The following is a 140,381-nucleotide window of genomic DNA, read 5'->3' on the forward strand; positions in this document are numbered from 1 at the left end:
TTAGAAAAGCCGTTTAATGATTTTTAGGTAGATTTAAGATGGAATTGAAGCTATGCTTCTGGACATTGACATGCACAGTCTTGTGATGGCAAAGAGTGTTGCCAATTAAGTGTTTCAAGGACAGGGACCGTGGCTTTTATTTTTTCGACATCTTCCCAGAATAGAAAAAAATCTTGATTCAACTCAATTCAACATGCTAATAATCATTTATTTAACATATCCCAACAACACTACTTACTAGCTGTGTAAGACCTTAGGCTTCTTATACTCTCCGTGCCTCAGTTCCATTATCTGTAAAATAGGTAATAATATTACCTGCTCACAGAGTGGGGAGTAAATGAGATATATCCATTCCTGGCCAGACTGAGGGCTCATGTGAAATGTTTGTTATTATTTTTACACTTACTACAGTTAGGTTCTGAGCTGAGTGCTGGGGTTACTCATAATAAGACATGATTCCTATCCTCGAGAAGTTTACAGTTTACAGTAAAGATGGACACAAACAGGCATATAAGATTATAAATGATCGATGTTGTAAAAAGCTGTTTAACAAGGTGCTGGGGGACAACAGAGAAGTATATTATGTCGGAGGGGAAGGACATCAAAAGGTTTTACAGGATGGGTTACATCTGAGACAGATCTTGAAGGATGAGTTAGGATTTAGATGGACGTAGAGAAACAGCTTCCGTGGGCGGGGAGGGGGGGGCGTGGTCGGGGAATCACAGGAACAACAATGCTGAGTCATCATGACAGTGTGTAGTAAATTCAGCATCAGCCAATGGCCAGTATGACCCAAGGGTGGGATATAGGAGTGGGGGCAGCAGGCAGGGAGGCTAAAGAAATGATCATAATCAGTAGCAAGCATCTGGTAAAGACTTACCCAATGCCAGGCACCCCAGACTGGAAGGAAATCACAGGCCGTATGAGCCATGCTGCAGACTGTGTGATTTGTCTTATAGACAATGAGGCACCATTAAAGCTATCTGAGCGGGTCCCTATCTGCAGAAGGGTGGAGCACACAGCAGACTCTGGGTAAACACCTGTAGGATTAAATTGAACTGGATGGTGGTAGAGTATAAATAGTGGCAAGTCCCACACAGGTATAAAAGGTGTAAACTTAGTAATGACATAGTTCAAATATACTTGATACCCAGAAGGCATGAGTAGGTACAACATTCAAGATACATGGCTTGTTTTAGAATCGATGGAAACTATAAAGGCAAATAGGGAAGCAGTTTCTATCAAAAGTCTCTGCTCTACAAAGCTTGAACATAACAAGTACAGAGTATCTGAATGTAGTATCTTCTTCCTGAGCCAGTTGGGAGGAGATTAACTCTTGGGCTATGACAGGAAGCAGCCGTTCTGGGGCCATGGCTGGAGCGGATGTGTATTCCCCATCATGGTTGTAAGGAAGTGGGGAAATGGTGTTTCCAGCAGAAGCCAAATCCCTAGCTTCCTGGCCTGTGTACCTGGAGCCTGTTTTGCACTCTCAGGCGGACTTGTAAGGTCTTGTTGGGGGACACGAGAAGCTGTGCTTGTGTTGGGCCTGCGTGCAAGGAATGCAAAACGACATACGTTGGCCACCATCTTGTTTTGCCCAGAGCATTATAGAATATACAAGCTTGCAAATTCACAGATGTGTGTATGAACAGTGCTTCCCCAGGGATATTACCAGTTCCCCTACGGACAGCTATGGCTAGAGAATATGCAGAGCCTAGAATGCGGGAAGGCTGGTGGGTACAGGGCAAGACAGAAGATAGCAAGCAGGCGAGAAAGCCAGTCATGTGGGCAACACCCTCTCTGGGTCCCACAGGGCCTGGAAGAGGGGAGGGTCTACTGCCACCTGGTAATAGGCACACACCTCCTCCTCTGCAAGCTTCCTGCTACACCTCGGGGAAGATGGAGGGTCGAGAGAGGAGCCAAATGAGGCCAGGAGTTGTTGGGTAAGAAAGAGCCACCACTCCTGGCAGTCCAGAAGGTCTTTTTCCTGGGCACATACGAAAGATGACCTTTGCTGCCTTTTGGCTTGGATTAACCCCCAACTGGATTTCTGCACTGCCTCCAAAGACACATTTTGGGCTTTGCGAAAAGCATGAGCTTTTGTTCTCACGGGGTCACTGTCAGGATTCAATGCTTGGTATGGGTGTCATAGGCTGTTACTGCACTGGCCTCTGATGAATTTCTGGTCAGCAGCAAGGTCAGTGCAGAAAAGGAAGGGGAAAGTTACAGTAAGACAGTCTGTGCTACCCTGGTTTTTTGTTTAAAAAAAAAAAACAAAAACCTGACGCCACCTGTTTACAGCCATGTTCATAGCAGCATCATTCACAATAGCCAGCAGGTAGAAGCCACCCACTGGTGGATGAATAGATACACGAAATGTGATATATTCCCACAATGGAATATATCCAGCCTTAGAAAGGAAGGAGATTCTGCCATCTGCTACAGCACGGACGAACCTTGAGGACATTACTTGGAGTGAAATAAACCAGTCAGAAAAAGACAAATACTGGTATGCTTCCACTTATCTGAGGTCCCTAGAGTAGTCAACTTCATAGGGACGGAAAATAGAATGGCGACTGCCACGGGCTGGGGGAGTGGTAACCGAGGGCTACTATCTAATGGATGCGGAGATTCAGTTTTGCGAGATGACAAAGTTCTAGAGATCTGTTGCGCAACAGTGTGAATACACTTCCGCTCCTGAACTGCGCTCTTGGAAAATGGTGACGATGGCAAATTTTACGGTATGTGCTTTTTTTTCTTACCACGATTAAAAATGCTTTAAAATTATTTTTAAAAATATGATGTCTCTTGTGCTGACTCCTGTTCCCTTTTTAGGCAGCATTATTTATTTTATGTGTTTACATTATTTTGTATCGAGGTATCATTTACATACAATAAATTATACCGTTCTTATGTGTTCAGTTTGATAAGTTTTGATTACTCCAAACAAGATATGAATATTTCCATCACCCACAAAGGTCCTTGCGCCCCTTCCTGTCAGCACCCCCTCCAGGCAACCATTTGCTGACACCTGTCAGTAGATACATATTTCGTATTGAGGTTGTAATTACATACTCTGAAATGCACAGTGCATAAGTGTGCTGTTTGTGCTCTGACAAATGTCTATACCCATGTAACAAACACCCTAATCCAGATCCAGGTTTATGCAGAATTCTAGAAAGTTCCCACTGCTCCGTTCCAGTCTGTGCCTCCCCTCTCCCCCGGCCGTTCTCATTTCTGTCCCCACAGATCACTTCATCTGTTATTGGACTTCACACAAATGGAATCCTGCAATACTTGCTCTTTTTTGTCTGGCTCCTCACACTCAGCATAATTGTTTTTAAGAGTCACCGCTGTGGCTGTGTAGATACTTGGTTTCTTTTTATTGAAGAGTAGTATTCTATTGTATACGTGTACCAAGATGTGTTTATCCAATTCTGTTAATAGACATTAGAGCTGTTTCCAGTTTGGGGTTATTATGAATAAGGGTGCTGTAAACATTCCTGTATAAATCTTTATGTGAACAAATATTTTATTTCTCTAGGGTAAAATACCTAAGCATAGTGGAATCACTGTGTAATAGGATACAGTTACGTTTAACTATTAAAAAAAAAAAAAAAAAAACAACTGCTAAAGAGAATTCCAGGGTGATACCATTTTGCACCCCAACCAGGATTTTTTTTTTTTAGATTTATTCATTTTGAGAGGAAGAGAGAGTGAGCAGGGGAGGGGCAGAGAGAGAGAGAGGGAGAGAGAGGATCCCAAGCAGGCTCCGCTCTGACAGCACAGAGCCTGACACGGGACTCCGACCCACAGACCGTGAAATCATGACCTGAGCTGAAACCAAGAGCCAGAGGCTTAACCGGCTGAGCCACCCAGGCACCCCCACGAGTTTTTTTTTTAATGTTTATTTTTGACAGAGAGACAGAGTGTGAGCAGGGGAGGGGCAGAAAGAGGGAGACACAGAATCTGAAGCAGGCTCCAGGCTCTGAGCTGTCAGCACAGAGCCCGACACGGGGCTGGAAATCATGAACTGGAGATCTTGACCTGAGCTGAAGTCATTTGCCTGACTGAGTCACCCAGGCGCCTCTACCAGTCTTTATTTTTTAACTGAAGTATGATTTACAGCCAGTAAAACTCATCCTTTTTAATGTACATCTCTGCAAAATTTCACAATGCATACAGTTGTGTAACTACCACCACAGCCAAGTTTCAACCCAGCCCATCACCGTCTGCAAATTCACCAGTGCCCCCTTTGTAGTCACTCTCCCCTCAACCCCAGCTCCTGGTTCGTTACCACCAAACTATTGCTATGTCTCTGCCTTTTCCAAAATGTCATATAAATGAATTACACAGTTCATACACTGTCTTTCGAATCTGGCTTCTTTCACTTAGCAAAATGCATTTCACGATCATCCATGTTGTTGCACACACAGCAGGAGTTCATTCATTTTTACCGCCAAGCCGTAGTCCCTTGTATGAATAAAGCAGCGTGTTTACCCATTCCCAGTTGAGGCACATTTCGGGGGTTACTTACAGCTTGGGGCCATTGTGAGTAAAGCCGCTCTAAAGATTCACGCACAGGTCTCTACGTGCATATAGGTTTCTATTTCACTTGGGCAAATAATTAGAAATGGGATTGCTGGGCTGTATGGTTGAATGTTTAGCTTTATGAGAAACTGCCGAGCTGTTGTCCACTTTACATTCCCACCAGCAATACATAAGAGTTCCAGTGGCTCTGCATCTTTGTCGGCACTTGGCATTGTCAGGTTTGTTGGGTTTGTCTTGTTTTGTAGGTTTTGTTTTTTGTTTTTTGTTTTTTTTCTTTAAGCAGACTTCATGCCAGTGTGGAGCCCAACACAGGGCTTGAACTCACAACCCCGAGATCATGACCTGAGCTGAGATCAAGAGGCAGACCCTTAACTGACTGAGCCACCCAGGCACCCCTGTTTTGGTTTTTTTTTAGGTAAACTCCACACCATACATGGGCTTGAACTCACTATCCCAAGTTGAAGAGTCGATGCTCTATATTGACTGAGCCGGCCAGATGCTTCCTGTCAGATTTGTTTTTAATTTGTAAATTGCACACATCTTAATCAGTGGCATCTCATCATAGTTCTAATTTGTATTTCTCTAATGACCGTCTCTTAGTGTGAATTATCTTCTTTAGTGAAGCATCTCTCCAAATCTGTTCCCCATTTTCTACTGGGCTGCTTGTTTTCTTATCATTGAGTTTGAGAGTTATTTATTCTGGATATAAGACCTTTATCACAATATGTGATTTGCAAATATTTTCTCCAAATCCACGGCTTGACTTTTCATTTTCCTAACAATCCCTTTTGAAGACAAAATGTTCTGAACTTTGATACAGTTCAATTTATCATTTTTTTTCTTTTATGGCTCATGACTTTGATGTGGTAGCTAAGAAATCTCTGCCTAACCCGAACTCAGAATACTTTTCTCCTATTTTATATTCTAGAAGCGTTATAGTTTTAGGTTGTACATTTAGGTTGTACATTTATGACCCATTTTGAGTTCATTTTGTATATGGTTCAAGGTGTGGATCAAAGTTGTTTTTTCATATGGATATCCAAAATGCACCCCCATGTTTATAACAGCACTCTCAACAATAGCTACAGTATGCAAAGAGCCCAATGTCCATCGGTGGATGAACGGATAAAGAAGATGTGGTATATATATACGATGGAGTACTACTTGGCAATCAAAAAGAATGAAATCTTGCCATTTCCAACTACGCAGATGGAACTAGAGGGTATTATGCTAAGTGAAATTAGAGAAAGACAAAAGTCATATGACTTCACTCATATGAGGACTTTAAGAGACAAAACAGATGAACATAAGGGAAGGGAAACAAAAGTAATCTAAAAACAGGGAGGAGGACAAAACATAAGAGACTCAAATATGAAGAACAAACTGAGGGTTACTGGAGGAGTTGCGGGAGGGATGGGCTAAATGGGGAAGGGGCACTAAGGAATCTGCTCCTGAAATCATTGTTACACTATATGCTAACTAATTTGGATGTAAATTGAAATAAATAAATAGATAGATAAATTTTTTAAAAAGGGAGAAAGAGAGAGAGAGAGCGGGAGGAGCACAGAGAGAATCCCAAGCAGGCTCCAAACTGTCAGTGCAGAGCCTGATGCAAGGCTTGAACTCATGAACCATGAGATTAGGAACTGAGCTGAAATCAAGAGTCAGACGCTTAACCGGCTAAGACACCCAAGCTCCCCTACATTTTAACCATTTTTAAATATGCACTTCAGAGGCATTAATACATTCCCACCACTTGTGCATTCATCACCACGAAGCATTTTAAGAACTTTGTCATCATCCCAAACTAAAACTCCGTATCCATTAAATGTTAACTTCTCACACTTAATCATGATGAACACTGACTAATGTATAGAATTGTTGAATCACTAAATTGTACACCTGAAATTAATACAACACTGCATGTTAACTATATTGGGATTGAAATTTTAAAATTAATTAAAGAGTAAAATAAAAACTGGGGCGCCTGGGTGGCTCAGTTGGTTAAGCGTCCAACATCAGCTTAGGTCATGATCTCATGGTTTGTGAGTTTGAGCCCCTCATCGGACTCTGTGCTGACAGCTCAGAGCCTGCAGCCTGCTTTGGATTCTGTCTCCTTCTCTCTCTGTCCCTCCCCACATGTGCTCTGTTTCTCTGTCTCTCAAAAATAAATAAATGTAAAAAAAGTTAAAAAAAAAAAGGAAAATAAAAAATAAAAATCCCCCCCCCACCAAAATAACTTCTCATTCCTTCCCTTTCCTTAACCCCTGGTTATATCTATTCTACTTTCTGTCACTATGAATTTGACTACTCTCTGTACCTCATATAAGTCAAATCACATAGTATTTGTCCTTCTGTGACTGGCTTATTTCACTTAGCATAATGTTCTCAAGGTTCATCCATGTTGTAACATGTGTTAGAATCCTCTCCTTTTGAAGGCTGAATAATATCCATTGTATGGCTTTACCACATTTTGCTTCTCCAATCATCTCTTGATGGACACTTGGGTGGCTTCTGTCTTTTGACTATTGTGAATAATTCTGCTATCAACATGAATGTACAAATATCTGAGTCCCTGCTTTGAATTCTTCTGTGCTTATATTCCATGTTGCTGGAATCATATGGTAATTCTATTTTTCATTTTTTGAGGAACCACCAAAATGTTTTCCACAGCACCTGTACCATTTTACATTTCCACCAACAAAGCACAAAGGTTCCAATTTCTCCACATACTCACCAACACTTGTTTTCTGGTTGTTGTTGTTGTTTTTAAATTGCCAGCCTATTGGGTGTAAAGTCTTATCTCACGGTGGTTTTGATTTGAGTTTTCCTAATGTCTAATTATATTGAACATGTTTGCATATCATTTGTATATCTTCTTTGGAAAAATGTCTCTTTATGTTCTTTGCTTGTTTTTTATTTTTTATTTTATTTTATTTTTTTAAATTTTTTTTTTCAACGTTTATTTATTTTTGGGACAGAGAGAGACAGAGCATGAATGGGGGAGGGGCAGAGAGAGAGGGAGACACAGAATCGGAAACAGGCTCCAGGCTCTGAGCCATCAGCCCAGAGCCCGACGCGGGGCTCGAACTCACGGACCGCGAGATCGTGACCTGGCTGAAGTCGGACGCCTAACCGACTGCGCCACCCAGGCGCCCCTCTTTGCTTGTTTTTTAAATTGAGTTATTCTTATTGTTGAGTTGTTAAAATTATATATTCTGGATATTATACCCCTAACAGATATATGATTTACAAATGTTTTCTCCTATTCTGTAGGTTCTCTTTTCACTTTCCTATTAGTGTCCTTTGATGCCTGAAAGTTTTAAATTTTCATGAAGTCCAGTGTAGTTGTTTTGTTTTGTAGACACCCTTAATCAGCTTGAGGAAATTCCCTTCTATGCTTATTTTGCTAAGAGTTTGTGTCATAAATCGCTATTGAATTTTGTCAAATGCTTTCTCTGTATCTGCTGAGATAATGGTTTTCCATTATGGTATGGTGAGGTATGGTTTTCCTAATTTATTCTGTTGATGTGAACTTTTTTGATGTTCAGATGTTGAAACTGACTTGGCCAGTAATGACCAGTACTGAGCACAGTTCTAGCCATTTGTAGATCTTTTGTGAAGTGACTGTTCAAGTCTCTTGTCCATTTTTTATTTGGATTGTTCATCTTTTTATTGTTAATTGATAGGAGTTCTCTAAACATTCTGGCTAAAAGTCCTTTGTCAGATATATTTTTCTAAATATTTCTCCCAGTTTGTAGCTTGAATTTTCAACTTAAGTTTATTGTTTGAGGGACACCTGGGTGGCTCAGTTGGTTAAGTGGCCAGCTCCTGGTTTTGGCTCAGGCGATGACCTCACAGTTTGTGTGTTTGAGGCCCGTGTCGGGCTCCCTGCTAACAGCTCAGGGTCTGTTTGGGATTCTCACTCCCTCTCTCTCTGTCCCTCCCCTCACTCGTGCTCATTCTCTTGCTCTTTCTCTCTCTCAAAAATAAACTTAAAAAAAATGAAAATAAAAAATATTATTGTTTGATAAGAACATTTTAAAATTTAATGAAATTCAATATATCAAATTTTTGTTTTGTAGTTAGTGCTTTTTGTGTCATGTCCAAGAAATCTTTGTCTACCCTAAAGTTGCAAAGATTGTTTTCTATTGTTTTCTTCTAGAAGCTTTATGGTTCTGGCTCTTATATTGTGATCTGTGATCCATCTTGAATTAATATTTGTAGGTGGAGTGAAATATGGGCCAAGCCTTATTTTTTTCTATATAAATATCTAGCTGTTCCAGCTCCACTTTTTAAAAAAAAAGATCTTCCTTTTGCCCTTGGCAAAATTTGATTTGGCCCCTCAGTGTTAGTTTTCTTTTAGGATTTCTCCATAATTAGGTCTGTATGTTTACAGAAGCAACTGAAGAGCATTTGGAGCTAAATTTTAAAAAACAACACTGATTACTATTCTGAATTGGTAATACATGTGTGTGGTCTAAGTTAAAAGGTACAAAATTCTAGAGGTACAAAAGATTATAGAATAGAAATTAAATTCCCTCTCATTCTCTGTCTCTCTTACCCCCAGTGCTGTCCATTAGTGCAAATGCTGTTAGCAGTTTTCTGAGCAACTTAAAAAGACAGGCTTCATGTAAGTCAACATTGAGATTCTGACTGAGGCCTGTGAGTGTGTGTGTGTGAGTGTGTGCACATGCGTGTGTCACAGGTACAAAGTATGATTTGGGTATTACAAATCGTTTCCAGCTCATTGTAAGGGATTCACCTGTGACATCATAAGCAGCACTTAAGAACTTTTTATAGACCCTATTTTATTCTCTTCTTCCCACTTATGTAAAGACAAACAAGGTATGGCGGAGTTTTAAGCTCACAAATATGAGGTGGCAAGCTTTTTTCTTTTTTCTTTTTTTTCTATTTCTGGCAATATTTATTGACCAACTCATCAGATCCATATACCAAATAGCTACCAGAAATTGCAATTTAATAGAAAAAAAAGTGGAGGGGCTCAGGAAGACAATAATAATTAGGGTACATCCATTAAAAAAATAATTGCATGTTGTATATCAGTCGTGAATGCAATCTGTAGACAACAAATAAGCCCAGTGGATTTATGGGTTTTTTTTCTGTCCTTTAAGCAATTATCATCCACTGGCGTGATCTGTGAAATTTCACCATCACAAGTGGGCTTCGTTATAAAGTGGAAAGGCAGGAACTGCCCGTCTCTAGGCCAATCCTAGGTGTTATGGAATAATGAAGTAGAGAAGATTCAGAAGATTCTGCTTTAACACAATTCCTATTATTATTAATATTATTATTGTCATTGTTGTTGCAGTAGCTGACAACAAGCCTATTCCTGTAGTGTCAATAGCTGAGGCCCAATTATATAGTCATACACAATATAGTGATGTGACAACTCCATACCCAGTACTCACCACAGTGAGTGTGGTCACCATGTATCACCACACAATGTGGTTACAGTATTATGGCCTCTATTCCCTATGCTCTACTTTTCAGCTCTGTGATTTATTTGTTTTATAGCTGGAGGTTCCCACATCTTAATCTCCCTCACCTATTCCACCCACCTCCCCACCCCCTCCCCCTCCCCCTCTGGCAAACACCAGTTTGTTCTCTGTGTGTAAGAAGCGACTGTTTGGTATTTTGTTGGTTGGTCGGTTGGTCGGTTGGTCACAATTTCGTTTTTATGAAAGCGCCCCCCTTTCTGAATGCTTGGTCATTGAATCCAGATACCTTGTTTAATGAATGCGCTAATTCGTAAAGTGAAAGAGCTTGAAACCCATGCTTTATTTATCGCCCAAGGATAAATCCTCAAGTGTCAAGACTGTGTCCTGCTCACACAACATCTTGTTGTTCTGGCCCCCGAGCTGCGGCCGGGCTTGGCCCACCCCACCTACAAAGGGGGAGTCTCTCCCAAGAACATTACCAACCCCACAAGTGGGCTGAAGCCCTGGGCCCCTACAGCCCGGGTGCGCTCCTCCCAGCAGGGCCTCCCCGAGTCCCAGGACGCACCCGCGGAAGCTGACGCGTGTCGCCCCCTCCCAGGCCAGAGCTCTGGACTCCGTCCGTCCCCTGAGACACTGAACCATGCCAAGGAGGAGGCGAGGGCAGCTTTCCGATCGGGGCACCTCACCAGACTGGCTCGAAGGAGGATCATTCCCCCAGAGTGAGGGTGGCGCCAGGGCAGCCAAGGCACGGCCCGGGCTGGCGCCTGCAGAGGGCGAGTCCCATCACAGTCACACGGGGAGAACGGGGAGAACGGGCCACTGCCCGGGAGGGTGCTGTTCCGAGACCCGTGGTGCTGCAGCCTTGCCTGGGTCCTCCCTGGTGGGCCCGGTGGGTCTGTGTGAGCCGCGGGGAGCTCATAGGCCAGTGGAGACGATGAAACACCCTCCACGAGACTGGCGTTTGCCAGAATACATTCCCTGAAGCAGAATGAACAGATCAAGGGTGATGATCATTTTTCTCATGTTTGTGATACATATTCTCGAATTACTTTCCAGAAGGATGGAACAATGTACACACCCACCAGGAGGAAGAGTATAAATTCCTATTCTCCTGCACTCTCTCCAGGGCTGGTTTTTAAAAAATCTTTGCTAAAGGACAGGAGGCAGAAGGTGGCAACTGCTTCTTTTTTAAATTTATATTCCTTTGAACATTAGTGAGCTTGGACATTTTCTTAAGCATATTCCTCACAAGCCACTCGCTTTTCCATTTCTGAAAACCTTTCATACATGCTTTAAAAAGGGGTGTTTTGGGGACCCCTGGGTGGCTCAGTCGGTTGATCGTCAGACTTCGGCTCAGCTCATGATCTCGCGGTTCCGGGGTTGGAGCCCCACATCCAGCTCTGTGCTGTCAGCCTGGGGCCTGCTTCAGATCCTCTGTCCCCCTCTCTCTGCCCCTCCTCTGCTGGTGCTCTCTCAAAAACAAGTAAATATTAATAAAGGGTACACTTTTATTTTTTATTTTTTTTTAATTTTTTTTTCCCAATGTTTTTTATTTATTTTGGGACAGAGAGAGACAGAGCATGAACGGGGGAGGGGCAGAGAGAGAGAGAGAATCGGAAACAGGCTCCAGGCTCCGAGCCATCAGCCCAGAGCCTGACACGGGGCTCGAACTCACGGACCGCGAGATCGTGACCTGGCTGAAGTCGGACGCTTAACCGACTGCGCCACCCAGGCGCCCCTAAAGGGTACACTTTTAAATACCTTTTGAAGGAAAGCATAAGTGACAGCTATTAAATTATTATTGTAATGATGACAGTTTAACAGAAATGGGAAGAAGGGCTGTCCAGGGAGGCTTGGCAGCCAGCTTATTGATCAGCGCAGGAAGGACGGGGAAAGGGCCCCCAGAGATGCCAAGAAACCTGCATACATGTTAGGAATAAGAAAGTAGTATCTACTTGAATCTTTTTTTTTTTTTTTTTTTTTTTTTTGAGAGAGACAGGGAGACAATGAGCAGGGGAGAGGCAGAGAGACTGAGAATCCCAAGCAGGCTTCACACCCAGCGCAAACAAAGCCCCACTTGAGGGGACAATCTCACAACCGATGGTGAGATCATGACCTGAGCCAAAATCAACAGTTGGCCACTCAACTGACTGAGCCACCCAGGCATCCCTCTACTTGAAGTTTTAAATGTACCTACCCTGGGGCACCTGGCTGGCTCAGTCAGGAGAGCATGTTACTCTTGATCTCAGGGTCATGAGTTCAAGCTCCATGTTGGGTGTAGAGCCTACTTTAAAAAAAAAAAAAATGTGCATACCCTAAAAGCCAGCATTCTCATTTCTTGGTGGTATACCCCAGGAAAAAAAAAAAAAAACAAAAACCATGCCCACAGGATGCATTTATGAGAGTGTTTACTTAGCACAGCACTGTTTCTACCCATGAACAAATGAAAACAGCTCAATATTCAGCAAGAAGGGACATGTTGAGAAAAAGGCATGGAAGGATTCATGTGGGACAGAGGAACTAGGCAGGAACAGGATCAGAGCTGGTGACAATGGTCTGAGATTTTTCCCTATCAGTAATGGTTTAATAAAATGTTTTCATGAAAATGTCTCCTAATGACAAGGTATTTGCATATGACTTAAAGACTTAAGATTCCATTAAAACCTTTGTAGAGACCAGGACACTTTGTAGAAAAAGTCTGGTGCTGGGGCACCTGAGTGGCTCAGTCGACTGAACGTCCAACTCTATTTAGGCTCAAGTCATGATCCCAGGGTCATGGGATCAAGCCCTGCTTAAGATTCTCTGTCTCTCTGCCCCTCTCCCCCCCTCCCCCACCAATAAAATTTCAAAAAAAAAAAAAAAAAGAGTCTAGTGCTGGTTTCTATAGACACATTGTTGTTGATGTTGGCACAACTTGTTGCGAAAAGCAGAGTTCTGCTCTGCCCTCCTGCCCAGTTGGGAGAGGCAAGGACTGTTCACCCTGGAATTAGCCAAAGCACAGGCTTTTTTGGGCACTTTCTTCAGAGAGAAAAATTTGAATCAAAATCAGCAGAAAAGAACATCACCTTTGTTCCTATATTTGAAAGGAAAAGAAACATCCACACCCAGTAATGAGAACAACCAACATGAGTGTCATGACAGCAGGCAGTGGGGGCCGGTGACCCCAGGTTGTTCACAGCCTGCTCACCGAGGGCCAGCCTGGGGCTGCAGGGCTAAGCCATTCGTCCCAGCTGAGCAGGCCTCATAGCCTGTGGCACATGGAACCCCACAAAGCAGGTTGATTACGTGAGACTTTCTGGAGAAAAAGTCTATAGCTTTCATCAGCTATTTAAGGGATCTTGAACCCCAAAAGGTTGAGAATCACTGCCTTGGGATGACATGATGTCAAAGGCAGGCAGTAACTCAACACTGAGGTTTTCCTGCTACACAAGAAATCATGAAAACCTTAATGTCCATTCCAGAATGTAAAGCACTTTTAATCTAGCTGCAGAAACAGTTGTCCAGACTGAGGGCTCCTCACTCAGACCCACAGCTCTGCCTTCAGACCTGGCATGCAGGGCAGATGAATCCCCACCCAGCCAGTTCTGAGTCACCATAGCTAAGCCTCAGGTGGGCTGGGCGGCTTATCCAGGGTCTCACTCCCATCAAGTGGCAGAGTTGGGGCACACCCCACAGTGTTCCCGAGAACTGAAGAAGGACCAAGCTCTGGCTTTCTGGACACCCCTTCCATACCAGGGGGCTCAGCAGCCCCTGGGACTTTCAAGTGTGAATTGGCCGACGCCCCATCCATAGCCCTGCCCTCCTCACTAAAAATGTAACTGTCTGATCTTTCCTAATTGTGATTCCTGGTCTCGTTAAAGTGTGCAAAAAATGCTCCCTGGTTTTGTGAAAATTCACCTTGAATCTTTGTTAGCCGGCTCATGAATAAGGCAGAGTTCTCTGTGTTTGTGACTTGGTTTCAAAGGCACTAGAATCCGAGACCTGCACTGGTGGAAATACAGACGCCCTGGGCAGACCTCACGTACAAGCCCCAAATCACACTTTCCTGCCTGTTCCTGAGAGAGGACATCTTTCCATCCGAACTGTGTTCCTGAGATTTACAAAGTCTTCCCTCTGGTCAAATGTGTCCCCTCCCCACACATCCCTCTGTCCCTCTGCTCTGCCCTCCATCCTTCTAAACGACCCACTTTATGTAGAGTGGCCATGCACTTCACGTGCCCATGTCTTTAGATACGCTATTTATGCCCCTTGGATGGGTCTTCGCTTTTTTCTAGACACCTCCATACCATTAAGACTCCGCTCCCCTCTCTACAATCTTCCCTGCTTTCCTTGAGGGAAAAAATGGATGCTCTCCTCCTTCCTCCTATGGCACCCTGTGTTGTAATTGTCTGTGGACACGTCCGTGCCCTCAGGGTGAGCTCCTAAAGGGAAGGTAGCTTCTTACTCATTTCGAAAGCCCAGTTCCAATGGCAGAAACTGGAATACACAATGCAATTCTACTTGGTTGTAATAAAAAATGAGCAAACTGCTAATTTGCGCAACAACGTGGATGAATTTCACTGACACGATCCAGAGCACATAAAGCCAAGTATAAAAGAGAAGATCCTGTAGGATTCAATCTATCTCAAATTCAAGAGCAGGCAAAACTAATCCGTGGTGATAGAAGCCAAAATAATGTTATTGCTGGGGCGGGGCAAGGAGGGGGTTACTGCCACGAGCGAGCAAGAGGAGCCTACTGGCGTGTTGCAAATATTCTTCATCTTGATCTGAGCGTCTTACAAACATACAAATTCTATGAGTTGTAAAACAAAGAACTGTACGCTTTACCATATGCATATTATTATGCAATACAATTGTTTTTAATTTTAGAAAAAGGCCACCAGTGCTTTCCATTAATGAAACCAATTAGAAGCCAAAGGGCAAGGTGCTGCTAGTGCAATCCCAAGGGCCAGCATCCCAGAGCCCAAGGCTGGGCAAAGAAAAGCAGAGAATGGGTTGGGGGTGGGGGCGGGGAATAATTCGTGTGATGCTCAGTAAATGTTTGCTGAGTGGGATAGCAATCATTTACACCTTAGCATAAATAAATATATGGGGTGTGTGTGTGTGTTTCCAACAGTGAGTTTATTGGGAAGCAATATGGAAATAAGAGAACACTGGGCACTTTGGCTATGAGAAATAGTGGAGCAAACTGAAAGAAATTCTTTGCCTTCCTGAAAGTTCTTCAGAAGATGCCCTGCTTATGTGGTCAATATTCTTAGAGTTAGCCCTTTCCCAGGGCTCAATTTCCTTATCAATGCCATAATAAGACCTTAACACTTTTTAGTGATTGACAGCTGACAACGTATTTCAAAAGTTTATCTCATTTAATCCACATTGCAACCCACTGAGAGTTGGTAAGGAATACAGATGGTCAGGGATTATTAGAAATAAAGAAAGTGAAGCTCATAACAAGAAAAGAAATGCTGAGAAAACTTGCCCACAATCACAGAATCTGAAGGTTGCAAGGCCAGGGTTCTGACCCCGTGTTCATTGTTTTATCCACGTTGTTATTAAAAAAAAAAAAAAACACACACACACAGAAATCGGGTTAGATGCCTGCCCAAGTTTCTCTGAGCTTTAAGCATCTATGTTCTCCATAATATAATATAGTCCAGATAAATGAGAAGCAGCTTCTGTATCAGGTATTGACCCTTGGCTGGGAGCTGAACTCCAACTGTCCATCACCTGCATTGCAGTGGCCTTGGTCACCCACACTGATAGAGCACTCTGGCCCAGGCACTGGGCTGGGCCAGGCTTTCCCTTATAGGACTCAATTCTCTCCCAGCCTGAGGAGAGAGAGAGCCCTGCGCCTTTTTACCGATGAGGATCTACAGCCTGAGAGATGTTAGGTGACCTGCCCGTGGTCACGTTGGAATGAGGTAAGGTCAAGCTAGGAAGCTGTGCTCCAGAACAGGCGCTCGGCCAGGACTCTGAGAGGAAGGGGGATGCCCCACCTTGGAGAAGAAGCGAGACCAGGCTGCCGGGAACCCCATAGGCAGCTGCAGGGAACCAGGGAGGTCAGACTCTGGAAGTCGCCCTGAGGAGAACTGCACACAGACTCTATAGGGACTCTCGACAAACAGTGGTTAAAGTCAGCACAAAACATGGGATTTCTGATCTTAGTTGCACTGGAACATAGTAATTGCTCAATAAAGATGCGTTAAATGGTGTTGAATGAGAAAGGAGCTTAATTGTGTCAGAGCTGGTGGCTGGAAATGTGCTGGAAAGGCACCAGCTGGCACCTGCAACCTGTCACTCACTTTCTTCTCTGCCGGCTCCTGAGCTTGGCTGCCACATGCTTATGAGCACAACATGCCTCTGCCCTCCTCTCCCTCTCTACACACCCCCACACTCATATGGCTCAGGTTCCCACTTGGGAGCAATGGTAGCCGGCCGGCCTTGGCTGCCAGCCGGGACCTCTCCCTGAGTTCCATCTGAATGTGGGCCACAGGCCGTGGGTCCACCCCACATCTCTGCCCACTATGGTCCGCAGGCCTATAGGCTATAGCATAATCTCAATCTCTGCCACAACCTTGCTCCCCGTCCTGTGTTTCTCCTCCCAGTAAGGGCATCACTGCCTCTCCAGTCATCCAATCTAAAAATATCGGAGTCTCTCCAGCTGCTTTCCTTTTTGTTCATCATCAGGTCCTGTGAAATGTTCCCTGGCAGCCCCTGCCCCCACCCCCAGAGCCAATGTCAGTGGTCTCACCCTGACATATGTCACATGGATCACTGACATGTCCCCTGGCCCCAGTCTGGCTTCTGAGCCACCCCAGAGTGGTCTTCTCAAATCTATGTCTGAACAGGTCACCCAGCCACCTCTGCTGGTTCCCCACTCAGGGCGACGGCCACTGTGCGTTCGGAGATGTGCAAATTCACTCCGGCATGGCTGCCCTGAGCGTTCTCTTCTAGAACCCCCCACCCACCCACCCAGAAGCCCAGACATGCCAAGGAAGGCAGAATAGTCACAACAGCCCCCCGTGCCCCACTTGCTCTGTCACCCTTCAAGCCTCAGCTCCAGTGTTCCTTTCTGGACACCCTTCAGGAAGAATTCATCCGTTTATTCCTTTGCAATTTGCATTCACACATTACTGCTAACATAGTCCCTCATCCATTCATCAAATATTAACAAGTCCACACTAAGTGCCTTTGGATCCAGATGCCTCTCTAGACCCTAGAAATATGATTGGTTATTGGTGTGTCAAGATCTCCTGTGACCTTGACCTTCACTGTTCCAGAACAGGTCTAATACACTTGTATCTTGGGCACGGCAAAGTGCCTTAAATATAAGGTGTCATTCAACTGGGATGGTCAGGAGCTTGACTGTAGACTGAGTATTAGGTGCTCTTAAGAGATCATTTTTATTTTGTTAGGAGTGCTCATGCCACTGTGGTATGTGTGAGAAGGTCCTTGCTTCTTCAGAGACACAAGCTGAAGAATGTTATGTGAAGGGGTTCAGTAATAATACAGATAAATAACAAGCAAATGTATCAAAACATTACCAGTGGCTGCATCCAGGCGCTGGGGTGCTCATGTAGTGTTCTGTCTATATGTCCTTATATTCGAAAATTTTCAAAATAAAAAGCTTTCTAAAAGGTGAATTGAGGGGCACCTGGGTGGCTCAGTCAGTTAAGCATCTGACTCTTGGTTTCGGCTCAGGTCATTATCTCACAGTTTGTGAGACCAAGCCCCATGTTGGGCTCTGCGCTGACAGTGTGGAGCCTGCTTGGGATTCTCTCTCCCCTTCTCTCTGCCCCTCCCCAGCTCTCTCTTTCTGTCTCTCAAAGTAAATAAATTTTTCTTAAAAAAAAAAAAAGGTGAATTGAGTTGACTTGCCTGGACCCCCTTTCTCATCTGTCAGACCAGGGGTGTGTTTTATCCCACGTGGGCCACTATAACAACATACCACAGAATGGATGGCTTATAAACAACAGAAATGTATTGCTCACAGTTCTGGACGCTGCAAGTCTGAGCTCAGGGTGCCCGCCTGGCTGCATTCTGGCAAAAGCTCTCCTCCTGGTTCCTGCTGTGTCCTCCTCCTGCAGAAGGACCTAGGGATCTCTCTGGAGCCTCTTTCAGAAGGCACAAATCCCATTCCTGAGGGCTTCACCCTCATACCTGAAGTACCCCCCCCCCAAAGTCCCACCTTCTAATACTATCACATTGGGTATTAGGACTTCAATATATGAATTTGGGGGTGGGACAAAGACATTCAGGCCACAGCAGAGTATCCGTGGAAGGAGCCACTAATGATCAGTCTTTTTTGTTTTTTTAATTTTTTTTTTCTTAACATTTTTATTTATTTTTGAGACAGAGAGAGACAGAGCATGAACGGGGGAAGGTCAGAGAGAGAGGGAGATGCAGAATCTGAAACAGGCTCCAGGCTCTGAGCTGTCAGCTCAGAGCCCAACGTGGGGCTCGAACTCAAGGACCGCGAGATCATGACCTGAGCCAAAGTCTGACACTTAACCGACTGAGCCACCTAGGCGCCCCTAATGATCAGCCTTAAGACCATGTCCAGCCCCAGTGGCACTGAGCCGAAAACACAGCTCTGTGGCCTGGGCCTGGAGAGTTCCCAGAAGGCCCTGTGGAGTCCGGGACTCTGGAAGGAAATTGTTTTTGGCTTCAACACACCTTCAGGCAAGTCAAATGAGGTATGTTGATCCCCAAGCCCCTAAAGGGGAAGAAATGTGTGTTTGTTTCTGTGAGCTAAATTGAAGGATGCAGACAGAAGGAGCCATGTGTTAGGCAATGTGTTAAAACCAAGGCGAGTCAGGTGATGGGAGGCACAGGTCAGGCTACCACTCACAACAGGGCAGTCAGCAGTTACTAACAATTTCTGGAACCAGTCACTTGACCATGTGCAGGACAGTATGTACTAGGAACCCTATATCCCAGAAAGTTTCCGCCTTTGAAGGGGCTGGAATTGAGGGACTGTTTCACTCCTTAACCTGCTCGTAAGACTTCTTTGAGTTTGCAGGTAGAGCTCCGTGGAATTCCTGACACGCCCCCCTGCCCTCTTCTGAGGTCCCAAACAAGCCGACTTGCATCTTCTGGTACGATTATCTGTGCAAGCAGGAGGCGGACAAAATCTCCCTCAGCCCTGGCTTGGTTTTTCTGTTGCCTCCCTTACTCTAAGAAAGTCTCTTCCCTATAGCTAAAAGATTGTTAACCAAATCCAACGGTCCGTTTACTCTTGCATTCTAAACACCCTTCTTACTGCCCCCAAATGCCCATCAGAACAGCCGCGGAGCACCTAACAGGAAGGGAGCCAATCCCCCGGCCCCACTTCCCGAGAATCTAAAGGGCGCTGTGTCCAGGTGTCTGCGGCCACTTCCTCGCCTTGCCAGCCGGCTTGCTGAGCTTGGAGCGGGACGTCTGTCGGGGGCTGCAGCCCGGGCGCCCAACCCAGTGCAGCCCTGGGGGTAACTCATTCTGCACCTCATTCCACCGCCACCCCCGCCCCTCCGCCCGTGGCCCCCATGGGTTTGAAAGCAACACATCTGCCTTTTCACAGCCACAGCCACGCCGCCCAGGCTGCCTCACCTCTCAGAATGTGCAAGGCGAACAGGCTAACGACGACCGTTAGGGGACGCGCGGAGCAGCTGGTGGGTCTCGAGAGTCGTGGGGACCGTCCTCTCGCAGCGGTCTGCGAGAACCGCTTCCCCTCCAGGGGCCCGGAACTGGCACGGACCAGGGCGCTCTCCCAGGAGGCGCAGCCACGACCTTCTGCGGAGGTGAGCCCCTAGCCAAGGTCCTCGCCCCGCGCGGGGCGGGCCGGCCAGGGCGGGGCTGGTGGCGGCGCTTTAAGAGGAGGGCGCGGGCGGCGGAGGCCGAGCCTGGGAGGGGGACCTTAGCGATGGAGACCGCCCGGGACTACGCCGGAGCCCTCATCAGGCGAGTGCAGCGCCAGCCAGGCTCTGGGCCACGCCTGCGCCCCGCGGCCCTGCGCCACCCATCCCCCTGAGCCCCCGCCCCCCTGCGCTCTGAACGGTCTGCATCCCCCTGTGCCTGGCACCCCAGTGAGTCCCTCATTTCCCTGCGTCTCTCGTCCCCCGTGAGCCCGGTACCCCCCAGCACCTCTTGCGCCCAGCAACCCGGAGCGCCCCGAGGCCCCAGTCCCAGCCCACACGCCCAGCGGCTGCGCGGGGGTGCAGAGTCCGAGCCGGCCGCGCTTCTCCTCCCCCTCCTCCAGCTGGCCGCAAGTGCCAGGTGTGGCGCTCCCGAGGTGCGCGGGCATCGACGGAACAGGTGACAGTGGTGAGTGCGGGAGTGGCTGAATTTCTTGATGCTGCTGCAGCCGCCGGGGCAACCGAGGGCCCGGTCCTGGGAAACGCGGGCAACGCCTCCCCGGTGCTCCCGCGCAGGGCTTCAGGGGGACCTCGGGGTCGCGACGGGAGCTGGGGCGCTGCTGGTGGGGACGCTCGGCGGCTTTGGGATGGGCCAGGCTTACCCTTAAGGGCGAGAGCGGGCTCTGGGCTCCAAGGGGAGGGTGGGCTGAGCAGAGAGCGCCCCTCGGGCTCTGAACGCTCCCAGACCCCTGTTTGATGAGCCCACCCAGGCTTGTAACGGGATGTATGGGGGGAAGCGCTCCCCCTCCTCGCCGCATCTGAGAGCGCCGACGCTGCCCAGGGAGGGACCAGGTGCCTTCCGAGGCATCTTAGTCTTCGCTCCCTTCCTGGGTCTCGCCACCCGCTGGGGGGTTGATGGCGCCGCAACACTTCCCGCCCCCCCCCCCAGCCCCCAGCTGTCATTCATCCTCCTATCTTGACGTACCCAAACCCGTCCTTGCTGATAAAATCCTACAAATATTGCATGGAAGTAATTCTCAAGTATAGACTTATGGAAGGGATGGTGCTTCTCTAAAGATCTTCAAAGTACTTCAAAAAGGATAGAGAAGCCCTTTGAGTTCTTTAAAATGCAGGTTTCGGAGGTGATCCCATCTGTACCAAAGAGCAGAGCGACAGGGTGGGTTGAAGGGGCAAGGTGGGGAGGGAGAATCACTTTACAAACTAGTGCGATCTATGGAGCTGAACTTGCCGTGCGCAACCCTCAAGGTTAGAAAAAGAGCTTCCAGGGGCGCCTGGGTGGCTCAGTCGGATAAGCGTCAGACTTTGGCTCAGGTCATGATCTCGCGGTCTGTGAGTTTGAGCCCCGTGTGGGGCTCTGTACTGACAGCTCAGAGCCTGGAGCCTGTTTCAGATTCTGTCTCCCTCTCTCTCTGGCCCACCCCCGTTCGTGCTCTGTCTCTCTCTGTCTCAAAAATAAATAAACATGAAAGAAAGAAAGGAAGAAAGAAAGCAAGCTTCCAAAATGTGAAGGCGGTCTGTCTGAACAGCACTGGGCTTTCACTTTAAAAAACAAAAACAATGACGTCAAGCAGTAAGGAACCAGGGAAGGTGGGAAACAGACTTGTTTCCTGCATCTTCCCTAACTCATGTCAGCATGAAGGTGAGCCCTGGGTTTCCTTGTTGTGCTCCCCCCGCCCCCGCCCCCCACAATCCCACTCCCAGGGGGTAACAATTATTAGCAGTTTAGAATCAATCCTCCGCACTTCTCCCCCTCAAATATGCAAATATACCCACTCAGCCACTTCTGTGAACCCTGAGGAGGTGGCAGGCTGATTTAAGGACTGCTAAGAAGGCACCCTTGATTCCTGGCTGGTATTGCCTGGAGGAGAGGGAGGAGGCAGAGCCTTCAGAATTAAGGCTGACCCTGCCCTTCCACCTGATCCCTATAACAGGATACCGAAATCCAAAGTGCATCTGTGTAAGGTTTCCACTGGGTCAAGTGTGTATGAAAGTGACTTGCTCGTGAAATGTGGGCAAGTCAAAACGTAAGGAAATGTCTACTCAAACACACACTCCTTCTGAGCTTGGCAAACTCTAAACGTGAGTGACTGTCAGGGACGCACAGTGCAGTTCTTTCAAGAATCTACCTGCTTCCAAACGAAACTGGAAGAAAAAGGATCCATATTACTTGTTGAAAGGAAAACCCTGTCCTTCCCTGCCCTTCTTTAGAACCGTGTCAAGGCTGAAGACCCACGTGAGCCACAGACAGGGTAAAGGCCATGTTTGTTAGTTACAGTCTTGCTGGACTTCTGCCTCCTCTGTGTTCCTTACTTTAAACTAGCTGGCCTTAACTCTTTTATTAGTGGAGGATTGCATTTTGCCAAAGAAAAAACTTCATCCACATATACATCGTGTTTTAAGGTCAGCAATCCTAAAGTCTTAAACTAGTCATTAGTTTGTTAATCGTCTGTGATCCCTCGAGGCCTTAGTCAGGGCAAAAGCTGCCTGAGGTCCCTCAGCAGAGCTCCAGACGTCAAGGATGTCCATACCAGTGTGTGTTGTCATAGGCAAAGCCACTCAGCCATTGTGTCTGTCTGTGCTAACGTTCATGCCGACCTTGAAGTTGTTACAGAGCTGATATGTATTATACTGTGTGCAAAATTGCTGTTTTTGTTGCCATTTGTACATCTTTCCTTTCCTTGAACCAGGAACTCTAGGTTTTGTATAGCTGGCATTTCAGTACACATTTTACCACTGTCTTTTTGTTATAAGCGAGGAACTGCATTTTCTACAAGTAAATCTCCCAGGTTACTGATGCTTACTCCTTCCTGGGTCTAACCTGTTATTTTAATAACATTTCCAAGTGTTCAAAGACTTCATGGTCATATACTGAAAATACTCTTACTACATCAAGCATTTCTCTAGGCTGGTCAAGGCACAGATGTGAGCCAGCCGCCGTCGCTGTGGGGCAGACATCCCAATGTGTGTAGCCCGTAACGTGGCTCCCGCACTGCTGGGGAAGGAGGAGGCATCACCGAGGCTGACGCTTCTCCAGCTTCTGCCAGTGGGTTAGACCCTGCACCGTCCTGACCGCTCACTGAGACCCAGCCAGGCCGGATGGGTCCCGTGTCTTTTCAGTCCTGTCTGTTTTCAGTCCCGTCTGTTTCTCTGCATTGTTGTATTTGACATCACCACTTCCCTTCTTAAGGTGCTCCTTGTCCCTAGGCTTTGGTAGTAGTGGGTGGTTGGCTTGTCGTACCTGCTTGTGCGCGTTCTCTCACGTGGGTTCCTCCTTTCTACCTAACAAGGAAATGAAGGGCCCTTCGCTCTGAATGTTCCCCGGGGGCAGTACCTTACAGGGCCTCACGGAGCCACCTCATCGCTGCTGACCCCAAAGTATTTCTCTCTGGGGGAGGCTTTGTTTCCAGGCCTGCCCTTTTCCTTCTTATTCCACTTCTGGAATAAACATCGGTCCATACAGTGGCATAAAAACATGCTTGTTTATGACTCATGGAGGCTAGCTTCCTTTTACTGGAGTGAAGTTCACCTCTGCCGTCAGTCTGTGCCCTGTTGCTTTGTTTGCTACACTTTGCTAAGTTGAGACTTCTCAGTTCACTTGGGGAAAAATACAAAGGCTTCTCTGTTTCCCTCACTTCTGGGAGATATGCCTCTTCACAGTTTTTAAGAATATTCTATGAAGCCTGACTACTCTTTTTGTCTCGGTTTCCCCGAAACAATCTGTTTCCTTGAACAACCTGTTTCCTGGTTTTTCTTTTCCTTTTAGTGAGCTATTTCCTTCCTGCTTATATGGTTGTCTGCACTTTCCCAGGATGGGAGGGTGACCAGTGTGTGCTGTCTAAGGCTTCTCCGAGCTCTTGTCTCAACTTTGATATATTAAAATATTGAGGGGAGAAGAGCAAGACATTTTAGATCTTGCACTAATAGCCAGTGACATAAAATATCCTATTAAGAGGACCAGGAGTGGGTTGGATCAATACCTTGCTTTCTTCATTTAGCTAGCTAGTTGCTTTGCTGCTCCTTTAGCTGGAGCAAAGTAAATATTCCTGGGGGGGGCCTGGGTGGCTCAGTCGTTAAGCGTCTGACCTCGGCTCAGGTCATGAGCTCGCGGTTTGTGAGTTCAAGCCCCGCGTCAGGCTCTGTGCTGCCAGCTCGGACCCTGGAGCCTGCTTCAGTTTCTGTGTCTCCTCTCTCTCTGTCCCTCCCCTGTCATGCTCTGTCTCTCAAAAATAAATAAATATTTTAAAAAAAGTAAATACTCCTATAATAGTTGTTAAATAGGTTTCATGTACATAAAATTTCATTTAACTCCTTTTTATATTATCTATAAGATAGCCTGGATCTTGTATAATTTGACACGTCAGATCACTCATCCTCTTCCTAGAATGGCAGGATTTAATTTTCTTGTCTTCAAGGATTTTTTTTTTAGGTGTGCTCCGTAAGCCTTTTCTCCAACAATGACCCAGTGCCCGGTTAAGAAACATAATGGGTAAGAAGAACAATATGGTGCGTATCTTTTTTTATTGAGGATGGCTGTCCTGAGGGCAGCGTGGGGAGAGGACCAGAAATGACTGCCAGCACTTACCTAGTCCAGAAGTTAAAGACAATAAGGACTTTGTATAATCAACTGTAGTACGTAACTGGAACACTGGTGCTTACTGAGGCGTGATCGTTCGCATCCAATGAGGAGGTACAGGACCACAACTAACTAGGTCAAAGCTGTTCATGCCCACAAGGTGTGTCATTGGCCTCTAGCACCTGGACCTAAGATTCCAGCACATGAACTTTGTTCTCCCATTTCTCAGATTTTTGTCCTAGCCTGTCTTTTACTCAGTGAATGGATCGCGTGCCAATGGCAGGCTAGGTGCTGTGGGGAAGTAAAAAATGTACAGACAGACCCTGGCCTCAGTGAGTACAGATTCTAGAAGGGCTCGAGGACAACGGCAAGGAGTTCTTGCTTTGCAGGGGGAAGAGAGGCTCATGCTGGTGAGGGTCCGGGGTTCCTCTGCATCATAGGAGGCTTTTCACCTTGTAGGGCAGGCACCGTGGCGCAAAAGTGGGAGCTGGGTTCAAACCCCTGTTCTAGCTCTTGCTAACTCTGACCTTATTCATTTCTTAACTTCCCGAGCCTCACTTTTATTCATCTGACGTGCCTGTCTTGTCAAGGTATTAGGTAATGCACTAATGCACACGGGTCTGGCATAGAATAGAACTAGTCTCTCTCTCCTCCTCATATGGACTTCACCGTCAAGTTTAAGTTTCAGGTGCCATGATTAGGTTGCCAACAAAGCCAATTCTCAGTGTAAAGCATCTTAGGTAAAATCCTCATTGCCCCATCTACCAGATCACCAGAGACAGGACTGTGAGCAGGGGGCTCTGTAGCACCAGCTCAGCAGAACGTGGGCATCTTGTCCGTCAGGTTGTGTAACCGAGGAACTTGGTGTAACTCCTTGTAATCAGGGCAAAAGTTCAGAGGCTGCGTGCCAGCCCCACTGCTGTGTCAGTTCAAGGCTTGGATTCATCTGGTGGCTCTCTGATCAATCTAATGGGGAGCCTGCATCAGAGGCCAGTGACCTGCCACAATCCCCTTGCCGTTGCCTCACTAGGAACAAATAACGCAGTGACTCTGGAGGCCTAGAAGGGAAAGGAGCTGTCGGTGTTCACCGAGACCACTGTGGTCCTTTCAACCAGAGCAGCCCCAGACTGATGATTAAGTGATGTTTATTGCTTGAGGTTAGAAGTCCAGAGATAATTATGTCCTACTTCGTTTCCTTGTTAATTGAGTGACCTTGAGAAACCACTCTGAGCCTCGGTTTTCCCATCTGGGAAATGGGGTAATACTTTCCTTGTAAAGTTGTGATGATAATTAGTTAGTATGTATAAAAAGTTAGCATAAGCTGGCCATAGCAAGTGCTTGGATGCAAGCAGTTAGGAAGCACTAATATGATGCTAGCTGAATACACTTCAGACCAAACAAACATGTGCTAACAATCTGGGTCTGATTCCTAGAATGCCCCCTTTTTTTTTTTTTTGCCAAGGATAATATGTAGATACTCACTGAAACTGGCTGGTCATGCTATGAGCATGAACTTAACCTGATGGTTTTTTTTTTGTTTTTTTTTTTTAATTTTTTTTTCAACGTTTTTATTTATTTTTGGGACAGAGAGAGACAGAGCATGAACGGGGGAGGGGCAGAGAGAAAGGGAGACACAGAATCGGAAACAGGCTCCAGGCTCCGAGCCATCAGCCCAGAGCCTGACGCGGGGCTCGAACTCACGGACCGCAAGATCGTGACCTGGCTGAAGTCGGCCGCTTAACCGACTGCGCCACCCAGGCGCCCCCCTGATGGTTTTTGAGAGCAGGTTCATTACTACACTATCAGTTTCTCATATAGAAAATTACTTGCTAGATCATTGAATTTTCACTTATGTCCATTTGTAGAACTTCAAGTTAGACCACATACTATTGAAAACCTATTTGCCTAGCACTAATCTAGGCATTATGGGAGATACAACAAAGAAGCTTTTTCCCTGAAGGAAATTCCAATCTAGTTGGGAAAATAAAGCTTAGATAAATAAATGGCAATATGTATGTGTGGATGTGTGTGACTGTATGTGTGTAGGTATATGTGTTTGGATATGTATAAAATAAAGTGCTAAATCCTAGGTGATAGTATAAAAGCCCCTACAATTTTAGCCTTCATGGGGTTAATCTAGACAGTCCATTTTATGTGTCAGAAATCAGTGATGTCCTCACTTTGTATCTTCTGTAAGATTGTCCTAAAAATAAGGCCCTTCATTTCATTCTTCTGAATCTCACTCTACAAGTATTTGTCCAGATCATCAACAACAACTTGAGTGCCTGCAGTAGGTAGGATACTGTTTAGGTGTGAGGCCAGTGCAGCTGTAGCTCTCATCCCTGGGGGAGATTAAGTGAGGTCATGTGTCACTTCTCACAGCACCTGACATGAAGCGAGAGCCACGTGAACTATTGATAACTTATGTTGATATTCTTTCCAATAATTTCTTTGCGGGTATATCCCTAAATTTAAAAAGCCCACCGTCCTGGGTGAAAACTATGCATTTCTAGACTGTTCTCCAAAGAGACTGAACCAGCTCCTAGTGCCACCAGCAAGGCACATCTGTTGCCCCTTATGGAGTTACTTTTAAATCACTTCTTGCATGTGTGTTTGAAAGCATGCACTGGTGTGTCAAAGGTGGTTTTGCATTTCTTTGCCATCAAAAGCCTCATATGCTCCATGGGGCGCCTGGGTGGCTCAGTCAGTTACGTGTCTGACTTCGGCTCAGGTCATGATCTCGCAGTTTGTGGGTTCGAGCCCTGTGTCAGGCTCTGTGCTGACAGCTTGCTCAGAGCTTGGAGGCTGCTCCAGATTCTGTCTCCCTTTCTCTCTGTCCCTCCCCCGCTCACACTCTTTTTCAAAAATAAATAAACATTTAAAAAAATAATAAAAAAAATGAAATCTTAAAAAAGTGTTAAATAACTACTAAAGCAGTAAGCTTCTCATTTATCCCCCATTTTATATATATACATAAATGTATAATAAATATTTACATACATATTATATGCATGTATATTATATATATAATATACATATATATATACTTGTACATATACATATATGTATATATAATATATATGTATGTATAATTTGACAACCAAAGGTTGGAGGTTGTCTCCCTCAGAAAATTGTCTTGATTTGGTTTTGTTCGTTATTTTCCCTCTCTGTGTCAGTTTATTTTATTTTTTAATAATTTTTTTATGTTTATTTTTGACAGAGACAGAGCGCAAATGAGGGAGGGGCAGAGAGAGAGGGAGACACAGAATCGGAAGCAGGCTCCAGGCTCTGAACTGTCAGCACAGAGCCTGATGCAGGGCTCTAACTCATGAACTGTGAGATCATGACCTGAGCTGAAGTTGGATGTTCAACCAACTGAGCCACCCAAGAGCCCCTGTGTTAGTTTTTTTAATAGTGAAACTTTGAATTAATTCTTTGTTAAATGTGGAATTTACTCCAAAGTGTCATGTGACATATGGCCCAAAGTTCCTTTCCTTCTCATTATTCCAACAACAATTATTATAGTGTTCTGTTGTTCCTCATCTTTTCTAAGTTAATTTCTAAATGTTAGTTTATTGCTCTAGTGACCACTATATGGATTTTCAATTCCTGACTTAGTTTTACAACATGTAACTTTTGTGTGTGTACCTAATTCTTTAACTCTACTTGGCTAATTCACAACCTCTTAAGACTTTTCAGCAATAGGGGTGCCTGAGTGGCTCAGTCGGTTAAACGTCCGACTTCAGCTCAGGTCATGATCTCACAGTTTGTGAGTTTGAGCCCCAAGTCAGGCTCTGTGCTGACAGCTCAGAGCCTGGAGCCTGCTTCCGATTCTGTGTCTCCCTTTCTCTCTGCCCCTCCCCTGCTTGTGCTCTGTCGCTCTCTCTCAAAAATAAACGTTAGGCAAAAAAAAAAAAAAGACTTTCCAGCTATAAAACTCATGTTTGCAAAATCAAATTCTTATTTCTTTTTTGAGTTTGATGCTCTTACCACTTCTTTCTCACATATTTACTACACGGACTTTGAATGTTCTAGTAAAATAGGCATAATGATGGCTGTGGTTTTTAATTGTTTGTGTTATTTGTTTCTTGGATATCAGGATTTTCAATGATCCCCAACTACTGATTTTCTTTCTTTCAGATGCAAATATGAAAACTGTTTTAATTTGTATACTTCAAACCTCTCTTTGAAGATTCCTTTTTTGAAGATAATGTCAAAGATATTTTTTACTTTTCTCCTCCATTTCCAGGCCCCTGACATTTATGGGATCACAGACCAAGAAAGTCCTGCTAACCCCCCTCATGCACTCAGCTCGCCCTTTCCGGGTCTCCAACCATGACAGAAGCAGCCGGCGAGGGGTGATGGCCAACAGTCTGAAGGAGCTTCTTAGCAAGGTGCCAGGAACCCTGGGGCTTTCCCATCCCTCACAGGAGGGCCCCTGACCGCATGCAGGGCTATGGGCTTAGATACTAAACCAGGGCAGAGACAGAAATGCCACTGTCATGGCCTTGGAGAGTCTGAGGGGAGAAGAAAAGAATGAAAGGGAACATTATTACATCTCTCTACCATAAAAGATTTAGCTACAGACACAAAAGCCTTAAAAACAGTCATCAATTGATAATACAGCCTTTCTTCTTTGACAAGGGAGAATACAGGGAAGCAGCAGCCTTTGGAAATCTGTTTTTGGTTATAAAGCCCGGAGAAAAATAGTCCTTAATCTAAAACAGTGTCCTAGATCACCAAATAAGGAAGAATCACAGACTCTCTGGAGTCTGTGGAGTCAGGTTATGGAAGCATAACCCACACAGAGACACCTATGGAAAGAAGAAATGAACATCCAACATTCAGACCGTGAAGCAAGAGAGGGTCAGATATGTGATGTGGGCCTAAGGCTCTTTAAATATCATTCTGTTGCATTCTTCATTTTATTTGGCAAAATAAGTGAGTAATTATAGAAACTCTAAATTTGATCCGGTGTCTTCATTAATCTCATGTCCTTGAGATCTTTGAAGAAGACTGGTCCATTAAAAATCTTTTCTTTTTCCAAGCCAAGACTGAGTCCGAGATGCCAATGAAGGTAGATCTTTATCATTAAAGTTTTAGCAAAATCAGATCACTTCTGAATCTATAACTTAGTCAATGGCTTTGAGTGGTCAAAGTGGAATCTCTTCCTTTATTCCATGTCTCTGATGTGTTGTCAATCTAGACCCTGGATGCCTTAGTTATCACCAGCGGACTGGTCACTTTGGTGCTGGAGGAAGATGGAACCGTGGTGGATACGGAAGAGTTCTTTCAGACCTTAGGAGACAACACACATTTCATGATCTTGGAGAAAGGGCAGAGGTGGACACCGGTAAGCAAAAACACTTGTCCAAACGGCTACCGGGCAGACTTTTTTACCCACAAAAGTGCATTCCCTACTTTGGTGTTGACTTGTCCTCTTTCTGAATATGAACTTCATATTCGCCTAATAATTGGATCTGCTACCCTCAACAGGATTCTTAAATGTGTTTCTAGGGAACTTAGCATCTTAGTGAACCTGGGCTATGGGATTTAAAGCAAGCAGTTCTGGGAAACAGGTTTAGGCCAGTAAGTAGCTATGGGTCCTTTTAAAGCACACAGATTGACCTGGTGACCATTCACTGTCTCTGTCCGCAGGAGGCCAGCAAGCTAACACAGCCAGTGAAATTAGGTACGTGTGTGTGTGTGTGTGTGTGTGTGTGTGTGTGTGTGAATGTACAGTGATTTAGAAAGGTAAACAGAGGGGTGCCTGGCTGGCTCAGTCAGTAGAGCATGCAGCTCAGGTCATGATCTCTTTGTTTGTGGGATTGAGCCCCACATTGGGCTCTGTGCTGCCAGTGTGGACCCTGCTTTGGGGTTCTCTCTCTCCCTCCCTGCTTGCACTCTCTCTCAAAAAATAAATAAATAAACATTAAAAATAAAATAAAATAAAATAAAATAAAATAAAATAAAATAAAATAAAAAACAAACCAAAAAAGAAGAAAGGTAAAGAGATGGAATAAAGACTTCTATGTCCAGGAAAACTACAGATTATATACATATCTTGGAAAACCTTCCCACTATAAAACACCTAAAAAAGTAAAGCAAAATTTTAACAGTTATTTTATATGCCTAACTGACCTTCCAGAAAGGAAAACCTTCAGAGGCCAAAACTTTTATGGGAGCCAGAATCTAGAAAAGTGATGTCTTACCCCTGAGCACCTCACTCATGGCCATCCACTGACTTCAGTGACTTTGGGCTGCAGTTTTGACAGGTGCTGGCAGGACAGGAGACAAAGTCTTGGGCTGACACAAGGTAAGGGGCCAGATTTTAGATGCCCACATAAAGCAGAAGAATCTTAAAGGTCTCTCCCAAGAATCTGTGGCCACCAGCTGCCCTCATGAGGTTTTAGGGACTGCTGATTCCAAAAATACCCAAGAGAGCTTTTAGTTTCCAGAGCCCCAGGAAGGGAGGCATCAGTGGAAGGAGTTTATTCATTGAGTTTTTGCTCACCTGGTCCCTCCCTCCAGCCCCAGTGACCCAGGGTTGACCATGCCCCCACATAACCAGCAGGAGAAATAGGTTCAGAATGAATCAAATCACAAAACGTAAGGACTTAAAGCACTATAAGTGAGAGTAAGCAGAAATAATAAAGTCAGGCCTCCAAAGACCTCAGATGTTGGAATCATTGGATACAGAGTATAAAATAAGTGTATTTAAAATGTTCAAAGAGTAATCAAAACTAAGAAGGGACGAGAGGTAATCCAAAGGACAAGGTAGACTTGAAAGAACCAAATAGAATTTCTGGAAGCGAAAAACACAACAATTAAACAGAGACAGGCATCACTGAAGATAATAAGAAAAAACCTGGAAGATCTGTCTCAAGAAGGTTCCCATCATGTAGCACAAGAAGGTAGAGGTAGAAAACACAAAGGAAGCTGGAGACATGACTGAGAAGGTCTAACATATGTTTGACATCCTTAGGGTGTAATGTTTTTGTTGTTGCTGTTGTTTTATTTAAAAAAATTTTTTTTTCAACGTTTACTTATTTTTGGGACAGAGAGAGACAGAGCATGAACGGGGGAGGGGCAGAGAGAGAGAGGGAGACACAGAATCGGAAACAGGCTCCAGGCTCTGAGCCATCAGCCCAGAGCCTGACGCGGGGCTCGAACTCACGGACCGCGAGATCGTGACCTGGCTGAAGTCGGATGCTTAACCGACTGCGCCACCCAGGCGCCCCGTTGCTGTTGTTTTAAACAAGGCTGTACATAAACCATTTTTTAGCTGTTGTTTTTTTCTTTTTAGTAGGCTCCGCACCCAACATGGGGCTTGAACTCAAGACCCTGAGATCAAGGGTCACATGCTGACTGAGCCAGCCAGGCACCCTTCCATAAACCATTTTTTAAATGACAATTACAACTCCATTAAGAGTTTTGTTCATCAAACAATAAAGTATGTAAAATAATAAGCCACAAGTGAGCAGAAGGTGTTTTCAACATAACCCAACAAAAGATTAGTATTTGATAAATTTGGGGAACTCACAGAAATCAATTATGGAAACAATGGACACTCTAATGGAAAATGGGCAAAAAAACATGAACTGGTATCTGAAGAATGGACAGTAAAACACAGTAAAAAATTTTCAACCTCACTGGTGATTAGGAAAACGTAAGTTAAAACCACAATAAGATACTCTTTTACATGATTAAATTTGGTATTATTAGGGTTTTCCATTTTTTAAGATATGGAGCAATGAACTCTTACACTCTCACCAGCAGCTGTTTAAAACAGTTTACCTTTATCCCATAGAATTGAAGCACCACCTATGACCTGACAAGCCCTCTCCTAGACGTACAGTCAGCACACAGACACCCAGCCATGTGCTTCTACATAAATACATGTAAATAAATACACAGGTGACTATCCATTGAATGGAATATGCTTCGGCTGTGAAAATGCATGAAGTACAGCTACAGGGATCTATATGAATAAATCTCATCAACTCTGTTGAGTGAAAACATCACAGGATAACCCATTAAGCAAGTAATCTTCAAACTTTTTGACCTCAGGACCCCTTTACACTCCTAAAAATTAATGAGGACCCCAAATAGCTTTTGTTTATGTGGATTTCAGTGGAGTCTATAGATATCCATCAATCAGAGGTTCTCAGCTGGGAGCGATCTTACCCCTTGTCTAAAGACATTTTTGGTTGCTACAACTGGGATGAAAGGGGTACTGGTGGCATCTAGTGGGTGGAGATCAGGATACTATGAACTATTCTACAAGGCACAGGATGGCCCCTGGGACAAAGAGTTATCTGGCCCCAAATGCCAAAGTGCCAAAGTTAAGAAACTATAAGCTATAGGGGTGCCTGGGTGGCTCAGTTGGTTAAGTCTGACTTTGGCTCAGGTCATGATCTCATGGCTCGTGAGTTTGAGCCCCACATCGGGCTCTGTGCTGACAACTCAGAGCCTGGAGCCTGCTTCAGATTCTGTGTGTCCCTCTTTCTCCGTCCCTCCCCCACTCACACTGTTTCCCTCTCTCTCTCTCTCTCTCCCTCTCTCTCTCTCTTAAAACTAAATAAACATTTAAAAAAATTTTTTAAGAAACTATAAGCTATATAGATATTACTTATATTTGAAATTAAAGCTGAGAAAATTGTAAATACGTATTTTAAATTAAAATTAATTTTAATTTTAAAATTAAATTTAATTAAATGTAATGTTGAAAATTAAATTACTAAAAATAATAACCCAGTACTGATTAACTTAGATTATATATTTTTATTAAAAAATAACTATTTTCCAAAACAAAAATATTTAATAAGTGACATCTTTTTACATTTTTGCAAATCTTTTTAATGCCTAACCAAATAGTAGAAGATGGCTACATTTTCATATCTGCTTCTATATTCAATCTGTTGTAATACATTGTTTTGGGAAGAAAATGGGACTTCCCACAGATATGTAGTTAGAAAAGGGAGAGCATTTTAATGGTCTTTTCAGATCATTGAGGATATTCTTCTTTGATATGACACCAAAATCCATTAAGTGGTCTTTTCCTAAAGGCTGCTGCAGTGTGGAATCTGAGGGCATACCAGTGAAGTTTCCGGTTTCATTGGAACCATTGGTTTATCTTGTGCTTTGGCTGGATCGTTTTCCCAGGGATGATTTTATAACCTCATGCATCGGTTCTTTAGAAAATGTTGATTTCAGGGGCGCCTGGGTGGCTCAGTCGGTTAAGCGTCCGACTGCAGCTCAGGTCACGATCTCATGGTCCGTGAGTTCGAGCCCCGTGTCGGGCTCTGGGCTGATGGCTGAGATCCTGGAGCCTGTTTCCCATTCTGTGTCTCCCTCTCTCTCTGCCCCTTCCCCGTTCATGCTCTGTCTCCCTCTGTCTCAAAAGTAAATAAACGTTAAAAAAAATTTAAAAAAAAAAAAAAGAAAATGTTGATTTCATCGAGTGACGCAGGTTTCTCAGCTGGGTAGTAGAAAATTCCTCCACTCATGAGAGAAGGAGAACAAAAAAGGCAAATTTCACCTTGGTGTTTATTATGAAAATAGTTTTGATCTCTCAGCCCCCTGAAAGGGTCTCTGGACCTCAGGTGTCTCCAACGTACATTTTGGGAATCTCCACATTTAACCAGTTATAGATAATCTGAAAATGTACAAAATTAGCAATATGATGTTTGAGACTCATGTGTGCTAAAAATAAAAGTAAGGGAGTGATTCACAACTTAGATGGTCTCCTCTTGAGGGGAGGTGGAAGAATATAACTGGGGAGAGGCATATGGGTGATAACAGGTTGCCAACATTTTATCCGGAGTGGTGAGTATACCCATCATCTACCCATGATACATACAGATCAGTATGTGTACTAATATCCGTATCAAATATTTCATCATTTGTCCAACTGGAAAAAAGACTACAGACCAATTATAAAAAACATAAAATTTAAAACATAGTATCTCTGAAGCAGGTGAGGAGATCATGCCAGTAGATTAGAAGAGCATGCGGTGAATTAGACAAATCAATTATTTATTTATTTACTTACTTACTTTAACTTTAGCTTTTTTTTTTTTTTTTTGAGAGCAAGCAAGAGTGGGGGAAGGGCAGAAGGAAAGAGATTGAATCTTAAGTAAGATCTGTGTTCAGTGAGGAGCCTGATGCAGGGCTCAATCTCATGACCGTGAGATCGTGACCTGAGCTGAAATCGAGAGTCAAGTTGCTCAACCAACCGAGCCACCCAGGCTCCATTAGACAAATCTTTTAAAAGGCAATCTTGAGCTGGACTACTTTTTGTTTGAGAAATATGTTTTGGGCAGTATAATAGCCCCCAAAGAGGTCCACATCCTGATCCCTGGAGTCCAGGGAGGTGTTACTTAGCAAATGGACCTAGCAGGTATGATTAAGTTAAGGATCTTGAGACAGGGAGACGGTCCCAGATAACCCAGGGACCAGTATCATCCTGGGGTCTTCACAGAGGGAGAGGAGGGTCAGAGTGAAGGCCAGAAGCAGAGAAAGAGGAGGGGAGATGTGAGAAGCTGAGGAATGAGGGCTCCTCCAGAAGCTGGAGAAGGTGAGGGGGCCATGTGTTCCCGGCAGCCTCCAGAAGGAACCATACTTGGCGGCTCGTTGTGAGCTGCCAGCCTCCAGAATGTAAGGGTCTAAGTCTCTGTTATTTCAAACCACTAAGTTTGAGGCCAATTTTGTTTGACTCGGATGAGAACATCCAGCCAAGAACTAGTCACCAGAGGACCCCCTGCATCTTCAGTCTGAGTGCCTCTGAGGCCTGTGAGGAAGCAGCACCCTGGAGCCCTTTCAGGGTGAGGCAGGGGGGCAATCATTTCTTCTTCTTGAGCCAGCGAGTTCGAGAAATCCAGGTCACCAGCAGATTAGCTTTGTGAGGGCTGGGTTTTGGTTTAAGACCAGAGTTAAGGAAGACATTTAGGGGGAATAAGATAAAAGCTTCCATATGTCAGAAAGGAGTACAAGGCGGTGAGAAAGAACAGTGGGAGGATTACAGGTAAAATTCCCCCTTTTTATTCTGTAATCTTAATTTTTACTTTTATTATTATTTTTTATCAGAGAGAGAGCCAGTGCATGAGCAGAGGAGGGGCAAAGGGAGAGAGAGAATCTTAAGCAGGTTCCACACTCAATGCAGAGCCTGATGCAGGGGCTCGATCCCACGGCCCTGGGATCATGACCTGAGCTGAAATCAAGAGTTGGATGCCCAACCGACTGAGCCACCCAGGCGCCCCTGTAATCTTAATATTTAAAAATGATGTTTCCTAACTGCTGGAAAGCACCCCCTAAAGGGGCAGCAGAAACTGTTGTGTGTTAAACAATGGGTTTTACCGTCAATATCTCCTGTCTGTGCGGGAGGAGAGAAGGGTGGCTCCACCAAGAAGCATTTGGACACTTTTAGGGGAATTTATGTTTTAACCTCACATATAGTTGATTATTGGCATTGATGAACTTAACATTTATAGCCTCAACTGCCCCCAACCCCAAAGGTTCCGGAGACGTAGTAACTGTACTGATTGTGTAAATTTGAATACTACAAGATCGGTGTGTGAAGCAAGCCTGTAGGGAGAGTCGCCCCTGGGCTGGCATTTGTACCTTGGCATGGCTTCTTTCTCTTCTTTCTCTCTGCAAAGCTTTCTATGGGGAGGACGCTACCGTGCTCTTTATAAACCTGGGGATTGACAGAGGCCTCTGGCTTTCTCCCCTGACCTAAAGGCTCTACTGATGTTTCAGGAGGACCTAGAGGGGCGATTGTAACCCATGTCCCCAGGAGGTCTGTTTCCATCCAGGGTGGTGACTAGAAAACACAGGAAGCCCTGGGAAGTTCTCACCCTGCCCCTTTCTTCAGCCACTTGATTCTGAAACTTTCTTCCCGGCAGCCTCTTGTAAAGTGGAAATAGTGCTCCCTGCTCCTCTTTAAGCCAACGGTGCTACAGTCCTGAGACTGTCCGTGTCCACCAAACACAACCATCTACTGAACCCCTACAGTCCAGCCCCGGAGCCACACCGCACTCATCCCACGTCACTGAACTGAAAGTAGCTTAGGGAAGGATACTTTCTAATGGGTTTGGACGTGATAGCAGTATGAACGCATTGATGGGCTGAAACCATGCCTTAGGTAATTAGCAGCTCAGTCACTAGCAGATTTTAAACCAACAGAGTCAAAACTAGCAAAAACCCAGAATTACACAATTTGCACGTCATAGCCGGAGATGCTCCTTAAGTCTCTTCCTCCCTCCATGGTTCTAGGGTGGTAACCACGTCCCAGCCCGCCAGCAGCCAAAGAAATCGGGAATAGCAAGAGTCACCTTCGACTTGTACAAGCTGAATCCCAAGGATGTCATTGGCTGCCTCAACGTGAAGGCCACCATGTATGAGATGTATTCGGTGTCCTACGACATCCGGTGCACGGGAGTCAAAGCCCTGCTGAGGTAACAGACATGGGGGTCAACTGGGTTCTGGAAACCGCGCCTGGGCCATCCCCAGCCTGCTGCTTTGCACTGCCAAGCCCAGCCCCCCGGGGGCCCTGACCTGCCTGGTAGCTGCTGGCGTTCACGAATTCACGACGTCATACGGTACTTTTCCTCTTACACCCAGACTTACGTCAGAAAACAGAGAGTCTTGAGCCAAGGTGTATATACATTTTTTTCTTCAGGGACCATTAAATACTAAATGGAATCAAAACTAAATAATAAATATGAAAAGGAACCAAATTTCTTTTAAAAACTAGGGCTGTGCACTTTAAAACCTTTATTCTAAGCAATGGCAGCTAAAACGGAGCCATGGCGATTCTGACCCGGTTTGCACAGAGTAGCCACGAACCCCGGAGGAATGCTCTTTGGTATCTTCTGTATTACTGCTAACTTGAACCTAGCAGCAAGGTGGCATGGGCCTGTGCCTTTTCCACATACCCACATGCCCTGGCAAGGGCACTGTCGCCCCACAGGCTGAGGCCAGTCTGGCAGATGCGGGAGCCTGTACAAGACAGATCCCCAATCCATACCCGCACCTTTCTGAACAAATTCTGTATGTTCACCAGGAATACTCTGTGGTTGTAACCAGGCTGGACACCTGCCCTGAGGCCTGGACTGAGAGGGACATCCATGGTCCCACCCAGCTTTGCCTCTGAGCAGCCAGCTGTGTGACCTTCAACAGGTTGCTTAATGTCTCTGAGACTTGGTTTCATCATCTTTTAAAAGAGAAGGTTGCTCCTAAGTGCTTTGATTGCATAGGCTCTAAACACACCTACTTCTGTCCTCTAGTAAATTCGTACTGATCCTCTAACCATTTCCTGTGGAGGGGTGGATGGAGGGGGGAGAGACAGAAGGTCTAAAAAGGTTGCAGCGGCTGACAGCAGCTTTGGAAGGAAATGCTTTGGAAATGAGATTGGCCTCCTCTGATGGGGCCCCAGGCCCTGGCACAGAGGGAGCTCAGGCAGTGGCTTCTCAATGGCTTCCATTTCCCTCTCAGAACCATTAATGGGCAACTCATAGACAATTGTCACTGTGCCCGTGTTGAAATCTCAACACCTGACCCCCCGGGGGAGCTTCCTCTTTTAGCTGAGATGGGAGAAAATAGCTTGATTGATTGGTTTTCTAAAATGAGACAGGAGAGTTCTAACAACTTGGAAAAGTATAATGAAGAAAGTAAACCTCACCTAAAATCCCACCTCAACAAAATCTTTAAGAGGCAAATTCGGCCTTCTTGTCACTAATTCTTACCATCTGACATCTGATGGCACCACAAGCAGCCACAGAAGTCACCAAAGTCCCCACATCAAAGGCCTCACACCAGGGTCCCGTTGTGGGATCCCAGGGCCAGGGGGCTCTCCCGACCAGCACAGCTGACCCCCAGGCCTTGTGACATGACAGGTCTTTAAAACTGGAATGGGGGGCGCCTGGGTGGTGCAGTCGGTTAAGCGTCCGACTTCAGCCAGGTCACGATCTCGCGGTCCGTGAGTTCGAGCCCCGCGTCGGGCTCTGTGCTGACGGCTCAGAGCCTGGAGCCTGTCTCCGATTCTGTGTCTCCCTCTCTCTCTGCCCCTCCCCCGTTCATGCTCTGTCTCTCTCTGTCCCAAAAATAAATAAACGTTGAAAAAAAAAATTAAAAAAAAAAATAAATAAAACTGGAACGGAATCCTTTAACTCTGGACTCGGTAGAGAGCAAGAATTCGAGTCAAAGCCACTTTTTTAGTCTGAAATAACAGGAATGCCAGCCTCAGCCCTGAGGTTTAGAGGCCACGACAGGGCCGAGATGGGATGTCCCGGCCACCCTAAGCAAACCGGGTCACAGGATCAGTCTCCTTCAGCTTCTCCTTTCACACCTGACTTGCCTGATTTTAGTAACAAGCCCCAACACCCACGGCGGCCAGAGTAAGCAAGCTGCCAGAGGACAGGACTCACTGTGTGCTCTCAAGAGCACCGTCAGCCTACTCAGGGCTTCCTAGTTCCTGAACAACAGGCCACGTTTGGAAGCGGCTACAAGGAAGGTGGTCTTCGGCCTCGTGCATCAGCATGTGCACTGTAGCAGGCCCTGGCGGGCTGGGGGGTGGCTCCTTCAGTGAGCGGTGCCTGCTCTGAGCGGATGTTTGGGGGGAGGTGAAGGATGCCCGCACTGTCTGCCCCTCGCTGGCCCAGAGCTCCAAGCCTGACCTGTGCCCCGTCCCCTTTGTCGCAGGAGCCTGCTGCGGGTCCTGTCCCACGCCGCCCAGGTGACCGGACAGTTGCTCATCTACATCGGCACGTACATGCTCCAAGTGCTGGGTGACATGGACGAGCAGAGCCCTCCCCGGTCACACTCCAGACGCGGGTTCACAAGTGGCTAAGGATGCACGCTGCAGGGGACCCAGCCGGCTCTCGACCCAAGTATTCGCTCTCAGATGACGAATTTTGAAGATGCTTCTGTTCTAAACCACGGGCACTTGCACAAGGCCGGTCACTTGTACTGGGGGGTGGCATGCAGGGGAAGGTGGAGGGGTGGAGGCACACGAAATGGGGGCTGCAGGAGGGGACGCCCTGAGGGGAGGAGATTCGTAGGGGCCTCCGTGGGGACAGGAAGGACCAAAGGGCAGGCTAGTGTGGTGGCCCCGGAGCCGCACAAACCTGGGTTAGGCCTCTCAGCTCCTCACCTCCTGCAATAAACCGATAGATCGCAAGAGCTACTTTTAACACGGGTAATTCTTCCTTGTGTCTCTTCCACGTTCCCAACAAACAGCACTCCTGCATATAAGCAGAAGTCAGCCAGGATGCCCTGTCATGTTTAAGTCCCTGTTAGTACTCGATGCCAGTAAGCTAAGGAGATGTTACTCCGGGGGGCGGGGGGGGGAGGGCGGGGGTGTTCTACTGTGGGTCTTGAATGAGCCCAGAGGGACCCAGAAGCTGCAGAACCTAAAGTTCTGGAGGGCTTCAGCCAGTGCTTATAGCCTTTTAAAGAAACAAAAACCATGGGGCGCCTGGGTGGCGCAGTCGGTTAAGCATCCGACTTCAGCCAGGTCACGATCTCGCGGTCCGGGAGTTCGAGCCCCGCGTCGGGCTCTGGGCTGATGGCTCAGAGCCTGGAGCCTGTTTCCGATTCTGTGTCTCCCTCTCTCTCTGCCCCTCCCCCGTTCATGCTGTCTCTCTCTGTCCCAAAAATAAATAAATGTTGAAAAAAAATTAAAAAAAAAAATAAAGAAAGAAAGAAAGAAACAAAAACCAGAAAACAAAACAGCCCCCACAAAACTGCTTAAAAACCGTACTAGCAGACCACGTCTTCAGTTCCTAATGTCACCCAGGTTGTCAGTTGGGACCCACGGTTGTGAGCGGCAGGATGCTGACCCAGGCCACTGGGTGGCTTTAGCTGCAGGTGCTGGGGAGTGCAGGCCCGCAAGTAAGGTAGCCAGGGATCCGTCTTTCCATCTGTCTTTTTTTTTTTTTAATTTTAATTTTTGAGAGAGAAAGACACAGAGCATTGAGTGGGGGAGGGGCAGAGAGAGAGAGAGAGAGAGAGAGAATCCAAAGCAGGCTTCAGGCTCTGAGCTGTCAGCACAGAGCCCAATGTGGGGCTGGAACCCATGAACTGTGAGATCATGACCTGAGGCTGGTCGGGACACTTAACCGACTGAGCGACCTCAGGCTCCCCTGTCTTTCCATCTCTTGGTCCTGCTTTCCTCTGGGTTGGTATCATCTCCAGGCCAGCCCTCCTCATATGAAAGTGAGATGCCAGCCCCACAGCAGGAAGTCCTGGGGTTGCATCCTGGGGAGAGGGTGTGCCACACAGGGCCACGGACCTGGTCCTGCAGACAGGGAAGGATCAGTCCCAGCCACACAGATGGGGTGAGGACAGTGTGCCCCCCCCCAAAGGAAACGGGGGAGCTTCCACTAGAATAAGGGGCAGCACGATTTGTCTCCTAAGACTCCAGGAGACAAATGTACTCCTACTCAGATTTGTGAATTTCCTTTTAGGAAATATTAGCACGGAGGCCTCTCTCCTCTCCTGGCTGACCGTTCAGGCACAGTGAAAAGTCACTGCAGCGGAGAGGGCCCCACACCATTCGTGGGGCTCCTACCCACTGCCCAGGCCTTCTGGGGGGGCGGGGGGGGGGGCTCGGCCTTCCCTCCCTTCACACGCAGGCCACAGCCCCTGCTGCAGTCCCAGAGGTCAGCTTTGCTCCGTCCTGGGCGCTCACCGGTCCAAGCTGCCTGCTGAGAGAGGCTTTCCCTGGCCCCATGAGGCAAAAGAGCCACACAGCATTCCTCAAAACACAGCCTCTGCCTCTAGCATTGTGACAATATAGCCATTTTAGCCCCCCTTCCCCCTGCCGTTTCTGTCGCCTTCTAGAATAGGACGCTGCTGCTGTAGAGAGAGTTCCACAGAGAAGGCTGAGAGGCAGTGCCTGTGCAGTCCCTAGAAGCCTCCTCAGTAGAGCGTTTCCTATATAAGGAGGTCTCTGCCGAAAGCCCTGCCCTCCGCGGGTTGGGGCTGGGGCTGCGCAGATGCTCCAGGAGGAAGGAGAGGGCCCCACAAACTGCTCACATCTCGCTGGCTCCGCCAGCCCAGTCTTTCCAGCACCTTCCGAGGAGGAGCGAGGAGGAGCGAGGAGGAGCGGAGCGCGGGGCCTCTCCCTGACTGAGGGCTTGCGTCACTTCCCAAGGATTCTGCAGTCCTGGAAAGCCACCGCCTGGCTTCCAAAAAAGGAATTTTCACTGAAGTGCCTGACCCTGTTGACTCAGCTGGCGCCCTCACTCGGGGCGGCGTGCCCTTGTCCTCACCGGCTCCACAGGAAACCCTGGCCTGTTTTGCAGGGAGGGGAATTAAGCAAAAGGACGACGAGGAAGTGCCATCCCACCATCAAAAGGGGGATTCACTCAGAAGGACTACTTAGGGTTTGGGTGTTCTCTTCCTCTTACCCTGTGTGGTGCTTTCCGGGGATGGCCCGGGATGGGCTCTCGGGGAAGGCTCCCGGGGCCTCTAGGCTCCAATGCACAAGGCCTGTGAAGAGAGGCAAAAGCTGATTTTGCAAACATCAAAGGCTTCTGGGGCCCTTCTTGAGGCTTTTGATGGGAGAGAACCAGCAGAATAAAAACCTGCTTCCTGTCTGGGCAGGGTCCCAACAGGTGCAGCTCCCTCTGGTCTCTGGTTTGAATTAAGCAACACGCACTCCAAACTGACACTTTCTCGTTCTAATCTTAGTGTTTGCACAGCCCACATTTCGTCCGCTAGCTGGGAGAAAGGTGTGGTCCCCATGGTCAGCAGGAACGGCTGTGCTGCTGGTCAGAGACACTGCTGCTGGGTTTGGGATGTCACCAAAAGCTAAGTCAAGAGCTGAATCTGCTCCAGTGGCCTGTGTCCCTTTCAAGGGCTCAGGGTCTTTCCATGTACAATTTCCTGACTTCTAGAAGCACAGTTCAGAGAACAGGAAATCATCCCTATGAGCTCAGAGTTCATGACCTCCCATGTCTGTGTGTACCCCAATGTGTATTCGTGTGCCCCCCGTCTCAGTCACACACAGCTCCACGTCCCCACACATCCTGGCATCTCCACTGGGTAACCAGATGAGCAGGGGACAGAGGACAGGCTTGGCATGGACTGAGAGCATTAGCATGAAATATTCCCAAAGCCGTTACCTCACTGCCAGAGATGGACCCCAGTTAGACTCATCCTGCTGTGAACAGACTTCCCTAAGACTCTTTATCTGTAAAATTAGGATTAAAACAAGGTGGGCCAGGGGCACTTGGGTGGCTCCATCAGTCGAGTGTCCCACTTCGGCTCAGGTCACGATCTCACAGCTCGTGAGTTCGAGCCTCGCATCGGGCTCTGTGCTGACAGCTCAGAGCCTGGAGCCTGCTTCGGATTCTGTGTCTCCCTCTCTCTCTGCCCCTTCCCTGCTCATGGTCTGTCTCTCTCCTTCAAAAATAAATAAACATTAAAAAAAATACAAAAAATGTTTTAAAAATTTTTAAATGAGCTAGGCCAGGAAGTCCATACTCCCAGACAGGTCTTTCTTGGCACAGGTTTAAAAAAATGTTAACAGGGGCACCTGGGTGGTTCAGTCAGTTGGGGGTCCGGCTTTGGCTCAGGTCATGATCTCACGGTTCGTGGGTTCAGGCCCCGCATCAGGCTCTGTGCTGGTGGTGTGGAGTCTGCTTGGGATTCTCTCTCTCCCCCCCGCCCCTGATTGTTCATCACTTGTGTTCTCTCTCTCTCTCTCTCAAATAAATAAATAAACCTAAAAAAATAATTTAAAAAAATGTTAACAGAGCGCCTCTCATCAGCCTGGCACTTTCTGATTCACCATGTTTCTACTCTTCTGCCCAGCCCTGGAGAAGGTGTCTGTCGCCTGCTGGCCCCTGGACCCCAAGTCAGCGACCCTGCTATAGGCTTTGTCAGACAAGGATCTTAAAACCGGAATCCACTTCCTCCAAGGAAAGTTCTCTTCCTCCTCACACAGCATGACAACTATATGCATTTCTTCCTACGCAGCAAAGGTGTGCACGACTACTCTCCAGAGCTGCCCCCCTCACAGAGAGAGCCACAGCCTGGCCCTACACCTTGCCCACCTGGGGACACGGGGTTGCTCTCCTTCAGAGCCCAGACCTAGGAGAATGTGGCCTTTCTCCAGGAAGCCACGCCTGGAGTGCTCATGGCCCACAGTGACCTGCCCCCAAGTCTAAGGGGTGCTGTTCTCACTCAGCGGAGTCTCCTGTCTCAGGCTCCCAACAACTCTGTGATAAATAAATCGTATGTGAAGAAAACTGGGGGGAACATCCCTCTCCTTCCTCTGTGAGGACTCCAGTTCCCTGTTACAACTATCTCAGTACCTACGAGGGAGCTGGAACCACCCTTACATGAACAATTGCAAACACCTGGCTTGTCCTGGGGGTCCTCCCTGAGGAAAGCACAGCTCCAAGGGGGCTCCTTCCCCGATCTCAGAGAGGGGTCAAGGTCGAAATGTGCCACTGATAGCCACCCAGCGGCACAACGGGCCCCAAACTCTTTGAGCAGGTTTAAATCCCAGGCCACAGATGAGTGGACAAGGAGGGGACCTTTCTCCCCTCAACTTTGTGGGGTGGCAAACTGGGGAGATAAACCATACACACCATTCAAATGCATGTGGATTTTTATTTATTTTTTATTTTTTTAATGTTTATTTATTTTTGAGAGAGAGAGGGAGGGCCCGAGAGAGAAACAGGGAGAGATTCCAAGCAGGCTCCCCACTGTTAGCACAGAGCCTGACTCGGGACTCGAACCCATGAACCATGACATCATGACCTGAGCCAAAATCAAAAGTCGGACGCTTAACTGACTGAGCCACCCAGGTGCTCCAGAAGTGTGGATTTTTATATCTGATGGTCAATTCACCGCTTCTTACATCAAGCCTCTGTTCCACTGAGTGGTCCCCCCCGCCCCAACCTCACACCCAAGGAGCGCCAGATGCTCTCGGGGGTAATATGTCAAGGCACCATACTGGGTTGTGTCCCACCCAGGCTTCCCCACAAGGTGCCCACTGGCTGCAGTCTTTGGAGCTCAGCCTGTGAAGGTCATACTGAATCTCCCCGGCCCCTCCTGCTCAGAAGCAGGTCCTCCCTGGCCCGGCCAGACATGAAGGCCCCCCCACCCATACAACTGTGGTGTTGAGGCTCCTGGTCTGTGCCAGGCAAGGACAGCTGCAAGGTGTGCTGGCTTCTCGCCTCCACCAGGAGGGGGAGTACAGGTCCATGCACGTCTCAGCTCCCCAGGTCTTCTGACTCCAGGATCTAGGATCCAGGATTCAGGATCTGACCCTTCCTAAAAGCACTCCCATCTTTTCTAAGTGAACCCAGCCTCTTCTTCTAGTACTTCCTTGGCAAAGACCAGACTATGGACTGGGCACTCCCTCCCGGGGGAGGCTGGAGGGGAGGTGGTTGTACACGCAGAAAAACTATCCTTGAAATCACTACCTTGGTCACAAATGCTGTGCCCCACACTCTCCTTGTCTACCTGGACATGATCCACAGGAAATCAACGAAGGGACAACTGACGTGGGATGGCATTCAAGCCTGCCAACAGCTGCCTCACTGATATAGAGTTAGTCTTCAAACAAACAACATGAAACCTAAAGGGATGTTGCTTCCACTTGTTCCTGTACCTAAGTCACCTAAGGGTGATTTACCACTCCAAATGGCACTTCGCTTTAGAAGAGATTGCCTCTCTCCCCAAGGGATGAATCGTGCCCAGATGAGAGCACTTGGCTTAGGAGGACAGCTCCTGAGGGCCAAGCAGTGGCCTCAACATGAGTCACAGATGACATGATGTCATGCGTGTGTGCAGAGACCCTCTCACCGCACCCAGGATGCTCGTGCTCTGTCCTCACCCTTGGTATGAACACTCTGAGGGCTCACATCCCTCACAAAGGCAGCTTATTCTAGTTGTGGAGGGTTTTGTTAGTTTTTTGTTTTCGTTTTTAGCCAAATATCTGGGTCCCTAAAACTTCCGCCCACAGGTTCTACTTCTGCCCTCTGGAGTTATAAAGAATAAATCTTCCCTGCTTCCCCAGGCGGTGTCTTTGATCTCGGTGGACCCAGCCTGCACCCGCGGCCTGGGCCAGCTCTCCGGCCCCCCAGCACGGACCCCCCAGCCAGAAGGGAGCGCTCCTGGTGGCCCAGGCTCCTTCCATCAACTCGGACTTCTCTGCCAGGGTGGCTGGGGCCAGCTGGTAACAGTACAAGCTTTTGAAAGGCACAGGACGAAGGCAGATGGGGCTGGTGACTTGGGGGTCCCGGCAGAGGGGTCTGGGGCAAGTGCCAGAGCAGAGCAGCGAGGGTGAGGAGAGGGCATGCGGGGGAGAGGGCGTCTGCCAGCAGCCGGAGGAGCTGCTAGGGGCGGAGGGGGGAGGGGGAGGTGCAGGAAGGATCTCTCTGGAATCCCTCCCCGGGAGACTTCTAAACCTCTGGGACAGTGAGAAGATCCCCTGCCAGGCTCCCCCCCCCCCCCCCCCGGTCCTGGGACCCCGGAAACCTCAGCGCGGTCTTTGGAGCATGTGTGCTTATGCAGGTGTGAATGCATGCTGTGTGCATGTTTGCGCGTGTGTGTGCTCACGAGTGCTGTGTGGGCATGTGCATACTGTGTACATGTGCGCATGCTGTTAACACGTATGTGTGTGCCTGCCGTGTGCGTCTGTGCCCCTGTGTTGTTAGTGGAGAGACTTGAAACTGCTGAAGAGTTCATGTGGGAGGTAGGAGGGGAGGGAAAGCCCAAAGGTCTATTCTTTCCGTTATAACCTTATTTAAATATGAACAAACACAAAATCAGATAGGAACCCTCTATTCTGACTGCTTCTGTACAAATATTTTTTTCAAACTTACATAACAAACATAAATGAAACTGGGGGAAAACACTAAATTCAACTCAACAGCATTAATTTAATGTAGATGAAGTTAAACTGCATCTTGGAATGGACCTCTGACTTGCTGTATGCGGACTTTGTGTTGCTCAGATCACTGCAAAGCTTGCCTTCCTACAATACTGTCCCACCGTCTACCAGCACCTAAAACAGCATCTTCACATAGAAAGTGCCCAAGGGGCGCCTGGTGGCTCAGCTGGTTGAGCATTGGACTCTTGATTTTGGCTCAGATCATGATCTCAGCCCCCTCCCCCCACCTCCCTCCACCATCAGGCTCTGTGCTGGCAGCATGGAGCCTGCTTGGGATTCTCTCTCTCTCAAAATAAATAAATGACTTTAAAAAAGAAAAAGACAACAGAGGTGCCTGAGTGACTCTGTCAGTTAAGCCTCCAACTCTTCTTTTTTAGGCTGCCGGCGCAGAAGCCGATGCCTCTGTGGGGCTGGAACCGTGAGATCATGACCTGAGCCAAAGTCAGACACTTAAACTGTCTGAGCCACCCAGGTGCCCCTGAGCCTCCAACTCTGGATCTTGGCTCAGGTCATGATCTCACGGTTTGTGATTTCAAGCCCCATATAGGGCTCTGTGCTGAGAGCATGGAGCCTGCTTGGGATTCTCTCTCCCTCTCTCTCTGCCCCTCCCCTGCTCTAAATTAATAAATAAATAAATAAATAACTTAAAAATAGACCTCAAAGTTCTAAGGGTCATCTGTCTTGTATGGTTAAAGTAACAAACATATTTAAAAATTAATTTTTAGGTGTGACAATGGTTACATTCCCAAAAAAACTCACTACCTTTTAGAGCTACAAACTGTAATATTTACAGACGAAGTAAATGATATCTGGGAAGTGCTTCAAGATACATGGGAGTTGGGGCGCCTGGTGGCTCAGTCGGTTAAGTGTCCGACTTCAACTCAGGTCGTGATCTCACGGTTCGTGAGTTCGAGCCCCGCATTGGGCTCTGTGTTGACAGCTTGGAGCCTGGAGCCTGCTTCAGATTCTGTGTCTCCCTCTCTCCCTACCCCTCCCCTGCCCACACTCTGTCTCTGTCTCTCTCAAATATAAATAAACCTGAGCACTGGGTGCTGTATGGAAACCAATTTGACAATAAATTTCATATTAAAAAAAATAAATATAAATAAATAAATAAATGTTAAAAAAATTTTTAAAAAGTGATTGGAAATTACTGAAAATATTTGACAAATTATACTACAAATTATATCACATGATTGGCAGTGTTATAATATATAGTTTTGTTTAGCTATGAATAAAAAGAAACCATTTTGTATTTTGATGGATTGGTTAAAGTATTACTGTACTAGCTCTTGGCATTTTTTAATATTGTCCTGTGTTTGCCAGACATAGATGTTTTCCTCAAGACTCATACAATATATAGGTGCTAGTTCCAATTCTATTTTGCTAGCTGTGGTGACTTTGGGGCAGTTGATAGTGCTACAATTTACTTCGTCATCTGTAAAATGGGTATAATGCTATTTTGCCTTCCCCAGAGCACAGTTATAAGAATTGAATAAGATAATAAATGCTAAAATGGGGCAAAAATATAACCCAAACAGTAAAGTTGTATTAAATAATGGCAGGAATCAACGTAGTCCCTGGTTTTTGGGAAAAATGACAAAAATAAGAACAAAAATATCTAAGGCAGGTCACAAGTGAGAAAAATAATTATAAAAACAAACACTCGGATTAACTCAACTGATCAGACCTGAGAAACAATTTCCTCCCTGCTGCTCTCAGAGAAGACTGCTCCCATGAGCTCCTGGGGAGATGGTTCTTTTCCTCTGTCCTGGTGCATAAGGTCTTGCTGGGTGCAGGAGCCCCAGGATGGCAGACTTGGCATGCTGGCCTGGCCCCGACCCCTCTCCCAGTCGTCAAGATGAGAACATGATCAAGTAGCCACTGCCCCTTTGGCAGGACTGACCCTGCCCTACAGCCTGGAGCCACCTGCGGATGACCTACAGCCCCGAGCACAGCTGCCCAGCCAGGGGCGGCCACAGGAGCAAGAAAAGAAAAGGAAATGCCCGTGGCTCAAGCCACTGTGTTTTGGGGCTTCAGCAGCAGTAAATGCAACCCCCAGATGCCAGAGTCCAGCGCTTGTCTTGGTTGTCTGGACCCTGCCTTTCGGTGGCGGGAGCATTCTTCCTGTTCTTCAGGTGAGACAAACATGCCCTTCTTTGAGGAACAGCTAGTACCCAACTCTACAGTGTTTTCATGGAGCGGCCAAAGGTAAAACTGTCCGTGTGTCACATGGCCCAGGTCAGTCCAAGAAGCATCTGTGGTCCCTGCCACCTAAAACATCCGAGAGACCAAACCAAATGGAAACAAGAGGAAGAGCGCAGGGCAGCAGCTGGGTCACGGCCCTCTCTGCTCCTGTGGCTGTGCCGTGATCATGTCCCCCCTTTTGTTCTGAGTAGTCATGTCAGGCGGGGCTCAAAGCAGGAAAAGCAGTCATTCTAGACAGCCCCAGCAGAAAAGGTCTCCCACGGGGAATTAGACGCTCATGTCATCGGGATGGCTCGAGTCAGGGCTGCCTGGGCTTTGCTGCCATTGCACCTCAACATGCCCATTGGGTCCAAGGTGGGTCTTCTGGGGTCCTGCGGGGTGGCGGGAAGAGCGAGGGGGAGAGTTCCACTTCCAAACCGGGCCCCCCAGCATCTCATGGCCATTGGCCATTTGCAACCAGAGACAGGGAGGGCAAAAATTCGTTCAATTTTCCAACCCCTTCTTCTAGAAGGAGGGTGGTTTGAAGGGCCCACATGAAGGTTTCTGCCCCTGTTGGTTCAGGCATGTTCCAAATAACTTCTTTAAATTTTTTAATGTTTTTATCATTATGAAATATTTCCCTAGTTTGAAGATAGTCGTATTTGGTTTTCGTAATACGATTCAGCCCCTCATCATCATGATTACCCTGCAGATGAGGAAGCCTAGAATCTAGAATTTAGGGGCCTTTCTCACAGTCCCACCAGTGCCAGTTCAGGGCTCCAGGCACCTTGATCCACTTCTTCCTGGATCCCAGGAGCCAGCGGATGCCTGGCATGGGGCATGGCAGGTGGCAGGCACCATAGGTGCTTGGGAAGGCAACATCCTTTACATTGAGGAGAAAGAAAGACGTACCGGAAATTCAATACACTATCTTCAAAATACCTGACCCATTTATTTTCCCACTTATCCCTGAAAAAGGCCAATTAAGCCTTTACTATAAATCTGACAAAACACACCCTTTTCTTTCTTTTCTTGTCTTGTCTTTTCTTTTAAATCAGGAAGAGGTGTATTGTCGCCTGTTTGTTTAAGAAATACTTCCATATTGGGGCCTCTGGGTGGCTCGGTTGGTTGAGCAAGTTGAGCATCCGGCTCCTGATCTTGGCTCCGGTCATGATCTCATGGTTTGTGGGTTTCAGCCCCACATCAGGCTCCATGCTGACAGCGCGAAGCCTGCTTGGGGTTCTCTCTTTCCCTCTCTCTGCCCCTCCCCACTCACATGTGTGTGCTCTCTATCAAAAAATAAATAAATAAACTTACAAAAAAGAGAAATACTGGGGCGCCTGGGTGGCTCAGTCGCTTGTGTGTCCAACTTCGGCTCAGATCATGATCTCGGGGTCCGTGAGTTCGAGCCCCGCTTCGGGCTCTGGGCTGACAGCTCAGAGCCTGGAGCCTATTTCGGATTCTGTGTCTCCCTCTCTCTCTGACCCTCCCCTGCTCATGCTCTGTCTCTCTCTGTCTCAAAAATAAATGTTTAGGGGCGCCTGGGTGGCGCAGTCGGTTAAGCGTCCGACTTCAGCCAGGTCACGATCTTGCGGTCCGTGAGTTCGAGCCCCACGTCGGGCTCTGGGCTGACGGCTCAGAGCCTGGAGCCTGTTTCTGATTCTGTGTCTCCCTCTCTCTCTGCCCCTCCCCCGTTCATGCTCTGTCTCTCTCTGTCCCAAAAATAAATAAACGTTGAAAAAAAAAATTTAAAAAAAAAATAAATAAATAAAATAAATGTTTAAAAAAAATTAAAAAAAAAAAGAGAAGTACTTCCACACGAAGCTAGGTTCGTTATCCTAGGTCTAATTTGCATATGTTTCAAATTTTCTGTAATGGAAAGGGGTTTTTTATTGATTCTCAATGCTGCCTCTGTCCTAGGGCGCTATGAGTGAGGCAAGCCCTTCCTCTAACCACAGATCTGACCACGGCCCTGCCCCTCCACGTTTCTGGAGAGAAGCCCCACCTGTCCCAGGCTTAGCTTTCAGTCGGGGTGGGCCACAGGGACACCCTGGGGTCTTAGTGCAACTGAAGCCCAAGGCTTTCCCTCCGAGGAGCGTTCTTGCTATGCCCTCTCCTCTGATGGCCCCGAGGCCAGCCAGTAGCCAAATCACCTGTGCGTCACACTGTGCCGTCTGCCCAGCCCTGCCGCCTGGACCCTGGCAATGGCAGGGTGGAGCTGGCCTTAGCTTGTTCTAGAAACAGAAAGGGAACCAAGGGCACCCACACCACCCCAGGCTGTGACATGAAAAAGGCATTCTTTTTCTCTTGGTATCCTCGCACCACAGTTCCAGCGTCCCTACAACAACAGTCAGGGGCAGGGCTGGGCATCCTCAGCTGTCTGGGCGTCACCCACCTGCTGTGGCATTCCTCAGGCCTGTTGCTGCCTGCCAGGCCTGGCCTAGGAGGCAGATGGCCACATAAAAATAGTCGGGGAGCCCTTGAGGTGCCACTTCTCCAGCTGCTCTGTTGAGTGGAAGCCAGAGGAGACAGGGGACAAGGCATGGCCTCCATCAGGACTTCGGAGAAGAGGCCGGCTGCTCAGTGCATCCATGTGGTGGGTCAGTGCAGGCTCTGGTCCAGTGAGGATGCACAGGAAGGGCAGGGCCAGAGAGAAAATCTCACCCCACAAGGAAAGCCTCGTGACCCCCCGCTATCCCTGGAATAAGCACTGGACAAAATAATCCTTCCTGTTTCATCAGTTTCCAATCAATTCTACTGCAGCTGAAACAGTTCTGTTGCATTATGCCAATGTAATTACAGCCACTGATTCTGGGCCCCATTTCTTCTTTAAGAATAGGATCTGGGGGCACCCAGGTGGCTCGGTTGGTTATGTCACTGACTTCAGCTCAGGCCATGATCTCACAGTTCATGAGTTCGAGCCCTGCATCGGGCTCTGTGCTGACAGCTCAGAGCCTGGAGCCTGCTTCGGATTCTGTGTCTCCCTCTCTCTGCCTCTCCCTCTCTCTCTCTCTCTCTCTCTCAAAAATAAAATAAAACATTTTTTAAAAAAGCTAGAATCTAGGCGATGGGGAGTCACTAATCAGCAGGGGTAAAGTGTCAGTTGAGCAAGATGAGTCAGTTGTAGACATCTGCTGTACAACCTTGTATCTACAGTCAATAAATGATACAGTGTATGCTTTGCGAAGAGGGTAGATCTCACGTGGAGTGTTCTTCCTACAATATAGTAGAACTTAAAAGAAGACAAGAAAAAGCAACAGCTAGAGTCTAAGAAGAAGCCCGAGGCCAGGACAAGTTACTTGGCCTCTCTCAGACTTGGATTCCTCATCTGTAAGAGAGTGAATAATACCTCCCTGGGGAAGGACAATCCTTACGTGAAATGCATTGAATAAAGCATGGTGCTCCCTGCCTGGAGCACCGGGGACACAGCATCAGAGGGCTTGATCTCTCCCGATTAAGTGAATGAGCCATATAGCCTATACTTGGCAGTTAGTCACAGATACACTTTGGTAGGGATAGAACAGAACCAGGAGACGAGCTGTCAGGGTGAGTGGAGAGTGACGCTTTCTGAATCACCAGGCCAGGCCAGCTGAGAAGCAAGGGACAGGCTGCCACAAAATTCCTGAGAACAGCTGAGGCAGCTGGGAGCTGGTGGGCTCCCGTTTGAACTGAGCTGAACTCTCCAAATAGCCTTCTCTTCCCCTAGACAAGGAACAATAAGAACAGCCCATTGCTTTGGTCCGGAAGTTCAGGGTTTGCAGGCATCTTCACGTACATCACCTCGGGTGCTCCCAGCAAGCCTGTCAGGTGGAAGGGCTCACCCCATCCCAGAGCCCTGGAGCAGTGGCCGCAGGGCTTGTGGGAAGGCAGAGGGCTGGACCCCGCTGCCCCACCTTCCCAGACGCCCACCACCTAGATGGAAACTCAGCTCCTAACCAGAGTGGCAGGGGATGACTAGCAACAAAACTCAGGCAAAAACTCACTGATCAGAATCAGCTGTGAACCGTTATGACTCTTTTTTAAATGTTTATTTTTGAGACAGAGGGAGTGCACGTGTGTGCGCGTGCATGAGCAGGGGAAGTAAAGTGAGAGAGAGGGACAGAGGATCTGAAGCAGGTTCTGCAGTGATAGCACAGAGCCCCATGCGGGGCTGTGAGATCATGACCTGAGCCGAAGTTGGACACTCAACCGATGACCCACCCAGGGACCCCCTGACTCTGGTTTTAAAATGCCATCTCGGGGCACCTGGGTGGCTCTTGATTTTGGCTCAGGTCATGATCTCACAGTTTCTGGGTTCAAGCCCCACATCAGGTTCTGTGCTGATAGTGCGGAGCCTGCTTGGGATTCTCTGTCTCTCTCTCTCTCCCTCCAACTCTCTCTCTCTCTCTCTCTCTCTCTCAAAGTAAATAAACTTCAAAAGAATAAAATGCCGTCTGAATTTGTATTTAATTCTGAGAAAACCCTGGTGGAAACCTGCTTGTTTAGGGAGGCATTACTAAATTCTTCACGATTTCCTGTCATGACATTCTGAGTCCTCCCTTCAGAATAGGAAAGTCCTCTGCACCGGAAATTTTCTTACACTCTTATTTTCTTCATTTACCATCACTTACTGGCTGCATTTGCATGTTAAGTAGTATGCTGAGTATTGTGGACACCAGATAGGAGGTCTAGTCTCTAACCTTGGGAACTTACAGTCTCGTCCAGGAGGTAAGACTGCTAAATGTGGAACACCTGGACAATCTGGTCATGGGGACATTCAGTGAGCACACGATACTGGCCCTGGTGCAGACACACAGGGCAGACTGGAAGTTCATGACATGCCTGTGTGGCGATGTCATGTCCAACTGGAATCTGGGACCAGAAGAAAAACACATCATATTATTCCAGCCTGGAGATGGGGACGATGCACATTAAGTTAACCCATCCCACAGGGGTAAATAGCAAAAACCTGAACGTTCCCGTGTGTGCTTCTAGTTGTGAAAACGCAGTCGAGGTTTAAATATCTTTGCTGGCACCATGTCATTATGTAACAGCTGAGTTAGTGAGAGGAAGGGCTGGGGAAAAAAAGATGAACGGGTCCAAACAATCCGGACCCATCCTGGCGAAGGGAGAGGCAAGCTGACACGTGCCAGGAGGAGGTGAGGGAAATGGCCTGAGGGCCTCTTACAGAGGTGGCAAGCAGAAGTCCCAAAGGTGGCTGGAGCACATTGCCGGGGCTCCCAAGCAGAAGACACAGGTGTAAATCAGACCAACAAACAGAGGTGACGCTGAAGGGAACAAGAAACAAGCAGCAGGCGCTGCAGGGGGAGAGTCTCAGCTCCTCAGGAGGCTTGGGCTGCAGAGAGAAAGCTCAGAGGCTCAGGCTAGGGGGACTCACAGCAGTGTCCAAATCACAGGGAGACAAAATTCCGTGGCTGAGCCAAAGGTCAAGGCTCAGGGCGGGGATAAATTCAATCTTTTTCCAGGAATCAACGGACGCAAGTTTAGGCCCATAAGATTTTTATCACAAAAAATGTATCCTGGCATGCATACAAATGCTCATGGGATTCATTACAAACAAGATGCTAGAAACTATGGGTCAACCTCAGGAGGAGAAGCCGGAGGTCTCAGGAGGTCCCCAGGAAATCCTATTCCTTGGGACTTGGAGCTCTTTGCCCCAAAGCTGGGTTGAACCATGGTGGTTGTCTTCACTACTGGGGACTCCCGGCCTTTCTGGAAGACCCCTCATCTCATTAGAATGGGCCCTTTGAGTCCTGAGCATTTAGCCGATCATTCTCATGCTTTCTGGCGGGGGGTGAGGGGGGTGTCTGATCTGCCTGTACAAATAAGTCTTGTTGCAATTCTCCTTTCAGTGATGTCTCCCCCAGACCTGCCCTCTCACACTTCTGGGCAGACTCATTCATTCACTTCCATCACTTTTTTCCTTCATATTAACATGAAACAAATTGTGCCAAGTCATTGAGTAGTAAGAATGATGGCCATCATTATTTGTCCCCAGCACGTCACATCGGTATAATTGTTACTTCTTTGTCTGCTGCAGAGGTTACTAATACTTCATGACGATTACAATCAGAATCTATAGCACAGTGTCTGGGATGTAGTAAGCATGTGACATTTGTTGAAGAAAAGAGTGAGTAAATCAATGAATCATCAACACTCAAAATAGCATCCTACGACAGAACCAGACAACAGACTGAACCCAGAAACTGTGAGCTGTGAGATCATGACCTGAGCCAAAATCAAGGCTGTGACCTTGGAACTTTGATACCCCAGGCCCTGCCAGGGAGCGGGTCCAGCGGGGCAGAGGGAGAGCCCAGGGAGAGACAGGCGTGGGTGCTTCCACTGGCAGATATGTCAGTGGAAATGCATGGCCCGTTTTCTCTGTTTCTCCTTCTCCTTTTACCCATGAAAGTCCATCTGCCAGTCTGTCTCCTCCCGTTTGTCCTCTTCCTGCCCTCTCTTTTCCCTTACTAACACATAGAATTCAACACTTACTGTTATATCACTAGGTAAATATTTGTTTGATTTTAAACAAAAAGGAATTAAGTATTTCTCTCTCTCTCTCTCTCTCTCTCTCTCTCTCACACACACACACACACACACACACACACACATATCCTTTCAAATCACATAATCACTTAAATCTATTTGTAGGGGCACCTGGGTGGCTGTTAAGTGGTTGTTAAGTGTCCAACTCTTGATTTCAGTTCAGGTCATGATTTCGCGGTACCTGAATTTGAGCCCCACATCAGGCTCTGCACTGACAGTGTGGAACCTGCTTTGAATTCTCTCCCTTTCTCTCTGCAACCCCCACCCCTTCTCTCTCTCAAAATAAATAAAATACACTTTAAAAAACTATAAAAATGTTTTGAAAAATCAATTTCTATTTTACTCAGTCCAAACTTAATTTTTTATAGCCCTATGACTGCAACAAAACAAGGTTGTCTTCCGCAACTCTAGGGCTGAGAGATTAATCGTTTATAAGGTACCTACTTTAAGCCAAACATGCTGAGTGCCTGTCGTATGGCAGACGTCAAATGAAAAGAACCTTTACATTCCCAACACACAATGCGCCCAACAATCCTGTAAGACTGGAATTATATCCCCCGTTTCCCCATGTGGCAGAGCTGAAATTAAACCCTCTGACCAATCTCCAAGCTCCATGATGCACTAGTGCAAGTCACTTCACTTTATTAGCGGGAGAGTTGGGTGCTCTAACATTCCCAAGGAGAGGACACTGCAGAAGTCACATAGAAATGGAAAGAAAACTCTTTGCAAATGAAGTCCCAGGAGGAAGGGGAGAGTAAAGTGACCTGGTGGGGTCTATAGAGTTGTGTCAGGGAAGCTTCCTTCACCCCAGGGCAGACTCCAGACAGACCTTCCTCAATGGCATGCAGGGGGCGGGGCTCCCAGGGATCCCACCTCTCTAAACGGGGCAGGGCCCCACACCTTCATTCACACACACCAGACCTCAAGTCTCTGCCAGGTGCGCCTCTAAAGCATCTCTTCTTTAAGGGAAAAGCACAGGTTTTGTCTCTCTCTCAAAGAATTCCAGGCATCCCGGGACTGGGAGAGGAGGTTTGGGGGCTCGTGAGGATCTCCCTCCTCCACTAAGAGATTCTCACCCTCAGGTTGCAATGAGCTCTTCTTCCCTGCAGGGAGACTCTCTGGGCCTCTCTTCTGGATAGAGGACTGACAACATGAATCTAAAGCCTTGTAATCATAGCATTTGATCCAGCAATTGCACTTTTAGGAACAAATCTTCAATTCTAAATTCAAAAATATTGCACGCACAAAGATGTCTGTTGAAGCATTATTGAGAGTAGTGGAAAACAGGAAACGACCCAAATAGCCAAACAGAAGGGAATAATTGGAAGAATAATTAGAATAATAATTAGAATACTCTATAAGATGTTGCGCAGTTAGTAAGGATGGTTTTATGAGGCAACATACAAACCTGAAGAAGCTACGTTTACAAAGTTCATTGTTTTAAAGCACACAGGCAACGTGAACCTAATGAAGTTTAAGAAAACTAGTTGTAGAATAAAACATTGCCAGGAAAGGTTGCTGGAAGGGAGGTGGGCAGGGGATGGGCTAAATGGGTGATGGGCATTAAGGAGGGCACTTGTTGGGATGAGCACTGGGTGCTGTATGTAAGTGATGAATCACTGGGTTCTACTCCTGAAACTAATATTACACTATATGTTAACTAAAAAAAAAAAAAAAAAGACTGCCAAGAAATGTGTCAAAATGTCAATTAATTAATTAACTAATTAATGGTGTTTGGGGGTGGATTTTGTCTTTTGTTCACTTTTCAGTCTTTTCCAAGTTTTGTCAATTTTGTCTATTACTACCCCACCCCTTTTTAAAATGGTGGTTTAAAGAAAGTGCTTAACATGCAATGTACCACCTTCACCCTTGTTAAGCATACAATTCAGCAGCATTCAGGACATTCACAATGTCATGGACAACTCTCCAGAATTTCCATCTTGCAAAACTCATCTACTAGTTTTCAATGGAAAAATAACATAAAGATTATTTTTAAAAATATAAACTGCCCAAGACTAGTCCTGAAAATTGCCGTGCTTCAGCTGGTTTTAAAAATCCCTAGATGGGGGCACCTAGGTGGCTCAGTCGGTTAATCATCTGACTTCGGCTCAGGTCATGATCTCACCACTCCCTCATGAGTTGGAGCCCTGCATAGGGTTCGGTGCTGACAGCTGGGAGCCTGAAGCCTGCTTCAGATTCTGTGTCTCCCTCTCTCTCTGCCCCTCCCCCACTCACACTTTGTTTCTCTCTCTCTCTCTCTCTCTCTCTCTAAAAAAAATAAATTAAAAAATTAAAAAAAAAATCCCTGATGAAGGCACCTTTCGTTACTTCCCCTTGCCTCCAGCCTAAGTCACCTGGCTAGGATATTCCAGAACCCCTTTTCCTGGGCAGCTCCCCATGAGGGCCTCTGCCTCCTCCCAGCACTTCTCTTCCCTCCTCCACAGTGCTGGGCTGATTGCTGTGGCCTCAGCCCCTAACCCCACACACCCTGCAGTGTGTGTGTGTGTGTATGCAAGATAAGGGGCCAGGGTGAGGGAGAGTGAGGGGGGAGGTCCCATGAGTGTGGCCTTGGGGTCCTGGGGGAGCCCTAGATGTTTGCACTCAAGATCTTTGCATCTGGTCACTCCACCCCCCACTCATGTTGCTGAAGAAGTAGCTGAGGCTTCCAGATCCCAGGGTCAGATCCCAGAGTTCTGTCACCTCACACAGAGCCCTTCCTTCTAGAACATACTGAAGACTTATATTGTGCACAGTATCAGGGAAAATGGTCAGTGTTAGAGCTGATTCCATGACTGGGAAAATAGCAAAGTTAGGTTGGCCTGGGTAAAGCCATTTGACTACAGCAAGACATGCTGTCCATTTTTACCTCATTGTCACACAACATGGCAACAATTCCATTCCCATCAGATAGATGTCACATCATGTTTGTTATACAGTTGATTTACTACACTCAGTTCTGTGCACGAATGTCTATTCTTCATTGTGTGCTTCATGGATATATGCTCACTGCTTTCTTAGAAATAGGTGAAATGGGGGGCGCCTGGGTGGCGCAGTCGGTTAAGCGTCCGACTTCAGCCAGGTCACGATCTCGCGGTCCGTGAGTTCGAGCCCCGCGTCAGGCTCTGGGCTGATGGCTCAGAGCCTGGAGCCTGTTTCCGATTCTGTGTCTCCCTCTCTCTCTGCCCCTCCCCCGTTCATGCTCTGTCTCTCTCTGTCCCAAAAATAAATAAACGTTGAAAAAAAATTTTAAAAAAAAAATAAGAAATAGGTGAAATGGGACAATGAGGTCGCATTTTGATCAGCTGGCTCCTGAATGATTCAAGTTAGGACAGGTATTGATCAGTGACAAGAAGCGAGAGCTACAAGGGAATTTTAAGATCATCTGGTCTTACTCTCTCCCTGGCTAGTGAGGAAACAGATTTTATGTAAACCTGGAACTTCCAGGATGCAGGGTTAAGAGTCACAGTTAACTTTCCGATCCTCTTCCCATGTAGAACAGAACAGGCAGCCCCACACCACATGCTGTTCCTGTCACACTCCAGGGAATTAGCGATTCCATAAAAACAAAGATATCCTCTAATCACACATCCCAAACCTGTCTCCTCTAGCAAAGGTATATAAAACAGGATCTTTATCTTTGTTCCCAACCCAACACAAAAGCGGCCAGAGGGGGAGCGTGGGTGGGTGTGCCCCGTTATCTGATCACCATTGTCCAGATGAACTCATAGAAACTCAAAGGGGGGTTGGGGAGGGGGCTGCAGGTGAGAGTTGGGCCCAGCCTTCTCAGTTCTTTGGCCCTTGGCTTATCCATCTGCCTAGAGCTGTCAGGCAGCTTTAGCAGCTTACTGGCTCCCAAACCAGCATGGCACCCGGAACACGTTTATGTTGGTGGGATTGGATTAGATCCAAAGGACCTGTGCCCCTAACTGCCCAGTCAACATTGCGGGGGCACCCCAGAGCTCTAGAATGAATGGGGATTCACATCTTCTCTCTCTCATCACACTTGACTTAGAATGGGTTAGAGAGACTGTGCCGTTTTCAAAGACCTATAGCCTTTGGCAGCCCTTCCTGGCCGTCTGCTTCCTCTCTTAGAGGCCCTATTTCTCAGCCACATGGAACTTTGCACTCATCCATCCCTTCTGTGTGCCCATGAAGGGAAAACAGCTCCCTATCGTACCTTTGGAGGCAGCTTTTTACCAATGGAAACTGAGACTGTGGCCAAGACGTCTGTGTCCTCCGTTCACTAGACTATTTCATTCACCGTTCCTTCCTGGTCACCATCACTGCATCTGAGAAGCTTACCAACCTGTGGGAGAGTTGAGAAGATAATACAATAATAATATAACACCCATTGTTAACATGTTGCCACACACAAGAGGGTCCAGGCCTTGGGCTGCACCTCTTCCTGCGTGGCCCCTGGGTGCCCACTCAGGGCCCAGACCACTGCTTCAGCACCCAGGATGGGAGGATGCCCTTCGCAAACATCCCAACCTGCTTCCAGGATTCCCACCCCCCATGGTTGACAGGGACATTGATGTGTAGGAAGGAGTGGCCCAGGGATGGCTGTGTGGGGGTTGGGGGGACTGGGGTGTTCACAGGAGCACAGGAGGCTCTTCCCAGTGTGGGATGGAGGTGGAAGGGGAGAGGGGGGGCAAACTGAAAGTTAGGGCTGGAGGCTGCAGGCTGCAGGCTGCAGGCTGGGAGCGTTTACTTGGAGTCAATAATTCAATTGGGCAATGACAACAAGCAGCCTAAATAGGTGCTGACTACTCAGGAGAGGACAGCCGGCTCATCTCAGGCTTAATGTTTGATGACAGAGTGTGGGCAAGGCTGTGAGCCCCTCACTTGCTTTCCTGGCATTGCAGAGGGTGAGGGAGGGGGTCAGGGCCAGAGACCCCAAGGTTAAAGAAGTTAATCCTTAAAACTGGAAGCATTTGTAAAACTCCAAAAAAAAAAAAAAGTTTAAAGTTCTCCCCCTCTTTCCAAGCACAGACCCACATTAGGACTTCCCCAAAGTGTTCATATATCTAAAAAGAAACTGCTGGTGCGGGGAAAAGAGCATTGTGGCTCCCTCTTTGTGTGGCATTTCCATTTGGCCTGGGAGGGGGTCCAGTCCAGGCCTTCCGGAGTCTCCCTACCTAAACTGCTCACACAGGGAAACTCATGCAAAAGTCTCTGGTGGCTGTACATTCCAACTGAAGGTGCCACAGAATCAGAGTCCCTCGGATAATCCTTTCGTTTTCCACATGAATAAACTGAAGCCCAGAGAATTTGAGTGAACACAAAGCTAATTGGAAACGGAACCGGAATTGAAATCCAAGTCAACCTGACTCACGCCGGTAGTCACTCCTTTCTACCACACAAGACCGCCTGGAAGAGGAAGGATAGCACCCCAAGCGCCTAATTCACGCCCAGAAGTAACCTTGATTCCCCAAGGGAATACGCTGAGTATCTGCTGCCCGGGCACAGGAGTGAGTGAGCCCTGCCAGCTGGAACTGTCCATAGGAACGGACTGGAGAGAGTTCTAGGTGTGGGTGTAGGTGGTGTGCATGCAGCAAAGGGGCCCAGGCTGGGTGGGGCAGACACTGGGGGGAGGGGAAGAACCAGGCAGCTGAGCAAGGAGGGTAGGGGCCAGAGCCTAGAGAACCCGGATGGCAGCCCCTAACAAGTGGGGACTGTTACCTGCTGGAGGGTGTGAAGAAAACAGGTGCCCAGGGCGGGGGCTGTCCAGCAAACACTGGGAAGCAGGAGGAGCAGAGTTCAAAGACAGATCAGGGCTGCACCAGGTTATGAAAGAAATATGGAGCCATGCCTTGCATAGAGAGTCGTCTCCTAGTCCCCAGAGAGGGCTTGGTTCATTTGGTTGGAAATCTGCCTGCCTTCTGGTGGCCCCTTGAGGATGGAGAAGAGAGACCTGTATGATTAAACATTCCTTCTAACGTCCTCACTCCTCCAGAGCTGCGTTTACTCAAAGAACATCCGCAAAGGCACACCTCCCTCCCAACAGCAGAAGGCAGTCCATGGCACCCAGGAATAGAGAAGGCTACGGAGCTGGCAGGGGTAGAACCTGGCCCTCTACGCTCTCCTGGGGCCAAAGAGCTTTTCATCGCTAATTCCCAGTAGAGAGGCTTCCTAGACGACTGTGTGGGGTGCGTGTGTGTGCGTGTGTGTGTGCGCGCGCGCGCGCGTGTGTGTATTCATTGTCAGATGGAGCCAGGTATTCACTTTAAATCCCACTACAAATGATTCAGAGTTGTCGAAAGGGAATGATATCTGTATTTCCAGACGGAGAGGCGCGACATCGAGGACATAACAAAAGCCCGCGCGGTTAGATGTGTGTGTGTAGGGGGTGCGGGGGACGAGTGTCACAGTCACACTGAAAAACTCCACTTTCATGTCCCAAGGCACTTCTCCCGGCAGGGTTTAACCCCGCGGCGCGGGAGGGGAGCTGGCGGGGACCTAGCGCACCCGCAGCTGCAGAGCGCCCCGGGCCGGCCCCGCCAGGTCCGCGCGGCCCTGGAACCTGCCCCCCTCCTCCTGAGCGACTCTGGGTGGGACCCCGTCTGCCCTCGGCGGCTCAGCGGGAACAGCCTCCCTACGGGAAGGGCCAGCGGGGGGGGGGGGGGGGAGGAGGCAGCAAAGTGGGACACGGAGGGGCCGGAGCCCTGTCCTTCCCGCCTGCCTCCCCACTTTTAAAGTCTCCACCTTCTCATCCTGTCTCGGTTCCCAAACCCGCTTCGGTGGGCGCCCCAGGGACCGGCTCATTTCCCGGCCAGGCCAGGCTTCCCCAGCAAGTGGTCCCTCGGCTCCCCTTTCTGTTCTCTCTCCTAGGACTGCGCGGCGTCGAGGCGGCTCCAAGAAGAGGGCCCAGAGGGAGGCGAGCCTCGGTGGGGCACCGGCGGCGGGGTGCCGGGGGAGGTAGGCCTGGGGGACGAGGAGCGGGAGCCCGGCGGAGAGGAGGGAGGCGCCAGGCCAGCCAGGACGGGAGGAGGCGCGGCCCCAGAGGGCGAGGCCGGGGGTGGGGGCGCGCGAGGAGCTGGGGAGCCGGGGTTGCGCGGGGACCGCGGGGGCGGAGGGGGCGCGGCCGGGGAGGGCGAGGCCCGCAGCTATTGGTCCGGGAGGCCCGGGTGGGGGGTGGAGAGTGAGAGGAGGGTCGAGTCCCGGGGAGCGCGCCGCGGGCCCGCAGTCTCCGCCGCGGTCCGAACAGCGAGTGCCCCGAGCGCAGAGCCGGCGCCCGCCATGAGGGAGATCGTGCACATCCAGGCGGGCCAGTGTGGGAACCAGATTGGCACCAAGGTGGGCCGGGCCCTGGGCTTCCCTGCGGGTGGGCAAGCTGGCAGGCCTAGGGTGTCGGGGCTCGACCCCTCGGTGCCGGCGCTCCGGTGCGCACCCTCCGTGCCCCTCGGTCCTCGGAGTCCAACCCTGCCCTGCGCGGCACCCGGGAAGTGCTCGAGGAGTGGCGCGGCCGAGGAGGGGGCGTCACAGCCGGGGACCCCCTGCCCCTCACCCCATCCCCGCTCTAGCTGGGAGCGGCCGCCGGCGGCTCTGGCGCGCCTGGAATTCGGCAGCCGGGCCCCGCGCGCCCTGCCCCGCCCGGCCAGCCCTGGAGTGAGCTGCGGGGGAGGGCGCCCTAGGCTCCGCGTTCTGACCGTCTGTCCCCCTGCCTCGCCCTTCCCAAGTTTTGGGAAGTGATCAGCGATGAACACGGTATCGACCCGGCCGGAGGCTACGTGGGTGACTCGGCGCTACAACTGGAGAGAATCAACGTCTACTACAATGAGTCATCCTGTGAGTAGCGCGGCGCGGCCGGGGCCCCGCCCTTCCCCGTCGGACCCGGTGGTCCCCGCCCGGACTCTGGCCGTCCCTTGCCTGGACCCCGGCCGTCCCCTTCCCGGACCTCGGCCGTCCCCGCCCGGGCCCCGGCCGTCCCCTCCCAGACTTCGGCCGTCCCCTGCCCGGACCCCGGCCGTCCCCCGGCCATTTGCCCCTCCGATCCTGGCCATCCCCCCGGCCCCCGCCCAGGATCCTAGCCATCTCTGCCCGGACCCTCGGCCACCCCCCTCTTGGACCTCGGCCATCCCTCTCCCTGACTGGGCCTTCCTCCTCTAGGACCCCGGCCATTTCGCGTCTTCTCCGCCCGATCCCAGACTGGCTCTCTGGATGCCGCCCTCCGCGCAAGGGTAGTTTGCTCTCGGAAAATTTCCCGGGATATAGCAGGATGCCCGGTTCCTTCCTCACTCCCCATGGGGCGGGAAATCCGCCGTCAGTTTATTTCAAAAAGCCGAATTTGGCCTATCACGCGGCTCTGAACTCTTGAACCAGACAACCCGTTAGCTGGTGTTGTGAAATCACTTACTGGGTCTTGTCCGACTTTCTGTTTTGCTTTTTTCTTCAGTTTAAAATGTATCTCTTAATGGAGATTCTTGGCTAAAAATTTGAAAAGCACTCCGTTAACTGTCTCCTCTGCCCCTTTACCAACCTCCCAAAACTCTTAATGCCCCCTGGAAGCTGAAGTTCCGGGTAATTGGTGAAGTTTATCCAGGGTTGGGAATCATTTCACCCTTGCCCTGGAGATCTACATATATATTGTGGCTACATGTATGCACTATTTCTGTAAAATTTTATTATAAAAGTGGAATTGTGCCCTTCACAAAACAACAAAAAATGAAGATGTTGAAAAAACACTCAGAAAATGACTGATGCTGCACTTCCATATACGTGACACATAGCCCCAGAAATAATTACTCTGGTTTTTGGAGTCATTTGCTATTTGTCCACACAAGAGCTGGGAAGAGCAGTATACATAAAGCACTGGGTTTTATTCACTCAGCAGCTGTAAGAAAAGGCCTGGATCAGCAGGACATAGAATATGAAATTTCCAGATAGCACTAAAAAATCCAATGATACATTGCATTTCCTGTTAAGCCTTAGGTCCACTTTGTTTATATCCTTGCTTCAGTGGGGTGTGTGCATTAATAGGACTGGAGTTGTAGAGCAGAGCCTATGGGCAGTCATATTAACCCCATCCTCGCTAGGGAACAATTTCCTGCCCAAGAGGCATGAAAATGTGCTTGCTAACAATAGGGCTGCACAGCAAATCTCATTCATTAGAGTGTCTTCCAGAAACAGCCTGTGGGCTGGCACCTGCAACAAGGTGCTCAGACTATAGCTTGGATCCATTAGTGTGTATGTATGAGGGAGGAGCCGAAAAGTGGAAAGAATGTCACAGCAACACAGCAGTTTGCTGCAACAGATACAGTTTATTTCCATGGAGCTAAAAAAGTAAAACCACCCAGCAGGAAAGAGGTGTCAGGGTGAAGTGGAAAATACAGAAGGCAGGAAGTCAGGAGACCGGATTTCTCATCCTGCTTATTCCCGGAACTTCCTCGCTCTGCCCATTCACGCTTGGGCCGGTTCCCTCATCTGAACAATTTAAGGTGGGAATGTGTTGTCCAAGGCCCTTGCCAGTGCTAAGATTCTGTGATTCGAAGAAAGCCGAGTCTGTCTCTAAAGAAACCCTGTTTTGTAGCATCCAGGCAGCTGTGCTGGGGGGACTTGCTACAGGGAAGCCCATCACTCTGGACACCAGAAAGTAACCCTTGTGGGTGGGCTTTGTTCTCTTCCAGCTCAGAAATACGTGCCCAGGGCTGCCCTGGTGGACTTGGAGCCGGGCACCATGGACAGTGTGCGGTCCGGGCCTTTTGGGCAGCTCTTCCGGCCTGACAACTTCATCTTCGGTGGGTTCCATCTTTCCTGCTTGCTTCTGCTTCTCTTTTTTTTTTCTTTTTTTTTTTTTAACACCAAACTAATTTATGTGCAAGATTAAAAGCATCACGTGGCAAAGACAAACTTAGAATGGAAATCAACAGTCCCTAGTGTCATCATAGGGTGCCCCTTTTAATTCTTGTATTTTCTTTAGGAAAGTAATGTCTGTGTCTCTAAATGAAATGCTTACATTGATAGTTCTTTTATTTTTAAGTTTATTTATTTATTTTGAGAGGGGCAGGGGAAAGGCAGAGGGAGAGAGAGAGAGAGATGGAGAGAATCCCAAGCAGGCTCCACACTGTCAGCGCAAAACCCGACATGGGGTTCCAACCCATGAACCATGAGATTATGACCTGAGCAGAACAAGACTCAGTCACTTAACCAACTGAGCCACCCATGTGCCCCAGCCGATAGTTACTGATTTAACAAATTTTTTAGACATTAACTTCTTTCTTCCACTTATAAATTGCTATCATAATATGACAGTGATAATTTGTTTTGGTGTGTTACTCATTTTTTAACTTCAGTGTTTTTAGACCTATATTTTTCTTCCATTTCCTATAGACAATTATTTTGCTTTCTTTCTAAAGGCTGGCACCATGTGAATTTTGCTTTGTCAGAATTGGGCAAATCCTTCCCTCCTTCTTCCACCTAAAACATGATAAGATAAAGCACCTGGCCCTCTACACACTCCTAAATAAAATTATATAACATTAAGTGAAATGGTACTGTTAAGTGCTACCAGCCTCCATCACCCTTTAGCCATGGTGTTTAGAGTCCAGGTTACTTGACAAAACATTCAAAGGGGGAATTTTCAAAATATTCAAGAAGAGACACCATCTTGAAAGATTTTATTCTGCTCCTTTGTAGCAGAATCACTCTGCACCTGTTGTAAAGGTGACTCAGCAAGATGAACGTTCACAGAGTTTACGAATCCTTTGGGTATCATCTACTTCCCTGTCATCCTGACAACATACACAACCAATGAGACAGGCAAAGCTTCCGATAATAACTTCTTCAAGAGTTGGACCATAATTGACCCTAAGCAGAGACTCTTCTGGACCCTGCTGCCCAATGTGGTAGCCACTAGCCACATGTGGCTATTTAAATTAAAGTTAATAAAAAATTAAATAAAATCAATTCACTTCCTCCATTGTACTAGCTACGTTTCAAGTGCTCAATAATTACATATAGCCAGTGGCTGCCATATTGGATATATGGAACAATTCCTTCATTGTAGAAAGTTCTATTGGATAGCAGTGCTCAGGACTTAGTAGAGATACTCTACCAAATTGGGGGAACGAAGAGAGAAAATGGAAAGACACTGTGTAAACATGTGGCCATACATAGCCATTTCTATCTTGAGAGCCAAGGTAGAGGCTACAGGATGGTGGTAGATGTGAAAGTCTTCCACTTGACAATTGTATTTTAATGTTAGATACCACACATTCACTTCACTTATGCTCTTTTCTCAAAAATTACCAATGTAAGAGTAAGAAATATGCCTGGAGAGAAGAATACTACTTATCAACCGATATACCTCAATCAACAAACACAATTTCAGTGCCTGTAAAAGGCAAAGTGAGAGGCAAATGAGAGGCTCCTAAGGCTGATCTGTGGCTTAAAGTTACTATGGTATAGAAATTAAATGTATCAAAGATCTACTTTTCAACCCCTTCTCTGGAAGGGATAGAGACAGTTTCACTGAGGGTAACAGATAATCCTTTGTCATTTAAACCCTATGTATCTAGAGTATTCTCATGCAAAGTGCTTGATACATATGATCAACATCCTAGGAATGCAAGGATGGTTCAACATTGAGAAGCCAGCTAATAGATCAAGAGAAACAACACCTTAATAGGTGCCCAAAAATATTTGATAAAACTCAGTATGTGTTCCTGACTTGTATAAGATAAAAACGCTTCTGCACAAGCTGGAAATAGAAAGAATTTAAGAATTACCTACTAAGGGGCACCTGGGTGGCTCAGTCAGTTAAACGTCTGACTTCAGCTCAGGTCATGATCTTGTGGTTTGTGGGTTTGAGCCCCACATTAAGCTGTCTACTGTCTGCGTAGAGCCTGCTTTGGCTCCTCCTCCTCCCTGTCTCTCTGCCGCTCCCCACATGCTCTCTGTCAAAAATAAAGAAACATTAAAGAAAAAAGAATTCTCTACCAAAATACATAACTATGCCATACTCACTGGTGAAACATTAGAAGTATTCCCAGCAAAGTCAGGTATGAGAAAAAGATGTCCACTGTCTCTTCTATATTCCATGTTTTGAAGGTTCTAGCCAGTGCATAAAGACCAGAGAAAGAAAAGAGATACAAACCATTTAAAGGAAAAGACAAAATTGTTATTTGAAGGTGGAATGATCCTCTTGGATTTTCCAGATAGGCTGTCCAATGAACAGTGATTAGCATTTATGAGACCTCCGTAAGGCAACCAGACACAAGATAAAAAGACTCAGACATTATTGCTATGAGTGACCAACTGTCCTGATTTGCCCGGGACTGGGAGGTTTCCCAGGACACTACACTTTCCAGTGTTGAAACTGGTGAAGTTCCAGGCAAACTGGGACAAATTGATCTCCTTAAAGGCAATAATCAACTGTAAAATATAATGGGAAAATACCCTCTTCACACTAGGATAACAAAAGTTATACCTAGGGACAAAATTTACCAGTAATTGGGAATGAGGAGGAGTCATTAAAACAAGACATTTTTCTCCCAACAGACTGGCTAATAGTTTAAAATCTAACAGCTAGTGTTGGTGAAGGTGTTTGGGGGAAATGACAGTTTCAAGCATTGTCAGAGAACAGCTTAATGGGTTCAGCAAATCAAGAATTTTGATTCAACAGTTTCAGTTTAAGGAATTTGTCCTACAGAAATGCTTGCTCACGCATCCATGGGCGATGCATGTTGGTTTCTAGAAGAGATGAACCCCTTTGCCCACCCCCACCCCCTTGCCCTTACCACCAGCTGGTGTCAGTCTCTGTCAGTTCAGTGGACTGCTCCCTCGGGGCCTTGTGATAAATAGACTTGGCTTGGAGAACAATATTCTGTATGCTCGAGAGGAAATAAGGATGACTCCCCCCTGTTTGCTTAATACAGATCAGTGCCATCTTTCACCTTCTCTTAGTAAGTGGGTCTAGATTCTTAGCAGATGTAGACTCTTTGTAAGCCCTTTGAGTGAAATTAGCCAAAAAGAGAGAGCGCTGAATGGGGACAAGGGAAACTTGGTGGCTAATTTCGGCTCTGCCACCTCTGCTGCCATCAGTCCCCTTCTCTGGGCTCCTTCAGTTTTACAGTCTATGGAATGAAGGGCCCCCAAGCGTCTGGGCCTCTGTAAGAATCTGAGGGAAGCAATAGCCTGTGCCTGCCACCTGCACAGAACTACACCCCCACAGAGAATTCTGCTCGATTTCTTCCCTTAAAGTTTCAATTAATTTCTGGTAAGAATCTGAGAGGATAGCTAAGTTGTCTCTTTTTTTATTATTTACATTTTAGTTAACATCCTGTGCAATATTGGTTCCAGGAGTGGAATTCAGTGATTCATCACTTACCTACAATACCCAGTGCTCATTACAAGTGCCTCCTTAGTACCCATCACCCATCTAGCCCATCATCCACCCCTCCATCAATCCACAGTTTATTCTCTATTGTTAAGAGTCTCTTGTGGCTTGTTTCCCTCTCTTCTCTTACTCCCTTCCCATATGTTCATCTGTTTCTTTCTTAAATTCCACATATGAGTGAAATCATATGGTGTCTTTCTCTGATTGACTTACCTCGCTTAGCATGATACATTGTAGTTCCAACCACGTCATTGCAAATGGCAAGGTGTGTGTGTGTGTGTGTGTGTGTGTGTGTGTGTGTAAAGAAGATGTGGAATATGTAATATATTCAGGAGGATAGCTAAGGTTTCTCAAACCTGAATTACAGTTGGCTGAATCTGCCTCAGTCTCAGTGTTACCAAACAAAATTAATAGAATTCATCAAGAAAAGTATATAGTTGACCCTTGAAAAATGCAGAGGTTAAAGGAGTGCTGACCCCCTGCACGTCAAAAGTTTACTTACAATTTTTGACTCTCCCCAAACTTAACTACGGTTGACTGGAAGTCTTAGCGACTATATAAGCAGTCGATTAACACATATTTTGTAATTTGTGTGTATTCTGTAGTATATTTTTACAATAAAGTAAGCTATAGAAAAGAAAATGTTATTAAGAAAATCATAAGGAAGAGGGGGTCCTGGGTGCCTTAGTCGGTTAAGCATCCAACTTCCGCTCAGGTCATGATCTCGCAGTCTGTGAGTTCGAGCTCCGCATCAGGCTCTGTGCTGACAGCTCAGAGCCTGGAGCCTGTTTCAGATTCTGTGTCTCCCTCTCTCTCTGACCCTCCCCCGTTCATGCTCTGTCTCTGTCTCAAAAATAAACGTTAAAAAAAATTTAAAAAAAAAAATCATAAGGAAGAGAAAATACTTTTACATACTGTACTTATGTATCAAAAAGAACTTGTGCATAAGTGGACCCATGCAGTTCAAGCCTGTGTAGTTCAAGGGTCACCTGTACTACTCTTTTGATGGGCAGTACATGGTAGGAAATTCAAAAGAACTGAAGGCATATACAGTGGAAAGCTTGTCCCTCACTCCTCCGTCCACTTAGTTCCCTCCCAGGAGGCCGGCTCCTGTTGCTGACCTCGGAGGTGCCCTTCCTGAAGCTTGTGCACAGTAGAAGCAAATACATGAGTCTGTGAGTCTGAATATGTAAAAATATGGTAAAGTTTTATTTATGTAAAATACATGGCTTTCCTGCTCCTAGGAAGGATATGAAACCACATAAAGACAGCTTTAAAATGTGACCAGTTATTTATTTTCTACCATTTATTTATTTTTGAGAGACAGAGTGTGAGTGGAGGAGGGGCAGAGAGAGGGAGACACAGAATCTGAAGCAGCTCCAGGCTCTGAGCTGTCAGCACAGAGCCCGAGGTGGGGCTCGAACTCACATACCGCAAGATCATGACCTGAGCTAAAGTCAGATGCTTAACCAACTGAGCCATCCAGGTGCCCCAAAGTGTGGCCATTTAAAACACAGAGTGAACTGTGAGAATTCATTCACTTGCGGCTGAGAATTCATTTAAGCTATAGGTTTCTGGCAACTAAATTCAAAACAGGAAGCCCAGTAAAGGACACGGTGGTCGTCATCATAAAAGGGAATATACCACTCTTTTAAAAAGGAGATCCCCCTTCTTTCTACATTATTTGTATTTGTTTTTTTTTAATTTTTACTTTGCTTTTTTCAACGAAAGCTAATAAAGAACCACATTATTAAAAACCAAGAACTAGAGTAAAAAAAATCATAAAATTTTATGATTTTAAAATCGATAATTTTTAATAGTTACATAATGTGTAATTATTTCATAATGGCCAATAATCAGGGAGTCACTTCTTACCTAATTTTGCTCTAAGAAAGAATATAGTAAGGGGCTTGGGTGGCTCAGTCGGTTGAGTGTCCGACTTCAGCTCAGGTCATGATCTCACGGATCGTGGATTCGGGCCCGCATTAGGCTCTGTGCTGACAGCTCAGAGCCTGGAACCTGCTTTGGATTCTTTGTCTCCTTCTCTCTCTGCCCCTTCCCTGCTCACACACTCTCTCTGTCTCTCAAAAATAAATAAAATGTTAAAGAAAGGAAGAATATAGTATTCTGGCTCAGTCAGTGGAGCATGCGACTTTTGATCTCAGGGTAGTGAGTTCAAGGCCTGCCTTGGATGTAGAATTAAAAAAAAAAAAAAGAAAGAATATAGTAATATAGAATCTGGATATTTGCATCTTGGTTCACATAAATTGGTCTGTGTTTCTAACTCTGATCACAGAATAGGTCCTCAAAAGTAAAGTTATTGGGTCAGAGCCTATTTGAATGTATTTAAGTCCATTATATATATTGCTTTAAATGGGTTAATGCCACTAGCAGTGTTTGAGGGCACAATTTTTGCTCTGCTTTTGCCTGAGAAATGTATCAACTGAGGGTCTCTGAGCAATATAATTGAAACTGCTTTATAGGAAATGGAAAAAGATCTCTGAATTTGGAGAGTCTGTATAAATTGCATAGATTGTCAGTTTAAGAAAAGAGAAACTTACACTCACGTAAACAGGATTCACACATAAAGAAACCTGAAAACCCAATATTAAAATACAACTCAGTAAACCCTGTTCCCATAGGGAGGGGCGGTTAGCTGAAACACACACACACACACACACACACACACGCACACCTTATTGCTTCTTGAGGGAAAATAGACAAAAATTATCCAGTTTTACATTGTTTAAATTTAAGATGTCAAACTTATACTTGTTACATTGGGCTTTGTGTAACATTGGTATGTTTTATTTCTTAAAATGGGTGGTGTAGGTATTTATTATGCTTCATATGCTTTTACATGCCTTAAGTCTGTCATGAGAAAAATGTTGGCATGGATGAGGCAGGGCTCTTGTTTATGCACTTTCTGGAGGTTTCTGATAGGACTCAGGAGACCAACCACCTCCTCTGGCTCACTTGCCCCCCACCCAACCCAGATGTCCGGTCAGGGTCAGGCCTCCCTTTGGCCATCACTCCCGTGTAGCCAGGACCTGTTGAACTTTTAGAGTCTTTATGAAACTGATTCAAACTATTGAAGTCGTGGGAAGCTGGTTTCTCATGGCAGCAGCTTCAGTGATCGTGGAGGTTTTCTTTGGCCTGATGTATTTGAACTGAAGACTGAGAGAGCCTAAGAAGGTCTGGTCTTGTCTTTCTAGCTGTCAGTAAGTGGGACAAAAAAGATTAAGAACAAATTAACACAGACCTACGATGACCAGCTAATGATCTAATTCACTGTCCTTACAAACCTTCAAGAATGTTAGAAATGACATTTTGCATTTAAATTGTCTCCAGGATTGTTTGATATCTTTGCTTCTTTGTTAGAATATGCATCCTTAATTTTGATTCAGAATATTTAAAAATTTTTAAGATCGTACTGCTGTGAAATAGCTTTTATAGTAATTTTTAAAGCTGACACTATTTTTACTTCGGAATTGTGAGTTTTTTAAATGAATGTTCTTATTTTGTTAAAATGGCACACTCGTTAGGAGGAATGGAGAAGTGTCCCCAACGTATAAACACACTATGCTGTTTGGCAAAATAGTTGTTTTTAAGTCACCCTCCAGTTAATAAAAGAGGTAGAATTGTCTTTGGGAAATGGCTCATCCCCCATTAGCTTTAGAGCTCATTTTTTCAGAGCTGGCAAATTACAGTAAACCAGTGTCATTCCATTTCTAGGTATAGATGAAGTGTTGTTGTTTTTTTAATTTCTATTTATTTTGGGGTGGTTTTAAAAAAACAGACTTGAAGTAATATAACTTTGAAAGTGAAAGTTATCTGCATTTAAGTTTTGCACATGAATATACGTGACAAAAACAAACCCTTTTTCTTAATGAATCACTGGTCGTATTAGCGGTCATGCCCAGGGACAGCGAGAGAGAGTTTTGTGGGAGAAAATGGAGTAACAGAAAGGCTCTTTCTGCACATGTAACTTTCCCTTCCAGATTCAGGGTTAGAGGGCTTCAGGGAGCACTTGATCCCTCACCCAGTGTGAGCAGGAGGTAAACCAGAGGGTCGACTCAGAAAGCCCTGGGGACCTGTTGCCACCCGCCTGCAGCCTTGCGTTCTACGGTCCCGAGCCACTGATTAATGTCACAACATCTCATTACAGAACACGTTCAACTCATGACCCCCAAATATTTAACTGGGAACATCTGTTGCTACGAGACAGTGGCAAAATATTTTCAGAAGTCACTAGCTTCTTTTTTGTCAAGAGCAGAGAAAACCTTGTGGCTAATCATGCTGTAAATACTGAGGAAGCCAAGTGAGCTGTGTGAGCTGGACGAGGAGTCAAGTTCAGGGAGCTTGACTTGCTGTGATTGCACGTCTGCCTGCAGCCACCTACCTGCTGCCGGTTGCTGGTTTCTACTCTGTTTTAATGAAATCATCTCCAGCAATTTGACAATTGCACTCATGTTCTTTCCTTCGTGAAGGTGCGCCAGTCCTAGACTGAGCTCCATGGATGAGCATGGGTCCCCGCCCTTGTTCTTCCTGGTTCCTCTGGTGCGTCTGGCCGGACTGCTGCCTGCTAGCTTGGGCGGGGAAAGGTGCACAGCAGTTAGTGGGGGCACAGGAAGGCAACGACCATTTTTGAGCCAGCTGGGCAGGAAAACAGACAATCTGTGTTTGTAAGAGAGAACGCAGTTGCCTCCTGGACGAGGAAGTGGCCACCAGGAGGGCTGAGGTGGCCGGTGCTCTTGGGATGAGCTGCAAGCATGGAGGGGCTTGCCCCGTGCCCATGGGGCACATGGAAAATGGTGCTGCCATGCCTGTCATCTTGGTGCCTTTGACCAGCCAGACAGGGCAAAGGCAACAGGAGTGAGTGGCTGATCTCCCTTATGAGGTGGGGCCGAGACAGACGAGCAAGGGGCCACCTGCGCCTCCTTCTGATGGGCAGTCCTGCCCTCCTGGACACATCGCTACTTAATATTGAAATGTGTTTCATGTTTTCGACACAAAGTTAAAACTGCACAGTTTTCTCTTCAAATACACAGGGGTGTAGGATAAAACTGGATCCCCCTCATCCCTAGTGCCGGTGACCCTGAGATTTTATTCCCCGGGGCTAACTAGTGCTGTACACGGTGCAGATGTGTCCCACCTGACCTTTTCCCACATACACATGCACACACACGTGCACATGCGCACACACACACACAGGCAGTTGATTTGGTTTTCAGAAAATGGGATCATGCTACTCATACCATTTTGCAGCTTTTTAAGGAGTTCATTAACATAACGGGGACATTCCCTGTGACTGTCACCGTGCCTTTCTGTTGCATGGGTGTCCTCATGTAGTAATCCCCTCACTTACTGCTGTTTTTAAAACTCCCCGTAAAGGCACATTTTCATATTTTAATTTTCTCTCGATTATCATAAGAGACGGGTTTGTTTCGTTAAATTTTTATAAGCAATATGAATGTGGAAAGTTCACTCTCCTATTATCCCATCCTTCAGAGACAACCACAGTTACTGGGTCGCTGTGTATTTCTTCAATTTATTTCCTAAATGCAACTTTAAATGTTCTAATAAAGTCTAAAATATTCATTTTGCTAGCTAGGTAAAACATCTGCTTGGCCCAGGACTCAAAGGGAGCAAAAGGGCGCACGGTGAAAACGTGGTCTCATTCCGACCCCGAGCTGGTGCCCACCCAGGCTCCTTCCCAGAGGCAGCCCTCCAGGATTTGTGCGGTCACTCTGTGCCTATAGCAGCAGATACATACCTGTTACACGCATACAATGACAGCCAACTGCATACACCATTTGGTACTTCGGGGTTCTTTTTTTCCTCCTTAGCAATATACGCAGGACTAGGGCTGATGGCTGATTGTATTCTGTCACATAGATACCATCATTGATTTACGTCCTCTGTTAAAAGGTATTTCGGTTGTTTCCTTTTTTCTTTACTATTGCAAACTGCTCCTTGGCGAGTACTTGTCTGCATGCCATTTTCCACGTGTGTGGGTGGATCTATCCAGGCAAATTTGTAGAAATAAAATTGCTGAGTCTAAGGGGACTAGTTCTGATACATACGCTAAACTGTTCTCCATAGAGGGTAGTCCCTGTTATGCCTCTCCGCAGTCTGGCAGTGTGGAGGGGCCTTCCCCCCAATTCTGGCCAACAGTATCAGCAAGCTTTTTGATCGCTTTCAGCTTCACAGGGAAGAAACTGAATCTCCTTGTTTTCATGTGCATTCCCCTTGTGAGGAATACATCAGATATTTAAGTTATTTGAATTTCCTTCCCTGTGAACTGTTTCTGTCCTTTGCCCATCTTCCTAAAAGTTTTTCCTTACTGATCTGTAGGCCTTCTTTAGATATTTAAGGCGGGTGTCCCTCTGTATGTGATACAAGTCACTGGTAGTCAACACATTTTAAACTTACTGAAGAATCACAGGATTTGGGTTGTTTTTCTTGTTTTACAGACGTCCACTTAACACCCACAGTGTTTAGCACTGATAGAAGGTGTGGAAACCTCAAGGAAATTTGCGATAAGACTCATTCCTCCAAAAGTAGGCCCTTGTGTAAGGCCACGCCCACAGTACACTGCAGAATCCAGGGAGGCTGGCAGCAGACCTCAGTGAGAGGGCCCTCGCCCCACAGTGCGTGAGTGCCTCCAAAGTGCCTGCTTGTCTCACCTGACGCAGCACTGGGCTGCTCCCGGGAGGCAGCCTACGTGGTGTCACTGCTGCCCGGCTCAGCTCCCCACTGGTGTCTCTGGCGTCAGGTATGGACCTGCCCACCCGGAGCACAGAAGCTGGTCTCTGGACCGTGGTGGTGGATTGTTGCCACCAGCTGGGTAGAGACAAAAATCAAGTGAACATCTTTGGAATAAGTGGGCAGAGGTCCATACGGTGTGATTCCTGCGCTGGCTTAGCTCTGAGCGGAAGGACAAACAGGCCTTGGTATCTCTTCTTCCTCTCATTTTCTGTGTCCACTTGACACAATCCAATCACCTGCCAGCTCCCATGGCACATCCTTGTCCTTTTCAGAAATTCCGTACGTAGGGAAAGTTTGATAAGGATGCTAACAAATTTGTTTTTAAATTTTTTATACATGATCCTTTTCAAAACTAGATTTGAATACACCTGCTTACTAAATACACAAAACGCTTTTTAATAACCTTCCTTGCTTCTTAAATAACTTTTAATTTTAGCTATATATTACATTGCCTTGTTACCAGTTAAAATAATGAGAAACAGCAGTGCCTTGTTTCTATAGTTTATTATTAAATAGTTCTAGGGGTGCCTCGGTAGCTCAGTCAGTTAAGTGACTGACTCTTGATTTCTGCCTGGGTCATGACTGCACAGTCGTGGGATCGAACCCCATATGGGGCTCGTGCTGGGCGTGAACGCTGCTTGGGATTCTCTCTTCCCCTCTCCCTCCGCCCCTCCCCACCTTGCGTGTTCTGTCTAAAAAAGTTTTTTTTTTAAATAAAATTGATAATATTATCTCTCACCATCCATCAGAGGAGTAAAACCAGGCATGGAGGTGGGGGAAAGGGACCACATTCATCATGAGCCTGAGGAGTCAGCACCAAGCACTGACTTGACTACTTTTCATAATTTACCCTACAGTGTGCCCTAGAATTTAGTTCTCAGTGGTTTTTCTAATAATTCTTTTTTTTTTCTGTTTTCTCTTTTTTAATAAGGTAACTAGTTCTAAATATGGTGGCCTGGAGGTCCCATAGAAAAAAGCAAGTGGGGTGTTAACAGTATGTATAACAGCGTATTTACAGGGTAGTAACATGCGGATTTCTTTTTTTTTTTTCTGTCTAATAATTCTTGAAGTGAGTATTAACGTATTGATTTAGATTGAAAAAGTCTTATAATTTTTTTTTTTTTCAGAAAGTGAGTCCAGTTTGGATGATTGCTCTGATAATTAGGACTGCCCTTGCCAGTCAGAGTATATGGCTTGTATTTTTTATAACCCGAATAAGCTAAACTCCAACCTAAAAATTCTTTCCAGTGAAAATATATATAAAACATTTAATTGAGAAACTGTACTGGCAAAGTTGTATTGGAATATTTCCATTTTCCCAACTCGATCCAAGTACATTGGATTAAGGAAAGTGCCTTTAAGTAAAATGGTCTCCGCCTGTGGTAAGCCCTGGTGGTAAAACCTTTTGGTATCCGCCAGAAACAGAAGAGAATGAACCAACGCAGGTTGTTTGCAGCGCTGCTTTCCACGGAATTGAGTTTGGGGCTGAAAGAGGTGTTTTTCCCCCGACCGTCTTAAAAGTGTGAACAACAGCATCATCACCCCGCCCCCCCCCCCCCCCCACCCCGCCGTGCAGCCCTACTGAAATTGTGTGCCACTCTCTTGTGCTTTGTCCCAGGACAAACGGGCGCGGGCAACAACTGGGCGAAGGGGCACTACACGGAAGGGGCGGAGCTGGTGGATTCGGTGCTCGACGTGGTGAGGAAGGAGTGCGAGCACTGCGACTGCCTGCAGGGCTTCCAGCTCACGCACTCGCTGGGCGGGGGCACGGGCTCCGGCATGGGCACGCTGCTCATCAGCAAGATCCGCGAGGAGTACCCCGACAGGATCATGAACACCTTCAGCGTCATGCCCTCGCCCAAGGTGTCGGACACGGTGGTGGAGCCCTACAACGCCACCCTGTCGGTGCACCAGCTGGTGGAGAACACGGACGAGACGTACTGCATCGACAACGAGGCCCTCTACGACATCTGCTTCCGCACGCTCAAGCTGACCACGCCCACCTACGGCGACCTCAACCACCTGGTGTCGGCCACCATGAGCGGCGTCACCACGTCCCTGCGCTTCCCCGGCCAGCTCAACGCCGACCTGCGCAAGCTGGCCGTGAACATGGTGCCCTTCCCGCGCCTGCACTTCTTCATGCCCGGCTTCGCGCCGCTCACGGCCCGCGGCAGCCAGCAGTACCGCGCGCTCACCGTGCCCGAACTGACGCAGCAGATGTTCGACGCCAAGAACATGATGGCGGCGTGCGACCCGCGCCACGGCCGCTACCTGACCGTGGCCACCGTCTTCCGGGGCCCCATGTCCATGAAGGAGGTGGACGAGCAGATGCTGGCCATCCAGAACAAGAACAGCAGCTACTTCGTCGAGTGGATCCCCAACAACGTCAAGGTGGCCGTGTGCGACATCCCGCCGCGCGGCCTCAAGATGGCCTCCACCTTCATCGGCAACAGCACGGCCATCCAGGAGCTGTTCAAGCGCATCTCGGAGCAGTTTTCCGCCATGTTCCGGCGCAAGGCTTTCCTGCACTGGTTCACGGGAGAGGGCATGGATGAGATGGAGTTCACAGAAGCAGAGAGCAACATGAACGACCTGGTGTCCGAGTACCAGCAGTATCAAGAAGCCACGGCCAATGATGGTGAGGAAGCTTTTGAAGACGATGAGGAGGAGATCAATGAATAGAGGCGCCTCCCTGTCTCGGATACCACAGTTCAGATGTTCTTCCTTTAACTCCAGAGCATTGTGACCCTAACGGCCGCCACATGGTGCTCTGCTCTGTGTGGGTCCAGGCCCCTCACCAGTGCTACAAAATTGCACTATCAGCCCTCTGGAATGAAGCAAGTACATCAGAATAGCAGAGAATTGGCAGTCCTACCCAATCAAGAGATCAGACGACAGATTTTCTACTGGAAGACTTGAAACAATGAACGGGCCATCGATGAAGGGCTAAATGACTTGACCTCGCCTTCTGTTTAGTGTTCGACCATGCTGAGAATTAGCAAGGAAGCCAGAAACCCTGTTTTTCATCCTTTGTGATGAAACCTAAAGCTGTGCAGTGTTGCCTTATATTGAGAATGCAGTATGGAACTTTAAAACAACCTATTCATAATAAAACACTAAAATTGTTTCTTTGCCTCTTCCAGCCTCTGTTTCCAGTAGATTTGTTACTTTGTGTTGTTATAAGGGTTACTTGGGTACCCTGTCTCTTCCTGGGGTGAAGTGCCTCTGCCACTAAGTGAATGAACTCAGAGGAAAGACTTGCCTTGAACTGCAGGCTTTTTAAGGGTGGCAGCATAAAAGCAGCACACACACAAATAAAAGCCCATCATCCCCATTCGCAACCAGCACTTAGACCTCCCACAGAATCTTTCACCTCCCTGTGTCATGTCCTGGTCAGTCCCAACCTTCCCTAATAGCTGGGCTAAGATTTGCCAGAGGAGCTACAGAAAATGACCTGCCAGCTTCCAGCCAAAGCCAGGGGGATGTGCAAGCTCTTGGTGGGTGAGGGGGCACCAGGCAGGGCCAGCTTTGAGAGCTGTGTGCTTCCTTCCAGGAGCACTCAGGGCCAGGGCAGAGACTGAGGGCTGTTTTCTGTATAACAGATCACCACCTTACAGTTTCTAAAACTTGACACAACTTCTGTAAGAGGTCTTGTAAAGCCAGACTCCACAGGACATGACCAGGCTAGTCCTACTAATTAGCAGACATCGCTGTTCACCTTTGTCTCTGGTTTCTTTCTTTCAGCCCCTTTGAAGTTAGCTGTGAACATGTGACTTTGCTTTAGCCAAAAGAATGTGAGTGGCATCTCACTCCAGGTGGAAGTGTCTAAATGCTAGTGCTTGACCCTTAACTCTGCCTCTGCCGGATTCCTCCATCAGTCTGGGCCTCAGTCACCGTGGAGCACAGCCCTCTTGTCCTTGTCAGACAAGGAGCGAGAAAGAACTGTTATTTGGAGCCATTTCCATCTGAGGTGACCCCACAGTGTAACCTAGCTCCCCCGCGACAGAAGGCCTGAGCTCTGTGATGCCATGGCTTACACCCAGTAACTATTTATTCTGGGCTAAGCCCTAGCTGTGGGCAGACAGAAAAGTAAGCATTAAACACAGCAGCATGACTTGGAACTGCAGTGAAGACAGACCTCACTTTTGCAGAAATCTGAACTACTTTGTGGGTCAGGCTCCACATAGGACCCGACACGGGCAATGCTCACCACAGTGCTGTGGGCCTCCTTGTGCAGACCAGGAAACCCACAGGTGGCCGTGCTAGCTACTCCAGGCCATGCCGGCTGCCTTCTCAGACTCCACAAGTTTGAGTGCAGCTTTCGCATTAGACATGCAGATGCGGGTTACCATTTGACCAACCATCTCATGCACAGCTTTGTTCCTTTTCTTCCTGAACCAAACCTGACTCATGTTTGGCACAACCTACCCTATTCCACTCAGGGGGCCTCACGGCCAAGGCCTACTGGAGCTCCACGCGTGCTGGCACTTCTCCTTGCAGTGGTACGAGGAAGCATAGTCTCCTCGTTGTGTGGAGAACAGCACACTCAACACCCTGACGGCCAAGTGAATCATACAGCCTTCGTCACTGAACTACCTACCACAAGCATCCTGAGGGAGGGAGGCAGTGAATGTGTTACATCTGCAGGTCACCGGGCAGAGCAGCTGAGGGACTCAAGTATGAGCTGAGGAGGGCTCCCAGGCTCCTGTAATACTGAGTGACTGGCACCCACACAGCTGCTTCTGTGGTCCGGCAAGCTGGAGCTCGGCATCTCTGGGCCACCTGGAAGAGTGGTCCTGGGACAGAGCAGCCTGCCGTCACACTTCCCACACTGTTGGTCCACTGCTGCTCCGGGAACGCCATCTAGGTCTTAAGTCTAAGAAGTCATCGTTCCCACAACATACTTAACTGCATCAAGAATACACAAGGCAAGCTGTAATAACAAATCCATGTGATGGCTTGGGACAGTCTGCCAGGCCTGCTATGGTCACACACTGACTTCCAGACCCAGGTGGTGTGAGCAATGTCTGGTCATGACCAGCCTGGTGAGAATGTAAACCGATGCCATTGTCACAAGATTCTCGCACTGACTTGATATGAATGTACTTTATATCCAGAGTTCATCATTTCAGAATGTACAAATCTAGAAGTTGCCAGGCCTCTTGTGGGAGCTGGTTAAGAACCAGGACTGAGGTTCTGGAGGATTTCCTTTCCATTATGTTTTCTAAAAGAAAACATCTCGAGCACAAAACAGTGACCCTCTGTTGAGTTCCGAAGAAAAAAAGTACAGTATGCTTTATTTTTGATGTAAAGAAGCCATATTTACATAATACATTCATATTTGTAGATATGTTACAGCTCTCTGTAGAAAACCATTCCATTAAAACAGCAACGTGAGATCTGCATTCAATCTTTAAAGTATTAAGTCAAATTAAAATATTCTTATCAGGACTCCAATGTAATTTCACAGCTCATCCACAGAGGGAAACTGAAGGGAAACAGGAATGAAGAGTGGGTGACGGCAAGAGAAAAATACACCCTCTCCCACACTGGCAAGACTCCACGATGGTGGATCCCCAACACAGCGGCTGGCACCACCCAAGGGGGGAGGGAGCAGCGCCAGGGTGCCGTCTCCACGCTCCCAGCCACTGTTGAGGGCCTGACAGGCTCGCGGACACATTCTGGGCCTTCAGAAAGTCACCCTGCCACCCTGGCTATGACTTCAGAGGCTGAGGACTAAGGACTCCTCTTCCCACCATTTCAACCGGGTCAGCAGATGGTTCTGATCAGCCTAGCAGTGTCCTTATTTCTCTGAGAAAGCCAGAATCGACCATAAGACAACAAGCTAAAATGGCCTCCCTCCTCGGATCTGGTTGGCGATTTTCTCATCCCGGGGCTCCTCTTTCTCCTTTTCCCGTTCTTTGTTCCAGTCTTTAAGGCCCTCTGGAAGCGAAGTGTCCTCATCCAAGCTTCCAGTGCCTTCCACAAATTCTTCATAGGTAGATTTTTCTGCAAACGGTCTGGGGCCCAAAAGTTCAACCATGTCATTCTTATCTAATACTTCTTTTTCTAATAATAGAAGAGCAACCTGAAATACAAACAATTCCCGTTACACACAATTACTCAGTCTAAGTCTTTTCAAAGCTAATCATTTTTATTTATAGCTAGCCCCATTCCAAAATAGGATTTAAGACCACTGAAAAAGAGATACATAAGGTCCCATGATTTTAGAGTAAAATATACAAAATATTGGAAAAACAATTGCTCACCAGTAAGGGAGCAGCTAAATACATTGTGATACATTCACACAATGAACAATTATGTAACTATAAGGAAGAATCTGTTCTACATACATCATGGGAAGACATATTCAGGGAGAAAAGGTAGATGCACACCTTTGTATGGTATGCTACATTGCTTTTAAAAGGAGAAAGATATTTATCTTTTTCTGTGCTTATATGTATACGTAAAGAAGTTCTGGAAGGATACACTAGTGGCTGGGAGGGCGAGTTGGAGGAAAGGGCAGAAATAGGTAAGCAGGAAATTTTAAAAGTTAGTCAGAAAAAAATAAAGACAAGAGTAGAGATACAAAAGGAAGCCAGGAAGGTTTATATAAAAACATGTACCTTGAAGTTCTAGTCATTTGTATGCTCGAACTACAAACTTGACAGTACCCCTTGTAACAGGCCACCAAGAAAGAGCCACCTGAGCAGCTATGGGTATGCGGGGGAGCGAGGATGGTATCAGGGGAGCAGGGCAGACTGGTTCTATTAGAGCATCTGACCATTACAAAGACAGTGAAACGGGTTAAAATATAAACTGACCTATGGAATATATTTAGTTCCTGAGGTAACTCCCTATTTAGAAATTTAACTTCTCCGTACCTTACATTAAATGCTATGTGTTTAAAAGATACTATGTGTTAAAAGATAAAGCAATTTTATTGTTTTTTTCAATTTTCAAAAACTTTATTATGGAATACTGCAAATATGCACAAAAGTTGTAAATGGATAACGTATCCTCATGGAGCCACTATCAACGGTTAATCAATTTAGGGCCATTTTTGTTTCATCTACTCCCCAAATTATTCTGAAGAAAATCCCAGCTGTCGTTTTATCTATATATATTTTTGTTTCTAAGAGATAAAAACTCTTAAAAACATAACGAAGTTTTCTTCTTAGATCACCATTATTTCTCAATTTGCCTATTTACACAGTTGTGGGTAACCCACTTAAGTTGAAATAATGTTACTTAACATCTCCATGTACTAGTTTCTTCTGTAAAATGGGATGACAATGAGGATTTTAGAGAGAAGTTCATGCACCTTAGCCAGTACCTGGTGCACATGAGACGATGAGTGAATGCTAGCTGGTTACTCTTATTCTCCTAAAGCTCAGCGCCCACGGATTATCCTATCAAAGGAGTACAGTGAGGCCCAGAATGTGGAGGGCACTAGTCTGAGCAGCAAAGACTCCAGCCACCTCTCCTCTTGATGGCTCCCTTTCTCCCGGCTGGCTCAAACATCACTCTTAGCAGATCTCATTTTCTCAAACGGGCTGGAAGGTACTTCAGAACTCTGCAGTGTTTCGAGATCCTCACTCTGTTGAACGAATTTCCCCTTCCCAAACAAGTCTTTGTTACCACTGTCAGTACGTGCATTATACACGCAAAAGGATAACTGGACCCACTGAAACTCCCTGGATCTACGGTGTGCGTGTTGGGATCCTCCCCTCGAATCCCTGTACACAGTGTCCTGCAGCCAGAGGTCTTCAGTGAGCTCCTCCACTGTCTTTCACAGCTCAGGTCCTTCTTTCCCACAACTGCCTATTGGGGGCACCACCAAGAGATCCCATCTCCAGCCTGGACCTCCTATCCAGGTCTCATCTGCAAATGCCCATTGCCCGCATCTCTTGGGTGTCAGGACTGACCCTGTCCTCTGTGTTTGCCACTAGGAGTCATCTCAAGGGCTTTCTTCTTGTTCATTCTGTACATTTGACCAATAAATCTCAGTTTTTCAGATCTGTCTGTGCCTTACTTCTGCTGCTACTCCCAGTACCATGCCAGGAATATAGAAGAGACCCACAGCAGCCTCTGAGCTGGTCTCTCCCACCACCTTGGACTGGCACACTGCTGCCATACTCTCCTTCAAATGATGACCTTCATCACTTTCACTCAAGACTCTTTAAGGACTCCCTAGTATAAAACAAAGGGGCTGGATAAGATCATTTTGAAGGTCACTCTTATTTCTAAAACTGTTTCTAAACTTTCTAGCTAGTTTATGAGAACCTGGGCAACTGCAGCCCCCTCCCCCCCAAATATCTGCTCAATCCTGCCCTGCTCCACACACACTTCCTGCTCACCAGGCCTCCATGCGGCCATGTCCTTCTCTCTGCTCCCCTCCTCTCCTGGTTCACTGTAGCTTGACTTCTAGGTAAAATCTTGTTCTATCTTCTACAAGAAGCCTTTGCTGACCACTCTGATCTTCCTTTCTCAGAGCTCCTGGCTATGCCTTCCAGTGTCCCAGGGTGCCAGCTCTCTCCACCTGCACTGAGCACTTTTGTAAAAAGACATCACAGGTGCTTCTGGATTGGCTAGCATGGGGCAGGTTCAGGAGGACTCTTTGTGAAGACCTACTGATGGAATAGCAATGCTGGAATATTCTTTACCTGTGTCAACCCCTCATAAAAGACTTTCTCATTTATGCTTCAGGAGTGTGGACAGTTCAAAGAACGAAAAATTTTAACTTTGGTTGCATGGATTCTGAATAATTAAGGGTTTACTGGATGCGAGAACTCCACTGAATTTGGGAAGAATCCCTCCCTTTGGTAGGTGCTATCATATGACGTACAACAGAAAATACAAAGCACGTTTATTCACAAAGCTCATAATTAAGCCAAAGGTAATCTGCATGTGCCGACTCCTACTTATCTAGTTGGGCTAGCTTTTGTTTGCCCTTTCGTCACTACCTGTTTATTCCAGGGGTGAAAATCAGTGGTAAATTCCCATCTGTCTGCTGAGTTCCTTCCTGAGGAGTACGGGTAAAACACACGGTAGGGAGGAGGGCTGATTCAGTTGTGTATTTTGTGGTTATGAACAGTCGTGACTAATCCTGCACTCATGTTCCTAAAAGCCACAGGGGCTGGGACTGTGTTCTACTTTTGCTCACTACTGCATTCCCACCTCCTCACAGAGACAGAGCAGAAGCAAAGTCAGAATAGAGAACGGAACCAAGAGTTAGCCAGTTCCAGGAAACGCTAATGTCTATAAACCAACCCAAATAGTCAAGCCATCACTTTAATCTTTTTTTCCTTCAAAATCATGTAGTGAATTATTCATACGATTAGCACCTACCTTCTCCACATCAGCTTTCTTTTCCGTGAGAAGAGCCACTGTTCTTTTATAAGCATCGTTAATAAGTATTCGCACTTCATCATCTATCAGTCTTGCGGTAGCTTCACTATAAGGTTTCTCTAAAACCATATCACCCTGACGTGGGAGGTCAAAGGAGATTTGCCCGACCTTTTCGTTCATACCAAACTGAACAATCTGAAAAAGAATACGTGATTAGTGGTGGGCGTCCAGTTTGTGGACAGGCTGATTCATAAAATGGCAGTAAGTCTTTACAATGGCGTTAACTCCGCACATTTCACTTCACTACTCTTTAACCTGGCAAAATCTACAGGGCATCCCTAGATTGGCTGAGTGGACAAGGGTGTTCTGTGTAGACAGTGGTAGTGATGGATAGTATTTTCAAGTCTTCAACTAGAGACACAAGACAAGAAGCCCAAAGACAACATCTACGAGACCTGCAAGATACTGCAAGAGAAGCCAGCCTCTGACAGACCCAAGAGGATAAAACCCAAGCCCTACAGGCTCTTCCTGTAAAGGGAAGTGTGCCAACCTGAGAACAAGTGATCCTGGAAGGGAGTTTACTTTTTCCTGTTCCCTGAAGCCCTGGGGTCCAGTCTGGACCCCCCAAAACTAAAAAGCCCCATGTTAAGAAGTTTCTGGAAGTAAAATCCAAATGCACTAGAAAAGAGAAAGCCAAGATGAAAGTAGGGAGCAGGAACAGAGCCAAGAGAACTCAGAAAGCAGGATGCCACGTTCTTAAAACCTTCATGAAACAATAGAAAAGGGAATTCTAAAGCTATAAAACTAGAAAAGCTAGCTTCTCCCTCTTCAGAGGTCAAGAAAGCAAACTTCATATAAAATGGGCAACAGAAAAATGTCTAAGAAGTTGTCACAAGAAAAAAGGAGCAGAATAACATCTCCATACATAACGACAGCAGGACGGGAAGACACCCATAAAAAGATGAAAACTGTAACCTACCACTTAAGAAAGCGTGAAAGAAATAAGGAAAATAACATAAAACATGAAAGAGTAACATAAATCAGAATCAAAAACACTTAGATGAGGTGCTAAAACACAGAAAAAAGTTACATATGAAAGAAAACACTATTTTAAAAATGAACATTAAGGCACAAAGAACGCAAGAGCAAACAACCACAATAATGTCCTGAGAAACAGAAGGTAAAGAGGACAACTATTAAAAAAAACAAAACAAAACAAAAACAAAACCGTCATTAAAAAAGACCTGAGAAAGTGACAGACCAGAAGAAGGGGTGACATACGGGTAACAGGAGTTCCCAAAGAAAGTCATTTATATCAAGTTCCAAGACAGCAAAACTTTGGGGATGTACACACAGGGATAAAGAAAATTTGGGTAGGATGATAACAAGCCAGGAGAGTGGATGGTCCCACAGGAAGGGAGGGGACTGCGAAGGGACGCTCTTAGGGACAGCCCGGGGTACAGGCAGTGTTGTGCCATGGGATCACACAGGCTTATAAATGGAACTTTAAACTATGCATAGGTACTTCGCAGACTCTTAGTACCATAGATATCTCCTGCCTTTCCAAAGTTCGCGTTGTGCCACTTGCTTTCACAAAAGACCCTACGGCAGTACCTGCTTTCACCAACCCAAAGAAACTGGAAGAGGACTTTCTTTCACTTTTATGAAAAGAAGTGAAAAGAGCATTCAGCATTTGTTTTGCAGCAAGCTGTTACACCTTAGGTGTGCTGCAAACAGGGAGTGGCACAGCCAGGCTCCCTTAGCAAGACATGTCCTGAGCTCTAATAGCCTCCCAGCGGTTATTTTTTGGGTGTGGGAACATTCAGAAAATGCTCCATATAAATTAATAGTAAGTGCTTCTTTGCTTTGAGCCATTTCAGCTTCCAAAAGGTTTCACAGGAATGCTCTACTTTCAGATAGTGGGAGAAATCTGTAAACTTTAAATACTGTGCTACCAAAAACCAAAAAAAAAACAAAAACGAAAACAAAAAAAGAGTTTCTTATGAAAAAGTTTTGATTGCTTTAAAATGGATTTAAGAATTAATTAAAGCAAAAAAGAAACACTCCATTTCATACACTTACTTGAGCATATGCACTCTGAGTTACTTTTCGCAAATCATCTTGAGCACCAGTTGTAATTCTTCCAAAGAAGATTTCCTCTGACACTCGGCCACCCAGAGTCATGCACATCCTGTCCAAGAGCTGCTCTTTGGTGTATAAGTATTGCTCTTTGGGTAAATACTGAGCATAACCTAGTCCTTTGCCCCGTGGGATGATGGAGACCTGGCAAATAGAAAATATACAAAATGCTGACAACTCAGAAAAACACAAAAAACAAAACCAAAAATGTTGAGGATTCTACCACCAAATGTTGACCACAATGTTTATCTATACGTAGATAAGGTCACTGATGAAAAATAAGCATGACAGCTGGGAATTTCCGTCAGCCTTGGCAGGAGGAGAGCTGGCAGGAGAGCTGGCAGGAGGAGAGCTAGCAGAAGTGACCGCTCAGGGAGGATATTTTCTTAGGATAACTTCACCTTAGAGTTCTAGACAGTATTTCTTGTCTTTCTATAAGACTCAACTGAAATTATTCAGTCTTGACAAAAGGACAACTGGTGAGTGATGACTCCTTCTGACAGCTCAAATATGGCCTAGGCGCCATTCAACTTGAGTGAGCCCCAGCCACAACCTCCTTTACCGGACAAAGGGCAATGCAGACCTAGATGTTCAGCAGGCTTCATTTTCTCCTCTAAGTGTTTTTTGCCACTGCGTAAACTCCTTAAAATTTTAAAAAGTCAACTTTATTGGGGATAGTTTATATTCAGTAAAATGTACCCATTTTAAGTGTACAGTCCAATGAGTTTTGACAAACCTAACTTCCTACCACAACAAAGATACAAATCCTTTCTCCATCCTGCAAAGTTCCTTTGTATTCCTTCTGGTCAGTCTTACCCCACACTTCCCCTCCAGCCCCAGGCAGCCAGAGATATGCTTCCAGTCCCTATGGATCAGTCACCATTTCTGGAATTGTATATAAATGGAATCATACAGTATGTACTTTACTGTGTCTGGTTTCTTTTATTGTTTCTGAGATTTGCCCACACTGCTGTGTGTATTAATAGTTCATTCATTTTTACTGCTGGGTAGCATTCCATTGTACAAACATACCAAACATCCATTTCATTCTTGAGGGACATCAGGGTTGTCTCCAGTTTATTGCTATTATGAATAAAGCAGTAAAAGTCTTTGTGTGGACATGTTTTTATTTCTCTTGGGTGATTATATATAGGAGTGAGATCATTTGGTTGTATGGAAGAATTTGTTTACCCTTATAAGAAACTGCCAAATTGTTTTTCAAAAGGGATATATCACTTCACATTCCCATCAGCAGTGGATGAGGACTCCAGCTAGACTGACATCTTAACCAACCAACACTCAGGACTGACTTTGTAACTTTAACCATTCTGATAGTTATATGGTGGTATTTCATTGTGGTTTAATTTGCACTTTCCTGATGACTAATGGAGTATCTGCATGTGCTTAATGTCTATATGTATACCTTCTTTTGTGAAGTATAGGCTCAGATCTTTTCCCCATCATTTCACTGGGTTGCTCATTTTCTTACAGAATTTTAAGAGTTTTTTACATATTCTAAATACAAGTCCTTTGTCATATATGTACTGTTAAGTACATGACTTGTCTTTCATTTTCTTAACAGTACCTTTCAAAGACAAAACATTCTCAATTTTGATGATATCCCACATAACTTTTCTTCTGTGCTTCATGCTTTTTGTATACTAAGACAGTTCTGCCTAAGGTTACAAAGATTTTTGACCTACGTTTTCCTCTAAAAGTTTATTTTAGTTTTTACAATCTATTTCAAATTAATTTTTTACATATGATTTAAGGGTCAACATTAGCTTTTTCCCCCACATGAACACTGAGTTGCCAGAACCAGTGTGACAATCCTCCTCACCTTAAATTACTTTGGCACTTCTGTTGAAAATCAATTATTTAATTAGTTATGTGTGATTATTTAATCAACAAATCAATTATTTATGTGGGATGGATCTATTCCATCCCAGTGAACTGTTTACTCCCTTCCGCAATATTAGTCTTCATTACCGTAGCTTTATTCAAAGTCTTAAAATTGGGAGTGTAACCCCTTCAAACTTGTTTTGGTTTATTCTAGTTGATATACATTTCCATATAAATTTTAGATCTGCTTATCAGTTTCTATTAAAAAAAAGTCTGCTATATTTACGGCAGAGATGTGAGCTGAAACTATACATGAGTTTGGGGAGAACAGTGATCATGGTATTTCATGAACACAGTGTATTTCTGTTTTTATTTAGGTCTTATTTAATTCAATGTACAGATCCTACAAATACTTCAATAGATGTATCCTTAAATATTTCATGTTTCTGGATGCTGTTGTAAATTAAATTGAATTTTTAAAATTTCATTTTCCAATTGTTCACTGCTAAAATACAGAAATACAATTGATCTTTGTATACTGATCCTGAATTCTATAACCTTACTAACTTCACTTTTAGGTTCTAATGGCTTCTCTGCAGATTATCTAGGATGGTTTATTATTGTTGTTTATTTTTTGAGAGAAAGAGACAAAGTGTGAGTGAGGGAGGGGCAGAGAGAGAGGGAGACACAGAATCTGAAGCAGGCTCCAGGCTCTAAGCTGTCAGCACAGAGCCTGATGCGGGGCTCGAACTCATGAACCATGAAATCATGACCTGAGCCCAAGTCGGACGCTTAACCGACTGAGCCACCCAGGTGCCCCAGTTGTTGTCATTTTTTTAAGTAAACTCTACCCCCAACATGGGAGTTGAACTCGTGACTCCAAGATCAAGAGTGGTATGCTCTACGGACTGAGCCAGTCAGGGGCCCCTATCTAGGATGTTTTATGCACACTTTATCTCCTCTGTGGTCACCTTGCTTCAGGGGATCCCCCTCCATTTCCAGTAGTGCCCTGACATCGCAAGTCAGACTGCTGCTTCCTGTGGTTCATGCTGTACCGGTTTGGGGACCGCACTCGGTTGAAAAAGCAAAAATTTAACAATCTCACTTGGTACACCCATCTTTCAGGAGATTTCTCTTTGGTTTCTTTCTTTTTTGCCAGGCTCTCTGGGGTCTCCCTGTGCAGGCATTGTTTAGTGGTCAGCCAGGGAGTTGGGCAGTTTCAACTCAGACCTGGGTCTCATTCCTCTGTAACTTTCTTGCTTTCAGGATTTTCCTGTTAAATTTCCAATAGTCTTCAAATCCTGAACTCTTTCCTCTGCCTCCTCAATACGGTAAAGCCAGCCTTTTCCATCACTGTGGCCACGGAAAATTCCTCAGGCAAGAAAGTCACTAACTCCCAATTCTAACCCACTATAGCTACTGCTTTTCAAAAGTAAACTCTCCTCCAGCTTTGATCTGCTTTGGACACTTTTCAGTCCCCTTAAATAGCAGTCTTCTTTCCAAACTTTATAACTTATTTGCAGGAAGGTTTGCTAACCTCTTCATCCCACTGTCATTACCAGACATCTTGGCCAAATTTCTTTATGTATTTATCTTTGTGGGAGTGCAACTTTCTCCTCAAGTAATTGCTCACACAATCTGTCTGACACGAACTGTTTTACCTTTAAGAGTGGGTCTGCGTGTTCTAGATACCACCCGGCAACCGCGTGACCTGCCTCATGGTACGCCACGGTCTTCTTCTCCTCGGGCTGCAGAACCTGGGTTTTTTTCTCTAAGCCTGACAAAATAATAACAAAAAACCAAAAACACTGACTCTGTGGCACTGTCATAAAAAGATGGTTTTTCGATCTATACACTTCAATCTACACAGTCTCTAATATGATTTAGAGACTAAGCTGTCTGCGACAATCCAGAAATTCCCAACCATGGTCAGACTAAGAGCAAAGGACCAACTTCAAAATACACCCAACTCCTGCAAAATGCATTCACTACCCCCAGGACTACTTTTTTCTGAACTCTCCCACGCTTTTGAATCATCTATTTTGTTTTGGGAAATAGAAATGCAAGACAAAATTCAGCATTTAGGTCAAAAAACATAAAATTCATAGAAAGCACAGAAAACAAATTCCATGCCCATTCATGGAATGACCCCTGCTTAGTCCAGGTACTTGGAATTATGAAGTGCAGGGTAAACAAAGATGAGACTGCCTGCTGTCTGCTCCTGACGGAAGGCAAACAGGAGAGGAAAAAGGGAGCCGGATGAAGATCTGGAAACACCTACTCAGCAAGTCAGCTAGACCAATGCTGCAGCAGCCAACACACTAATCAACTGACCCTAGGGATTCCAAGAACGAGTAGCAGGGCAGACCTGAGAAAACAGACCCAGGAGACCCCTTGTGCTGGGCCCACGTGTTGACTACACAGCCGGGGGACCCCTAATCCAAGTACAATTCCTCTCTGGCCTGGATCAAGGTGGATGCTAAATTCATTTGCATCTCTGTACTATAGACACTAACTACATAGCTTGTACTCATACAAATCATTACACCATGACGAAAGTAGTTTGGTTGTGTTCAAGGTAACGCATCTGAGAGAATTTCTCAAATGATAACGTATTAAGGAGTCCGAAGGATTAAAAAAAAGAGAAAGTGCTTTGTTCCCAATAACACAACCCAAGACAAGTACATACCACAGAGCTGGAAAGGTGGAGATTTACAGAAGGTAAGCCCGCTGTCTTCCAGAGATAAGCAGTTCTTGCTTGTATAAGAAAATATGAATCCCACACCTCACCAAGTTTACCCCTGGAATTTTTCATTTTCCCAGTATGCTTACTGCAGAACAATTGCTCGTGGCCAGTTTACAGTGGCTGAGCTGTGAACAGGCAAGTGTCCGTCCACCTCAGAGCAAGGGCCCCTCCTAGACTTGCCGCCCTGACCTCTTTCACACTGAGCACTGACTGTTCCCCCACCTAAAAGGCACAGACACGCAGCTTTCACCTGCCTCTACAGTGAAATGTTTTAATTCCACTCACAACTCTATCAACTTAGATTTTTTTTTTTTCTTTTCAATTAACAAATTTCTAGAATAAGTAGTCCATTCATTCAATGGTTGGTTAGTTAGTTAGTTAGTTAGTTAGCATCTAACCCAGGTTAAACACACTGCTATACTAGCCTCTAGATCCTCACGGGAATCTCCATTAATCTGGCTTCGTATTATCCACACAGTTGAAACTGTCACGTCACGAGACACCAAGAAGAGTCTTGTTGCCAAATCCGAGGTCATGCTCCTCAATGTCCCACATCACTGGACCCTGCCTTTAAGTCCTTTGTAAATGTGTCTTTGCCCTTGTCTCCCATCTCTTCCAACCTCCTGGATCTCCTCTAATGGCATCTATTCCTTGCCTTACTCGCTGATGCACCTCCTGGGCCTGTGGCATACAAGCTCTGCTGACCTCGCTGGCTCACTTTCCTCGCCTCCGCTACCAAATACAGGCAGTGTTTACTGTGTGTCCCCTACCCCCCAAGCCCTCTCACCCACCTCCACACCACGGGAACCACAGCTTGTGGCGCCGTGGTGCTGCAGAGTTCCACATGGACAGCCCGCCCGGCTTGTCTCAAATTCTGCACATTCCATCTTCTGCCAAACCAGCTGCCTCTCGAAGCAGCCCATTTTTCCCATGGCCTGTAAGGCTGTCCTTTTTTTTTTTTTGCCTATTATCGCCGGGACTACCTGTGCTAAAGTACACTACCCCACATTGATGACTACGATGTTCTCTGCCTTCAGATGCCGCTCTCTTCTTCAATGTCAGATTCTTTTTCTTAAAGCCTACTCAATAGCTCAGGAAAAATCCATTAGTTTAATACTAGCCACAGGACAACAGTTTCAAAAGCCCCTGAACTCAACATTTAAGGCTTTCTAAAATCTAGATTTAAATATTTTCAGCTTTGCCTTACCTCCCAAAGAACTGGAGTCTGACTGGTTTGCTTTCCCTCCCCAAAACACAGGCTGTAACCCTACCTCTAAACTACCTTCTCTGTTCCTGCCACTCTGATGCCATACCTACCCCCCCACCCACTACTAAAACCTGTTTAAATCCCCCCTCTTCTATAGAGCTGTGCCTGACCATAGTGCCCTTCCCTTCTTTGCCCCTCTGGAATTATCTTTTCATGCATATTAAACTATAAGCTCCCTAGAAGGCATGGAAAACGTGTACATCCCCTACTATGCTTGTGGGGTGAGCATTTCCTGGTTAAACAGCGGCTACAGCTGTTTATCCATCACCTATACCTAGCACAGAGCACATTTACGCAATAGAATATTTGGAAACAGGAAGGTTGTTTTTCAAAACATTCTCAAAACACTACATCGGTATAATTCAGGGGAAGACACCTTGCTGCTTGCTGCCAATACAAGTGAGGAGTAGTTTGGGCTGCTGTCTCAAACTCACCCAAACCAACAGCACCCATCTCCACCAGACCATGGGGTGGGTGGGGGAAGGAGAAGTTCACAGTACCGAGAGACACAGCAGGTGCATGGTGAGCCCCGGGGTGGGGTGGATAGACTTTTCTTTGCTTCTAGATCTTGCCAAAACAGAGAAACCTATAGTCTCAAACTGATTTTATTGGCCTTTTGACTTGAGTTATATTCAGTTTACTTACCACCAATCACCCGCTCAATTGCTTGTTCAAAGTGTTTCTGATTTATGGAATCCGAAAGGTGTCTTGCAGCAATCAGAGCCGCTTCATTACAGACATTAGCAACATCAGCCCCTAAAAATGAATACAGAACAGCTTACCACCAAATATACTTGAACTGATTGGTCACACATTACGGATGATCATATCCAGTCAGTTTCTCAACCAGCAGTAGACTAAATAAGGGCTTAATGTAATATAATTCAGTTTGACTCATGATGACCCTAAGCTGTTCTAGCAGTCAGTAATAGCCTGGTACAATCCTGGCCCTTTGAACTGAGATGCAAGTATCAGTAATAGTAAATAGATAATTATAGGCAGCCATTTACCTTTATAGGCAATATGGCTCATGTAACTACAAACTAAGACAGTCTTTAAAAATGCCCATTAATTGGGGCGCCTGGGTGGCTCAGTCGGTTGGCTCAGGTCATGATCTCACGGTCATGATCTCACGGTCCGTGGGTTCGAGCCCCGCATTGGGCTCTGTGCTGACAGCTCAGAGCCTGGAGCCTGCTTCGGATTCTGTGTCTCCCTCTCTCTCTGACCCTCCCCCGTTCATGCTCTGTCTCTCTCTGTCTCAAAAATAAATAAGCATTAAAAAAAAATTTTTTTTAAATGCCCATTAACTTAGTTCTATCAACTCTGTTGGGAGAGTGACTAATACAGACGTTAGGCAATATGCTGAAATACAATGAAAAACATAAGCACTAAAAATAATGGTGCAGTTAAATACCAAAAGTTAAATATGTGAAGCTTGTCAAATGCTTTCTAGATCCGTAAGTCTCTTTATTATTTTTTTTTTAAGGTTTCTTTATTTTTGAGAGAGAGAGAAAACAGAGGAGGGGCAGACAGAGGATTCAAAGTGGGCTCCGCACTGACAGCAGAAAGCCAACATGGGGCTCGAACTTACAAACCCCTGTGAGATCATAACCTGAGCTGAAATCGGGTGCTTAACAAACTGAGCCACCCAGGTGCCCCGATAAGTCTCTTTAAATTTTTTTTTTTTTTAACGATTTATTTTTGAGAGAGAGTGAGCGCAAGTGGGGAAGGGGCAGAGGAAGGGGGTGGACAGAAGATCCAAAGCGGGCTCTACAATGACAGCAGCAAGCCCAATGCGGAGCTCAAACTCACAAACTGTAAGATCATGACCTGAGCCAAAGTCAGATGCTCAACTGACTGAGCCCCAAGTCTCTTGGTGCCCCAAGTCTCTTCAAATTAACTTTTCAGATAAAGTATATGGTAAGTCAAATAAGCTATAAACAAATAAGCTCAATAAACAAACATTAAAACGTTATAAATTCCTGGGGCGCCTGGGTGGCGCAGTCGGTTAAGCGTCCGACTTCAGCCAGGTCATGATCTCGCGGTCCGTGAGTTCGAGCCCCGCGTCGGGCTCTGGGCTGATGGCTCAGAGCCTGGAGCCTGTTTCCGATTCTGTGTCTCCCTCTCTCTCTGCCCCTCCCCCGTTCATGCTCTGTCTCTCTCTGTCCCAAAAATAAATAAACGTTGAAAAAAAATTAAAAAAAAAAAAAAAAAGTTATAAATTCCAAAGTCCAAAGATACAAAACAAATAAAAAGTTAGAACCCTGGGACATTTAAGATGAATATCTTCTTCTAACCATATACCTACATATAATCCTCTAAGACTTTCCAAATGTTCATTTTTATTTCATTTTGAGTTTGGAAGAAAGATAGGAGAAAGAAGTTTGGAAGAAAAGAAATTTGAGTTTGGAAGAAGTGAGAAAGGCTCACATTTACATTTTAAAACTCTTGGAATAAACACATGCAAAGATATTCAACATCACTGGTCATTAGAGACACAAATCAAAACCACGAGATGCCACTAAGGTGGCTGCAATCAAATAGACAGACAACGACCAGTGTTGGCAAGAATGTGGAAAAACTGGAACCCTCTTACATTGCTGGTGAGAATGTAAAATGGTGAAGCCACCTTGGAAAACAGATTGATAGTTCCTCAAAAAGTGATTCAGCCACTCTACTCCTAGGTATACAGCCAGAGAAATGAAACGTATGTCCACATCAAAATCTGCACATGGATGTTCACAGCAGCATCATTCACAATAGCAAAAAGATGGAAACAACCCAAATAAAGAAGATGTGGTCCATCCACACATTGGAATATTATCCAGCCAGGGAAAGGAATAAAGTCCTGACACCTGCTGCCACATGGCTCAACTCTGAAGACACTACACTTAAGTGGAAGGAGCCAGGGAGAAAGGATCCTATGTGGTGTAATTCTTTTTACATGAAATGTCCAGAATAAGAAGATCTATAAAAATGGAAAGTAGGTGAGGGGTTGCCTAGGGCTGGGGATGGAGGGAGTAGCTGCTAATGGATTCTTCTGGGGTGACAAAAATGACCTAAAATTAGACTACAGCAGTTACAGTGCAACCTTGTAAATACACTTTTTAAAAACCACTGAATCATGCACTTTACAATTCACAGATGAACTTTATGGTATGTGAATTTTATGTCAGTAGAGTTGTTAAAAAAACAAAACAAAACAAACACCCACATACAAATAATCCAGAGGCAGCAGGAAGAGGGTGGGGTACATACGAAATAAGGTTTAACACGCACTGAGAACTGTTCCTGAAGCTAGGTGATGGGTGCAGAGGGGTTCATTATAGTATTTTCTCAATGTCTGTATATGTTTGAAGTCTCCCACTGAAGAGGCCCTAAGGTGAGAGGTAAAAGTGCACTGGGAGCTGGTAAAGGTCATTGGTTTAAAAGACTTCTGACACAGGACATCAGGTTCTGTTCCACTCACCTGAAAACCCTGGAGTTAAGGAGGCAAGTTTTCTTGCCAGCTTCTCCTTTTCCAGGGCACTGTCCAGCTTCAATGGTCTGAGGTGAACTTTGAAAATAGAGGCTCTTCCTTTTATGTCCGGTGGTCCTTGAGAAATTATTTTTAAGGAAAAAAAAAAAATCAAAGTGAAATAGTTATATCTCTCCTCATAAGAACTGGACTGAACCTGATGAAGGTCATCTCACCAATAAATATCTGCCTATCGAAACGCCCTGGCCTCATCAGTGCCGGGTCTAGAATATCTGGTCGATTGGTGCCCGCCAAAATGACGACGTTTGTTGTTGTGTTAAAACCTAGGGACATAAAAAAACAAATGCCAGACTTAAAGCTTTAAGCATCATTTCTATAAACACAAATGCCAAAGGGGTGCCTGGGTGGCTCAGCAGGTTAAGCACCTGACTCTTGGATTCAGGTCAGGTCATGATCTCATGGTTTTTGAGGTCAAGCCCCACATCGGGCTCTGTGCGGACCTTGCAAAGTCTACTTGGATCCTCTCTCTCTCCCTCTCTCGCTGTCCCTCCCCCACTTGCACTTTTTCAAGTGCGCATTCTGTCAAAATAAAACACATACACACACACACACACACACCACACGCAAGATTGTAATTTATAGAACTGTAACTTGAGAATATGTTGTTCATTTTTTAAACGTCTTAAAATTGAGGTGATTAAATTTGCGAAGAATGTGTCTAACCTCCCTGGGCCACAAGACAACCCATTGAGTATTTGAAGACAGGTATCAACCTCCAACTCCAGCCCCTTTGCCAGACTCTGCTTGGTTCTATTGGTCACTTCTCCAATGTCAATGCCTTGGCTACAGGAGCCTTCACCCTCAGGACCCCGGCCCTGAAAGAGCTTTGGTGCTGATAGCCCACAAATATGGCCATACATGGACTGACCACCACAGAGGGAAGAGCTCTACCTTAATCGGATATAGGCAGACCTCGTTTTATTGCACTCTGCTTTACTGCACTTCACAGATACTGTGTTTTGTACAAATTGAAGGTCTGTGGCAACCTTATGCTGAGCAAGTCTATCAGTGCCATTTTTCCAAGAGCATTTGCTCACTCTGTCTCTATTACATTTTGGTAATTCTTGCAATATTTCAAACTTTTTTGTTATTGTATTTGTTGTGGTGACCTGTGATCAGTAATCTTTAATGTTACTATTTTAATAGCTTTAGGGCACCACACACTGCACCCATATAAATGAATTTAAGTGATAAATACTATGTGCGTGTTCTGACTGCTCCAGCGATGAACTGTTCCCTCTCCCCCTCTCCTTGGGGATCCCTATTCCCTGAGACACAACAAAATTGAAATTAAGCCAATTAGCCCTACAGAGACCTCTAAGTGTTCGAGTGAAAGGAAGAGTCTCAAGTCTCTCACTTTAAATCAAAAGCTAGAAATGATTAAGCTCAGTGAGGAAGGCATGTTGAAAGCTGAGACAGACTGGAAAGCCAGGCCTCCTGTGCCAAATAGCCAAGGAGTAAATACAAACCAAAGGTTCTTGAAAGAAATTAAAATGCTATTCCAGTGGGCACATGATGATAAGAAAGCAAACAGACTTACTGCTGACATGGATAAAGTTTTAACTGTCTGGATAGAAGATCAAACCAGCCAAAACATTCTCTTAAGCCAAAGCCTAATCCAGAGCCAAGCCCTCACTCTCTTCATATCTATGAAGGCTGAGAGAGGTGAGGAAGCTGCAGAAAACAAGTTTGAAGCTGCCAGAGGGTGGCTCACGAGGTTAAAGAAGCTGTCTCCATAGCATAATAGGGCAAGGTGCAGCACCAGGTGCTGATACAGAAGCTGCATCAAGTTATCCAGGTCTAGCTAAGGTAATTAATGAAAGAGGCTACACTAAGTAAAAGATTTTCAATGCAGATAAACAGTCTTGGATTGGAAGAAGATGCCATCTACGACTTTCATAGCTAGAGGGGAGATATCAGTGCCTGGCTTCAAAGCTTCAAAGGACAGGCTGACTCTCTTGTTTGTGGCTATGCAGCTGGTGACTTTAAACTGAAGCCAGTGCTCATTTGCCATTCTGAAAATCCTCAGGCCCTAAAGAATTATGCTAAATCTACTCTGCCTATGCTCTAGAAATGGAACAAAGCCTGATGAGAGCACATCTGTTTATAACATGGTTTACTGAATATTTTAAGCCCACTGTTGAGACAGCTGCTCAGAAAATATTACTTCTGACAATGCCCTGGTCACCCAAGAGCTCTGATGGAGATGTAGGAGACTAATGTTGTCTCATGCCTGCTAATACAACATCCATTCTGCAGCCCATGGATCAAGGAGTGATTTTGACTTTTAAGTCTTATGATTTATGAAATACATTTCGTAGGGCTATAGCTGCCAGAGATAATCAAAAGGATTCCCTATTCTGGATGCCACCAACAACATTTGTGATTCATGGAAGAGGTCAAGATATCAACATTGCCAGGAGTTTGGAAGAAGCTGATTTGCCCCCTCATGGATGAGTTCAGGACTTCAGTGGAGGCAGTGACTGCAGATGTGGGAGAAATAGCAAGAGAACCAGAATTACAAGTGGAGCCTGAAGATGTGACTGAATTACTGCAATCTCATGAGAAAACTTGGAACGTCTGAGGAGTTGCTTCTTATGGATGAGCAAAGAAAGTAGTTTCTTGAGACGGACTCTAATCCTGGTAAAGTTGCTGTGAAAATTGTTGAAATTACAGTAAACTATTTAGACTGTAACAAAAACTTAGTTGATAAAGCAGGGGCAGGGTTTGAGAGGACTGACTCCAAACCTGAAAGGAGTTTACTGTGGGTAAACAATGCTATCAAACAGCATCGCATGCTACAGAGAAACTGTTCATGAAAGGGAAAGTCAGTCAATGCGGCAAACTTCGTTGCTGTCTTCTTTTAAGAAACTGCCACAAACCATCCCAGCCTTCAGCAGCCACCACCCTGATCAGTCAGCAACTGTCAACACTGAGGCAGGACCCCTTCACCAGCAAAAAGATTACAACTCACTGAAAGTTCAGATGATGGTTAGCATTTTTCAGCAATAGAAGCTAAAAAAGATTTTAAAATCTTTATTTATTTATTTTTGAGGGGAGGGAAGGGGCAGAGACAGAGGAAGACAGAGAATCCCAAATGGGCTCTGTGTAACTAGCACAGAGTCCGATGTGGGGCTCGAACTCAAGAACCAGGAGATCATGACCTGAGCTGAAATCAAGAGTTGGATGCTGAACGAACTGAGCCACGCAGGCACTCTGAGCATTCTTTAATTAAAATATGTACCAAAAAAATATGTACAATTTTTTAAGACACATACTGCATACCTAAAAAGACTCAACATAATGTAAACATAACTTTTATATGCACTGGGAGACCAAAACATTCATCTGACTTGCTTATTGCGATAGTCACTTCATAGCAGTTGTCTGGAACTGAACCTGCAGTATCGCCGAGGATGCCTGTCTGATGTCCAGCTCAGTCTCATAAACCAGCTTAGTACTGAGCACTGTGCTTCCCTTTCTGAGCACACAACAGCATCTGTGTATCTTACAGCACAAAGTATTCTCACATCCCACAAAATGGCTTTCCTAATAAAAGAAAAAGCTGACTAATGTGCAAAGACTGCTACTCTCTTAGTATTTGAAATCTGCCAAATTCACACACTTGGTTATGCATGGGTTTTCCTGATGCTTCAGAATCACAGATGATTTTAAGAATGAGACCACAATTCTTTTGCAATCATTTCACCAATTTTTCTCTTATTCACCTCCAGATGCAAACACCATCTTAATACCAATATTGTTATGGCAGGCTGCCAAGTAAGAATATTTTGGCATTATCCATACTGGTACAGAAGAGCCTTTAAAAAAGGGCTCTTTGTTTTAGAGAATACTTTTTTAAAATCTGAACTCAATACCGACATAAGGATTCTCACTTTAGCTATATGGAAAACAATTAGAAAATGTAGTTTAAAATACAAAAGACTTGAATATTCACCATCCATCTCCACAAGCAGCTGATTGAGTGTATTCTCCTGTTCACTCTGCCCTCCAAAGTTGCCTCTTCCTCTCTTCCTTCCCACGGCATCTATTTCATCAATGAAGAGAATGCAAGGGGCATTCTTCCGAGCAAGGGCAAATAAGTCTCGGACCTGGATAAAAATATAAACACTAGAGTCACTTAACAACTGAAAATTATTTTCCTCCTAATAAAAAATAAACATCATGCTTCCATCCAAGAGGAAGATGATCTTTTTGTGTTAGATACTGTGCACTACATATTTAAAAAGAGTTATAAGAAGCAAAGAGGTGGCAAATGATGAGTAAGGTGGTGGGTAACTGCTTTAAGGTGAGTAAATACTATTTCTATAATATCATAACTTACTGTATATATCAAAAGTGCTAACAATATCTGCTATTTTTATAGCAACAAATTAATACTACACATTTTTACCCTACCAAAAGAGAATACTGTAGAGGTGTAAACTTTATATTCAGTGTAAAAGTTCAAACTACTCTGGCCCGAGGCAGGCTGTTAATAAGCAGACACTTACTAACAGATCTAGGTAACATGTATACACACCGCAAAGGCCGTGAACTACGCAAGACCACACAGTGATCACCCCAGAGCATAATACAGTGCCCTGCCACTACAGGAGCAGGTGTGAGGCCCATGCACCTACATTCTGTCCTGCTAATAAGCATGTGCTTATGCTTATGATGAAGGAGTGGCCATCCCCAGGGTCTCAGCCTATCACCTGCCCCTTTTAAGAGATCCAGAAACAATCTCCTATGCCTCACATCCCTTTTCACTTCATTCACCAGAAGTCCAAGTTTCCCCATCATCCTTTCCTGCCTAGACTTCCTAGTTTTCATTCCTATAGTGCTCTGAACACATCCCCTAGGATAACTCATGTCCCGCCAAGGCCTCTCCCTCTGAACTCCAGATCGGTGATCAACAGATCCCCATCCTCTCACACCTCCTTCACCCCCTTGTCTGTCCCTGCAAAGCTCTCAACTGGAAGGGGTTTTGTCTTTCCATCCGAGCCAGTGGGAGTTGAAGTGCACCTCACGCAACATGACTACTGCCAAAACAATTCTGCTGGAAAACCCCTGCTCAGAGATTCCCACCACGTGGCAGACACGCTGCCCTCCTGGTTTTAGTACTTCCTGGGCCCGATTTCCCATTCTTCCAGCCTACCCCCACCCCCTCCACTGGGCACTATTTTTTTAGTGGTTCCTGGTTGGCCGTCCCCTGACCCACCTCTTTCAATCACCTTCTGCTCTATTTTGCCATGGCCAGCAATGCCAAGATTTCCCTACACAACCAGCTTCCTGTGGTCTACTCTGCCCTCTCCCACAGGTCTGGCTTGCTCATGTACTCAAGCTTCTCTCATAGCTGGCTTCTCCTGGATCTCTAGCCCATTAGGCCCACCACTTACCCCCACCACCCACAGCTCCTCTCCTGTCTTCAGCCAACCCCCACCACTCCTACCCGTACCAGATTCCATGATCCATCATCATAAACATTCAAGTCCCCCAGGCTCCCCTAGCTGTCTGACAGCCCTCCTATGAATCCACCTACTTTACCTATCATAGCTCATTTAAATTACAATGCCATCAATAGTAAGACTCATCATTAATACACTTCCCACTGACAAAGAAAAAATGCTACCAGTCAGTGGCACAACACTTAGTTACTGATTATAAGTTGCATCTTGGTGTTTGGAAAAGCAACTGCGGTAGCACTTGGCACTTCTACAGTGTTAAAAAAAAAAAAAAAAAAAAAAAGTCAATATTTAGACACTGGTAAAATACACAAGAGTAAAAATTTAAGTGTTTCTTTAAAAACTAACCCATACTCACACTTCCTGATTTCAAAACTTACTACAAAGGAACAGTAATCAAGACTGGGGTACTGGTATAGACAGAGACAAATGGGTGCCAACACCATTGAACGGAAAAATCATCTTTTTAACAAATGGTGCTAGGAAACCCAGATATACACATGTAGAAGAGTGAACCAAGATGGACCCTTACACCTCACATCATATTAACTTGAGACAGATCACAGACCTAAACGTAAGAGCTACAACTTTTAAAACTCTTAGAAGAAAACACAGGAATATTTATGACCTTGGATGGTGACAGTCTTAGAATATGATACCAAAGCCCAAGCAACAGCAAAAAAAAAAAATGGATAAATTAGTCTTCATCAAAATTAAACACTTTTGTGCTTCACTACCAAGAAAGGGAAAAGACAACCCAAAGAATGGGAGAAATTATTTGCAAATAATGTATGTGATTAGGAGCTAATGTCCAGAATATATAAAGAACTCTTACAACTCAACAACAAAAGGACAACCCATAAACAGACTGCACCAGTCTGGTCCAGGGCCATCTTTACCAGCTCCGTATTTGGGGGGAAGATCAGGGGGAGACAGAGGAGGGTGTGCCATCATAAGAGAATGAAAGACTTACTCTAGCTGGACCCACACCAACAAACATCTCCAAAAACTCAGATCCACTAACAGTGATGAAAGGGACGTTGGCTTCTCCAGCTGTGGCCTTAGCTAGCAGTGTTTTCCCAGTGCCTGGAGGACCAGTGAGAATGGCACCCTTCAGATACAAAAAAGGAAAAGTATATTTAGCTAGAATTTCAGAAAAGTAAATTGCATATCCACAAACAATTCTAAGATATAAATCTGTCTATAAACTCTGATTATATAATAAACGTTCCTTAAACAATGATGGCAAAACATTTTTATAACAGTAAGAAGAGGAAGAAAAGGATTACAGACTACCTTGTTTTAAAAAATGTAGTAAGAATGTAAAATCTTACATACTTCGCTTTAAGATTCTTAGCACTGCTTTTCAGATCTTTAGACTTAAGCTGAATATCTATTAATAAACCAACTGAGGTTGGGGCATCTGGGTGGCTCAGTCAGTTAAGCTTCTGACTCTTGGTTTTGGCACAGGTCATGATCTTATGGTTCATGGGCTGGAGCCCCAAGCTGGGCTCTGTGCTGATGGGATTCTCTCTCTATCTCAAAATAAATAAATAAATTTTTAAAAATTTAACAGGTAAGTATAAAAAATAAATAAAATAAGCCAACTGAGGTTTACTTAAATAATTCAAAGAGACACAAACACCACACTCCCAAATTACATTTTGCTTATTTTCTTCCCTTTAAAATTTCACAAATGAAGTAAAAATCTAATGACCAACTATGAATGTAGTTAAAAAGGGAAAATGTGTTTGCTCAGTCTAATTATTCAAGTTGTATAGATGTTTAGGCATGATGTGCACAGATACTACATAAGTCAGAAAATTATAAAATTATCAAATATGACTTTTCATCCACACAGGCATGATATGAAAATCAAGGAAACGATTTCCTTTACAAAGGATTCCTTTAAAGTAAACTTTATTAGTGGATTTTTTAAAATAATTAAACATCTTGGATTCATTTACTTAATGACCAAGCCTGGCCCTGGGAGTATAAGGATCAGTAAGGCCAGCCTGTCACCAGCAGCAGGCATGGGGACTCCTGGGAGGAAGAGGCTAGAATCAGTGCTATCTCTTCTCCACCAAATCCTGTGCCACGAATCTGAGTGCCAGGCCCAGGCAAATGGTCTGTTCAAACCTGCTAAGGGAGGGACAAGCGGGTGACAGCAGGAGGCAATGCGCTCATGTGCACAGTTACTGAGAGACGGGGTATCCGAATCATACTGGAGGGAGAAGGAAGGCGAATCAGGGAAGGCTTCCAAGGGGAGAGAACACAAATCTTTTCAGGAATATACACACCACATACAAGCAGACACATTCCCACGGAACAACTGACCTGAAAAAACCCTGGAGTAAAGCAGAGACTAATAAGACAGAAGAAGAAAAACAGCTACTTTGTCACAAGTAATCAAACTTCATAAAAGTATAACTTCAGAGATAAAAAAATTCAAACAATTTTTGGGTTAATACGTTGAAAATAATCTGAACGTTCACTTTTTACCTTTGGGATTTTTGCTCCTAGGTCTTGATACTGCTTTGGGTTTTTCAAGAAATTCACAAATTCCATTATTTCTAGCTTGGCCTCCTCACAGCCAGCCACATCTTTGAACTTCACATCTATCTCATCCTTCAAGACTTTGGCAGTGGTTTCTCCAACACTGAAGAGTCCACCCATCCCCCGGCCTGTCCGGCCAATGCCAGCGGGCCCTCTCCGTATGGTGTACAGTAAGAAAGCGATGATAAGCACCGTGGGCAACATGCTCAGGAGAAACGAGCTAAATAAAAGAAACCACACACAACACTGACATGTTTTTAAGACTGTTACTCTTTGGCTTTTTAAATGTTTGCAAGATACACTTTTTGGTAACTGCTTAGGATATAATTGTAAATGTTTTCTATTTTTGTAAAACCTGAATATTCTAAATGTTTTATTTGAGGCACAAAGACAATCTCAGTGTCTCAATATCACTGACGTAGAATTGCAGAAGATGAGACCAAAGAAAAACTGTTCTTAACACATATGCTGTCTACGGAGATTTTATTTCTATCCCAGTAATCTCCATTTATGCACGATACAGACCTAGCTGTAATTTACTATCATTATATCTGCATTTCAAAGAAACTTCTTTTGAATTACTTAGAAGTTTTAACATGACCTGGCGTTAGCCTGGGCAGAAATTGCAGTTCTCTTAATTGGAAATTTGTCAACTTATTCTAAAGAGATGTCTTCTAAATATCAAACCCTCACTCAGTTAACGGCAGATCAGTTTCAAAAGCCCTGTACACAATGGTGACAGCAATCTGTTGGTAAGCGCTGCACAGGCCACTCCGTGCAGCTTGTGCAGACTTAGCAGACTGACTCCCAGGGGAGCAATCTTTTGTCCTCCAAGCTCATGCTCTGGAGGGTGCTGCTCAGATAGGACTTAAAGCCTGGAGATACACACTCATATATATGAGTATATCCTCAGATATATACTCATATTGGTTAATATAATGCAAGTTAGCTGAACTTATCCTAAGAAATTAGGATCATAACCTTGTACACGGTTTAGCTCTAAAAAAAAAACAAAAAACCAGGATCTACTTTTTAAGTTTTCATCTTTTACAATTTTTTAAAGGCCCCCACAGCAGGCAGTAAGAACATAGAAAAATTTACCTTTGGTTTATTTCTGGAGGGAGAAAAAAGATACACTGACCATAGATGTTTAAGGAATGGTGCAACCAAACTTTCTGTAATGTTTCAGCAGCAGCTATACAGTTAAATGATTATATGACAGCCCCAGGACCCAAGGGATATAGCACATATGAAACAATCTTGATAGCTATCTGGATCTAAAAACAGGTAAATTGTAGGTTGACACAACTAAGATGCAAGAAAGTCTCTAAAACAGAGTAATACTACCAGCTCAATTAGCACACTAGCAATTCATTTTTCTTTTTTGCCTGATTTTTTAAAATTTATTTTTGAGAGACAGAGTGAGACAGAGCACAAGTGGAGGAAGGGTAGAGAGAAGGAAACATAGAATCTGAAGCAGGCTCTAGGCTCCGAGCAAGTGTTCAGCACAAGAGCCCGACGCGGGGCTCAAACCCACGAACCGTGAGATCATGACCTGAGCCAAAGTCGGTCACTTAACCGACTGAGCCACCCAGGCGCCCCTAGCAATCTGTTTTTCTGCTCTTTTATTCAGAAAAATTAAGATTTACTTGTACTTTCACTCTTGAACTGCTAACTCCGTAGCAAGGTACACCTCAATGCGAATGGAGTAACTGCCAGGAAATCTATCTGGGTGTTATACACGGATGAGTACTCAAAGGCCATAGATTTCCTATAGAAACTCAAAGACAAGTGACTCTTGAAATCAATGGGCCCTTCTTGGAGGCCTCAGACTTCTAACTGGTCTTATTAAAGATAAATAACCCCTAAGGGAACAAGCAAGCTCTGACAAGAGAAAAAAGAGTTACTTAAAATTCCTGGAAAACTCTGAAAAATAAATGTAAATGACAGTTAAAAGGTGGCAATGCCATTCTTTAACACAAAGGGGCTCTTTATGCTAAAATCCTACTAAAGGACGTTAATACCCCCAAACTATTGCTTAATCAAAGATAAATACAAATGTGTAGAAAAGCAGTCATGAACAAAAACCAGTAAATTACCAATGACTTAAAAGAAGTCTGGCCCAACTGAGACAGACTTGAGAATGTCGTATGTCACCTGCCATCTGGTGACAGAACACACAGCAACCCACACAGAGCACAGTGAACAGTCTTACCCGTCACTTTCAGCAATGTAGACGACAGGAACCCGATTCTCCCCTTCTATGCCCAATTCCTGCTGTAAAGTTTCCAGATTCCGCTCAAAGGTGTCCACACTGCCAATATTAAACCAGACGTATTGCTATAAAAACACAAAACAAAATATCCTAAGAATGAAGGGGAAACAAAGTTTAATTTACCAGAAGGTTCAACTTTTAATGAATTTTTCAGAAATACTGAAAATTTAGAAAGTGAAAAAAAACCCACAATAATAAAGGACTGGTTTTAATGATGCAGTGATTAAGTTTCACTCAATGAGAGCACCTGGCAATCCTTGCAAATAAGCATTTCTTAAGCAATATTCCTTAGTGGTTCTACAATTATACACTCAAATGAAAAATCTATTAAAAGTCCTTTTCATAAATATGTGTCCTTTTCTGCTTCTTCATTTCCCATGTATTTCTCAGCTATTTCCAAACTGAAAACTAATGTGATGCAGTACTAACAGCCAAAGTTTCCTGAGCACTTACTAAGGGTCAGGCATGGCTCTTAGCCCTTTATATACACTAACTCATTCAATCTTCAGAACCACCCTAAGAAGTAGGTACTATCACCAGAAGTGATACTCAAAATCTGAACGTGAGGAAGGCACCCCACCGCCCAATGAGAACAGAAGCGTCCTTCGCTGTGCCAGCTGTTACTCTTCTATTCACTTGATCAGGTGAGTTACTGAGGCCCTGGGGAGGCACCAATGAAGGATTTGAGGCAATGGCTACTTACCCCCCCACCCCAAAGTATTCCCCTTTGTGCTAGTTGTTTACTGGCTGAGTATCAGCCCTGACTCTTACTGTCCCCATTTTACAGATGAGAAAACTACAGGGGTGACTTCACTTGCCCATGGTTACAAATCTAGTAAGAGGCTGGATCTGCACCCGAGGAGTCTGGCTCCTGAGCCAGTGCTCCTAACCAGCATGTCACACTGCCTCTCTTCTACAACCACACACGTACTTATAACAGCTCACATTTATGGAGTTTTACTAATATGTTAGAACCTGTTCCAAGCCCTATGCAAGTATTAGCCGCATTTTCTAGCACAAAAAGACTCTGTTCCTCCTCTAACCTGTAATCACTTAAAAAAAGTTTTAATCAAAACAATAAATCTATGTCATAAAAATTCAAAAGTGTGCACAGAAGAGAGTAACATGTCATCCCAAAGTCCTCCCACCAACCAGTGCTACTGAGTGCAGAACAGCACTCTGGTATTTCTCTCCAAATATCTAAAAACAAAAGATGGAGAGTAGTTTTATAACAGATATATTTTTTCTTAAGTTTCTTTAATAGTATTATCTAACAGTTCTTGGTAAGTTGTTCACTGACAAACCTACAAAATTCCTGCTATTACAAGCCCAAAACAAGTCAATAATAGGTTAGCCACATGTGACTAAGCATTCCCTTACTTAACACCTACTCTCAACTGGACACTGTGCATGACTCAACATCAGACAAATGGGGCAGATAAAGAGGACCAGCAGCATGAGATTTGGGGACAAGATCTAGAGAAGACCCACCCGGGGTGGGTCTCAGCTTTCCAAGTGATTCTTACACACAGTGAAGTTTGAAAACCCCCAATGACATTCAAGATCTCATTTCAGCACTAAGCCTTAAAGCATTATTATTGCCCTTCCCATCTTAGTGATAAAGAAACCCAGGCTTAGGGGAGTTGGCCATATAGCTAGTAAAGAGCAGAGCTGATCTGAAGCCTAGTCTGTCAAACTCCAAAGCCTGTGCTTCTACAGCTAACACTTAAGTAACACTGCTACTCTATAAGTAGCAGGACACCAAAAATCATCTACCCATTTCTGAAAACTCAAAATAAAGTTTTTATTAAGTAGGTATTACATGTTCTCTGGGGAAAACTACAGTAATATAAACATAAATAAAATAAAAAGCATCTGTAACCTCAACATCCAGAAACAAACACGACTAGCAACTTTGATGCCATTCCTTCAAGATTTCATAATAGCCCCTTTACTATCTTGAAATACATGCACAATTTTGAAATTGATATAAAACCTTAACCATAATATAAAGGATAAATAAAAGGAAAGTAATTTATAATAAAATGGTACGAATTTCAATACATAAACGTTTGTGCATGCCAGCACTAGATGTAAAAATTGCCCTCTAGGGAAGAGGACTGTCCTGCCGAGCCACTGCTCCAGCGGCGAGATTAAAGCAAGAGAAATGAGGAGCCCTTATTATTAACCAGGTGCCTAATGTGGGCATTTACTGATTTCCAATTTTCTGCTCTATAAACAATGTTTTGGAGGACATCCTGCATACACATCTTTACATGCATCCTTAAGTATTTCCCTAGAATACAGTCCTAGAAGCAAAACTACTGAGTGTGTGCATACTTTCAAAACTGCTGATATACACACTGCCAAACTGTCCTCTTGAAAGGGAGTGCCAATTTAATTCCCAGCACTAAAACTCTGAGGAATAGTTCCGAGAAAAAAAAAAAAGGAGCATGGTTATTAACGAACATTTCATCATAAGGCAAAAAGAATGGGAAGTGGGATAGAAATGAAGACAATTAAAATAACTTACTCCTAAAAGTGACTGAAATACCAAACCCACACAACTTTAGAGACATTCCTCTTTTTGTCGACATGTTTCGGACAGAGATGGTCACCATCAGTTCTAGTTTTCTTTACATGTTGCCCCACCCAGGCAAGGTGACCAGGAAATGGTTACACAAAATCATCTGGAAGGAGGGATGCAACGTGGTAAAGGAGGTCTGACCCTGGGGGAGGGCAGTAAGACAGCAGGACACCAAGGGACTAGAGATGGGCCCCCATGGGGGGATGGGAGGGCTGGGAATCACCTTGGAATCACCTGGGAACCTCATCTGCCCCACTGCTGTCCTCCCCCACAATCCCCTCAACCCAGTCTAGGATATCTGGAATAGAGTTCAAACTGGCTGGACAGGATTTACAAATTAGGAGCACCTGGGTGACTCAGTAGGTTAGGCGTCCAGCTTTGGCTCAGGTCATGATCTCGAGGTGCGTGAGTTTAAGCCCTGTTGGGCTCTGTGCTGACAGCTCAGAGCCCGGAGCTTGCTTCAGATTCTGTGTCTCTTGCCCCTCCCCCGCTCGTGCTCTGTCTCTCCCTCTCTCTCTCAAGAATAAACATCAAAAAAAGTTTAATAAAAAAAATTTTTTTAAAGGATATACATATTTTTTTTTGAAATGAGAAACGAAATGGAAATTAAAAGAATAAAATATCACAAAACAGTTGGGAGAGATATGATCAGAACGCTTCTTAAACTGATTTGAAAAAAGCTGTCTCAAGACATACACAATTCAGATTTAACAGTTTTTCCCTAACCAAAACAACTGTTCTCTCAGTCTTGAAAAATTCATGATACTAGAATACCGAAAACTGGGATTTCACCATTTCCTAAATGCACAGCAGAACAATTACCAAATCCAACCCAAAAAAACTGACCAACTTCATAAGGCAACTACGTACGGCATGCACATTCTCCCCTGCGTGCGTTAGAGAGGCCTGTGAGTGCTGTGCTGCCCGAATCTGGCATAGCTGGTGCACAGAGCTACTGCAATGTGAGGGAATGCTTGCTTTCTGACTCTAAATCTGAAAAGTGAATTTACAGCTAATCCACATCAATTAATAAAAATCATTTACCCCATCAACAGGAGTTTTTCCTGGTATAAAAGTCACTCGAACAAAACGCTTGTTGACGACTTCCAGTCTGTCTACCTGGAATTTTAAAAAGTTAATATTCAAACATAAATTTACAGAGAAGACATGAGATATTCTTTTAAGCCCGTTAAAATTGCGCATGGTATTTTAGATGTACAAAGAACAATGATGAACAACATAAGGAGGCCCCGTTGTTTCCCCTTCTGGCTTGAAAAATAAAACATCACAAATGCTGTTGAAGCCACCTGTCACGCCCTCTTCCCAGAAGCGGACACTCCCCACATTAGGTGCTGACTGTCCCAAAGCCTGTCCTGGTGCCTGTGCCGCACAGATGTAACCCTGAACATACACTCACTGTCGCCTGCTTTTAGACTTTAAAAATGGTCCTGCTTGGTGTATATTCTTCTACGACTCTTTTTCCCTTCCTGTCGTATTTGTGAGGTTCATCCCTACTGACAGGTCAGATCTGCGGGGTACTCCACTTTGGGAGCACACCCCAAGTTATTTATCCATTCTCCTGATAGACATTTAGGCTGTTTCAAAACGTTCACTATCGTAAGCAATGCTGTCATGAACATTCCTGCAGATAACTTCTTGGGCACATCTTTAAAGGTTTCTCTGAACATGTACCTATAGACAGATCCAGTAAGGCTGGGTTGCAGGGTACACATACTTTACTATTCTATATTATACTATTAATAGTACATTTACTATACTATTATTTACTATTCATTTACTATACATGAAACTGCTCTCCAAAGTGGCTCTCCAATTCACAGTGCACAGCAAAATATTCTATATCCTCACATATTGGTCTACATCCTCACTTGCTAACAGAAGACTTTAATTTTCGCCATTCTATGGGTATAAAATAATATAAACTTGCTTTTTTCTGTAACATCCTAACTACATAGGATTCTTAAGAACACTTTTAGAGACCTTCTAAGTTCTTTAACCCTAAGTTCTAGGTTGATCTGGAGCATAAGCCCTTTGGAAGAAGCTTGCTTTCTGCTGGCATTAAATCTGCAATGGCAGGCAGTTTGTGAGGGAGCCCTGGGTAATTCCAGGAGGAGGTGGAACAGGGAACTACCTGTTCCTAAAGCACGTCATCTGGAAAGACTAAAGTACTCTACCCCCCATAAAACTGCTGGAACAGTAGACAGATTCCAAAGAACCAGTAGGCCAAAAGGAGATGCCTCTATGGAGAATCTTCCCTGAGGCCCTATCACCACACTTTGAAGGATAGCTGTAGCCCCCTCCACAACCAGACAGGAGTTACTTCTTAGAAGGCAGGCTCCCTAAAACATCTGGGTATTATACATAAATATCCTGGCTTCCATGAGAAACATTAACCTCAAAAGTGTGAGTAAGTAATCATTTCCATCCTCACCTTATTGGACAATCTTTAAAAATAACTTTTGTTTTCTATGCTACCAGTAAGTATTACTATCTTACCTTTATTTTATCAATTTCATTGATGAAAAGCCCAACACCAAGAAGTTAAGTAATCTCCCCACAGTGACACAGCAGGCCTAACCTGGTTTCTCACTATCACTTCATCAATTCTAAGGTGGACATTTTTCATAATTTAACATCTGAGAAATTAGGATATGTTTGACAACTGGTATTTTCTAGTTTCACTGGCAGCTTACTAAATTTTTCTTAGGAATGGATAAAATAATGCATCTCACAGGCCACAGCATCTCAAAGATGCTGGCGTAGTCTCACTGGGTAAAGCCCAACTGGTAGTGACAAAGGCTCCCAGCAGCCCTGCCTGGGCCCCCACTTAGAGCCCATCCGCTCTCACTTTCAACACTCGGAGTCACTTAGGTACCCAAGTCCAAGCTCATGGGAGATTAAGAGCCGTGGAGTCATAAAGGTGCCGGGAGAGGCTGGCACATTCTAGCAGGGGGAAGGCGTGACTGAGGACACACAAGAAAATGAAAGGAGACAGAGGACAGCTGGAGCAAGGTGAAAGCTAGGTTCTAGTAGAAGTGAAAGAAAAGGATTTTGTGGTAAATGGGGGGACAGCTGGGCCAAAACAAATAGGGTTCTTCATTGCAATACTTTACAGCATTAAAAAAAAAAAATCAAGATGAAAACAGTAACTTTACAATGGACAAGCTGGCTAACTTAGTTGACTGTTACTTTGTTGGCCCAATCTACTGAATTTCACCTTTTGAACCACTATAAACCACCAATCCAATAAAATACTTACTACTCCTTTGGAAAGATAGTTATTGACAAAGTCCTTCCAAGTAATTTCTCTCCCAGAGCTCTTGAACAGGAAGTAAAACATGACTCCACCCCAAAACAGAGCAGTCCAGAGAAAGTACATCCGGAATTCCTTGTCATCCCATGGAAAATCACCCTGGGCAAAGAAGGAGACAGTCTCTGTGAAGAATGAAAGGTCACAATAGGATCTATGCTATATTGGACACAAATCCCTCCCAACCTCTCCTGGGGCCGCTCCAGATCCTCCAAATTAACACACAGCCTGGAATCAAACCTTCTGGAATCTGGACCACCAGTGAGAATCATCTTTCTTGCCACCTCGTTTTCCACTGCCACCAACTCCTCCTCCGGAAGGGCGCGGGGTAGCAGCTGGCTTTGATTCTGTTCATAAACAGAGAGCACATACCGCAGCACAGCAGCATTTTACATCTCTCCACAAAGTTTTCATTAATGCAGCTTAACAAAAGACTTAACTGCAAAAGTTCTAGCAATAACTTGTTAATCTTTTTTCATTAAGAAGTATCTAGAACCAACTATTAACAGCTGTGACCTCGTTGTTGTGTTATATGATTAGAAATAAATGTAGGCTTTTTCTACATTTTTGGGAATCAGAAATAAGAAACCCGTTAGCACCCCTTGTCACAGCTTCTCATCAACCAGCAATTCTGGAATCAGCCTGTTTTGTCATGGTGTCCCGACCACATTCGTTGTTGTATTCAAAGTTTGGATGAGTTTGAAGGAAATACTGTTTTCACTCTGTTGTAACTAACATACATGTCTTTGATGTTACTATAAAATAAGGAGGCAAAGTTTCAACGGGCACACACTAAGGGTTAGATTCATTATTTGATAGTTACACCAGGTCCTTGTAAGGCAATCCAATCCTGTACCTCAACTAGATTTAAACCAAGCATAAAAGTCACTGGGCACAGAATAGCTATATTCCCAGGAAACCAAAGCATCAATTTTGTTGCTATTGTGGTTTTAGAACAAGTGTTGACCTTTACTGAGGAATCACAAGTATATCTAGGACTGGAATCCACGTTTTTTCAAATGACCTTGACACCTTAAGATTTTACTTAATTTCTTTATGCTCCTGCCAAGTAGGAACAATAAAATGTGAATAACACCACCTTCCTTAGTATCAAAAATGAGAGTGAAGTTCCATAGTCTCTGAAAAAAATCAAAACATTATACAAATCTAAAAAAAAAAAAAAAAAGACTTCCTGCAAAATAGCTTATGGCAACCGATCATTCTGCCATGAGGAAGAGACTAAGAGCATTCAAGGAGGCTTGCCAGTGCTTTCCACACGTTATCCGCGATACCTGCACAATATACCAACAACCAGGTAAGTATACGACTATACCCGTTTTACAGATGAAAAGGTGTAGCTTAAGGAACTTGGTAAGTAACTGGATGCAGTGTTAAGTGACACTGAGGAGTGACAGAGCTGTGACTGGAATACAGGTAAATGAATTCCTGAGTTCCCAGTTGAAAGCACAAGGTAGGTGCTCCCATTTCCCACTCCCATGAAGTGAACACTGTTAACAGTGTTTCTTTCTTCTGTAGGCAAGGCGTGATTTTGATAACTGACTAAAAAAAAGAAAAACAAAACAAAACAAAAAAAAAAACCCACCTTACCCACATGAAATTAGTTTCCCAGAATCTGAAATTAGTCACTGTTAAGGGTTGAACAGTGCCCCCTGCCCTCCCAATTCACATGTCAGGAGTCCTAGCCCATTGTGATCTTATTTGGAAATAGGGTCTTCACAAAAAAAAATTGTTTAAGTTTAAAATGAGGTCCTATGGGTGAGTCCTAATACAATATAACTGGTATTCTTATAGAAAGAGTAAATTTGGACACAGACCTACACAGAGAGAAGGCGGTGCCAAAAGACACAGGAAGAAGACAGTCATCTATAAACCAAGGAGAAAGGTCTGGAACAGATCCTTCCCTCATGGCCCTCAGAAGAAATCAACCCTGCTGACACACGGACTTTGGGCCTCCAGCCTCCAGAACTGTGAGGCATTCGTTTGTTGCTCATGACACCCAGGTGTGGTAGCCTGTTACAGCAGCCCTGGGAAGCTAACACCTTTCTCCCCACCCCCACATCCTCTCAAAGAATCACAAATACTACTCTAACACCTTCACCTACCACAAAGCGACCCCTCCATTGTGTAGGATGGGAGGCTGACATATTGATCCCCCATGATGCATACAAGGAGTTTCTGCACCAGTCCTAAGTGAGGCAGGGCCTGAGAGAGAAAGCCCTACCTGTAATGAGGCACAGCACTAGGAAACAGAGTCAAGTGCATTTCTGAAGTTGTTTGACAACATCCCCTACTATTCCGGGACAAAGGAGCACCTATACAAAAGGTACCCAACTGGTTGTAGTTTAAAAACGGACCTACTATCATTACTCTGCCCCAAACCAAGATAAAAAGACTGCCCACCACACCCCTGGGAAACACTGCACAAATTGCCCATGTCACCAAAGCTCCAATCAGACCACACTTGCGCTTCTCCCTTCTCTTGGCCTCGCTTTCACTCCTTGCATTTTTTGAGTATCTATTTGTTTCTCCAACTAGATCCAAGTTCATTTCAAAACAAGGGCTGAGGGACGCCTGGGTGGCGCAGTCGGTTAAGCGTCCGACTTCAGCCAGGTCACGATCTCGCGGTCCGTGAGTTCGAGCTCCACGTCGGGCTCTGGGCTGATGGCTCAGAGCCTGGAGCCTGTTTCCGATTCTGTGTCTCCCTCTTGCTCTGCCCCTCGCCCATTCATGCTCTCTCTCTGTCCCAAAAATAAATAAACGTTGAAAAAAAAATTTTTTTTAATAAATAAATAAATAAAAACAAGGGCTGAATTACATTTTTCCCTAAAAACAAAGATGCCAGCTGAAATGTGCCAGGCATTGTGCTAAATGCTATCACATGTGGGAAATGGGGACAGGAGTCTCAGGGCCTACATAGTCCCCCCCCAGCCACCAAAAACACTGAACCACACCAAAATATGTATCAGATAAATTGCATGTATTAGATTTCTAAGATTTTTCTCAATGATTTAGGTTACGTGTCATATTTACCAAGCATGATATAACAGATACTGACCACTCAATATCTCTAAGGTGACCTTAAATTAATTCGATTTAAAAAATGACAAGAAAATATGAACAGAAAATTAAGGTGAAATGAAACACAGGGTCTGTAGAATTTTGTACGTACTTGCAACCTCTCACTTCAGAAATGCCTTAAGAGAACACGTGCTTTGTTCGGTAAAAATTATCATCCAACATCATATACTAGAAAACAGTAAGTTCATAGTCTTTTTAAAAGGTACCTTTTTTTTCTCCCACAACTTCTTTAGTTTCACTAGCTTTTTTCCCATTTTTTCCATTAGGAAAGTATTTTTCAAATCCTGTTAGAAAAGAAAAAAAAAATACACACCCTCAAACTAAAACTCATTAGGTTTTATGTATGCGTGTTCATTTTTAAAGCTGATACATCATTAAAAAGTATAAGCTATAAGTGCAACATTTCTTGTGTAGGAGTAAGTCAAGATCTAAATAATACAGTTCAAAAAACAGAGGTGTTAAAGAAAAAAGCCTGATTTGCAAGCCAATTTCATTACCTACAAAAGTGTTATAATCAAAGGGGATACATTTTCATCACTGCAATCAGACAAAAGGAAGTAGGGGTCGGATTACTGGAGGAGACGGAAGTTCAGAGTCAACCCGAAATAACAACTATGCATCTATTTAGTAAACACCTGCTGCCAGCACATCTTTAACAAGAATGCAGAACATTATGATCCCACCTAAGTGTGCTTACCTTTTGGAGGTCGAGAACAGAATCTTTGATAAGCAGCAATTACATCTGTCAAGAGAGAATTTCTGCTGGTTGTTGCTTGGGTTGTAGCATATTGACAAAGCTGCAGCATAACATATAAATAAAAGCATAAAGGTTATATCAAAATAAAAAAGTTTAGAAGAACTTCCTTTCCTACTATCACAAATATCCTAAATTCAAAAACATTGAATTAAATGTTTTTCCCTTCAATGGGTGGTTACAGACTAGCACAGCCATCACCCCCATTTAAAGAAAGGACTAGGGTTGCCTGGGACTCCACCACTCTATTCCAGTAACCAAACCAAGAGACATTAATTATGATCCAGAAGACAAGAATACTTCAAAATCATGCCTAAGTTAGAATTGTGGTCCCATTACTATTCTCTGCCAACACATTCACTTTGGCATTGTTTACTTAATTTGTAGCACTCAAAAGACAAACTGACACAGAAATCTGCTCCTTCATGCTGTCCCGTGGGCAGGGTCTATAAAACTGCAAGACATTCACCTGAAATTACGGAACAGTGTGGCTTGCAAATATAATACTAAATTCCTCCTAGTTCCAGGAGAAGGAAGTTACAGTCCCACATCACTGATAATCCTTACTCTAGTTAACATTTGCTAAAGATATTTGATATACTGTCATCCTGGTGAGAACGCTGGTGATACAAGTCCCATTACAGATACATCTCTGCCTTAATAACATATGTTGCTAAAATGTTACTTTTTAAAGTAAGGTCTAGGTAAATCAAAGTATAACATAAACATACTGAACAAGCTCCCTATTAAATTTTTAGGCACACAATTAAAAGCAAGGTTCCTTGAGGGGATACATCCAAATCTGGCAATGAAAAACTTCAAGTAATCCTATCCCTTTGCAAAGTGAAACTTCATCACCAGTTTTTGGGAGGACGAACTTATAAATACAGATGAAAATGTTTAAAGTGAAGTTCATCTGTATTAGCATCCACCAGCATTGCTGCCTCTATGGTCTGATGAGGAAAACACAACATCGGAAAACCACTTCACATCCACTAGGGTGACTATGATCAAAAAGACAGTAAGAAGAGTTGGTGAGAATGTGGACAATGTGGAGAGCAGAGCCCTCGTGCACTGTCGCTGGGAATGCGGAGCGGTACAGCCACTCTGGAAAAGTTCAGCATTCTCAAAACATTAAATGCAAAGTTACCAGATGATCCAGTCAGTCCACTCCTACCCAAGAAAATGGAAAACATATGTCCACACAAAACCTTGTACATGAACGTTCACAGCAGCATTATTCACTAGAGCCAAAAAGTAGAAACCCAAATGACAATGAACAGATACATGTGACACACTAAAAAAACGAAATATTCAGCCATAAAAAGGAATGAAGCACTGATACATGCTACCACATGGATAAGCCTTGAAAACATTATGTTAATAAGTTAAAGACACTGGACACAAATGGCCACATAGTATATGATTCCACTCATATGAAGTGTCCAGGATAGGCAATCTATAGAAGCTGTAGATTAGCAGTTGCTGAGGGCTGGAGGAATGAATGGTTGGGGAAAAATGGAGAGTGGCTCTCATTGGTTACAGGCTTTGGGGTGATGAAACGTTCTGGAATTAGTAGCGATGGTTGTATAACCATGTGAATATACTGAAGACCACTAAGTTGTACACTTTAAAACGATTAATTCTATCGGATGTGAATAACAAAATGTCAATAATTAAAGAATCAGCTGATTTTACTTCAGATTAAAATACAATTCTACACAGCAAAATAAGACAGAAACACTGACAATGATCTTGGTTGACAGCAATGCTGGTCTGACAGAATTTGGAGGTTCTGTTGTGTTAGCCCTCCCCGACCCCTGGGAACACTTGGCCTATGAAACAACCACTAATAACAAATAATAACGTATCATAAACGAATAAAGTTTTCCAATACCAAATCCATTAAGGGTATAGATTAAAATGATTTGTTAGTCAAGATGGACAAGGCAGCAAGTCACACTGATTCACTGAGCCATCTACTCTAGGCCACGCACTGCTAAGTGGTGCGGAGTCCCCAGTGGGGCAGGTTGGGCAGGGTTGGAGGTCAGAAGCAATCCTTACCTCCAGGAAGCTCAGAAGTGTAAGGGAGAGTGTGGGGACAGATCTATCACAGGATGGTATAATACACGTAACAATACAAAACCTCTAGGTATATACAACAGAGGTAGGTAACACAGAAGAGGAAGTGATTACATGCTCAAGGGACCTAAGGATGTTACAAGTAGTGACAGCTAGGTCTGGAATTTGAAGGAACCATAATCACCAGGCAGACGGTGTCACAATTTTTAATTCTGTTAAAGCTGGAAATCTGAATTTTTTGACTGATGATCTTTAACACATCTGGTAGGAACTTCAGTTACGCATCTACTATAGGAGAAAACGACTAGTTCCCAGGGATGCTACCATGAGGATCAAATGTAATAACGCATGTAAAAAGCACTGTTAAAATCGTATGATGATACCTAGATTCAAATGATCATTTCCAATTACTCTGAAAGCTTTTTGAGAGTAAGGGCTCATCATCACCTTATCAAGTAGGTCTTTATGTCACCATAAAGTACAGAATTGGACACAAGGTATGTACTCCATAAATACTTATTGGCCAGTAAACCGCCTTCAGGCTCTATCTTCAAATCGTGTCGACCTGGAATACCTCTAGCAATAATCCTATAACTACTTTTAATGCTGCTGAAGTTATTTTCTCTACAGGCACCATCAATGAAACTTTTCTCTGCTTATCTAATCCAAGCTCATTCAAAGGATAATATAAAAAAAAATCAACTCACAAGATTTAAGTTCAGAGCACCTCATTTTAGAGGATTATCTTTTATGTTTGACATTAGGAGCACTTTTTAGCTGCTTTATCATCAGTCTTATTTCTCTGAGCATAAAACCTGAGAACGGACATCTCACATCAAAGTCTTCCCCAAGAAAACTGTGAGAATCGTTCTTGACTCTGACCTTTAACAGCAGCACAAACCTAAAGGACAAAGTCCTTTCAGACTCCCTTGCAGGTAGCACAAGAATGCCCTAATGTCCCCAGGGAATGTGTCACAGATTCCCCAATCAATCAGCTATTGCTATCAGCACAGGGGACTTCCTTATACCTCAGCGTGGAAGACACACAGGGCAACAGTGCCACTCAAAAGAGAAAGGGCCCAGACAAGATTCCTGACATAAAAACTGCAAACTCACAAGGCAGATTCCTACCTGCTCATTACAGGTCTGAGTCCAGTATTTACTAGGGACAAAAGGAGACGGCAAGATACTATGGCAAAATGGATGTAATGCAGGAAACATGAGGCCTAGTGCAGGGCAGTAGGGAGTAAGAAAGAAATTAAGATACCCAAGACAGGCAACAAAGCTTCGAAGAGTAAAAATCATGAATGCAGGTACTATTAATATGCCCTTTTAAGTGGAGAGGCTGAAAGTGGTTCCTCAAGGGCATCTGGCTAGTAAGTGGCAGGTTCCTGTGACTGTCTCCAGGGCCTTAACCACCATGCTCTTTTGCCCCCATGCTCCAAGTAACCAATGCAAGGCTGGTCTCTAAAAAACTGGCAGACAGCAAGAAACTGTCACTGAAATAGCTGATATCGCCTACCCATTACATGAACCTCTACTTGACAGATTACAGCCACGGTCCTGTGACAACACAGTATCGTCACTCCAGAAAACGGTATTACCATAGCCCATACGTGTGAAGCCCTGTTACCACCAACAGAGAAATAGCCTCCCACTGAGGACAGGGCTTCTTATGCAACTAAAAACATCCTCTACTCTGAAGAGGTGACGTTATTAATAATCATAGTTAGTATGTATTATCTACTATGGGGCAGACCCAGAATGCCAGCAATAGTCCCATTCAACAGATGGGGAAATGGGGGTTCAGAGGTTGAGTAGCTTACCTCCAAAACCTGTGCTATCATTAAATCACGCTCAGGCTGCCGACCCTTAAAACACATGCACAGCACCTGCTTTCTATTTTTCCAATACCATGAAAGCAGCTCAAAGTAAGGCAACCCGTGCTGGAGATATAACAAATTCCTTAACGTTTTTAGGTCTCAGTTGCTTTACCTGTAATATGGTTCGGCCCTGAATCAAGTCAGAGGACCCTCCCAGATGATTATTTTGAAGCTCCCTGACGCAAATATCTGATTCTACCTGTTTTCAAAAATCCAATTCTCTACCAAGGGTCTGACACGCTGATGGGACCCACGGGATAAATGATCTGAAACGCAGGGCGTCCTGGCATGGAACACACAGCGCACGCGGCCTCATTCACGCTAGGAAGCCACCCCTGACGCCCGCGAGCGCGCCCAGGGGCCGGTGACCTTGACGCCCTGCTCTCCAGGGCCGGAAGCGGGCCCGAGGGCCGAGCCGGGCCGGAGGCGGAGGGCGCTGGGCCTCCGGGACTCACCGTGCGGAGGCAGGACCGCTCGGTGGGGCCCATGCGGCCGCCAGGCACGAGCAGCGGTGGCAGGCCGCGGGGCCAGCAGCCGCCCCGGCCCCACAGCCGCAGGCAGCGGTGCGCCATGGCCGCCAGCGCCGCCCGCTCGGGCCGGGGGCGCTGCGCAGGCGCGGCTGGGCGGCCGGCGGCGGGCAGGCGGCGACGGCTGGCCTCGGGCCGCGGGAGGCGGCTCGGGGCAGAGACTCCGTGAACGGCGCTGCGGGCCCACGGCTCACAGGCGAGCCCCCACTCTCGACGCGCGCGTCTTCTCCAGACCCCGCCCCTCCCGGCGTGCTAACGTCAGCCGTAGGGCGGGCGCTCCGGTCCAGAGCTGCTCCTACGGCTCCGCACCTTCCTCTCTCCACCTGGGCTAGAGGCGGGGCCTAAGCAGGAGGAGCGTGGAGGGCGAGTGGAAGGCAGTGGGTAGGGCAGAAGGAAGAAGGGAGGAGGGCAGGGCTAGAGGCGGGGCTTAAGGGAGGAGTGAGGAGGGCGGGTGTAGAGGCGTGGTCTAAGGGGAGAGGCGTGGGGTGGTGGGCGGGGCGCGAGGGTGGAGCTGGAGGCGAGGCCCAAGGGAAAGGAGAGCCTGCAGGGCGGGTGGAGGGAGGGGCTGGAGGCGGGGCGCAGGCTGCGGGGCGGGACCAGCCGGGAGCTGTCGGGAGGCAGCAGCCCAGGCTGCTGGGGCCCCAGACAAATGGACCTTTACCTGTCAAGGTGCGAGGCCATTCTCGACATTTTGGGCATTTACACTCGCTAAGTCACTCGTGAAATATTTTATTGAGCGCCTAATCAGTCAGTGGCGGCAGCGTCCAAGGCTCTGAAAATGCCAAAATACACATCCCCAACACTAGGAGAGCAGCGCAAATAATCACAAACCAGTGAGCTAAATGCAATAATAAAAGTGTTGGGACATCAAGCTTGGGCCCATCAGGAACCGTTTCAAAGAAAAATGATTCTCAAATGAACTCAGTGGAACTGCACACTGTTTCGCACACCATGACTGTGAAGTAGAGAGAGGACTTTGGAGCCAAGTTTTACATGTCCCTCTGTTTTCTATTAGCTCTACCAGTAGTATGTATGATATAAATGGTAGCTAATGTTATGGATGGGGAGGAACAGGAAAGGCAGGAGATGAGGCTGAGGAGGGGTACAAAGGTGGCATCAGAAATGTCATATATGCACATATACAGTTGGGAAAGATCTGGAAGAACAGACATTAAAATGGTAACAAAATTTCTCACCTGTCACAGTGGCAAAATCCAAAATATTGACAACTCACTCTGCTGGCTAGGCATTCTCAGAAATAACTGGTGAGCACACGGAATGGTGAAAGCCTATAGAAGCGAATTTGGCAATGCCTGCCTAAATGTTAAATGCGTGTATTCTTTAACCTGGATATTCCATTTATGCAAATGTACCCTAATGACGAGCTTGCACACATGCAAAATGCTGTGAGCACAAGGTTAATCATTACAGCATTGTTTGTAGTCACAATTATTGGAAATAAACATTCATCTATAAGGGACTGTTTAAAACAGTGGTAAGTTTGGGGCACCTGGGTGGCTCTGTGGGTTAAGCATCTGACTTTTGATCTCAGGGTCATGAGTTCAAGCTCCACTCTGAGCATAAGGCCTACTTTTTTAAAAAAAAATGGTAAATTCATATCATTATTAAAAATGTTTTTTATCAAAGTATAATTGACATACAGTATCCTATTAGTTTCAGATGTACATGATAGTGATTTGATATTTTTATATATTATGAAGTGATCCCCATTAGTCTAAATACCATCTGTCACTATACAAAGTCCTTACAATATTATTGACTATATGCTCTAAGTGGTACATTACATCCCCATAACTTATTTATTTTATAACTGGAAGTTTGTACTTCTTAATCCCCTTCACCTATTTCATCCACCACTCAATCCTTCCCCACCTGGTAACCAACAGCTGGTTTCCTGAATCTATGAGTCCATTTCTGTTTTGTTTGTTTTCTTTTTTTATTCCACATATAAGTGAAATCACATGGTACTTGTCTTTCTCTGTCTGACATTTCATTTGGCATAATACCCTCTAAGTCCATCCATGTTATTACAAATGGCAAATTTTCATTCTTTTTTATGGATGAGTAATATACCACATCTTTATCCATTCATCTATGATGCTTAAGCTGCTTCCATGTTTAGCTATTATAAATAACGCTGCAATGAATACAGGGGTATGTATATCTCTTCCAATTGGTGTTTTGTTTTCTTTGGATAATACCTAGAAGTGGAATTGCTGGATCATATGGTAGTTCTATTTTTAATTTTTGAGGAACTCCACACTGTTTGCCACAGTGGCTGAGCCAATTTACATTCCCACCAACAGTGTATGAAGGTTCCTTTTTCTGCACATCCTCACTAACACATATTATTATTTTTTTTATAATAGCCAATATGACAAGTGTGAGTTGATATCTTATTGTGGTTTTGGTTTTCATTTCCCTGATGATTAGAGATTTTGAACATATTTTCATGTGCCTGTTGGCCATCTGTATGCCTTCTTTGAAGAAATGTCTATTCAAGTCTTCTACTCATTTTTTAATCAGGTTATTTGGGGTTTTTAAATATTAAGTTACATAAGTTCCTTATTATCTTTTGGATATTAACCCCTAATCAGATGTATGACTTGCAAATCTATTCTCTCATTTAGCATATTACCTTTTCATTTTGTTGATGGTTTCCTTCACTGTGCAAACATTTTTTAGTTTAATGTAATCCCATTTATTTTAGATTCGTTGCCCTCCTTCCTGAAGGGACAGGTCTAAAAAGTTATTGCTAAGACTGATGTCAAAGAGCTTACTGCGTATGGTTTCTTCTAGGAATTTTATGGTCTCAGGTCTTACATTCAAGTCTTTAATCCATTTCGATTTTATTTTTGTATACAGTGCAAAATAGTAATACAGTTTCATCCTTTTCCATGTGGCTGTCCAGTTTTCCCAGCACCATTTATTGAAGAGACTGTCTTTTCCCCATTGTATATTCTTGCCTCCTTTGTCATGGATTAATTGACCATATATGCATATTATTTTGTTTTGTTTTGTTTCTGAGCTCTCTGTTCTATTCCACTGGTCTATATCTGTTTTTGTGCCAGTACCAAACTGTTTTGATTTTATAGCTTTGTAGTATAGTTTGAAATCAGGGAGTATGATACCTCCAGCTTTGTTCTTCTTTCTCAAGATTGTTTTGGCTATTTGGAGGTCTTTGTGGTTCCATACAAATTTTAGGATTCTTTGTTCTTTGTTCAAATGCTATTGGCATTTTGATGGTGATTACACTGAATCTGTAGATTACTTTGGGTAATCTTTTTTTTAATGTTACTTTCAGTATAGCTAACATGCAGTGTTATGTTAATCTCAGGTGTACAATATAGTGATTAAACAATTCCATACATTACGCAGTGCTCATCATGACAAGTATACACCTTAATCCCCATCACCTGTTTCATCAATCCCCTCCCCACCTCTTCAGTAGTATGGACACCTCAGCAATGTTAATCTTTCCAATCCATGAGCATGGAATATCTTTCCATTTGTTTGTGTTGTCAATTTCTTTCATCAATGTATTATAGTTTTCAAAGTACGAGTGTTTCACTTCCTTGATTAAATTTATTCCTAGGTATTTTACTCTTTTTGGTGCAAATTTAAATGTGATTGTTTTCTTAATTTCTCTGATAGCTCATTTTTAGTACATACAAATGCAACCAATTTCTGTATGTTATTTTTGTATCCTGAGACTTTACTGAACTCATTTATTAGTTCTAATATTTTTTTGGTGGAATCTTTAGCATTTTCTATGTACAGTATCATGTCATCTGCAAATAATGATAGTTTTACTTCTTCCCTTCTAATTTCAATGCCTTATATTTCTTTTTATTTCCCAATATCATGGCTAAGACTTCCAATACTACGTTGAATAAAAGTGGTGAGAGCCGGCATCCTTGTCTTGTTCCTGATCTTAGAGAAAAAGCTTTTAGTTTTTCACCATTGAGTATGATGTTAGCTGTATGTTTGTCATATATGGTCTTTATTACATTGGGATACATTTCTTCTATACCCATTTGTGTTTCTTCCATACCTGTTATATTGAGGTACATTTCTTGTATACTGAATTTATCATATGGATGTTTAATTTTGCCAAATGCTCTTTTTCTGCATCTATTGAGATAATCATATGACTTTTATCCTTCATCTTCTTAATGTGATGTATCATATTGATTGATTTGTAGATGTTGAACCATCCTTATATCCCTGGAATAAATCCCTCCTTGATTAAAAGGAGTGTATGCTCCTTTTAATGTATTGTTGAATTCAGTTTGCTAGTATCTTGTTGAGGATTTTTGCATCCATGTTCATCAAGGATATTGGGCTATAGTTCTCTTTTTTTGCATAGTGGCTTAGTATTTTGGTATCAGGGTAATGCTGGCATCATAAAATGAGTTTAGAAGCCTTGCTTCCTCTTTGATTCTTTGGAGTAATTTGAGAAGAATAACTACTAACTCTTTTTTTTTTTAATGTTTATTTATTTTTGAGACAAAGCGAGAGACAGAGTGTGAGCAAGGGAGAGGCAGACAGGGAGACACAGAATCCAAAGCAGGCTCCAGGTTCTGAGCTGTCAGCACAGAGCCCGACGCGGGGCTCAAAGTCACGAACTGTGAGATCATGACCCTTGCCGGAGTCGGACACTTAACTGACTGAGCCACTCAGGCGCCCCCTGCTAACTCTTAATGTTTCACAGAATTCATCTGTGAAGCTGTTTGGTCCTGGACTTTTGTTTTCCAGGAGTTTTTAAATTACTGCTTCAAAATCATTACTTGTAATTGGTCTATTCAGATTTTTTATTTCTTCATGATTTAGACTTGGGAGATTTAGTGTTTGTAAGAATTTACCATTTTGTCTTGATTGTCCAATTTGATTTGTCCAATTTGGCATATAATTTTCATAGTAGTCTCTTGTAATTCTTCATATTTCTGTGGTGTCCTTTACAATTTCACCTCTTTCGTTTCTGATTTTATTTATTTGGGTCCTCTCTCTTTGTTTTCTTGATGAGTCTGGCTAGAGTATTATCAATTTTGTTTATCTTTTCAAAGAACCAAGTTTTCGTTTCATTGATCTTTTCTATTATTTTTTAAAATCTCAGGGGCGCCTGGGTGGCTCAGTCGGTTGAGCGTCCAACTTTGGCTCAGGTCATGATCTCGCGGTCTGTGAGTTCGAGCCCCGCGTCAGGCTCTGTGCTGACAGCTCAGAGCCTGGAGCCGTTTCAGATTCTGTGTCTCCCTCTTTCTCTGACCCTCCCCCGTTCATGCTCTGTCTCTCTCTGTCTCAAAAATAAACGTTAAAAAAAAAATTAAAAAAAAAAATCTCAGGGTACCTGGGTGGCTCAGTTGGTTAAGCATCCAACTTTGGCTCAGGTCATGATCTCACGGTTGGTGAGCCCAAGCTCCGCATTGGGCTCTGTGCTTACAGCTCAGAGCCTAGAGCCTGCTTCAGATTCTGTGTCTCCATCTCTCTCTGCCCCTCCCCCACTTGCACTCTGTCTCTTTCTCTCTCAAAAACAAATAAACATCAAACATTTTTTAAAAAATAATAAAAGAATACTCAATCCAAAATAAAGGGTAGGGGGGGAGGGGGAGAAAGAAAACAAAGAACAGATGAAACAAAGAGAAAGCAAATTGCAAGATGATAGATTTAAAATCAATCATATTGGGGCACCTGGGTAGCTCAGTTGGTTGAACTTCCAGATCTTGGTTTCTGCTAGGGTCATGATCTCAAGGTTCTTGAGTTCAAGTCCCATGTCGGGCTTCGGGTTTATAGTGTAGAGCCTGCTTAGGATTCTCTTTCTCACCTACTCTCTCTGTCCCTCCCCCTACTTGCATGCTCTTTCTCTCTCTCAAAATAAATAAATAAACAAACTTAAAAACAATAAAATAAGGGGTACCTGGGAGGCTCAGTTAGTTGAGCATCTGACTTCAGCTCAGGTCATGATCTTGCGGTTTGTGAGTTCGAGCCCCACATTGGGCTTGCTGCTGCCAGCACAGAGCCCACTTCGGATCCTCTGTCCCCCTCTTTCCCTGTCCCACCCCCCATTCGTGCTCTCTCTCTCAAGAATAAATTTTAAAAAACATTAAAAAATTAAATGAACCATATCAATAATCACATTAAATGTAAATTGTACAACCTAATTTAAATTGTACAACTTAATTTAAAGGCAGAGATTGTCAGAATGGCAAAAAGAAAAAAAAATGCAACCATATCTGCATACAGGAACGCACTTTATTTTTTTTAACTTTTTTTAAAAGTAATTTTTTTGTTGATTATTTATTTATTTATTTTGAGAGAGAGAGAGCACGAGCAGGGGAGGGGCAGAGAGAGAGGGACAGAGAGAAAATCCCAAGCAGGCTCCACACCATCAGCTCAGAGCCAGATGTGGTACTCGAACTCACAAACCATGAGATCATGACCTGAGCCAAAACCAAGAGTCGGACACTTAACCAACTGAGCCACCAGAAACACCCAAAATCCCACTTTAAATAAAAAGACAAATAGATGGAAAATACAAAAATAGAAAAAGGTATACCATGCTCACACTAATCGAAAGAAAACTGAATAGACAAGGTAGATTTCAAAGCAAAGAAATATAAGACAATTTCAGAGCAAGCAGTTTTACCAAGGACTTAGAAAAAGTATACTTTTTCATGATAAAGAGGTGAATTCATCAAGAGGACATAATAATCCTAACATCGTTGCACTCATCTAGAGAGCTTTAGGATGTGTGGAGCACAGACTGACAGAACCACAACTTAACAGTTATATTTGGCGCTTTCAAATCCTTCTTTCAATAATTGACAGAAAATTAGAAAATCAGCAAGTATACTGAAGATTTGAACAGCATGATCAACCAATTTAACCTATTTGGCATTTATAGAAAACAACCCCTCATCAACGGCAGAATAAACATTATTGTGAATTGCACATGGAGCATTTAAGTTAAAACTTATTCTGAGCCAAAAAAAAAAAAAAAAAAAAGAGGAATCAAACTATACAAAGTGTGTTCTCTGACCACAATGGAATTAAGTTGGGAATCAATATCAGGACATATATCTGGAAAAAGATCATCAAAATACTTGGAAACTTAATAGCATACTTTAATCCATAGGTCACAGAAGAAACGGAAAGGGAAGATACAAAGTTTTAAAAACTGAATAAAAATTAAAGTACATCAAAACCTGTGGGACAAAGCTAAAGCAGGAGTTGGATGAATTTTTATTGCCCTAAACTTGTATTAGAAAAGAAAAAATTATCAGATCAATGATTTTAGCTTCTACCTTAGGAAACAAGACAAAGGAGAGGAAATAAGACCCGAGAAGAAAACAGAAAGGACAAGAACAGAGTGAAAATTAATGAAATTGAAAATAGGGTGGGAGAGCATGGAGAGAATGAATGAATGAAAGTAAAAGCTCTTTCTTTGAGAAAATCAATAGCCTGACTGACCAGGGGGGAAAAAAAAGACACAAATTACCAATATCAAGAAGGAGAGAGTTGACATCACTTCAGATTCTACATATATTAAAATGATAATAATTGAATATTATGAACAACTTTAGGCCAATAAACTTGACAAATTAGATGAACTGGACAAATTCTTTACAAGATACAAGTTACCAAAGCTCACTTTTCAGATAACCTAACAAGCCATATATTTATTAAAAGAAGTGATTTTTTAGTTACAAACCTTCCACAAAGAACAGTCCATGCTTAGATAGCTTGATTGGGGAATTCTACCAGACATTTAAGGAGGAAATAATACCAGTTCTACAGAAAATACAGGAAATGAGGAAATGCTTCTCAATTCTTTCTATGAAGCCAACATTACCCTGATATCAAAATTACTGAAAGGAAGACATTACTGAAAGGAAAAGAAAACTACATACTAATATCCTTAATGAACATAGATGCAAAAATTCCTACCCAAACATTAAAAAATTGAGTCAAACAATATAGAAAAATCATAATACATTATGACCAAGTGGGGTTTATCCTAGGAATGAAAGTTTGTTTTAACATTCAAATGTCATCAGTGTAATTCACCATAGTAAAGACTAATATATAAGAATGATAGGGGCACCTGGGTGGCTCAGTTGGTTGAGTGTCCAGCTTCAGCTCAGGTCATGATATCACAGTTTGTGGGTTCCAACCCTGCGTCAGGCTCTGTGCTGACAGTTCAGAGTCTGGAGTCTGCTTTGGATTCTGTGTCTTTCTCTCTCTCTGCTCCTCCCCTGCTCCCTCTCTGTCTCTCGCTCTCTCTCTCCAAAATAAACATTAAAAAAATTTACAAAATAATTTCAAAAAAACCCCAATAGATGCAGAACAAAAATATTTGACAAAGCCCAACATCTATTCCTGATTAAAGACTAACGTCGCAAATCAATCAACATGATACACCACATTAATAAAAGAAAGGATAAGAACCATATGATCCTCTCAATTGATGCAGAAAAAGCATTTGACAAAATACAGCATCCATGCTTTTTGTTGTTGTTGTTTAAATATTAATTCACTTTTGAGAGAAAAAGAGAGAGAGAAAGACAGAGCGGAAGCAGGGGAGGGGCAGAGAGAGGAGACACAGAATCCAAAGCAGGCTCCAGGTTCTGAGCTGTCAGCACAGACCCCATCGTAGGGCTTGAACTCACAAACAGTGAGATCATGACCTGAGCTGAAGTCGGACACTCAACCAACTGAGCCACCCAGGCATCCCCATTCTTGATAAAAACCCTCAAAAAGTATGTATAGATGGAACGTACCTCAACATCATAAAGGCCACATATGAAACACCCACAGCTAAAAGCACCCTCAATAGGGAAAAACTAAGATCTTTTCCTCTAGAATCAAGAACAAGAAAAGGATGTCCACTCTCACCATTACTATTTAACATAGTACTGGGAATCTTAGTCTCAGCAATCAGACAACACAAAGAAGGAAAAGGCATCCAAATCAGCAAAGAAGAAGTCAAACTTTCACTATTTGCAGAGGACATGATGCTCTATGCAGAAAACCTGAAAGGCTCCACCAAAAAATTGCCAGAACTAAGACTTAAATTCAGCAAAGTCACAGGATATAAAATCAACGTACAGAAATCTGTTGCATTTCTATACACCAATAATGAACAGCAGCAGAAAAAGAAATCAAGGAATCGATTCCATTTACAATTGCACCAAAAACCATTACGATACCTAGGAATAAACCTAACCAAAGAGGTAAAAGATCTATACTCTGAAAACTATAGAACACTTATGAAAGAAATTGAAGAGGACACAAAGAAATGGAAAAACATTTCATGCTCATGGACTGGAAGAACAAATATTGTTAAAAGCAATCTACACGTTCAATGTGATCCCTATCAAAATGGCACCAGCATTCTTCACAGAGCTAGAACAAACAATCTTAAAATTTGTATGGAACCACAAAAGACCCCAAATAGCCCAAGTAATATTGAAAAAGAAAAGCAAGGCTGGAGGCATCACGATTCCAGACTTCAAGCTATATTACAAAACTGTAGTCATCAAGACAGTATGGTACTGTTCCAAAAACAGACACATAGACTGAATAGAATAGACATAGACACATAGAATAGAACAGAGAACCCAGAATTGGGCCCACAAATGTATGGCCAACTAACAGAATAGAAGACTCAGAAATGGACCCACAACTATATGATCAACTCATTTCAACAAAGCAGGAAAGAATATTCAGGGGAAAAAAGACAGTCTCTTCAACAAATGGTGTTAGGAAAACTGGACAGCTGCATGCAGAAGAATGAAACTGGACCATTTTCTTACACCATACACAAAAATGAACTCAAAACGGGTGAAAGATCTGAATATAAAGACAGAAAACCATCAAAATCCTACAGGAGAAAATAGGCAGCAACCTCTTTGACCTTGGCCGCAGCAACTTCTTACTAGACACATTGCCAGAGGCAAGAGAAACAAAAGCAAAATGAACTATTGGGATTTCGTCAAGATAAAAAGCCTCTGCACAGCAAAGGAAACAATCAACAAAACTAAAAGGCAGCCTACAGAATGGGAGAAGATATTTGCAAATGACATATCTGATAAGGGGTTAATATCCAAAATCTATAAAGAAATTATCAAACCCAACTTCCAAAAACAAATAATCTAGTGAAGAAATGGGCAGAAGACATGAACAGACATTTTTCCAAAGAAGACATCCAGATGGCTGACAGACACACAAAAAGATGCTCAACATCACTCATCATCAGGGAAATACAAATCAAAACCAGGATGAGATACCACCTCACACCTGTCAGAAGGGCTAAAATTAACAACACAAGAAACAACAGATGAGGAGGATGCAGAGAAAGGGGAACCCTCTTGCACTGTGGGAATGCAAACTGGTACAGCCACTCTGGAAAATGGTATGGAGGTTCCTCAAAAGGTTAAAAATAGAATTATCCTATGATCCAGCAATTGCACTACTAGGTATTCACAGGGATACAAAAATACAGATTCAAAGGGGTACATGCACCCTAATGTTTATAGCAGCATTATCAACAATAGCCAAACTATGGAAAGAGCCCAAGTGTCTGTTGACTGATAAATGGGTAAAGAGGTGGTATATATATATATATATATATATATATATATATATATACACATATATATATATACAATGGCATAATAGTCATCAAAAAGAATGAAATCTTGCATTTTGCAATGACGTGGATGAAGCTAGAGTGTATTATGCTAAGCAAAATAAGTCAGAGAAAGACAAATACCATATGATTTCACTCATATGTGGAATTTAAGAAACAAGACACATGAACATATGGGAAAGGGAAAAAACATATAAAGAGAGAGATAGGGAAACAAACCATAAAAGACTTAATGATAGAGAACAAACTGAGGGTTGATGGAGGGATGTGGGTGGGGGATGGGCTAGATAAGTGATGGATATTAAGGATGGCACTTGTTATGATGAACACTGGGTGTTGTATGTAAATGATGAATCACTGAATTGTACTCCTGGAACCAATATTGTACTGTATGCTAACTAACTAGAATTTAAATAGAAAATTTAAAACTGATATAAGTAAATAATAAAAACAAACAAAACAAACCTCTCAGCATATTCAAAGCAGAAGGAAACTCCTACACTGATTTAAAAAAAAAAACTATGAAAAATTTACAGCTATCATCATAATTAATAGAGAAAAACTGAATGTTTTTCCCCCTAAGATTAGGGACAAAAAAGGATATCCATTCCTAACACTTGTGTTCAATGTTGTACGGCAGCTTTAGCCAGTGCACTGAGGGATAAAAAAGGAAGTAAGGCAGATTTCTTTCCATTAAATTGGAAAGGAAGGCAAAAAACTATCTTCATATGTGCCAACATGATCTTCTATGTAGAAAATCTGATGGAATCTTCACAGAATCTACTAGAATAACTGAGGTTAGCAAGGGTGCAGGATGTAATATCAACCTGCAAAAATCAATGGTACTTCTATACACTACCAGCAAACACTTGAAAATTGAAATTCAAAGACAATTCCACTGACAATATCATAAAAACATGTGAAATAGGCATAAATCTAGCAAGATATGTAAAAGACTTTAGTATGGACTCAATTGTGTTCCCCCAACACCTGTTTGAAGCTCCAAATTCCAATGTGGCTTATTTGAGGACAGGGCCTGTGAGATGATGATAAACGTTATATTAGGTCATAAGGGTGATCCCCTAATCTAAAAGGGCTGGTGCCTTTATAAGAAGAGAAGGAGATACCATAGTACTCTCTCTCCACTATATGAAGACACAGCAAGAAGGTGGTCATTTGCAAACCTGGAAGAGAATTCTTATCACGAATTAAATCTTCCAGATCCTTGATCTTAGACTTCCCAGCCTCCAGAACATTGAGAAAATACATCCAATTAAGCCACCACAGTCTGTGGTATTTTGTTATGGCAGTCCAAGTTGACTAAAACCTGAATCCTGAAAACTAAAAATACTGCTAAGAAACATTAAAGACCTAAACAAATGGCAATATATACCATTCATAGATTGGGAAACTCAATATTGTTAAGATGTCAATTCTCCCCCAAATTAATGTATATATTCAATGCATACCCAATCAAATCCATGCAGAATTAGAAATTCCTAGCAGGATTAGAAATTGACAAGCTGATTCTGAAATTAATTAGAAGTGCAAAAGTCCTAAAATAGAATGACTTTGTAAGAGAACAAAGTTGGAGGACTAATACTACCTAACTTCAAGATTTATATTAAAGGCAGAGTAATCAAGATGGCAATGTATTGATGTCAATATAGACAAACAGATAAACAGAATGAAATAGAGTTCAGAAATAGACCCACACATAAATGGTAAATTGATTTTCAATAAAGTCATAATGGTAAGTTAGTGGAAAAAGAATAGACTTTTCAATAAAGGTCCTGGAAATTTGGGATATCCACATGCAAAATGAATGGAATTTGAATAATAACTCACAACATAATCAAACCTTGACTCAAAATGGATCATAGATCTAAAGCCTCAAATTTTAAAACTTCTAGCAGAAAATATATTTTCAAATCTTTGTAATATTGGGTTAGGCAAAGATTTCTTGGTACAACACCAAAAATATGGCCTGTAAAAGAAAATTTGATAAATTGGTCTTCATCAAGGGGTGCCTGGGTAGCTCAGTAGGTTGGGCATCCAACTGAGGTTTGGCTCAGGTTGTGATCTCACCGTCCATGAGTTCGAGCCCTGCGTCGGGCTCTGTGATGACAGCTCAGAGCCTGAAGCCTGCTTTGGATTCTGTGTCTCCCTCTCTTTATGCCCCTCCCCTACTCATGCTCTGTCTCTGTCTGTCTGTCTCTCTCTCTCTCTCTCAAAAAAAATAAATAAACATTAAAAAAAATTTTTTTAATCGGTCTTCATCAAAATTGAGAACTTCATATCTTTGAAAGAATGAATGGATTGTTACAAGAATGAGAAGACAAGGCACGTCCAGGAGAAAATATTAGCAAATCACCTAAGAGAAACCACTGACAGAAACCTTTCCTTAGTTAGCCCAGATATTGGCCTTACTAGACAAAGACTTTAAACCAACTGCCTTGAGTACACTCAAAGAGCTAAAGGAAAACATGTACAAAGAACTAAACAAAAATTAAGAAAACAATGTGTGAACAAATAGGGTATATTAGTAAAGAGAAAAATTATAAACAGGAACCGTAGAGAAATTCTGGAGCCAAAAAATATGATAACTGAAATGAAATTTTCACTAGGGCAGTTCAATATCACATTCGAGCAGGGAGAAATCTGTGAACTTGAAGATAGAAAAATTGAAATTCTGCAATTTGAAAAGCCAAAAGGAAAAAAGAATGGAGAAAAATGAATAGTGCCTAATGGACCTGTGGGATACCATAAGTGGATAAAATTATGCATTATGGGAGTCACAGAGGGAGAAAAGAGAAAAGGACAGAAAAGATATTTGAAGAAATAATGGCCCCAAACTTCCAAATATGGTGAAAGTCATGAATCTACAAATCCAAGAAGCTCACCAAACTCTCTACGAGACTGACACCGAGATATATTATAATCAAACCATGGAAGACAAAGACAAAGAAATAATCTTGAAAGCAGCAAGACAGAAGCAATTCATCACATATAAGAAATGAGCAATAAGATAAATAGCCAATTTGTCATCAGAAACTATAGAGGCTAGAAGACAGGAGGATGATATATTTATATGGAATTTATAGCTACATAATTCTCTCTCAGCAATGTCTTCATTACATTCCAAGTTTTGGTATGCTGCATTTTCATTAGGCTGCAAATGCCTATATTTTAAAAAGAAGAAAAACATCAGATCAATAACATAACTTTATACCCCAAGGAACTTGAAAAAGATGATCAAACTAAACCCAAGGTTGGAAGAATAATAAAGATTAGAACAGAGATAAATAAAATATAGAATAGAAAAACGGCAAAGAAAATCAATGAAACAAAGGGTTGGTTCTTTGAAAAGATCAATAGAAGTGATGAAACTTTAGCTAGACTGATAAAAAAAAAAGAGACACAAATATCTAAAATCAGAGATGAAAATGAGTCATTACTATCAAATTTACAGGTAAAAAGGATATAATAGTATGAGCAATTGTATGCCAATAAAATAGATAACCTAGGAAAAATATCTAGAAACAAAAATTACCAATATTGATTCAAGAGAAAAAACAGAAAATGTGAACAAACCTATGCAAGTTAAGGGATTGAACCAGAAATCAAAAACCTTGCAACAACAAAAGACCAGAATCAGGTGGCTTTGCTGGTGAATTCTACAAAACATTTAAAGAAAAATTAACCCGGGGCGCCTGGGTGGCTCAGTTGGTTAAGGCTCTGACTCTTGATTTCAGCTCAGGTCATGACCTCACGGTTCATGACATAAGGCCTCACGGCCAGCTGCACATTGACAGTATGGAGCCTATTTAGGATTCTTTCTCTCTCTGCCCCTCCCCAACTCATGATCTCTCTGCCTGTCTCTCTCTAGCTCTCTTTCAAACATAAATATTTTATTTTTTTTAATGTTTTATTTATTTTTGAGAGAAAGAGAGAGAGAGAGAGCACGAGCAGGGGAGGGGCAGAGAGAGAGGGAGACACAGAATCTGGAGCAGGCTCTAGGCTCCAGGCTCTGAGCGATCAGCACAGAGCCCGACGTAGGGCTCGAACTCACGGACCATGGGATCATGACCCGAGCTGAAGTTGGGCTTAACCAACTGAGCCACTCAGGCGCCCCAATAAACATTTTTTAAAAATGGCAAAGGATTTGGATAGATACTCCTCAAATGAAGATATACAGATGGCCAATAAGCACATGAAAAGATGCTCAACATCCTTAGTCCTTAGGAAAATGCAAATTAAAATCACAATGGAAGGCATTTGTTTGGCTCAGTTGGTTAAGCATCTGCATCTAGATTTCAGCTCAAGTCATGATTTCATGGTTAGTGACATTGAGACCCGTGTCGGGTTGCTCGTTGACAGCATAAATCCTGCTTAGAATTCTCTCTTCCTCTGTCTCTGCCTCTCCCCTGCTCCCTCGCTCTCTCACTCTCTCTCTCTCTCTCAAAAACAAATGAATAAACTTTAAAAAAATTAAAAGCACAATGAAATATTATTTCACTCCTACTAAAATGGCTATAATATTTTTTTTAAGTGAGAATGTGGAGAAATTAGAACCCTCATTTATTGCTGGTGGGAATGTTAATTGGTGCAGCTGTTGTGGAGAAGTTTGGCATTTGCTCAAAAAGCTAAACACTGAACTACCACACAGTGCCATAGTTCCCTTCCGAGGTATATACAGGAAGAATATACATACCTGAAACAGGAACGTAAACATACCTGTACGGCAATGTTTATTGCAGCATTATCACAATAGCCAAAAGTGGAAATAAACCAAATGTCCATCAATAGATGGATGGGCAAACAAAATGATGGAATACTATTCAGCCATAAAAAGTAACAGAATTCTGATACATGCCCCAACATGGATGAACTTTGAAAACATTACACTAAGTGAAAGAAGCCAGACACAAAAGACCACATAGTTATGAACCGATGTATATGAAATGTTCAGAATAGGCAAATCTATAAAAATGGAAGTAGATTAGTGGTTGCCTAAGGCTGCTGGGGGAAGGGAGAGAGATTAGGGGGTGATGGCTAAAGGGTATGTGTTTCATTTTGGGGCGATGAAAATGTCCTAAAATTGGTTATGGTGATGGTTGGCTACCACCCTGCAAACAAACTGAAACCATTGATTTGTATGCTTTTTAATTTAATTTTACTTTACTTTATTTTATTTTCAGTAAGCTCCATGCCCAGCGTGGACCCCAGTGTGGGGCTTGAACCCATGATCCCGAGATCAAGACCTGAGCTGAGGTCAAGAGTCGGATGTTTAACTGACTGAGCCACCAAGGTATCCCAACTTATACATTTTAAATAGATTAATTGTATGTTACGTGAATTACATCTCATTAAAGCTTTTTGATGGGCAAAAGAGTTAAATAGGCCTTCCTCCAAAGCACACATACAAATGGCCAAAGAGTACAGTAAAAGATGCTCATCATTAGCCATCAGGGAAAGACAAATCAGAACCGCAGTGAATTTCCGATTCACAATGTAGGATGGTTGGAATAAAGAGACAGTGAGTGTTGATGAGGGGTTGGAGAAATTAGAACCCTCATACTGGTGGGATAGGGAAAGGGTGCAACTGCTTTGGAAATTGCCTGGCACTTCCTCAAAAGGTTAAACATGCAATTAATTACCATATAACCCAGCATGTCCACTCTTAGGTACATACTCAAGAGAAATGAAAGCATATGTCCACACAGAAACTTATACACAATTGTTCACAGTAGCATGATTTATAAGAGACAAAACGTGAAAACAACCTAAATGTCCATCAACTGATGAATGGATAATCAGCTGTGGCATATCCTTACAATTATTATTCAGCCATAAAAAGGAACAAAATACTAATACATGCTTCAACATGGATGAATCTTGAAAACATTATGTTTAGTGAAAAAAATCCAGTTACAAAAACCACAGATTGTATGAATCTATTTAGGTAGAATGTCTGAAATGGCAAATCCATAGAGATGTAAAGGTGGATTAGTGATTGCCAAGGGCTGAGGGCTGGTTGATAGAATACAAATCTAAGAAACTAAAGTGCTCTCTTATAGATGGCAGGATGGCATGGATATTCTGAGACGTTTTTTTAAAGTAGGCTCTATGCTCAACAAGGGGCTTGAAATCATGACCCTGAGGTCAAGACTCAGACACTCTACCGACTAAATCAGCCAGGCATCCCCTGAGACTTCTTAGTGTGTGCTTTTTCATACTGTTTCCCATTTTTGAACCATAAAGTTTTCAAATAAAATATAAGAAAACTTAAAGAATGTTAAAGGAGGTTTTTCTCTGTGTGCTGAGGTTACAAGTAATTTTTTAAAAATAATGCTTATTTCTATTTTCCAGATATTCTGCAATAAATACATATTAGTTTTATAATTAAGAACAAACAAAACTTGTAATTATAAAAAGTTCAGGACAAATTTTTTTCCATCAGTATAAAGTTACAAGGTTGAGGGTAAGAGTCTCTCAATCTCTTATTCTCACTGTTTAAAGCTAACTCTTTTTTTCTGGGTGTATCTGTCTATGTATTTTATATGTACTTACAAGCATATAAAACATATTTTATGTGAATAAAATTATACCTTATTCACCTTGCTTTTTTAACATATATTTTTGTATGTTAATAACATATAGTTCCACTCCATTCTTTAATTAGCTCCATTGTATCCTATGGTAAAGGTGTAACAGGTTTTAAGTAGGGGTTAGACTGTTCCCAAGTTATTTGTATTTCAGATGCTACAATGAACATTCTTATTGATGTATCTATATCCATATCCATATGTCAGTATCTATTCAGAGGATGATTTCCTAGCAGAGAAATTGCTTGGTAAACACTGTTTTAAAAAAATTATTCACAAGTGTTGGGGAGTAGGACCTCAACAGTTCATGCAAGAGCTGTGCTGCATATTCCCCACTAGGTGGCAGGGGAGGTCTATCAATCTCCAAGACAACTGCGCTTTGTGCATTTCAAGAAATTTGCTAAAGGAACCTAGTGACAAAATATTAGCATCTCCTACATGATAATGAATAATAGAAGGAATCATGACATTGACACAAGTTTCATGAATGACAATAGCAGAACATTTAGAATATTCCTCATTACTACTTTACTTGATAATGATCAAATATTTTTCTAAAAGTATTGGCCACAATACTGTAGCAAATCTAAAGTTCCTAGATTGTTCCCAGTCATATCTTCTTGTGAGAAAACTGATAATTGTTTTGGATTCCAGCCCCTCTAGTCATAAGCCATCTTTTGCAATGCCAGCAGGCAAAATGAGAAGGAGTTTGCAAGCTGGGAAGGAAATTGTGTCTTAGGTTTCTAATGAAAAACCATGTGAGCTATATGGGATAAAGTGTTCAGAAGCAGAAATAAGGAACAAAATTTAAGCTATGTGTTGGAGGGACTTACTTCAGAAATTGTATGTAGGAGTTGAGGGGCGCCTGGGTGGCTCAGTTGGTTAAGTGGCCAACTTTAGCTCAGGTCATGATCTCGTGGTTCATGGGATCGAGCTGCACATCAGGTTCTGTGCTGACAGCTCACAGCCTGGAACCTGCTTTGGATTCTGTGTGTGTGTGTGTGTGTGTGTGTGTGTCTCTCTCTCTGCCCCTTCCCTGCTTGTGCTTTGTCTCTCAAAATATGAATTAAAATGTTTAAAAATTTTAAAAAAAGAAATTGTACAAAAAGAATTGTACAAAAATTGTAAAAAAGGAATAGAAACGTATACCATAGGAAGTAAAAGGTCACAGAGATATACTCTATTTTAGTAATACGCTAGAATATCTTGGCTGTGTTGAGATTGTCTTTGAATTTTGTTAGAGAACATGTCTTTGGATTCCAGTAATATTCTAAACGTAGGATTTTTGAAGATCTAGATACTAATGGCCTTTTGCCATCTTATTCGGACAGCATGACCACGTGAAGTCTCTGTAAATCCAGTCTTTACTATCACTGTATTTGAGGATCAGTTAAGTATCAGAGCCTAATGAGTACTGGGTGATGTATGGAACTGTGGAACCACTATAGTGTATGCCTGAAACTAATACAACATTGTATGTTAACTAACTGGACTTGAAATAAAAACTTAAAAACCTATCAGAGCCTAATCTTTGTTATAATCCTGGGATTTTGAAGCAATATCCGAGGCAAATGGGAAAGAAATAGCTCCAGAAGTTCTTCAAAACGTCTTACCTGCTGGGAGATTGATTTTCCCTCTAAATTAAAAAACTATTGGGGCACCTGGGTGGTTCAGTCCGTTAAGCGTCTGACTTCAGCTCAGGTCATGATCTCATGGTTTGTGAATTTGAGCCCCTCGTTGGGCTCTGTGATGACAGCTCAGAGCCTGGAGCCTGCTTCAGATTCTGTGTCTCCCTCTCTCTCTGCCCCTCCCCCTCTCACACTGTCTCTGTCTCAAAAATAAACAAACATTAAAAAAAACTATTCTGCTACGGCAGTTTTCAAACTAATTTATTTTTAGCATCAGACTCCTGTAAAAATGAAATTTTGACACAAGATAGCAATATATAGAATCCTAACTGATACAATGAAAAGTAGGATTATCAGTTGAAAGCCTCTCATAAAGAAGCCATAGGGCTTCCAGGAACTTCCCTGGATAGTTACTGCAGGTGGAGTTCCACCCACGCTGCGGCCAGACCACTCCCCGGTTCATGACTGCCTTGGAATCAGCCTTGACTCACTGAACAAGCAATTATCAAGTGCTTACTGTTTGCCAGGTCCTGGGACATATCTTGGCTACACAAAAATGAGTAAAGCTCAGTCCCCATCCTTGAAGATCTCACAGTCATGTGGACGACTCCTTTCCACACTTCAGGGAGCCTTATACTTGCCGAAGCTGTTCATTAAAAAATGCCTGTTTCTGGGTCTCCCCCCTCCAGAGATGCCAATTTAAAAGGTAGGAGGTGGATGGGGCACCTGGGTTGCTCAGTTGGTTAAGCGTCTGCCTTGGGCTCAGATCATGATCTCCCAGTTTGTGAGTTCGAGCCCCGCATCTGTGCTGACAGCTCAGAGCCCACTTCAGATC

At 44.3% G+C, this 140,381-nt stretch overlaps 3 protein-coding genes across 5 annotated transcripts; 2 read left to right on the top strand and 1 right to left on the bottom strand.

Moving 5' to 3' along the window:
* The first annotated feature begins 19,879 nt into the window (after window positions 1-19,879).
* On the top strand, window positions 19,880-39,624 carry CIDEA (cell death inducing DFFA like effector a). Of its 2 annotated transcripts, none has more exons than XM_030292237.1 (5): window positions 19,880-19,949; window positions 28,687-28,831; window positions 29,644-29,790; window positions 36,714-36,895; window positions 39,141-39,624. In XM_030292237.1, exons 1-5 carry the CDS (start codon window positions 19,912-19,914, stop codon window positions 39,286-39,288), a joined length of 660 nt encoding a protein of 219 aa, XP_030148097.1. In that variant the 5' UTR covers window positions 19,880-19,911; the 3' UTR covers window positions 39,289-39,624. The 2 variants fall into 2 exon arrangements, with proteins under 2 accessions (XP_030148097.1, XP_030148098.1); XM_030292238.1 differs by lacking the exon at window positions 19,880-19,949 and adding an exon at window positions 20,219-20,312.
* A 22,631-nt stretch (window positions 39,625-62,255) lies between these two features.
* Window positions 62,256-78,323, top strand: TUBB6 (tubulin beta 6 class V). Of its 2 annotated transcripts, none has more exons than XM_030336059.1 (4): window positions 62,256-62,385; window positions 62,769-62,877; window positions 64,716-64,826; window positions 76,815-78,323. In XM_030336059.1, exons 1-4 carry the CDS (start codon window positions 62,329-62,331, stop codon window positions 77,876-77,878), a joined length of 1,341 nt encoding a protein of 446 aa, XP_030191919.1. In that variant the 5' UTR covers window positions 62,256-62,328; the 3' UTR covers window positions 77,879-78,323. The 2 variants fall into 2 exon arrangements, with proteins under 2 accessions (XP_030191919.1, XP_030191920.1); XM_030336060.1 differs by lacking the exon at window positions 62,256-62,385 and adding an exon at window positions 63,199-63,269 and having other exon boundaries at window positions 62,811-62,877.
* Window positions 78,324-80,460: 2,137 nt separating this feature from the next.
* Window positions 80,461-120,686, bottom strand: AFG3L2 (AFG3 like matrix AAA peptidase subunit 2). The gene is made up of 17 exons (XM_030336058.1): window positions 120,570-120,686; window positions 116,093-116,192; window positions 115,602-115,679; window positions 112,537-112,643; window positions 112,246-112,398; window positions 110,010-110,084; window positions 106,319-106,443; window positions 104,050-104,323; window positions 102,521-102,658; window positions 100,038-100,191; window positions 96,235-96,342; window positions 96,011-96,136; window positions 93,187-93,297; window positions 90,190-90,305; window positions 86,630-86,830; window positions 84,548-84,742; window positions 80,461-81,284 (listed from the first exon to the last, which is right to left on the bottom strand). Exons 1-17 carry the CDS (start codon window positions 120,684-120,686, stop codon window positions 81,042-81,044), a joined length of 2,421 nt encoding a protein of 806 aa, XP_030191918.1. The 3' UTR covers window positions 80,461-81,041.
* Window positions 120,687-140,381: the final 19,695 nt, after the last annotated feature.

The sequence above is a fragment of the Lynx canadensis genome, chromosome D3, assembly GCF_007474595.2.
Source record: "Lynx canadensis isolate LIC74 chromosome D3, mLynCan4.pri.v2, whole genome shotgun sequence".
NCBI classification, from domain to species: domain Eukaryota; kingdom Metazoa; phylum Chordata; class Mammalia; order Carnivora; family Felidae; genus Lynx; species Lynx canadensis.

Excerpts from the sequence above, each read along its gene's own strand:
- CIDEA (XM_030292237.1), top strand. The coding sequence starts at position 19,912 with ATGGAGACCGCCCGGGACTACGCCGGAGCCCTCATCAG. Across the intron at positions 19,950-28,686 it reads TACGCCGGAGCCCTCATCAG|GCCCCTGACATTTATGGGAT; the intron begins GCGAGTGCAGCG and ends CTCCATTTCCAG. Across the intron at positions 36,896-39,140 it reads GGAGTCAAAGCCCTGCTGAG|GAGCCTGCTGCGGGTCCTGT; the intron begins GTAACAGACATG and ends CCTTTGTCGCAG.
- TUBB6 (XM_030336059.1), top strand. The coding sequence starts at position 62,329 with ATGAGGGAGATCGTGCACATCCAGGCGGGCCAGTGTGGGAACCAGATT. Across the intron at positions 62,386-62,768 it reads GGAACCAGATTGGCACCAAG|TTTTGGGAAGTGATCAGCGA; the intron begins GTGGGCCGGGCC and ends GCCCTTCCCAAG. Across the intron at positions 64,827-76,814 it reads GCCTGACAACTTCATCTTCG|GACAAACGGGCGCGGGCAAC; the intron begins GTGGGTTCCATC and ends GCTTTGTCCCAG.
- AFG3L2 (XM_030336058.1), bottom strand. The coding sequence starts at position 120,686 with ATGGCGCACCGCTGCCTGCGGCTGTGGGGCCGGGGCGGCTGCTGGCCC. Across the intron at positions 112,399-112,536 it reads GGTGGTCCAGATTCCAGAAG|GGTGATTTTCCATGGGATGA; the intron begins GTTTGATTCCAG and ends TTCTTTGCCCAG. Across the intron at positions 93,298-96,010 it reads CTTAACTCCAGGGTTTTCAG|GGGCTGATGTTGCTAATGTC; the intron begins GTGAGTGGAACA and ends ATTCATTTTTAG.